Source organism: Ambystoma mexicanum, chromosome 7q (genome assembly GCF_040938575.1).
Source record: "Ambystoma mexicanum isolate Mex_15411 chromosome 7q, UKY_AmexF1_1, whole genome shotgun sequence".
In the NCBI taxonomy this organism is placed as follows: Eukaryota; Metazoa; Chordata; class Amphibia; order Caudata; family Ambystomatidae; genus Ambystoma; species Ambystoma mexicanum.
The window spans coordinates 917,614,858-917,758,668 of record NC_090941.1 but is presented as its reverse complement, the minus strand read 5'-3'; positions in this window follow the sequence as shown (position 1 = coordinate 917,758,668).

Genomic DNA, 143,811 nt, shown 5'->3' with positions numbered 1-143,811 from the left:
GCCTGGTGGAAGCTGCCCCTGCACTGCTGGGGGGTGGGGGTAATAGGGGACATGAGTGGGGGCCTGGTGGAGGCTGCCCCTGGTGGCTGGGGGGTGGGGGTGGTGGTAGACATGGGTGGGGGCCTGGTGGAGGCTGCCCCTGCACTGCTGGGGGGTAGGGGCGGTGGGAGACATGAGTGGGGGCCTGGTGGAGGCTGCCCCTGGTGGCTGGGGGGTGGGGGTGGTGGGAGACATGAGTTGGACATGAGTGGGGGCCTGGTGGAGGCTGCCCCTGCACTGCTGGGGGGTGGGGGTGGTGAGAGACATGAGTGGGGGCCTGGTGGAGGCAGCCCCTGGTGGCTGGTGGGCAGGGGTGGTGGGAGACATGAGTGGGGGCCTGGTGGAGGCTGCCCCTGCACTGCTGGGGGGTGGGGTGGTGGGAGACATGAGTGGGGGCCTGGTGGAGGCTGCCCCTGGTGGCTGGGGGGTGGGGTGATGGGAGGCATGAGTGTGGGCCTGGTGGAGGCTGCCCCTGCACTGCTGGGGGGTGGGGGTGCATGGGGACATGAGTGGGGGCCTGGTGGAGGCTGCCCCTGCACTGCTGGGGGGTGGGGGTGGTGGGAGACATGAGTTGGACATGAGTGGGGGCCTGGTGGAGGCTGCCCCTGCACTGCTGGGGGGTGGGGGTGGTGGGAGACATGAGTGGGGGCCTGGTGGAGGCTGCCCCTGGTGGCTGGGGGGTGGGGGTGGTGGGAGACATGAGTTGGACATGAGTGGGGGCCTGGTGGAGGCTGCCCCTGCACTTCTGGGGGGTGGGGGTGGTGGGAGACATGAGTGGGGGCCTGGTGGAGGCTGCCCCTGGTGGCTGGGGGGTGGGGGTGATGGGAGACATGAGTGGGGGCCTGGTGGAGGCTGCCCCTGCACTGCTGGGGGGTGGGGGTGGTGGGAGACATGAGTGGGGGCCTGGTGGAGGCTACCCCTGGTGGCTGGGGGGTTGGGATGATGGGAGACATGAGTGGGGGCCTGGTGGAGGCTGCCCCTGCACTGCTGGGGGGTGGGGGTGATGGTAGACATGGGTGGGGGCCTGGTGGAGGCTGCCCCTGCACTGCTGGGGGGTGGGGGTGGTGAGACACATGAGTGGGGGCCTGGTGGAGGCTGCCCCTGGTGGCTGGTGGGTGGGGGTGGTGGGAGACATGAGTGGGGGCCTATTGGAGGCTGCCCCTGCACTGCTGGGGGGTGGGGGTGGTGGGAGACATGAGTGGGGGCCTGGTGGAGGCTGCCCCTGGTGTCTGGGGGGTGGGGGTGATGGGAGACATGAGTGTGGGCCTGGTTGAGGCTGCCCCTGCACTGCTGGGGGGTGGGGGTGCATGGGGACATGAGTGGGGGCCTGGTGGAGGCTGCCCCTTCACTGCTGGGGGTGGGGGTAATAGGGGACATGAGTGGGGGCCTGGTGGAGGCTGCCCCTGGTGGCTGGGGGATGGGGATGGTGGTAGACATGGGTGGGGCCTGGTGGAGGCTGCCCCTGCACTGCTGGGGGGTAGGGGCGGTGGGAGACATGAGTGGGGGCCTGGTGGAGGCTGCCCCTGGTGGCTGGGGGGTGGGGGTGGTGTGAGACATGAGTTGGACATGAGTGGGGGCCTGGTGGAGGCTGCCCCTGCACTGCTGGGGGGTGGGGGTGGTGAGAGACATGAGTGGGGTCCTGGTGGTGAGAGACATGAGTGGGGTCCTGGTGGAGGCTGCCCCTGGTGGCTGGTGGGCGGGGGTGGTGGGAGACATGAGTGGGGGCCTGGTGGAGGCTGCCCCTGCACTGCTGGGGGGTGGGGGTGGTGGGAGACATGAGTGTGGGCCTGGTGGAGGCTGCCCCTGCACTGCTGGGGGGTGGGGGTGCATGGGGACATGAGTGGGGGCCTGGTGGAGGCTGCCCCTGCACTGCTGGGGGGTGGGGGTGGTGGGAGACATGAGTTGGACATGAGTGGGGGCCTGGTGGAGGCTGCCCCTGCACTGCTGGGGGTGGGGGTGGTGGGAGACATGAGTGGGGGCCTGGTGGAGGCTGCTCCTGGTGGCTGGGGGGTGGGGGTGGTGGGAGACATGAGTTGGACATGAGTGGGGGCCTGGTGGAGGCTGCCCCTGCACTGCTGGGGGGTGGGGGTGGTGGGAGACATGAGTGGGGGCCTGGTGGAGGCTGCCCCTGGTGGCTGGGGGGTGGGGGTGATGGGAGACATGAGTGGGGGCCTGGTGGAGGCTGCCCCTGCACTGCTGGGGGGTGGGGGTGGTGGGAGACATGAGTGGGGGCCTGGTGGAGGCTGCCCCTGGTGGCTGGGGGGTTGGGGTGATGGGAGACATGAGTGGGGGCCTGGTGGAGGCTGCCCCTGCACTGCTGGGGGGTGGGGGTGGTGGTAGACATGGGTGGGGGCCTGGTGGAGGCTGCCCCTGCACTGCTGGGGGGTGGGGGGGGTGAGAGACATGAGTGGGGGCCTGGTGGAGGCTGCCCCTGGTGGCTGGTGGGTGGGGGTGGTGGGACACATGAGTGGGGGCCTATTGGAGGCTGCCCCTGCACTGCTGGGGGGTGGGGGTGGTGGGAGACATGAGTGGGGGCCTGGTGGAGGCTGCCCCTGGTGGCTGGGGGGTGGGGGTGATGGAGACATGAGTGTGGGCCTGGTTGAGTCTGCCCCTGCACTGCTGGGGGGTGGGGGTGCATGGGGACATGAGTGGGGGCCTGGTGGCGGCTGCCCTTGCACTGCTGGGGGGTGGGGGTGGTGGGAGACATGAGTTGGACATGAGTGGGGGCCTGGTGGAGGCTCCATCTGCACTGCTGGGGGGTGGTGGTGGGAGACATGAGTGGGGGCCTGGTGGAGGCTGCCCCTGGTGGCTGGGGGCTGGGGGTGGGGGGTGGTGGGAGACATGAGTTGGACATGAGTGGGGGCCTGATGGAGGCTGCACCTGCACTGCTGGGGGGTGGGGGTGGTGGGAGACATGAGTGGGGGCCTGGTGGAGGCTGCCCCTGGTGGCTGGGGGGTGGGGGTGATGGGAGACATGAGTTGGGGCCTGGTGGAGGCTGCCCCTGCACTGCTGGGGGGTGGGGGTGGTGGGAGTCATGAGTGGGGGCCTGGTGGAGGCTGCCCCTGGTGGCTGGGGGTGGGGTGATGGGAGACATGAGTGGGGGCCTGGTGGAGGCTGCCCTTGCACTGCTGGGGGTGGGGGTGCATGGGGACATGAGTGGGAGCCTGGTGGAGGCTGCCCCTGCACTGCTGGGGGGTGGGGGTAATAGGGGACATGAGTGGGGGCCTGGTGGAGGCTGCCCCTGGTGGCTGGGGGATGGGGATGGTGGTAGACATGGGTGGGGGCCTGGTGGAGGCTGCCCCTGCACTGCTGGGGGATAGGGGTGGTGGGAGACATGAGTGGGGGCCTGGTGGAGGCTGCCCCTGGAGGCTGAGGGGTGGGGGTGGTGGGAGACATGAGTTGGACATGAGTGGGGGCCTGGTGGAGGCTGCCCCTGGTGGCTGGGGGGTGGGGTGGTGAGAGACATGAGTCGGGGCCTGGTGGAGGCTGCCCCTGGTGGCTGGTGGGTGGGGGTGGTGGGAGACATGAGTGGGGGCCTGGTGGAGGCTGCCCCTGCACTGCTGGGGGGTGGGGGTGATGGGAGACATGAGTGGGGGCCTGGTGGAGGCTGCCCCTGGTGGCTGGGGGGTGGGGGTGATGGGAGACATGAGTGTGGGCCTGGTGGAGGCTGCCCCTGCACTGCTGGGGGGTGGGGGTGCATGGGGACATGAGTGGGGGCCTGGTGGAGGCTGCCCCTGCACTGCTGGGGGTGGGGGGTGGTGGGAGACATGAGTTGGACATGAGTGGGTGCCTGGTGGAGGCTGCCCCTGCACTCCTGGGGGGTGGGGGTGGTGGAGACATGAGTGGGGGCCTGGTGGAGGCTGCCCCTGGTGGCTGGGGGGTGGGGGTGGTGGGAGACATGAGTTGGACATGAGTGGGGCCTGGTGGAGGCTGCCCCTGCACTGCTGGGGGTGGGGGTGGTGGGAGACATGAGTGGGGGCCTGGTGGAGGCTGCCCCTGGTGGCTGGGGGGTGGGGTGATGGGAGACATGAGTGGGGGCCTGGTGGAGGCTGCCCCTGCACTGCTGGGGGGTGGGGGTGGTGGGAGACATGAGTGGGGCCTGGTGGAGGCTGCCCCTGGTGGCTGGGGGGTGGGGGTGATGGGAGACATGAGTGGGGGCCTGGTGGAGGCTGCCCCTGCACTGCTGGGGGTGGGGTGGTGGTAGACATGGTTGGGGGCCTGGTGGAGGCTGCCCCTGCACTGCTGGGGGGTGGGGGTGGTGGGAGAAATGAGTGGGGGCCTGGTGGAGGCTGCCCCTGCACTGCTGGGGGATGGGCCTGATGGTAGACATGGGTGGGGGCCTGGTGGAGGCTGCCCCTGCACTGCTCGGGGGTGGGGGTGATGGGAGACATGAGTGGGGGCCTGGTGGAGGCTGCCCCTGCACTGCTGGGGGCTGGGGGTGGTGGTAGACATGGGTGGGGGCCTGGAGGAGGCTGCCCCTGCAGTGCTGGGGGGTGGGGGTGCATGGGGACAGAAGTGGGGGCCTGGTGGAGGCTGCCCCTGCACTGCTGGGGGGTGGGGGTAATAGGGGACATGAGTGGGGGCCTGGTGGAGGCTGCCCCTGGTGGCTGGGGGGTGGGGGTGGTGGTAGACATGGGTGGGGGCCTGGTGGCGGCTGCCCCTGCACTGCTGGGGGGTAGGGTTGGTGGGAGACATGAGTGGGGGCCTGGTGGAGGCTGCTCCTGGTGTCTGGGGGGTGGGGGTGATGGGAGACATGAGTGGGGGCCTGGTGGAGGCTGCCCCTGCACTGCTGGGGGGTGGGGGTGGTGGTCGACATGAGTGGGGGCCTGGTGGAGGCTGTCCCTGGTGGCTGGGGGGTGGGGGTGATGGGAGACATGAGTGGGGGCCTGGTGGAGGCTGCCCCTGCACTGCTGGGGGGTGGGGGTGGTGGCAGACATGGGTGGGGGCCTGGTGGAGGCTGCCCCTGCACTGCTGGGCGGTGGGGGTGGTGGGAGACATGAGTGGGGGCCTGGTGGAGGCTGCCCCTGCACTGCTGGGGGGTAGGGGTGGTGGTAGACATGGGTGGGGGCCTGGTGGAGGCTGCCACTGCACTGCTGGGGGCTGGGGGTGGTGGTAGACATGGGTGGGGGCCTGGTGGAGGCTGCCCCTGCACTGCTGCGGGGTGGGGGTGGTGGGAGACATGAGTGGGGGCCTGGTGGAGGCTGCCCCTGGTGGCTGGGGGGTGGGGGTGGTGGGAGACATGAGTTGGACATGAGTGGGGGCCTGGTGGAGGCTGCCCCTGCACTGCTGGGGGGTGGGGGTGATGGGAGACATGAGTGGGGGCCTGGTGGAGGCTGCCCCTGGTGGCTGGGGGGTGGGGGTGATGGGAGACATGAGTGGGGGCCTGGTGGAGGCTGCCCCAGCACTGCTGGGGGGTGGGGGTGGTGGGAGACATGAGTGGGGGCCTGGTGGAGGCTGCCCCTGGTGGCTGGGGGGTGGAGGTGATGGGAGACATGAGTGGGGGCCTGGTGGAGGCTGCCCTTGCACTGCTGGGGGGTGGGGGTGGTGGTAGACATGGGTGGGGCCTGGTGGAGGCTGCCCCTGCACTGCTGGGGGGTGGGGGCAATAGGGGACATGAGTCGGGGCCTGGTGGAGTCTGCCCCTGGTGGCTGGGGGGTGGGGGTGGTGGGAAACATGAGTGGGGGCCTGGTGGAGGCTGCCCCTGCACTGCTGGGGGGTGGGGGTGGTGGTAGACATGAGTGGGGGCCTGGTGGAGGCTGCCCCTGGTGGCTGGGGAATGGGGGTGATGGGAGACATGAGTGGGGACCTGGTGGAGGCTGCCCCTGCACTGCTGGGGGGTGGGTGGTGGGAGACATGAATGGGGGCCTGGTGGAGGCTGCCCTGGTGGCTGGGGGGTGGGGTGGTGGGAGGCATGAGTTGGACTTGAGTGGGGGCCTGTTGGAGGCTGCCCCTGCACTGCTGGGGGTGGGGGGGCATGGGGACATGAGTGGGGGCCTGGTGGAGGCTGCCCCTGCACTGCTGGGGGATGGGGGTAATAGCAGACATGAGTGGGGGCCTGGTGGAGGCTGCCCCTGGTGGGTGGGGGTGGTGGTAGACATGGGTGGGGGCCTGGTGGAGGCTGCCCCTGCACTGCTGGGGGTAGGGGCGGTGGGAGACATGAGTGGGGGCCTGGTGGAGGCTGCCCCTGGTGGCTGGGGGGTGGGGGTGGTGGGAGACATGAGTTGGACATGAGTGGGGGCCTGGTGGAGGCTGCCCCTGCACTGCTGGGGGGTGGGGGTGGTGAGAGACATGAGTGGGGGCCTGGTGGAGGCTGCCCCTGGTGGCTGGTGGGCGGGGGTGGTGGGAGACATGAGTGGGGGCCTGGTGGAGGCTGCCCCTGCACTGCTGGGGGGTGGGGGTGGTGGGAGACATGAGTGGGGGCCTGGTGGAGGCTGCCCCTGGTGGCTGGGGGGTGGGGTGATGGGAGGCATGAGTGTGGGCCTGGTGGAGGCTGCCCCTGCACTGCTGGGGGGTGGGGGTGCATGGGGACATGAGTGGGGGCCTGGTGGAGGCTGCCCCTGCACTGCTGGGGGGTGGGGGTGGTGGGAGACATGAGTTGGACATGAGTGGGGGCCTGGTGGAGGCTGCCCCTGCACTGCTGGGGGGTGGGGGGTGGTGGGAGACATGAGTGGGGGCCTGGTGGAGGCTGCCCCTGATGGCTGGGGGGTGGGGGTGGTGGGAGACATGAGTTGGACATGAGTGGGGGCCTGGTGGAGGCTGCCCCTGCACTGCTGGGGGGTGGGGGTGGTGGTCGACATGAGTGGGGGCCTGGTGGAGGCTGCCCCTGGTGGCTGGGGGGTGGGGGTGATGGGAGACATGAGTGGGGGCCTGGTGGAGGCTGCCCCTGCACTGCTGGGGGGTGGGGGTGGTGGCAGACATGGGTGGGGGCCTGGTGGAGGCTGCCCCTGTACTGCTGGGGGGTGGGGGTGGTGGGAGACATGAGTGGGGGCCTGGTGGAGGCTGCCCCTGCACTGCTGGGGGGTAGGGTGGTGGTAGACATGGGTGGGGGCCTGGTGGAGGCTGCCCCTGCACTGCTGGGGGCTGGGGGTGGTGGTAGACATGGGTGCGGGCCTGGTGGAGGCTGCCCCTGCACTGCTGCGGGGTGGGGGTGGTGGGAGACATGAGTGGGGGCCTGGTGGAGGCTGCCCTGGTGGCTGGGGGTTGGGGTGGTGGGAGACATGAGTTGGACATGAGTGGGGGCCTGGTGGAGGCTGCCCCTGCACTGCTGGGGGTGGGGGTGATGGGAGACATGAGTGGGGGCCTGGTGGAGGCTGCCCCTGGTGGCTGGGGGTGGGGGTGATGGGAGACACGAGTGGGGGCCTGGTGGAGGCTGCCCCAGCACTGCTGGGGGGTGGGGGTGGTGGGAGACATGAGTGGGAGCCTGGTGGAGGCTGCCCCTGGTGGCTGGGGGGTGGAGGTGATGGGAGACATGAGTGGGGGCCTGGTGGAGGCTGCCCTTGCACTGCTGGGGGGTGGGGGTGGTGGTAGACATGGGTGGGGGCCTGGTGGAGGCTGCCCCTGCACTGCTGGGGGGTGGGGGTGCATGGGGACATGAGTGGGGGCCTGGTGGAGGCCTGCCCCTGCACTGCTGGGGGGTGGGGGTAATAGGGGACATGAGTGGGGGCCTGGTGGAGGCTGCCCCTGCACTGCTGGGGGGTGGGGGTGCATGGGGACATGAGTGGGGGCCTGGTGGAGGCTGCCCTGCACTGCTGGGGGGTGGGGGTGGTGGGAGACATGAGTTGGACATGAGTGGGTGCCTGGTGGAGGCTGCCCCTGCACTGCTGGGGGTGGGGGTGGTGGGAGACATGAGTGGGGGCCTGGTGGAGGCTGCCCCTGGTGGCTGGGGGGTGGGGGTGGTGGGAGGCATGAGTTGGACATGAGTGGGGGCCTGGTGGAGGCTGCCCCTGCACTGCTGGGGGTGGGGGTGGTGGGAGACATGAGTGGGGGCCTGGTGGAGGCTGCCCCTTGTGGCTGGGGGGTGGGGTGATGGGAGACATGAGTGGGGGCCTGGTGGAGGCTGCCCCTGCACTGCTGGGGGCTGGGAGTGGTGGGAGACATGAGTGGGGGCCTGGTGGAGGCTGCCCCTGGTGGCTGGGGGGTGGGGGTGATGGGAGACATGAGTGGGGGCCTGGTGGAGGCTGCCCCTGCACAGCTGGGGGGTGGGGTGGTGGTAGACATGGTTGGGGGCCTGGTGGAGGCTGCCCCTGCACTGCTGGGGGGTGGGGGTGGTGGGAGAAATGAGTGGGGGCCTGGTGGAGGCTGCCCCTGCACTGCTGGGGGATGGGGGTGATGGTAGACATGGGTGGGGGCCTGGTGGAGGCTGCCCCTGCACTGCTCGGGGGTGGGGGTGATGGGAGACATGAGTGGGGGCCTGGTGGAGGCTGCCCCTGCACTGCTGGGGGCTGGGGGTGGTGGTAGACATGGGTGGGGGCCTGGAGGAGGCTGCCCCTGCAGTGCTGGGGGGTGGGGGTGCATGGGGACAGGAGTGGGGGCCTGGTAGAGGCTGCCCTGCACTGCTGGGGGGTGGGGGTAATAGGGGACATGAGTGGGGGCCTGGTGGAGGCTGCCCCTGGTGGCTGGGGGGTGGGGGTGGTGGTAGACATGGGTGGGGGCCTGGTGGAGGCTGCCCCTGGTGGCTGGGGGGTGGGGGTGGTGGGAGACATGAGTTGGACATGAGTGGGGGCCTGGTGGAGGCTGCCCCTGCACTGCTGGGGGGTGGGGGTGATGGGAGACATGAGTGGGGGCCTGGTGGAGGCTGCCCCTGGTGGCTGGGGGGTGGGGGTGATGGGAGACATGAGTGGGGGCCTGGTGGAGGCTGCCCCAGCACTGCTGGGGGGTGGGGGTGGTGGGAGACATGAGTGGGGGCCTGGTGGAGGCTGCCCCTGGTGGCTGGGGGGTGGAGGTGATGGGAGACATGAGTGGGGGCCTGGTGGAGGCTGCCCTTGCACTGCTGGGGGGTGGGGGTGGTGGTAGACATGGGTGGGGGCCTGGTGGAGGCTGCCCCTGCACTGCTGGGGGGTGGGGGTGCATGGGGACATGAGTGGGGGCCTGGGTGAGGCTGCCCCTGCACTGCTGGGGGGTGGGGGTAATAGGGGACATGAGTGGGGGCCTGGTGGAGGCTGCCCCTGCACTGCTGGGGGGTGGGGGTGCATGGGGACATGAGTGGGGGCCTGGTGGAGGCTGCCCCTGCACTGCTGGGGGGTGGGGGTGGTGGGAGACATGAGTTGGACATGAGTGGGTGCCTGGTGGAGGCTGCCCCTGCACTGCTGGGGGGTGGGGGTGGTGGGAGACATGAGTGGGGGCCTGGTGGAGGCTGCCCCTGGTGGCTGGGGGGTGGGGGTGGTGGGAGGCATGAGTTGGACATGAGTGGGGGCCTGGTGGAGGCTGCCCCTGCACTGCTGGGGGGTGGGGGTGGTGGAGACATGAGTGGGGGCCTGGTGGAGGCTGCCCCTTGTGGCTGGGGGGGTGGGGTGATGGGAGACATGAGTGGGGGCCTGGTGGAGGCTGCCCCTGCACTGCTGGGGGGTGGGGGTGGTGGGAGACATGAGTGGGGGCCTGTGGAGGGTGCCCCTGGTGGCTGGGGGGTGGGGGTGATGGGAGACATGAGTGGGGGCCTGGTGGAGGCTGCCCCTGCACTGCTGGGGGGTGGGGTGGTGGTAGACATGGTTGGGGGCCTGGTGGAGGCTGCCCCTGCACTGCTGGGGGGTGGGGGTGGTGGGAGAAATGAGTGGGGCCTGGTGGAGGCTGCCCCTGCACTGCTGGGGGATGGGGGTGATGGTAGACATGGGTGGGGGCCTGGTGGAGGCTGCCCCTGCACTGCTCGGGGGTGGGGGTGATGGGAGACATGAGTGGGGGCCTGGTGGAGGCTGCCCCTGCACTGCTGGGGGCTGGGGGTGGTGGTAGACATGGGTGGGGGCCTGGAGGAGGCTGCCCCTGCAGTGCTGGGGGTGGGGGTGCATGGGGACAGGAGTGGGGGCCTGGTGGAGGCTGCCCCTGCACTGCTGGGGGGTGGGGGTAATAGGGGACATGAGTGGGGGCCTGGTGGAGGCTGCCCCTGGTGGCTGGGGGGTGGGGGTGGTGGTAGACATGGGTGGGGGCCTGGTGGCGGCTGCCCCTGCACTGCTGGGGGGTAGGGGTGGTGGGAGACATGAGTGGGGGCCTGGTGGAGGCTGCTCCTGGTGTCTGGGGGGTGGGGGTGATGGGAGACATGAGTGGGGGCCTGGTGGAGGCTGCCCCTGCACTGCTGGGGGGTGGGGGTGGTGGTCGACATGAGTGGGGGCCTGGTGGAGGCTGTCCCTGGTGGCTGGGGGGTGGGGGTGATGGGAGACATGAGTGGGGGCCTGGTGGAGGCTGCCCCTGCACTGCTGGGGGGTGGGGGTGGTGGCAGACATGGGTGGGGGCCTGGTGGAGGCTGCCCCTGCACTGCTGGGCGGTGGGGGTGGTGGGAGACATGAGTGGGGGCCTGGTGGAGGCTGCCCCTGCACTGCTGGGGGGTAGGGGTGGTGGTAGACATGGGTGGGGGCCTGGTGGAGGCTGCCCCTGCACTGCTGGGGGCTGGGGGTGGTGGTAGAAATGGGTGGGGGCCTGGTGGAGGCTGCCCCTGCACAGCTGCGGGGTGGGGGTGGTGGGAGACATGAGTGGGGGCCTGGTGGAGGCTGCCCCTGGTGGCTGGGGGGTGGAGGTGATGGGAGACATGAGTGGGGGCCTGGTGGAGGCTGCCCTTGCACTGCTGGGGGGTGGGGGTGGTGGGAGACATGAGTGGGGGCCTGGTGGAGGCTGCCCCTGCACTGCTGGGGGGTAGGGGTGGTGGTAGACATGGGTGGGGGCCTGGTGGAGGCTGCCCCTGCACTGCTGGGGGGTAGGGGTGGTGGTAGACATGGGTGGGGGCCTGGTGGAGGCTGCCCCTGCACTGCTGGGGGGTGGGGGTGGTGGGAGACATGAGTGGGGGCCTGGTGGAGGCTGCCCCTGGTGGCTGGGGGGTGGAGGTGATGGGAGACATGAGTGGGGGCCTGGTGGAGGCTGCCCTTGCACTGCTGGGGGGTGGGGGTGGTGGTAGACATGGGTGGGGGCCTGGTGGAGGCTGCCGCTGCACTGCTGGGGGTGGGGGTAATAGGGGACATGAGTCGGGGCCTGGTGGAGTCTGCCCCTGGTGGCTGGGGGGTGGGGGTGGTGGGAAACATGAGTGGGGGCCTGGTGGAGGCTGCCCCTGCACTGCTGGGTGGTGGGGGTGGTGGTAGACATGAGTGGGGGCCTGGTGGAGGCTGCCCCTGGTGGCTGGGGAATGGGGGTGATGGGAGGCATGAGTGGGGACCTGGTGGAGGCTGCCCCTGCACTGCTGGGGGGTGGGGGTGGTGGGAGACATGAGTGGGGGCCTGGTGGAGGCTGCCCCTGGTGGCTGGGGGGTGGGGTGGTGGGAGGCATGAGTTGGACTTGAGTGGGGGCCTGTTGGAGGCTGCCCCTGCACTGTTGGGGGGTGGGGGGGCATGGGGACATGAGTGGGGGCCTGGTGGAGGCTGCCCCTGCACTGCTGGGGGATGGGGGTAATAGCAGACATGAGTGGGGGCCTGGTGGAGGCTGCCCCTGGTGGCTGGGGGGTGGTGGTAGACATGGGTGGGGGCCTGGTGGAGGCTGCCCCTGCACTGCTGGGGGGTAGGGGCGGTGGGAGACATGAGTGGGGGCCTGGTGGAGGCTGCCCCTGGTGGCTGGGGGGTGGGGGTGGTGGGAGACATGAGTTGGACATGAGTGGGGGCCTGGTGGAGGCTGCCCCTGCACTGCTGGGGGGTGGGGGTGGTGAGAGACATGAGTGGGGGCCTGGTAGAGGCTTCCCCTGGTGGCTGGTGGGCGGGGGTGGTGGGAGACATGAGTGGGGGCCTGGTGGAGGCTGCCCCTGCACTGCTGGGGGGTGGGGGTGGTGGGAGACATGAGTGGGGGCCTGGTGGAGGCTGCCCCTGGTGGCTGGGGGGTGGGGTGATGGGAGGCATGAGTGTGGGCCTGGTGGAGGCTGCCCCTGCACTGCTGGGGGGTGGGGGTGCATGGGGACATGAGTGGGGGCCTGGTGGAGGCTGCCCCTGCACTGCTGGGGGGTGGGGGTGGTGGGAGACATGAGTTGTACATGAGTGGGGGCCTGGTGGAGGCTGCCCCTGCACTGCTGGGGGGTGGGGGTGGTGGGAGACATGAGTGGGGGCCTGGTGGAGGCTGCCCCTGATGGCTGGGGGGTGGGGGTGGTGGGAGACATGAGTTGGACATGAGTGGGGGCCTGGTGGAGGCTGCCCCTGCACTGCTGGGGGGTGGGGGTGGTGGTCGACATGAGTGGGGGCCTGGTGGAGGCTGCCCCTGGTGGCTGGGGGGTGGGGGTGATGGGAGACATGAGTGGGGGCCTGGTGGAGGCTGCCCCTGCACTGCTGGGGGGTGGGGGTGGTGGCAGACATGGGTGGGGGCCTGGTGGAGGCTGCCCCTGCACTGCTGGGGGGTGGGGGTGGTGGGAGACATGAGTGGGGGCCTGGTGGAGGCTGCCCCTGCACTGCTGGGGGGTAGGGTGGTAGTAGACATGGGTGGGGGCCTGGTGGAGGCTGCCCCTGCACTGCTGGGGGCTGGGGTGGTGGTAGACATGGGTGGGGGCCTGGTGGAGGCTGCCCCTGCACTGCTGCGGGGTGGGGGTGGTGGGAGACATGAGTGGGGGCCTGGTGGAGGCTGCCCTGGTGGCTGGGGGGTGGGGGTGGTGGGAGACATGAGTTGGACATGAGTGGGGGCCTGGTGGAGGCTGCCCCTGCACTGCTGGGGGGTGGGGGTGATGGGAGACATGAGTGGGGGCCTGGTGGAGGCTGCCCCTGGTGGCTGGGGGGTGGGGGTGATGGGAGACATGAGTGGGGGCCTGGTGGAGGCTGCCCCTGGTGGCTGGGGGGTGGAGGTGATGGGAGACATGAGTGGGGGCCTGGTGGAGGCTGCCCCAGCACTGCTGGGGGGTGGGGGTGGTGGGAGACATGAGTGGGGGCCTGGTGGAGGCTGCCCCTGGTGGCTGGGGGGTGGAGGTGATGGGAGACATGAGTGGGGGCCTGGTGGAGGCTGCCCTTGCACTGCTGGGGGGTGGGGGTGGTGGTAGACATGGGTGGGGGCCTGGTGGAGGCTGCCCCTGCACTGCTGGGGGGTGGGGGTGCATGGGGACATGAGTGGGGGCCTGGTGGAGGCTGCCCCTGCACTGCTGGGGGGTGGGGGTAATAGGGGACATGAGTGGGGGCCTGGTGGAGTCTGCCCCTGGTGGCTGGGGGGTGGGGGTGGTGGGAAACATGAGTGGGGGCCTGGTGGAGGCTGCCCCTGCACTGCTGGGGGGTGGGGGGGTGGTAGACATGAGTGGGGGCCTGGTGGAGGCTGCCCCTGGTGGCTGGGGGATGGGGGTGATGGGAGACATGAGTGGGGACCTGGTGGAGGCTGCCCCTGCACTGCTGGGGGGTGGGGGTGGTGGGAGACATGAGTGGGGGCCTGGTGGAGGCTGCCCCTGGTGGCTGGGGGGTGGGGTGGTGGGAGGCATGAGTTGGACTTGAGTGGGGGCCTGGTGGAGGCTGCCCCTGCACTGCTGGGGGATGGGGGGCATGGGGACATGAGTGGGGGCCTGGTGGAGGCTGCCCCTGCACTGCTGGGGGGTGGGGGTAATAGCAGACATGAGTGGGGGCCTGGTGGTGGCTGCCCCTGGTGGCTGGGGGGTGGGGGTGGTGGTAGACATGGGTGGGGGCCTGGTGGAGGCTGCCCCTGCACTGCTGGGGGGTAGGGGCGGTGGGAGACATGAGTGGGGGCCTGGTGGAGGCTGCCCCTGGTGGCTGGGGGGTGGGGGTGGTGGGAGACATGAGTTGGACATGAGTGGGGGCCTGGTGGAGGCTGCCCCTGCACTGCTGGGGGGTGGGGGTGGTGAGAGACATGAGTGGGGGCCTGGTGGAGGCTGCCCCTGGTGGCTGGTGGGCGGGGGTGGTGGGAGACATGAGTGGGGGCCTGGTGGAGGCTGCCCCTGCACTGCTGGGGGGTGGGGGTGGTGGGAGACATGAGTGGGGGCCTGGTGGAGGCTGCCCCTGGTGGCTGGGGGGTGGGGTGATGGGAGGCATGAGTGTGGGCCTGGTGGAGGCTGCCCCTGCACTGCTGGGGGGTGGGGGTGCATGGGGACATGAGTGGGGCCTGGTGGAGGCTGCCCCTGCACTGCTGGGGGGTGGGGGTGGTGGGAGACATGAGTTGGACATGAGTGGGGGCCTGGTGGAGGCTGCCCCTGCACTGCTGGGGGGTGGGGGTGGTGGGAGACATGAGTGGGGGCCTGGTGGAGGCTGCCCCTGGTGGCTGGGGGGTGGGGGTGGTGGGAGACATGAGTTGGACATGAGTGGGGGCCTGGTGGAGGCTGCCCCTGCACTGCTGGGGGGTGGGGGTGGTGGGAGACATGAGTGGGAGCCTGGTGGAGGCTGCCCCTGCACTGCTGGGGGGTGGGGGTGGTGGGAGACATGAGTGGGGGCCTGGTGGAGGCTGCCCCTGGTGGCTGGGGGGTTGGGGTGATGGGAGACATGAGTGGGGGCCTGGTGGAGGCTGCCCCTGCACTGCTGGGGGGTGGGGGTGGTGGTAGACATGGGTGGGGGCCTGGTGGAGGCTGCCCCTGCACTGCTGGGAGGTGGGGGTGGTGAGAGACATGAGTGGGGGCCTGGTGGAGGCTGCCCCTGGTGGCTGGTGGGTGGGGGTGGTGGGAGACATGAGTGGGGGCCTATTGGAGGCTGCCCCTGCACTGCTGGGGGGTGGGGGTGATGGGAGACATGAGTGTGGGCCTGGTTGAGGCTGCCCCTGCACTGCTGGGGGGTGGGGGTGCATGGGGACATGAGTGGGGGCCTGGTGGAGGCTGCCCCTGCACTGCTGAGGGGTGGGGGTGGTGGGAGACATGAGTTGGACATGAGTGGGGGCCTGGTGGAGGCTGCCCCTGCACTGCTGGGGGGTGGTGGTGGTGGGAGACATGAGTGGGGGCCTGGTGGAGGCTGCCCCTGGTGGCTGGGGGGTGGGGTGGTGGGAGACATGAGTTGGTCATGAGTGGGGGCCTGGTGGAGGCTGCCCCTGCACTGCTGGGGGGTGGGGGTGGTGGGAGACATGAGTGGGGGCCTGGTGGAGGCTGCCCCTGGTGGCTGGGGGGTGGGGGTGATGGGAGACATGAGTGGGGGCCTGGTGGAGGCTGCCCCTGTACTGCTGGGGGGTGGGGGTGGTGGGAGTCATGAGTGGGGGCCTGGTGGAGGCTGCCCCTGGTGGCTGGGGGGTGGGGTGATGGGAGACATGAGTGGGGGCCTGGTGGAGGCTGCCCCTGGTGGCTGGGGGGTGGGGGTGCAGGGAGACATGAGTTGGACATGAGTGGGGGCCTGGTGGAGGCTGCCCCTGCACTGCTGGGGGGTGGGGGTGGTGGGAGACATGAGTGGGGGCCTGGTGGAGGCTGCCCCTGGTGGCTGGGGGGTGGGGGTGATGGGAGACATGAGTGGGGGGCTGGTGGAGGCTGCCCCTGCACTGCTGGGGGGTGGGGGTGGTGGGAGACATGAGTGGGGGCCTGGTGGAGGCTGCCCCTGCACTGCTGGGGGGTGGGGGTGATGGGAGACATGAGTGGGGGCCTGGTGGAGGCTGCCCCTGCACTGCTGGGGGGTGGGGGTGGTGGTAGACATGCTTGGGGGCCTGGTGGAGGCTGCTCCTGCACTGCAGGGGGGTGGTGGGAGAAATGAGTGGGGGCCTGGTGGAGGCTGCCCCTGCACTGCTGGGGGGTGGGGGTGGTGGTAGACATGGGTGGGGGCCTGGTGGAGGCTGCCCCTGCACTGCTGGGGGGTGGGGGTGATGGGAGACATGAGTGGGGGCCTGGTGGAGGCTGCCCCTGCACTGCTGGGGGGTGGGGGTGGTGGTAGACATGGGTGGGGGCCTGGTGGAGGCTGCCCTTGCACTGCTGGGGGGTGGGGGTGCATGGGGACATGAGTGGGGGCCTGGTGGAGGCTGCCCCTGCACTGCTGGGGGGTGGGGGTAATAGGGGACATGAGTGGGGGCCTGGTGGAGGCTGCCCTTGGTGGCTGGGGGATGGGGATGGTGGTAGACATGGGTGGGGGCCTGGTGGAGGCTGCCCCTGCACTGCTGGGGGGTAGGGGTGGTGGGAGACATGAGTGGGGGCCTGGTGGAGGCTGCCCCTGGTGGCTGAGGGGTGGGGGTGGTGGGAGACATGAGTTGGACATGAGTGGGGGCCTGGTGGAGGCTGCCCCTGGTGGCTGGGGGGTGGGGGTGGTGAGAGACATGAGTGGGGGCCTGGTGGAGGCTGCCCCTGGTGGCTGGTGGGTGGGGGTGGTGGGAGACATGAGTGGGGGCCTGGTGGAGGCTGCCCCTGCACTGCTGGGGGGTGGGGGTGGTGGGAGACATGAGTGGGGGCCTGGTGGAGGCTGCCCCTGGTGGCTGGGGGGTGGGGGTGATGGGAGACATGAGTGTGGGCCTGGTGGAGGCTGCCCCTGCACTGCTGGGGGGTGGGGGTGCATGGGGACATGAGTGGGGGCCTGGTGGAGGCTGCCCCTGCACTGCTGGGGGGTGGGGGTGGTGGGAGACATGAGTTGGACATGAGTGGGTGCCTGGTGGAGGCTGCCCCTGCACTGCTGGGGGGTGGGGGTGCATGGGGACATGAGTGGGGGCCTGGTGGAGGCTGCCCCTGCACTGCTGGGGGGTGGGGGTGGTGGGAGACATGAGTTGGACATGAGTGGGGGCCTGGTGGAGGCTGCCCCTGGTGGCTGGGGGGTGGGGGTGGTGGGAGACATGAGTTGGACATGAGTGGGGGCCTGGTGGAGGCTGCCCCTGCACTGCTGGGGGGTGGGGGTGGTGGGAGACATGAGTGGGGGCCTGGTGGAGGCTGCTCCTGGTGGCTGGGGGGTGGGGGTGATGGGAGACATGAGTGGGGGCCTGGTGGAGGCTGCCCCTGCACTGCTGGGGGGTGGGGTTGTGGGAGACATGAGTGGGGGCCTGGTGGAGGCTGCCCCTGGTGGCTGGGGGGTGGGGGTGATGGGAGACATGAGTGGGGGCCTGGTGGAGGCTGCCCCTGCACTGCTGGGGGGTGGGGTGGTGGTAGACATGATTGGGGGCCTGGTGGAGGCTGCCCCTGCACTGCTGGGGGGTGGGGGTGGTGGGAGAAATGAGTGGGGGCCTGGTGGAGGCTGTCCCTGCACTGCTGGGGTATGGGGGTGATGGTAGACATGGGTGGGGGCCTGGTGGGGGCTGCCCCTGCACTGTTCGGGGGTGGGGGTGATGGGAGACATGAGTGGGGGCCTGGTGGAGGCTGCCCCTGCACTGCTGGGGGGTGGGGGTGGTGGTAGACATGGGTGGGGGCCTGGTGGAGGCTGCCCCTGGTGGCTGGGGGGTGGGGGTGGTGGGAGACATGGGTGGGGGCCTATTGGAGGCTGCCCCTGCACTGCTGCGGGGTGGGGGTGGTGGGAGACATGAGTGGGGGCCTGGTGGAGGCTGCCCCTGGTGGCTGGGGGGTGGGGGTGATGGGGGACATGAGTGTGGGCCTGGTTGAGGCTGCCCCTGCACTGCTGGGGGGTGGGGGTGCATGGGGACATGAGTGGGGGCCTGGTGGAGGCTGCCCCTGCACTGCTGGGGGGTGGGGGTGGTGGGAGACATGAGTTGGACATGAGTGGGGGCCTGGTGGAGGCTGCCCCTGCACTGCTGGGGGGTGGTGGTGGTGGGAGACATGAGTGGGGGCCTGGTGGAGGCTGCCCCTGGTGGCTGGGGGGTGGGGGTGGTGGGAGACATGAGTTGGACATGAGTGGGGGCCTGGTGGAGGCTGCCCCTGCACTGCTGGGGGGTGGGGGTGGTGGGAGACATGAGTGGGGGCCTGGTGGAGGCTGCCCCTGGTGGCTGGGGGGTGGGGGTGATGGGAGACATGAGTGGGGGCCTGGTGGAGGCTGCTGCTGCACTGCTGGGGGGTGGGGGTGGTGGGAGTCATGAGTGGGGGCCTGGTGGAGGCTGCCCCTGGTGGCTGGGGGGTGAGTGATGGGAGACATGAGTGGGGGCCTGGTGGAGGCTGCCCCTGGTGGCTGGGGGTGGGGGTGGTGGGAGACATGAGTTGGACATGAGTGGGGGCCTGGTGGAGGCTGCCCCTGCACTGCTGGGGGGTGGGGGTGGTGGGAGACATGAGTGGGGGCCTGGTGGAGGCTGCCCCTGCACTGCTGGGGGGTGGGGGTGGTGGGAGACATGAGTGGGGGCCTGGTGGAGGCTGCCCCTGCACTGCTGGGGGGTGGGGGTGATGGGAGACATGAGTGGGGGCCTGGTGGAGGCTGCCCCTGCACTGCTGGGGGGTGGGGGGGTGGTAGACATGCTTGGGGGCCTGGTGGAGGCTGCTCCTGCACTGCTGGGGGGTGGGGGTGGTGGGAGAAATGAGTGGGGGCCTGGTGGAGGCTGCCCCTGCACTGCTGGGGGGTGGGGGTGGTGGTAGACATGGGTGGGGGCCTGGTGGAGGCTGCCCCTGCACTGCTGGGGGGTGGGGGTGATGGGAGACATGAGTGGGGGCCTGGTGGAGGCTGCCCCTGCACTGCTGGGGGGTGGGGGTGGTGGTAGACATGGGTGGGGGCCTGGTGGAGGCTGCCCTTGCACTGCTGGGGGGTGGGGGTGCATGGGGTCATGAGTGGGGGCCTGGTGGAGGCTGCCCCTGCACTGCTGGGGGGTGGGGGTAATAGGGGACATGAGTGGGGGCCTGGTGGAGGCTGCCCCTGGTGGCTGGGGGATGGGGATGGTGGTAGACATGGGTGGGGGCCTGGTGGAGGCTGCCCCTGCACTGCTGGGGGGTAGGGGTGGTGGGAGACATGAGTGGGGGCCTGGTGGAGGCTGCCCCTGGTGGCTGAGGGGTGGGGGTGGTGGGAGATATGAGTTGGACATGAGTGGGGGCCTGGTGGAGGCTGCCCCTGATGGCTGGGGGGTGGGGGTGGTGAGAGACATGAGTGGGGGCCTGGTGGAGGCTGCCCCTGGTGGCTGGTGGGTGGGGGTGGTGGGAGACATGAGTGGGGGCCTGGTGGAGGCTGCCCCTGCACTGCTGGGGGGGTGGGGGTGGTGGGAGACATGAGTGGGGGCCTGGTGGAGGCTGCCCCTGGTGGCTGGGGGGTGGGGGTGATGGGAGACATGAGTGTGGGCCTGGTGGAGGCTGCCCCTGCACTGCTGGGGGGTGGGGGTGCATGGGGACATGAGTGGGGGCCTGGTGGAGGCTGCCCCTGCACTGCTGGGGGGTGGGGGTGGTGGGAGACATGAGTTGGACATGAGTGGGTGCCTGGTGGAGGCTGCCCCTGCACTGCTGGGGGGTGGGGGTGGTGGGAGACATGAGTGGGGGCCTGGTGGAGGCTGCCCCTGGTGGCTGGGGGGTGGGGGTGGTGGGAGACATGAGTTGGACATGAGTGGGGGCCTGGTGGAGGCTGCCCCTGCACTGCTGGGGGGTGGGGGTGGTGGGAGACATGAGTGGGGGCCTGGTGGAGGCTGCCCCTGGTGGCTGGGGGGTGGGGGTGATGGGAGACATGAGTGGGGGCCTGGTGGAGGCTGCCCCTGCACTGCTGGGGGGTGGGGGTGGTGGGAGAAATGAGTGGGGGCCTGGTGGAGGCTGCCCCTGGTGGCTGGGGGGTGGGGGTGATGGGAGACATGAGTGGGGGATGGTGGAGGCTGCCCCAGCACTGCTGGGGGGTGGGGTGGTGGTAGACATGGTTGGGGGCCTGGTGGAGGCTGCCCCTGCACTGCTGGGGGGTGGGGGTGGTGGGAGAAATGAGTGGGGGCCTGGTGGAGACTGCCCCTGCACTGCTGGGGTATGGGGGTGATGGTAGACATGGGTGGGGGCCTGGTGGAGGCTGCCCCTGCACTGCTCGGGGGTGGGGGTGATGGGAGACATGAGTGGGGGCCTGGTGGAGGCTGCCCCTGCACTGCTGGGGGGTGGGGGTGGTGGTAGACATGGGTGGGGGCCTGGTGGAGGCTGCCCCTGCACTGCTGGGGGGTGGGGGTAATAGGGGACATGAGTGGGGGCCTGGTGGAGGCTGCCCCTGGTGGCTGGGGGGTGGGGGTGGTGGTAGACATGGGTGGGGGCCTGGTGGCGGCTGCCCCTGCACTGCTGGGGGGTAGGGGTGGTGGGAGACATGAGTTTGGGCCTGGTGGAGGCTGCCCCTGCACTGCTGGGGGGTGGGGGTGGTGGTCGACATGAGTGGGGGCCTGGTGGAGGCTGCCCCTGGTGGCTGGGGGGTGGGGGTCATGGGAGACATGAGTGGGGGCCTGGTGGAGGCTGCCCCTGCACTGCTGGGGGGTGGGGGTGGTGGCAGACATGGGTGGGGGCCTGGTGGAGGCTGCCCCTGCACTGCTGGGGGGTGGGGGTGGTGGGAGAAATGAGTGGGGGCCTGGTGGAGACTGCCCCTGCACTGCTGGGGTATGGGGGTGATGGTAGACATGGGTGGGGGCCTGGTGGAGGCTGCCCCTGCACTGCTCGGGGGTGGGGGTGATGGGAGACATGAGTGGGGGCCTGGTGGAGGCTGCCCCTGCACTGCTGGGGGGTGGGGGTGGTGGTAGACATGGGTGGGGGCCTGGTGGAGGCTGCCCCTGCACTGCTGGGGGGTGGGGGTAATAGGGGACATGAGTGGGGGCCTGGTGGAGGCTGCCCCTGGTGGCTGGGGGGTGGGGGTGGTGGTAGACATGGGTGGGGGCCTGGTGGCGGCTGCCCCTGCACTGCTGGGGGGTAGGGGTGGTGGGAGACATGAGTTTGGGCCTGGTGGAGGCTGCCCCTGCACTGCTGGGGGGTGGGGGTGGTGGTCGACATGAGTGGGGGCCTGGTGGAGGCTGCCCCTGGTGGCTGGGGGGTGGGGGTCATGGGAGACATGAGTGGGGGCCTGGTGGAGGCTGCCCCTGCACTGCTGGGGGGTGGGGGTGGTGGCAGACATGGGTGGGGGCCTGGTGGAGGCTGCCCCTGCACTGCTGGGGGGTGGGGGTGGTGGGAGACATGAGTGGGGGCCTGGTGGAGGCTGCCCCTGCACTGCTGGGGGGTAGGGGTGGTGGTAGACATGGGTCGGGGCCTGGTGGAGGCTGCCCCTGCACTGCTGGGGGCTGGGGGTGGTGGTAGACATGGATGGGGGCCTGGTGGAGGCTGCCCCTGCACTGCTGCGGGGTGGGGGTGGTGGGAGACATGAGTGGGGGCCTGGTGGAGGCTGCCCCTGGTGGCTGGGGGGTGGGGGTGGTGGGAGACATGAGTTGAACATAAGTGGGGGCCTGGTGGAGGCTGCCCCTGCACTGCTGGGGGGTGGGGGTGATGGGAGACATGAGTGGGGGCCTGGTGGAGGCTGCCCCTGGTGGCTGGGGGGTGGGGGTGATGGGAGACATGAGTGGGGGCCTGGTGGAGGCTGCCCCAGCACTGCTGGGGGGTGGGGGTGGTGGGAGACATGAGTGGGGGCCTGGTGGAGGCTGCCCCTGGTGGCTGGGGGGTGGAGGTGATGGGAGACATGAGTGGGGGCCTGGTGGAGGCTGCCCTTGCACTGCTGGGGGGTGGGGTGGTGGTAGACATGGGTGGGGGCCTGGTGGAGGCTGCCCCTGCACTGCTGGGGGTGGGGGTGCATGGGGACATGAGTGGGGGCCTGGTGGAGGCTGCCCCTGCACTGCTGGGGGGTGGGGGTGGTGGGAGACATGAGTGGGGGCCTGGTGGAGGCTGCCCCTGGGGGCTGGGGGGTGGGGGTGGTGGGAGACATGAGTTGGACATGAGTGGGGGCCTGGTGGAGGCTGCCCCTGCACTGCTGGGGGGTTGGGTTGGTGGGAGACATGAGTGGGGGCCTGGTGGAGGCTGCCCCTGGTGGCTGGGTGGTGGGGTGGTGGGAGACATGGGTGGGGGCCTGGTGGAGGCTGCCCCTGCACTGCAGGGCGGTGGGGGTGATGGGAGACATGAGTGGGGGCCTGGTGGAGGCTGCCCCTGCACTGCTGGGGGGTGGGGTGGTGGTAGACATGGTTGGGGGCCTGGTGGAGGCTGCCCCTGCACTGCTGGGGGGTGGGGGTGGTGGGAGAAATGAGTGGGGGCCTGGTGGAGGCTGCCCCTGCACTGCTGGGGTATGGGGGTGATGGTAGACATGGGTGGGGGCCTGGTGGAGGCTGCCCCTGCACTGCTCGGGGGTGGGGGTGATGGGAGACATGAGTGGGGGCCTGGTGGAGGCTGCCCCTGCACTGCTGGGGGGTGGGGGTGGTGGTAGACATGGGTGGGGGCCTGGAGGAGGCTGCCCCTGCAGTGCTGGGGGGGTGGGGGTGCATGGGGACATGAGTGGGGGCCTGGTGGAGGCTGCCCCTGGTGGCTTGGGGGTGGGGGTGGTGGTAGACATGGGTGGGGGCCTGGTGGCGTCTGCCCCTGCACTGCTGGGGGGTAGGGGTGGTGGGAGACATGAGTGGGGGCCTGGTGGATGCTGCCCCTGGTGTCTGGGGGGTGGGGGTGATGGGAGACATGAGTGGGGGCCTGGTGGAGGCTGCCCCTGCACTGCTGGGGGGTGGGGGTGGTGGTCGACATGAGTGGGGGCCTGGTGGAGGCTGCCCCTGGTGGCTGGGGGGTGGGGGTGATGGGAGACATGAGTGGGGGCCTGGTGGAGGCTGCCCCTGCACTGCTGGGGGGTGGGGGTGGTGGCAGACATGGGTGGGGGCCTGGTGGAGGCTGCCCCTGCACTGCTGGGGGGTGGGGGTGGTGGGAGACATGAGTGGGGGCCTGGTGGAGGCTGCCCCTGCACTGCTGGGGGGTAGGGGTGGTGGTAGACATGGGTGGGGGCCTGGTGGAGGCTGCCCCTGCACTGCTGGGGGCTGGGGGTGGTGGTAGACATGGGTGGGGGCCTGGTGGAGGCTGCCCCTGCACTGCTGGGGGGTGGGGGTGGTGGGAGAAATGAGTAGGGGCCTGGTGGAGGCTGCCCCTGCACTGCTGGGGTATGGGGGTGATGGTAGACATGGGTGGGGGCCTGGTGGAGGCTGCCCCTGCACTGCTCGGGGGTGGGGGTGATGGGAGACATGAGTGGGGGCCTGGTGGAGGCTGCCCCTGCACTGCTGGGGGGTGGGGGTGGTGGTAGACATGGGTGGGGGCCTGGAGGAGGCTGCCCCTGCAGTGCTGGGGGGGGTGGGGGTGCATGGGGACATGAGTGGGGGCCTGGTGGAGGCTGCCCCTGCACTACTGGGGGGTGGGGGTAATAGGGGACATGAGTGGGGGCCTGGTGGAGGCTGCCCCTGGTGGCTGGGGGGTGGGGGTGGTGGTAGACATGGGTGGGGGCCTGGTGGCGGCTGCCCCTGCACTGCTGGGGGGTAGGGGTGGTGGGAGACATGAGTGGGGGCCTGGTGGAGGCTGCCCCTGGTGTTTGGGGGGTGGGGGTGATGGGAGACATGAGTGGGGGCCTGGTGGAGGCTGCCCCTGCACTGCTGGGGGGTGGGGGTGGTGGTCGACATGAGTGGGGGCCTGGTGGAGGCTGCCCCTGGTGGCTGGGGGGTGGGGGTGATGGGAGACATGAGTGGGGGCCTGGTGGAGGCTGCCCCTGCACTGCTGATGGGTGGGGGTGGTGGCAGACATGGGTGGGGGCCTGGTGGAGGCTGCCCCTGCACTGCTGGGGGGTGGGGGTGGTGGGAGACATGAGTGGGGGCCTGGTGGAGGCTGCCCCTGCACTGCTGGGGGGTAGGGGTGGTGGTAGACATGGGTGGGGGCCTGGTGGAGGCTGCCCCTGCACTGCTGGGGGCTGGGGGTGGTGGTAGACATGGGTGGGGGCCTGGTGGAGGCTGCCCCTGCACTGCTGCGGGGTGGGGGTGGTGGGAGACATGAGTGGGGGCCTGGTGGAGGCTGCCCCTGGTGGCTGGGGGGTGGTGGGAGACATGAGTTGAACATGAGTCGGGGCCTGGTGGAGGCTGCCCCTGCACTGCTGGGGGGTGGGGGTGATGGGAGACATGAGTGGGGGCCTGGTGGAGGCTGCCCCTGGTGGCTGGGGGGTGGGAGTGATGGGAGACATGAGTGGGGGCCTGGTCGAGGCTGCCCCAGCACTGCTGGGGGGTGGGGGTGGTGGGAGACATGAGTGGGGGCCTGGTGGAGGCTGCCCCTGGTGGCTGGGGGGTGGGGGTGGTGGGAGACATGAGTTGGACATGAGTGGGGGCCTGGTGGAGGCTGCCCCTGCACTGCTGGGGGGTTGGGTTGGTGGGAGACATGAGTGGGGGCCTGGTGGAGGCTGCCCCTGGTGGCTGGGTGGTGGGGTGGTGGGAGACATGGGTGGGGGCCTGGTGGAGGCTGCCCCTGCACTGCAGGGCGGTGGGGGTGATGGGAGACATGAGTGGGGGCCTGGTGGAGGCTGCCCCTGCACTGCTGGGGGGTGGGGTGGTAGTAGACATGGTTGGGGGCCTTGTGGAGGCTGCCCCTGCACTGCTGGGGGGTGGGGGTGGTGGGAGAAATGAGTGGGGGCCTGGTGGAGGCTGCCCCTGCACTGCTGGGGGGTGGGGGTGGTGGGAGAAATGAGTGGGGGCCTGGTGGAGGCTGCCCCTGCACTGCTGGGGTATGGGGGTGATGGTAGACATGGGTGGGGGCCTGGTGGAGGCTGCCCCTGAACTGCTCGGGGGTGGGGGTGATGGGAGACATGAGTGGGGGCCTGGTGGAGGCTGCCCCTGCACTGCTGGGGGGTGGGGGTGGTGGTAGACATGGGTGGGGGCCTGGAGGAGGCTGCCCCTGCAGTGCTGGGGGGGTGGGGGTGCATGGGGACATGAGTGGGGGCCTGGTGGAGGCTGCCCCTGCACTGCTGGGGGGTGGGGGTAATAGGGGACATGAGTGGGGGCCTGGTGGAGGCTGCCCCTGGTGGCTTGGGGGTGGGGGTGGTGGTAGACATGGGTGGGGGCCTGGTGGCGGCTGCCCCTGCACTGCTGGGGGGTAGGGGTGGTGGGAGACATGAGTGGGGGCCTGGTGGAGGCTGCCCCTGGTGTCTGGGGGGTGGGGGTGATGGGAGACATGAGTGGGGGCCTGGTGGAGGCTGCCCCTGCACTGCTGGGGGGTGGGGGTGGTGGTCGACATGAGTGGGGGCCTGGTGGAGGCTGCCCCTGGTGGCTGGGGGGTGGGGGTGATGGGAGACATGAGTGGGGGCCTGGTGGAGGCTGCCCCTGGTGGCTGGGGGGTTGGGGTGATGGGAGACATGAGTGGGGTCCTGGTGGAGGCTGCCCCTGCACTGCTGGGGGGTGGGGGTGGTGGTAGACATGGGTGGGGGCCTGGTGGAGGCTGCCCCTGCACTGCTGGGAGGTGGGGGTGGTGAGAGACATGAGTGGGGGCCTGGTGGAGGCTGCCCCTGGTGGCTGGTGGGTGGGGGTGGTGGGAGACATGAGTGGGGGCCTATTGGAGGCTGCCCCTGCACTGCTGCGGGGTGGGGGTGATGGGAGACATGAGTGTGGGCCTGGTTGAGGCTGCCCCTGCACTGCTGGGGGGTGGGGGTGCATGGGGACATGAGTGGGGGCCTGGTGGAGGCTGCCCCTGCACTGCTGAGGGGTGGGGGTGGTGGGAGACATGAGTTGGACATGAGTGGGGGCCTGGTGGAGGCTGCCCCTGCACTGCTGGGGGGTGGTGGTGGTGGGAGACATGAGTGGGGGCCTGGTGGAGGCTGCCCCTGGTGGCTGGGGGGTGGGGTGGTGGGAGACATGAGTTGGTCATGAGTGGGGGCCTGGTGGAGGCTGCCCCTGCACTGCTGGGGGGTGGGGGTGGTGGGAGACATGAGTGGGGGCCTGGTGGAGGCTGCCCCTGGTGGCTGGGGGGTGGGGGTGATGGGAGACATGAGTGGGGGCCTGGTGGAGGCTGCCCCTGTACTGCTGGGGGGTGGGGGTGGTGGGAGTCATGAGTGGGGGCCTGGTGGAGGCTGCCCTGGTGGCTGGGGGGTGGGGTGATGGGAGACATGAGTGGGGGCCTGGTGGAGGCTGCCCCTGGTGGCTGGCGGGTGGGGGTGCAGGGAGACATGAGTTGGACATGAGTGGGGGCCTGGTGGAGGCTGCCCCTGCACTGCTGGGGGGTGGGGGTGGTGGGAGACATGAGTGGGGGCCTGGTGGAGGCTGCCCCTGGTGGCTGGGGGTGGGGGTGATGGGAGACATGAGTGGGGGGCTGGTGGAGGCTGCCCCTGCACTGCTGGGGGGTGGGGGTGGTGGGAGACATGAGTGGGGGCCTGGTGGAGGCTGCCCCTGCACTGCTGGGGGGTGGGGGTGATGGGAGACATGAGTGGGGGCCTGGTGGAGGCTGCCCCTGCACTGCTGGGGGGTGGGGGTGGTGGTAGACATGCTTGGGGGCCTGGTGGAGGCTGCTCCTGCACTGCAGGGGGGTGGTGGGAGAAATGAGTGGGGGCCTGGTGGAGGCTGCCCCTGCACTGCTGGGGGGTGGGGGTGGTGGTAGACATGGGTGGGGGCCTGGTGGAGGCTGCCCCTGCACTGCTGGGGGGTGGGGGTGATGGGAGACATGAGTGGGGGCCTGGTGGAGGCTGCCCCTGCACTGCTGGGGGGTGGGGGTGGTGGTAGACATGGGTGGGGGCCTGGTGGAGGCTGCCCTTGCACTGCTGGGGGGTGGGGGTGCATGGGGACATGAGTGGGGGCCTGGTGGAGGCTGCCCCTGCACTGCTGGGGGGTGGGGGTAATAGGGGACATGAGTGGGGCCTGGTGGAGGCTGCCCTTGGTGGCTGGGGGATGGGGATGGTGGTAGACATGGGTGGGGGCCTGGTGGAGGCTGCCCCTGCACTGCTGGGGGGTAGGGGGTGGTGGGAGACATGAGTGGGGGCCTGGTGGAGGCTGCCCCTGGTGGCTGAGGGGTGGGGGTGGTGGGGGACATGAGTTGGACATGAGTGGGGGCCTGGTGGAGGCTGCCCCTGGTGGCTGGGGGGTGGGGGTGGTGAGAGACATGAGTGGGGGCCTGGTGGAGGCTGCCCCTGGTGGCTGGTGGGTGGGGGTGGTGGGAGACATGAGTGGGGGCCTGGTGGAGGCTGCCCCTGCACTGCTGGGGGGTGGGGGTGGTGGGAGACATGAGTGGGGGCCTGGTGGAGGCTGCCCCTGGTGGCTGGGGGGTGGGGGTGATGGGAGACATGAGTGTGGGCCTGGTGGAGGCTGCCCCTGCACTGCTGGGGGGTGGGGGTGCATGGGGACATGAGTGGGGGCCTGGTGGAGGCTGCCCCTGCACTGCTGGGGGGTGGGGGTGGTGGGAGACATGAGTTGGACATGAGTGGGTGCCTGGTGGAGGCTGCCCCTGCACTGCTGGGGGGTGGGGGTGGTGGGAGACATGAGTGGGGGCCTGGTGGAGGCTGCCCCTGGTGGCTGGGGGGTGGGGGTGGTGGGAGACATGAGTTGGACATGAGTGGGGGCCTGGTGGAGGCTGCCCCTGCACTGCTGGGGGGTGGGGGTGGTGGGAGACATGAGTGGGGGCCTGGTGGAGGCTGCCCCTGGTGGCTGGGGGGTGGGGGTGATGGGAGACATGAGTGGGGGCCTGGTGGAGGCTGCCCCTGCACTGCTGGGGGGTGGGGTTGTGGGAGACATGAGTGGGGGCCTGGTGGAGGCTGCCCCTGGTGGCTGGGGGGTGGGGGTGATGGGAGACATGAGTGGGGGCCTGGTGGAGGCTGCCCCTGCACTGCTGGGGGGTGGGGTGGTGGTAGACATGATTGGGGGCCTGGTGGAGGCTGCCCCTGCACTGCTGGGGGGTGGGGGTGGTGGGAGAAATGAGTGGGGGCCTGGTGGAGGCTGCCCCTGCACTGCTGGGGTATGGGGGTGATGGTAGACATGGGTGGGGGCCTGGTGGGGGCTGCCCCTGCACTGTTCGGGGGTGGGGGTGATGGGAGACATGAGTGGGGGCCTGGTGGAGGCTGCCCCTGCACTGCTGGGGGGTGGGGGTGGTGGTAGACATGGGTGGGGGCCTGGTGGAGGCTGCCCCTGGTGGCTGGGGGGTGGGGGTGGTGGGAGACATGGGTGGGGGCCTATTGGAGGCTGCCCCTGCACTGCTGGGGGGTGGGGGTGGTGGGAGACATGAGTGGGGGCCTGGTGGAGGCTGCCCCTGGTGGCTGGGGGGTGGGGGTGATGGGAGACATGAGTGTGGGCCTGGTTGAGGCTGCCCCTGCACTGCTGGGGGGTGGGGGTGCATGGGGACATGAGTGGGGGCCTGGTGGAGGCTGCCCCTGCACTGCTGGGGGGTGGGGGTGGTGGGAGACATGAGTTGGACATGAGTGGGGACCTGGTGGAGGCTGCCCCTGCACTGCTGGGGGGTGGTGGTGGTGGGAGACATGAGTGGGGGCCTGGTGGAGGCTGCCCCTGGTGGCTGGGGGGTGGGGGTGGTGGGAGACATGAGTTGGACATGAGTGGGGGCCTGGTGGAGGCTGCCCCTGCACTGCTGGGGGGTGGGGGTGGTGGGAGACATGAGTGGGGGCCTGGTGGAGGCTGCCCCTGGTGGCTGGGGGGTGGGGGTGATGGGAGACATGAGTGGGGGCCTGGTGGAGGCTGCTGCTGCACTGCTGGGGGGTGGGGGTGGTGGGAGTCATGAGTGGGGGCCTGGTGGAGGCTGCCCCTGGTGGCTGGGGGGTGAGTGATGGGAGACATGAGTGGGGGCCTGGTGGAGGCTGCCCCTGGTGGCTGGGGGTGGGGGTGGTGGGAGACATGAGTTGGACATGAGTGGGGGCCTGGTGGAGGCTGCCCCTGCACTGCTGGGGGGTGGGGGTGGTGGGAGACATGAGTGGGGGCCTGGTGGAGGCTGCCCCTGCACTGCTGGGGGGTGGGGGGGGTGGGAGACATGAGTGGGGGCCTGGTGGAGGCTGCCCCTGCACTGCTGGGGGGTGGGGGTGATGGGAGACATGAGTGGGGGCCTGGTGGAGGCTGCCCCTGCACTGCTGGGGGGTGGGGGGGTGGTAGACATGCTTGGGGGCCTGGTGGAGGCTGCTCCTGCACTGCTGGGGGGTGGGGGTGGTGGGAGAAATGAGTGGGGGCCTGGTGGAGGCTGCCCCTGCACTGCTGGGGGGTGGGGGTGGTGGTAGACATGGGTGGGGGCCTGGTGGAGGCTGCCCCTGCACTGCTGGGGGGTGGGGGTGATGGGAGACATGAGTGGGGGCCTGGTGGAGGCTGCCCCTGCACTGCTGGGGGGTGGGGGTGGTGGTAGACATGGGTGGGGGCCTGGTGGAGGCTGCCCTTGCACTGCTGGGGGGTGGGGGTGCATGGGGACATGAGTGGGGGCCTGGTGGAGGCTGCCCCTGCACTGCTGGGGGGTGGGGGTAATAGGGGACATGAGTGGGGGCCTGGTGGAGGCTGCCCCTGGTGGCTGGGGGATGGGGATGGTGGTAGACATGGGTGGGGGCCTGGTGGAGGCTGCCCCTGCACTGCTGGGGGGTAGGGGTGGTGGGAGACATGAGTGGGGGCCTGGTGGAGGCTGCCCCTGGTGGCTGAGGGGTGGGGGTGGTGGGAGATATGAGTTGGACATGAGTGGGGGCCTGGTGGAGGCTGCCCCTGATGGCTGGGGGGTGGGGGTGGTGAGAGACATGAGTGGGGGCCTGGTGGAGGCTGCCCCTGGTGGCTGGTGGGTGGGGGTGGTGGGAGACATGAGTGGGGGCCTGGTGGAGGCTGCCCCTGCACTGCTGGGGGGGTGGGGGTGGTGGGAGACATGAGTGGGGGCCTGGTGGAGGCTGCCCCTGGTGGCTGGGGGGTGGGGGTGATGGGAGACATGAGTGTGGGCCTGGTGGAGGCTGCCCCTGCACTGCTGGGGGGTGGGGGTGCATGGGGACATGAGTGTGGGCCTGGTGGAGGCTGCCCCTGCACTGCTGGGGGGTGGGGGTGGTGGGAGACATGAGTTGGACATGAGTGGGTGCCTGGTGGAGGCTGCCCCTGCACTGCTGGGGGGTGGGGGTGGTGGGAGACATGAGTGGGGGCCTGGTGGAGGCTGCCCCTGGTGGCTGGGGGGTGGGGGTGGTGGGAGACATGAGTTGGACATGAGTGGGGGCCTGGTGGAGGCTGCCCCTGCACTGCTGGGGGGTGGGGGTGGTGGGAGACATGAGTGGGGGCCTGGTGGAGGCTGCCCCTGGTGGCTGGGGGGTGGGGGTGATGGGAGACATGAGTGGGGGCCTGGTGGAGGCTGCCCCTGCACTGCTGGGGGGTGGGGGTGGTGGGAGAAATGAGTGGGGGCCTGGTGGAGGCTGCCCCTGGTGGCTGGGGGGTGGGGGTGATGGGAGACATGAGTGGGGGATGGTGGAGGCTGCCCCAGCACTGCTGGGGGGTGGGGTGGTGGTAGACATGGTTGGGGGCCTGGTGGAGGCTGCCCCTGCACTGCTGGGGGGTGGGGGTGGTGGGAGAAATGAGTGGGGGCCTGGTGGAGACTGCCCCTGCACTGCTGGGGTATGGGGGTGATGGTAGACATGGGTGGGGGCCTGGTGGAGGCTGCCCCTGCACTGCTCGGGGGTGGGGGTGATGGGAGACATGAGTGGTGGCCTGGTGGAGGCTGCCCCTGCACTGCTGGGGGGTGGGGGTGGTGGTAGACATGGGTGGGGGCCTGGTGGAGGCTGCCCCTGCACTGCTGGGGGGTGGGGGTAATAGGGGACATGAGTGGGGGCCTGGTGGAGGCTGCCCCTGGTGGCTGGGGGGTGGGGGTGGTGGTAGACATGGGTGGGGGCCTGGTGGCGGCTGCCCCTGCACTGCTGGGGGGTAGGGGTGGTGGGAGACATGAGTTTGGGCCTGGTGGAGGCTGCCCCTGCACTGCTGGGGGGTGGGGGTGGTGGTCGACATGAGTGGGGGCCTGGTGGAGGCTGCCCCTGGTGGCTGGGGGGTGGGGGTCATGGGAGACATGAGTGGGGGCCTGGTGGAGGCTGCCCCTGCACTGCTGGGGGGTGGGGGTGGTGGCAGACATGGGTGGGGGCCTGGTGGAGGCTGCCCCTGCACTGCTGGGGGGTGGGGGTGGTGGGAGACATGAGTGGGGGCCTGGTGGAGGCTGCCCCTGCACTGCTGGGGGGTAGGGGTGGTGGTAGACATGGGTCGGGGCCTGGTGGAGGCTGCCCCTGCACTGCTGGGGGCTGGGGGTGGTGGTAGACATGGATGGGGGCCTGGTGGAGGCTGCCCCTGCACTGCTGCGGGGTGGGGGTGGTGGGAGACATGAGTGGGGGCCTGGTGGAGGCTGCCCCTGGTGGCTGGGGGGTGGGGTGGTGGGAGACATGAGTTGAACATGAGTGGGGGCCTGGTGGAGGCTGCCCCTGCACTGCTGGGGGGTGGGGGTGATGGGAGACATGAGTGGGGGCCTGGTGGATGCTGCCCCTGGTGGCTGGGGGGTGGGGGTGATGGGAGACATGAGTGGGGGCCTGGTGGAGGCTGCCCCAGCACTGCTGGGGGGTGGGGGTGGTGGGAGACATGAGTGGGGGCCTGGTGGAGGCTGCCCCTGGTGGCTGGGGGGTGGAGGTGATGGGAGACATGAGTGGGGGCCTGGTGGAGGCTGCCCTTGCACTGCTGGGGGGTGGGGTGGTGGTAGACATGGGTGGGGGCCTGGTGGAGGCTGCCCCTGCACTGCTGGGGGTGGGGGTGCATGGGGACATGAGTGGGGGCCTGGTGGAGGCTGCCCCTGCACTGCTGGGGGGTGGGGGTGGTGGGAGACATGAGTGGGGGCCTGGTGGAGGCTGCCCCTGGTGGCTGGGGGGTGGGGGTGGTGGGAGACATGAGTTGGACATGAGTGGGGGCCTGGTGGAGGCTGCCCCTGCACTGCTGGGGGGTTGGGTTGGTGGGAGACTAGAGTGGGGGCCTGGTGGAGGCTGCCCCTGGTGGCTGGGTGGTGGGGTGGTGGGAGACATGGGTGGGGGCCTGGTGGAGGCTGCCCCTGCACTGCAGGGCGGTGGGGGTGATGGGAGACATGAGTGGGGGCCTGGTGGAGGCTGCCCCTGCACTGCTGGGGGGTGGGGTGGTGGTAGACATGGTTGGGGGCCTGGTGGAGGCTGCCCCTGCACTGCTGGGGGGTGGGGGTGGTGGGAGAAATGAGTGGGGGCCTGGTGGAGGCTGCCCCTGCACTGCTGGGGTATGGGGGTGATGGTAGACATGGGTGGGGGCCTGGTGGAGGCTGCCCCTGCACTGCTCGGGGGTGGGGGTGATGGGAGACATGAGTGGGGGCCTGGTGGAGGCTGCCCCTGCACTGCTGGGGGGTGGGGGTGGTGGTAGACATGGGTGGGGGCCTGGAGGAGGCTGCCCCTGCAGTGCTGGGGGGGTGGGGGTGCATGGGGACATGAGTGGGGGCCTGGTGGAGGCTGCCCCTGGTGGCTTGGGGGTGGGGGTGGTGGTAGACATGGGTGGGGGCCTGGTGGCGGCTGCCCCTGCACTGCTGGGGGGTAGGGGTGGTGGGAGACATGAGTGGGGGCCTGGTGGATGCTGCCCCTGGTGTCTGGGGGGTGGGGGTGATGGGAGACATGAGTGGGGGCCTGGTGGAGGCTGCCCCTGCACTGCTGGGGGGTGGGGGTGGTGGTCGACATGAGTGGGGGCCTGGTGGAGGCTGCCCCTGGTGGCTGGGGGGTGGGGGTGATGGGAGACATGAGTGGGGGCCTGGTGGAGGCTGCCCCTGCACTGCTGGGGGGTGGGGGTGGTGGCAGACATGGGTGGGGGCCTGGTGGAGGCTGCCCCTGCACTGCTGGGGGGTGGGGGTGGTGGGAGACATGAGTGGGGGCCTGGTGGAGGCTGCCCCTGCACTCCTGGGGGGTAGGGATGGTGGTAGACATGGGTGGGGGCCTGGTGGAGGCTGCCCCTGCACTGCTGGGGGCTGGGGGTGGTGGTAGACATGGGTGGGGGCCTGGTGGAGGCTGCCCCTGCACTGCTGGGGGGTGGGGGTGGTGGGAGAAATGAGTAGGGGCCTGGTGGAGGCTGCCCCTGCACTGCTGGGGTATGGGGGTGATGGTAGACATGGGTGGGGGCCTGGTGGAGGCTGCCCCTGCACTGCTCGGGGGTGGGGGTGATGGGAGACATGAGTGGGGGCCTGGTGGAGGCTGCCCCTGCACTGCTGGGGGGTGGGGGTGGTGGTAGACATGGGTGGGGGCCTGGAGGAGGCTGCCCCTGCAGTGCTGGGGGGGGTGGGGGTGCATGGGGACATGAGTGGGGGCCTGGTGGAGGCTGCCCCTGCACTACTGGGGGGTGGGGGTAATAGGGGACATGAGTGGGGGCCTGGTGGAGGCTGCCCCTGGTGGCTGGGGGGTGGGGGTGGTGGTAGACATGGGTGGGGGCCTGGTGGCGGCTGCCCCTGCACTGCTGGGGGGTAGGGGTGGTGGGAGACATGAGTGGGGGCCTGGTGGAGGCTGCCCCTGGTGTTTGGGGGGTGGGGGTGATGGGAGACATGAGTGGGGGCCTGGTGGAGGCTGCCCCTGCACTGCTGGGGGGTGGGGGTGGTGGTCGACATGAGTGGGGGCCTGGTGGAGGCTGCCCCTGGTGGCTGGGGGGTGGGGGTGATGGGAGACATGAGTGGGGGCCTGGTGGAGGCTGCCCCTGCACTGCTGGGGGGTGGGGGTGGTGGCAGACATGGGTGGGGGCCTGGTGGAGGCTGCCCCTGCACTGCTGGGGGGTGGGGGTGGTGGGAGACATGAGTGGGGGCCTGGTGGAGGCTGCCCCTGCACTGCTGGGGGGTAGGGGTGGTGGTAGACATGGGTGGGGGCCTGGTGGAGGCTGCCCCTGCACTGCTGGGGGCTGGGGGTGGTGGTAGACATGGGTGGGGGCCTGGTGGAGGCTGCCCCTGCACTGCTGCGGGGTGGGGGTGGTGGGAGACATGAGTGGGGGCCTGGTGGAGGCTGCCCCTGGTGGCTGGGGGGTGGTGGGAGACATGAGTTGAACATGAGTCGGGGCCTGGTGGAGGCTGCCCCTGCACTGCTGGGGGGTGGGGGTGATGGGAGACATGAGTGGGGGCCTGGTGGAGGCTGCCCCTGGTGGCTGGGGGGTGGGAGTGATGGGAGACATGAGTGGGGGCCTGGTCGAGGCTGCCCCAGCACTGCTGGGGGGTGGGGGTGGTGGGAGACATGAGTGGGGGCCTGGTGGAGGCTGCCCCTGGTGGCTGGGGGGTGGGGGTGGTGGGAGACATGAGTTGGACATGAGTGGGGGCCTGGTGGAGGCTGCCCCTGCACTGCTGGGGGGTTGGGTTGGTGGGAGACATGAGTGGGGGCCTGGTGGAGGCTGCCCCTGGTGGCTGGGTGGTGGGGTGGTGGGAGACATGGGTGGGGGCCTGGTGGAGGCTGCCCCTGCACTGCAGGGCGGTGGGGGTGATGGGAGACATGAGTGGGGGCCTGGTGGAGGCTGCCCCTGCACTGCTGGGGGGTGGGGTGGTGGTAGACATGGTTGGGGGCCTTGTGGAGGCTGCCCCTGCACTGCTGGGGGGTGGGGGTGGTGGGAGAAATGAGTGGGGGCCTGGTGGAGGCTGCCCCTGCACTGCTGGGGGGTGGGGGTGGTGGGAGAAATGAGTGGGGGCCTGGTGGAGGCTGCCCCTGCACTGCTGGGGTATGGGGGTGATGGTAGACATGGGTGGGGGCCTGGTGGAGGCTGCCCCTGCACTGCTCGGGGGTGGGGGTGATGGGAGACATGAGTGGGGGCCTGGTGGAGGCTGCCCCTGCACTGCTGGGGGGTGGGGGTGGTGGTAGACATGGGTGGGGGCCTGGAGGAGGCTGCCCCTGCAGTGCTGGGGGGGTGGGGGTGCATGGGGACATGAGTGGGGGCCTGGTGGAGGCTGCCCCTGCACTGCTGGGGGGTGGGGGTAATAGGGGACATGAGTGGGGGCCTGGTGGAGGCTGCCCCTGGTGGCTTGGGAGTGGGGGTGGTGGTAGACATGGGTGGGGGCCTGGTGGCGGCTGCCCCTGCACTGCTGGGGGGTAGGGGTGGTGGGAGACATGAGTGGGGGCCTGGTGGAGGCTGCCCCTGGTGTCTGGGGGGTGGGGGTGATGGGAGACATGAGTGGGGGCCTGGTGGAGGCTGCCCCTGCACTGCTGGGGGGTGGGGGTGGTGGTCGACATGAGTGGGGGCCTGGTGGAGGCTGCCCCTGGTGGCTGGGGGGTGGGGGTGATGGGAGACATGAGTGGGGGCCTGGTGGAGGCTGCCCCTGCACTGCTGGGGGGTGGGGGTGGTGGCAGACATGGGTGGGGGCCTGGTGGAGGCTGCCCCTGCACTGCTGGGGGGTGGGGGTGGTGGGAGACATGAGTGGGGGCCTGGTGGAGGCTGCCCCTGCACTGCTGGGGGGTAGGGGTGGTGGTAGACATGGGTGGGGGCCTGGTGGAGGCTGCCCCTGCACTGCTGGGGGCTGGGGGTGGTGGTAGACATGGGTGGGGGCCTGGTGGAGGCTGCCCCTGCACTGCTGCGGGGTGGGGGTGGTGGGAGACATGAGTGGGGGCCTGGTGGAGGCTGCCCCTGGTGGCTGGGGGGTGGGGGTGGTGGGAGACATGAGTTGGACATGAGTGGGGGCCTGGTGGAGGCTGCCCCTGCACTGCTGGGGGGTGGGGGTGATGGGAGACATGAGTGGGGGCCTGGTGGAGGCTGCCCCTGGTGGCTGGGGGGTGGGGGTGATGGGAGACATGAGTGGGGGCCTGGTGGAGGCTGCCCCAGCACTGCTGGGGGGTGGGGGTGGTGGGAGACATGAGTGGGGGCCTGGTGGAGGCTGCCCCTGGTGGCTGGGGGGTGGAGGTGATGGGAGACATGAGTGGGGGCCTAGTGGAGGATGCCCTTGCACTGCTGGGGGGTGGGGGTGGTGGTAGACATGGGTGGGGGCCTGGTGGAGGCTGCCCCTGCACTGCTGGGGGGTGGGGGTGCATGGGGACATGAGTTGGGGCCTGGTGGAGGCTGCCCCTGCACTGCTGGGGGGTGGGGGCGGTGGGAGACATGAGTGGGGGCCTGGTGGAGGCTGCCCCTGGTGGCTGGGGGGTGGGGGTGGTGGGAGACATGAGTTGGACATGAGTGGGGGCCTGGTGGAGGCTGCCCCTGCACTGCTGGGGGGTTGGGTTGGTGGGAGACATGAGTGGGGGCCTGGTGGAGGCTGCCCCTGGTGGCTGGGTGGTGGGGTGGTGGGAGACATGGGTGGGGGCCTGGTGGAGGCTGCCCCTGCACTGCTGGGGGGTGGGGGTGCATGGGGACATGAGTGGGGGCCTGGTGGAGGCTTCCCCTGGTGGCTGGGGGGTGGAGGTGATGGGAGACATGAGTGGGGGCCTAGTGGAGGCTGCCCCTGCACTGCTGGGGGGTGGGGGTGGTGGGAGACATGAGTGGGGGCCTGGTGGAGGCTGCCCCTGCACTGCTGGTAGGTGGGGGTGGTGGGAGACATGAGTGGGGGCCTGGTAGAGGCTGCCCCTGGTGGATGGGGGCTGGGGGTGATGGGAGACATGAGTGGGGGCCTGGTGGAGGCTGCCCCTGGTGGCTGAGGGGTGGGGGTGGTGGGAGACATGAGTTGGACATGAGTGGGGGCCTGGTGGAGGCTGCCCCTGGTGGCTGGGGGGTGGGGGTGGTGAGAGACATGAGTGGGGGCCTGGTGGAGGCTGCCCCTTGTGGCTGGTGGGTGGGGGTGGTGGGAGACATGAGTGGGGGCCTGGTGGAGGCTGCCCCTGCACTGCTGGGGGGTGGGGGTGGTGGGAGACATGAGTGGGGGCCTGGTGGAGGCTGCCCCTGGTTGCTGGGGGGTGGGGGTGATGGGAGACATGAGTGTGGGCCTGGTGGAGGCTGCCCCTGCACTGCTGGGGGGTGGGGGTGCATGGGGACATGAGTGGGGGCCTGGTGGAGACTTCCCCTGGTGGCTGGGGGGTGGAGGTGATGGGAGACATGAGTGGGGGCCTAGTGGAGGATGCCCTTGCACTGCTGGGGGGTGGGGGTGGTGGTAGACATGGGTGGGGGCCTGGTGGAGGCTGCCCCTGCACTGCTGGGGGGTGGGGGTGCATGGGGACATGAGTGGGGGCCTGGTGGAGGCTGCCCCTGCACTGCTGGGGGGTGGGGGTGGTGGGAGACATGAGTGGGGGCCTAATGGAGGCTGCCCCTGGTGGCTGGGGGGTGGGGGTGGTGGGAGACATGAGTTGGACATGAGTGGGGGCCTGGTGGAGGCTGCCCCTGCACTGCTGGGGGGTTGGGTTGGTGGGAGACATGAGTGGGGGCCTGGTGGAGGCTGCCCCTGGTGGCTGGGTGGTGGGAGACATGGGTGGGGGCCTGGTGGAGGCTGCCCCTGCACTGCTGGGGGGTGGGGGTGTTGGGAGACATGAGTGGGGGCCTGGTGGAGGCTGCCCCTGCACTGCTGGTAGGTGGGGGTGGTGGGAGACATGAGTGGGGGCCTGGTAGAGGCTGCCCCTGGTGGATGGGGGCTGGGGGTGATGGGAGACATGAGTGGGGGCCTGGTGGAGGCTGCCCCTGGTGGCTGAGGGGTGGGGGTGGTGGGAGACATGAGTTGGACATGAGTGGGGGCCTGGTGGAGGCTGCCCCTGGTGGCTGGGGGGTGGGGGTGGTGAGAGACATGGGTGGGGGCCTGGTGGAGGCTGCCCCTTGTGGCTGGTGGGTGGGGGTGGTGGGAGACATGAGTGGGGGCCTGGTGGAGGCTGCCCCTGCACTGCTGGGGGGTGGGGGTGGTGGGAGACATGAGTGGGGGCCTGGTGGAGGCTGCCCCTGCACTGCTGGGGGGTGGGGGTGCATGGGGACATGAGTGGGGGCCTGGTGGAGGCTGCCCCTGCACTGCTGGGGGGTGGGGGTGGTGGGAGACATGAGTTGGACATGAGTGGGTGCTTGGTGGAGGCTGCCCCTGCACTGCTGGGGGGGTGGGGGTGGTGGGAGACATGAGTTGGACATGAGTGGGGGCCTGGTGGAGGCTGCCCCTGCACTGCTGGGGGGTGGGGGGGTATGAGACATTAGTGGGGGCCTGGTGGAGGCTGCCCCTGCACTGCTGGTAGGTGGGGGTGGTGGGAGACATGAGTGGGGGCCTGGTAGAGGCTGCCCCTGGTGGATGGGGGCTGGGGGTGATGGGAGACATGAGTGGGGGCCTGGTGGAGGCTGCCCCTGGTGGCTGAGGGGTGGGGGTGGTGGGAGACATGAGTTGGACATGAGTGGGGGCCTGGTGGAGGCTGCCCCTGGTGGCTGGGGGGTGGGGGTGGTGAGAGACATGAGTGGGGGCCTGGTGGAGGCTGCCCCTTGTGGCTGGTGGGTGGGGGTGGTGGGAGACATGAGTGGGGGCCTGGTGGAGGCTGCCCCTGCACTGCTGGGGGGTGGGGGTGGTGGGAGACATGAGTGGGGGCCTGGTGGAGGCTGCCCCTGGTTGCTGGGGGGTGGGGGTGATGGGAGACATGAGTGTGGGCCTGGTGGAGGCTGCCCCTGCACTGCTGGGGGGTGGGGGTGCATGGGGACATGAGTGGGGGCCTGGTGGAGACTTCCCCTGGTGGCTGGGGGGTGGAGGTGATGGGAGACATGAGTGGGGGCCTAGTGGAGGATGCCCTTGCACTGCTGGGGGGTGGGGGTGGTGGTAGACATGGGTGGGGGCCTGGTGGAGGCTGCCCCTGCACTGCTGGGGGGTGGGGGTGCATGGGGACATGAGTGGGGGCCTGGTGGAGGCTGCCCCTGCACTGCTGGGGGGTGGGGGTGGTGGGAGACATGAGTGGGGGCCTAATGGAGGCTGCCCCTGGTGGCTGGGGGGTGGGGGTGGTGGGAGACATGAGTTGGACATGAGTGGGGGCCTGGTGGAGGCTGCCCCTGCACTGCTGGGGGGTTGGGTTGGTGGGAGACATGAGTGGGGGCCTGGTGGAGGCTGCCCCTGGTGGCTGGGTGGTGGGAGACATGGGTGGGGGCCTGGTGGAGGCTGCCCCTGCACTGCTGGGGGGTGGGGGTGTTGGGAGACATGAGTGGGGGCCTGGTGGAGGCTGCCCCTGCACTGCTGGTAGGTGGGGGTGGTGGGAGACATGAGTGGGGGCCTGGTAGAGGCTGCCCCTGGTGGATGGGGGCTGGGGGTGATGGGAGACATGAGTGGGGGCCTGGTGGAGGCTGCCCCTGGTGGCTGAGGGGTGGGGGTGGTGGGAGACATGAGTTGGACATGAGTGGGGGCCTGGTGGAGGCTGCCCCTGGTGGCTGGGGGGTGGGGGTGGTGAGAGACATGGGTGGGGGCCTGGTGGAGGCTGCCCCTTGTGGCTGGTGGGTGGGGGTGGTGGGAGACATGAGTGGGGGCCTGGTGGAGGCTGCCCCTGCACTGCTGGGGGGTGGGGGTGGTGGGAGACATGAGTGGGGGCCTGGTGGAGGCTGCCCCTGCACTGCTGGGGGGTGGGGGTGCATGGGGACATGAGTGGGGGCCTGGTGGAGGCTGCCCCTGCACTGCTGGGGGGTGGGGGTGGTGGGAGACATGAGTTGGACATGAGTGGGTGCTTGGTGGAGGCTGCCCCTGCACTGCTGGGGGGGTGGGGGTGGTGGGAGACATGAGTGGGGGCCTGGTGGAGGCTGCCCCTGGTGGCTGGGGGGTGGGGGTGGTGGGAGACATGAGTTGGACATGAGTGGGGGCCTGGTGGAGGCTGCCCCTGCACTGCTGGGGGGTGGGGGGGTATGAGACATTAGTGGGGGCCTGGTGGAGGCTGCCCCTGGTGGCTGGGGGGTGGGGGTGATGGGAGACATGAGTGGGGGCCTGGTGGAGGCTGCCCCTGCACTGCTGGGGGGTGGGGGTGGTGGGAGACATGAGTGGGGGCCTGGTGGAGGCTGCCCCTGGTGGCTGGGGGGTGGGGGTGATGGGAGACATGAGTGGGGGCTTGGTGGAGGCTGCCCCTGCACTGCTGGGGGGTGGGGTGGTGGTAGACATGGTTGGGGGCCTGGTGGAGGCTGCCCCTGCACTGCTGGGGGGTGGGGGTGGTGGGAGAAATGAGTGGGGGCCTGGTGGAGGCTGCCCCTGCACTGCTGGGGGGTGGGGCTGGTGGTAGACATGGGTGGGGGCCTGGAGGAGGCTGCCCCTGCAGTGCTGGGGGGGTGGGGGTGCATGGGGACATGAGTGGGGGCCTGGTGGAGGCTGTTCCTGCACTGCTGGGGGGTGGGGGTAATAGGGGACATGAGTGGGGGCCTGGTGGAGGCTGCCCATGGTGGCTGGGGGGTGGGGGTGGTGGTAGACATGGGTGGGGGCCTGGTGGCGGCTGCCCCTGCACTGCTGGGGGGTAGGGGTGGTGGGAGACATGAGTGGGGGCCTGGTGGAGGCTGCCCCTGGTGTCTGGGGGGTGGGGGTGATGGGAGACATGAGTGGGGGCCTGGTGGAGGCTGCCCCTGCACTGCTGGGGGGTGGGGGTGGTGGTCGACATGAGTGGGGGCCTGGTGGAGGCTGCCCCTGGTGGCTGGGGGGTGGGGGTGATGGGAGACATGAGTGGGGGCCTGGTGGAGGCTGCCCCTGCACTGCTGGGGGGTGGGCGTGGTGGCAGACATGGGTGGGGGCCTGGTGGAGGCTGCCCGTGCACTGCTGGGGGGTGGGGGTGGTGGGAGACATGAGTGGGGGCCTGGTGGAGGCTGCCCCTGCACTGCTGGGGGGTAGGGGTGGTGGTAGACATGGGTGGGGGCCTGGTGGAGGCTGCCCCTGCACTGCTGGGGGCTGGGGGTGGTGGTAGACATGGGTGGGGGCCTGGTGGAGGCTGCCCCTGCACTGCTGCGGGGTGGGGGTGGTGGGAGACATGAGTGGGGGCCTGGTGGAGGCTGCCCCTGGTGGCTGGGGGGTGGGGGTGGTGGGAGGCATGAGTTGGACATGAGTGGGGGCCTGGTGGAGGCTGCCCCTGCACTGCTGGGGGGTGGGGGTGATGGGAGACATGAGTGGGGGCCTGGTGGAGGCTGCCCCTGGTGGCTGGGGGATGGGGGTGATGGGAGACATGAGTGGGGGCCTGGTGGAGGCTGCCCCTGGTGGCTGGGGGGTGGGGGTGGTGGGAGACATGAGTTGGACATGAGTGGGGGCCTGGTGGAGGCTGCCCCTGCACTGCTGGGGGGTGGGGGTGATGGGAGACATGAGTGGGGGCCTGGTGGAGGCTGCCCCTGGTGGCTGGGGGATGGAGGTGATGGGAGACATGAGTGGGGGCCTGGTGGAGGCTGCCCTTGCACTGCCGGGGGGTGGGGGTGGTGGTAGACATGGGTGGGGGCCTGGTGGAGGCTGCCCCTGCACTGCTGGGGGGTGGGGGTGCATGGGGACATGAGTGGGGGCCTGGTGGAGGCTGCCCCTGCACTGCTGGGGGGTGGGGGTGGTGGGAGACATGAGTGGGGGCCTGGTGGAGGCTGCCCCTGGTGGCTGGGGGGTGGGGGTGGTGGGAGACATGAGTTGGACATGAGTGGGGGCCTGGTGGAGGCTGCCCCTGCACTGCTGGGGGGTTGGGTTGGTGGGAGACATGAGTGGGGGCCTGGTGGAGGCTGCCCCTGGTGGCTGGGTGGTGGGGTGGTGGGAGACATGGGTGGGGGCCTGGTGGAGGCTGCCCCTGCACTGCTGGGGGGTGGGGGTGGTAGGAGACATGAGTGGGGGCCTGGTGGAGGCTGCCCCTGCACTGCTGGGAGGTGGGGGTGGTGGGAGACATGCGTGGGGGCCTGGTAGAGGCTGCCCCTGGTGGATGGGTGCTGGGGGTGATGGGAGACATGAGTGTGGGCCTGGTGGAGGCTGCCCTGCACTGCTGGGGGGTGGGGGTGCCTGGGGACATGAGTGGGGGCCTGGTGGAGGCTGCCCCTGCACTGCTGGGGGGTGGGGGTGGTGGGAGACATGAGTTGGACATGAGTGGGGGCCTGGTGGAGGCTGCCCCTGCACTGCTGGGGGGTGGGGGTGGTGGGAGACATGAGTGGGGGCCTGGTGGAGGCTGCCCCTGGTGGCTGGGGGTGGGGGTGGTGGTAGACATGGGTGGGGGCCTGGTGGAGGCTGCCCCTGCACTGCTGGGGGGTGGGGGTAATAGGGGACATGAGTGGGGGCCTGGTGGAGGCTGCCCCTGGTGGCTGGGGCATGGGGGTGATGGGAGACATGAGTGGGAGCCTGGTGGAGGCTGCCCCTGGTGGCTGGGGGGTGGGGGTGGTGGGAGACATGAGTGGGGCCTGGTGGAGGCTGCCCCTGGTGGCTGGGGGGTGGGGGTGATGGGAGACATGAGTGGGGGCCTGGTGGAGGCTGCCCCTGCACTGCTGGGGGGTGGGGGTGGTGTTAGACATGGGTGGGGTCCTGGTGGAGGCTGCCCCTGCACTGCTGGGGGGTGGGGGTGCATGGGGACATGAGTGGGGGCCTGGTGGAGGCTGCCCCTGCACTGCTGGGGGGTGGGGGTAAGAGGGGACATGAGTGGGGGCCTGGTGGCGTCTGCCCCTGGTGGCTGTGGGGTGGGGGTGGTGGGAGACATGAGTGGGGGCCTGGTGGAGGCTGCCCCTGCACTGCTGGGGGGTGGGGTTGGTGGGAGACATGAGTGGGGGCCTGGTGGAGGCTGCCCCTGGTGGCTGGGGGGTGTTGGTGATGGGAGACATGAGTGGGGGCCTGGTGGAGGCTGCCCCTGCACTGCTGGGGGGTGGGGGTGGTGGGAGACATGGGTGGGGGCCTGGTGGAGGCTGCCCCTGGTGGCTGGGGGGTGGGGGTGATGGGAGACATGAGTGTGAGCCTTGTGGAGGCTGCCCCTGCACTGCTGGGGGGTGGGGGTGGTGGTAGACATGGGTGGGGGCCTGGTGGAGGCTGCCCCTGCACTGCTGGGGGGTGGGGGTGCATGGGGACATGAGTGGGGGCCTGGTGGAGGCTGCCCCTGCACTGCTGGGGGGTGGGGGTGGTGGGAGACATGAGTGGGGGCCTGGTGGAGGCTGCCCCGGGTGGCTGGGGGGTGGGGGTGGTGGGAGACATGGGTGGGGGCCTGGTGGAGGCTGCCCCTGCACTGCTGGGTGGTGGGGGTGGTGGGAGACAGTAGTGCAAGGTGACATGTGGGCTGGCTGGTGGGCATGGCCAGGGTGGATGGGTTGCCTGTGGGACATGAGCAGGGGTGCAGGGTAGTACCCTGTGTTGTGGGCTGCCTGCAGGGTCCGTGGAGGGTGTAGAGGGAACACCTGGGGGGACCCACATGGCCAAATCACGTGTAGCATTCCCCGGCACCACCGAAATACACGTACCCTGCAGAAATCGCGTGTGAATCTTCCGCGCACCTCGGAATACATGTACCCAGGCCAATCGCGTGTGGAACTTCCCGCGCACCCCGTAGTACACGTACCCAGGCCAATCGCGTGTGGAACTTCCCACGCACCCCCACCTACCCAGGCCAATCGCGTGTGGAACTTCCCGCGCACCCCGTAGTACACGTACCCAGGCTAATCGCGTGTGGAACTTCCCACGCACCCCGAAGTACACGTACCCAGGCTAATCGCGTGTGGAACTTCCCACGCACCCAGGAACACGCGCACACGCTATTTTTCACACAGCGGGTGTCCGTGTTTGTCAGTGCCCCTTTGCACCTCATTTGTCCTAGAGGGCCACTGTATGGGCCATTCATCATGGCTGTATATGGGTGCTTTTTGTTAGCGCACATTTTGGCGCACATTTTTTTCAGTCGCAGGGGCGCTACCGCGTGCTTTCTTGTGGCGTACTTGTTTGGCTCTGTACGCGTCTTTGACCGTGCGCTGGTTTGCCCTATTCGATTCCAAGAATACGGGTTGTAGGCGCGCGTGTGAGCGTTCCGCGCACTTGCCTCCTGTACTTCCCCCGTGACGCCCATATTTTCACGCGTTGTTCCCCATTCCGAGTGTTACGCCCCGTGTTACGCCTACTTTTGTGATGTGTGCCGCGCTATGTGCGATTTCGCAGTGGCCGTGGCGCACGCTGTTGGATGACCTGTGCGCCGGCGTGCGCGGCGCACATTTTTAGCGCACATCCAATGTTTTTCTTGCGCACGGACTTCCATGAATCGCTGTGCGCTGGTTTTCCTGCGATTTTCGCACTTGCATAGCGAATTTCGCACTTTTCCTGCGATTCGCACGTTTTGGCACCTCTGCGCGGGAATTTTCGGCGCACATTGATTCCATGAATCGACCTCATTGATGTTTGCACTTTTTTACAGGAGTCTAAGAATGGCACTGTAATCAGAAGTATTCTTGTAGCAATAGTAGAGGAAATATTGCAGTTGCCAGATTTAGTGCAGTTGCCGGAGTAAAAGTGTTTTTTCCTTAACAATTGAATTAAAAATGAGGAATGTTGAAGCTGGTACAATTTTAGGGAATGAGCAATCCCAACCAATTCCAGAATGCCACAAGTGGAGGGGGTTAATATTTTGGTTATTAATATACGCATGTGCAACTATACTCTGTATTTTTCTGTTTCTCCTGGTTAGCATTCCCTATTATATTAATGCTCCTATTGAAATAGAGACCACTATGATTCCTCATACTAAAGGAACTACTCTTGGTTTGCTTAATTCTACTGAGGTAGATGTTCCTATGATCCTGCCCACAAAGAGAACTCTTTTTGACATGCTTCATGAGTGTTATGTAAACCATGCATTGGGGAGGTACACGAGAAATACAGAGGAAGATAATGGGAGATAAATAGATATCCAGTGAAGAAAGGCCATTGCCTAACGCATCTCGCACTTTGCCTGACAAGAGGACAGTTCCAGGGCTGAACAAAATCCATAGTGTGAATGAATAAAGTGACAAACCAAAGAGAAGATCATTATGTGCAGAATTTAAAGACAAGAGAGAAGCCAGAAATAAGGCATCAAATAATAACATATGAACAGCCTGGAATGAGCAGAGCAGGAATCAGGGTCAAATAAAACAAGATGTTAAATTGCCAAGGCAAGAATTAAGGAGAGATACGGATATGTTGGGAAAGAGGACAATTACAAATTAAAGGAACAGTGTTAACTCACGAAGGATGGGTTGACGGATTGGTTGTGTGCAAAGCAGCAGCATTAAAACAGTGGGAAGACGTTGTTAAAAATGCAGAAAAAGAATGCAAGTATCAATGGGTAAAGATTGCAAAATTGTTGACATGGGTCGATGATAAAGGAGGACCCTTGCAGATACTACCTCTGAAGAGTGTGTCTTTATGTTTCAGAAATAACAGCATGAGGAAAGCCAGAGAGAATCACCAATGTGGCCGAATATTTGATGTGCCCGGCATAAAGAAAGGAACAGCAGTCCTGATGGATCATTTTTGCGCTTGTGGGTCCAGAGCCTACATGAAGTTGCCCCAGGACTGGGGAGGGATGTGCACCTTGGTGTTCATTCAAATTGCAACGTTCGTGATTCCACAGAGTGACCTGAACATTGGTGATTTTCCAAAGGCAGATGCCCATTTAAGAAGGAGAAGATCACTTGAACTTTTCAATCGAACAAAGAGGGAGAACTATTTATCTGAGAAATCAATGGAAGCCTTTGATGCTATTCCATATGAGCACAGGTTGTTTAGCCAGACTGTTGCAGTATTCACAACTATCTTTATACCAGCGATCCAGACGATGGTGAATGCTTAATGGTTACAAATAACCAGATGGGAGCTCCTGCAGATGATCAACACTACCATAAAGGGATTCAATGCAATCAAAGAAGAATTGAGGGCCATACGACTGATCACAGCGATGGATGGAGGAGTTTGCGCCAAAATCATGACATCATGTTGCACGTTCATACCTTTGCATGATGGTGAGAATAGGACCTTGACAGAGGCCATAAATTGCTGATGAAACTGCACAATCAGATAGCAGGTGAGACAGAGGCCATTGCAGATGACGGTTGGTTTGCGTCTATCTTTGCATGGGTTCCACAATGGATGGCGAGCATCTTCAAATTTCCTGGAGCGGTATTAGTGATGATAATATTTGGATTCAGAAACAGAAAACTGACATTATAAAATTCTCATTGATCTTAATGATTAATGAGTGTTAGTCTTAGCAGTGCACAGTGGTGCCGCGAGTTATGGTTGCTTAGCGTTTTTCGGTTTTACTTGTAACCATAACCCCTTGACAATGTTTTTTCATTGAATTTCATATCATAGGTTTTTATTAGTGCAACTTAACCATAACGTCCCTTTGATAACGTTTTTTTCTGTTTTTCTGTGAATTTCATGGCTTTTTACCAGTGCATGAGAATTTCCTACAACTTGCTAATATCATACTTACCCCAACATAGCAACATTTCTGTCCAATTTACAAAGTTTCACCTTAAAACTCTGCCATTTTCCACCTTCTAGCATAATTTTTAACACTTCTATACACTTTGTGCAACATTTTCCTCTGTTTTTGCGTTCGTCGACATCCCCAAAAATCTGATGTCATTGCAGACTTTCTGGACAACCTCACATGACCCTGCGCATACTTGTGGCACAATGACGTGTTCACGAAGGCGTCCGCACTCCGCAATCAGGTCCGTCCTTCACCGACATTTCAGAACTGCATTTTCTACTGATCTAGGAACTTTCAAGCTCAAAATGTCCACTTGCACAGCTCCTGCACCTATTCTTACTCATTATCTAACATCAATCTAGTTCAGAGCACAAACGTAGAAGAATATTAGCAAAAATGGCATCAGCTATTGTCATCCTTCCTCCTCAAGAGCCACCACCACCACCAGCTGGAGGGCCTACACAACAAGAAAAGCACAGTACTTCCAAAGACAATGAAGAGGACCAAGAAGATAAGGTAGATGAAGTGCCTACCACTAGCACCCATAGAGAATCATGGGTGTGGCAGTTCTTTACCACTGTTGGGAATGTGCCAAAGTGAAATGTACTGAGTAAGTCACGCACTACCTGAGCAGTACTCCTACGGGACCACCTCCATGCGCCGCAACACCAAATCAAACCACTGCAATGCACACAGAAAGGCTGTTCCTTTCTTAGCAAGTATTAGACTGTCTTCCTCCACATCATCTTCCTCAACCAATACTGTAACCACAAGCCTACTTCTGTGGGACACAAAATCCCACCAGCTACCTTGCAAGCAATAAAAGAGGCTGTTGATCCATATCTTTCTAAGACAACAGTCCTCAGTATATACTGAAACACACCACTCTGCAGGGGGAGCAATTTCTGAGTGCTTTTGAAGCTGTATTCAAGGAGCATGAGAAACACTACCCCTTACCTTAGATGTAACACACGCGCAACATCTTCTGCTGTCCACCTGCCCCTCCTTATTAGTGCTTGGTGCTTCTTCCCTTATTTCCCTCTGCACCTTACGTTCCAACCTCTCCTGCAAAAAAAAGAATAATAAAAAAACAACAAAAAAAGGTTCTTTTAGGAACCACCTTTCACAGTTAAAAAAAGAACTAAAAACAAATTTTATAGACTCCATCTACTTTACATTTCTCAGTAAAGTACATACTCAATACGATTTTCCAACCTTTCCATTAGCATTTTCTGTTCCTACAGCGTCCTGCTGTAGGAAGGAAAATTATTTTCCAAGATGGCCACCATGGAAAGGGAAGGTGGCGTTCTGTACAGAGCCCCTCTTCCCATTCCATGGCAGCCCGCAGAAGGCGAAGAGAGAACCCTATGACCATATTTCCTTGAGCACATTTTTTTTCCCTTTCAAACCTATCCCAATTTTGAAAAACTTCACCACATAGCCCTGGTGGACATCGTCATTTTAACCCCATTGGTTGTCCCTCATGGTCATGGCTAGTAGCCCGATTGTCCGGGTCATGACCTTATGCCTTGACCCAGACAATCTGGCCACTGCCCATGGCCACAGGCTATACCTCAGACACCAAAGTTATATTGCTATTTTTTGTACCTACATTATGACACTTGTCAAAAAATCAAACACGGACGCATTTGCACAACCATGCTTTCAGGTCCTTTCCAATGCTCCTTACATGAGTTTGCTGGAAATTCACCCATGTTTTATTTTTAACTTATATTTAACTTAGCCCCCACTTCACACAATCCATTCAGACTTTTCACAAAAATTCAAGAATGGGTCTCTAATCGTCCTGAAAACATTTGTCTGCATTCGTCAAATGGCAACAAAGTTACAAGCCATCTAAAAATGTTGAGACCCCCCTATAATTTAGCCCCCTCTTCGCAAACTCCCACCAAACTTTGCAAAAACATGTATATTTAGATCTAAAATCATTTTGAAAACGTTTGTGCAGATTCATCAAATGGCACCACATTTATAAGCCTTTACAATATTTTAGACCCCCACTCTAATTTAACACCCTCTTAACAAAATCCCACCAAACTTTGCAAACACATTTATAGCTAGATCTAAAATCATTTTGCAAACTTTTGTGCAGATTCGTCAAATGGCACCACATGTATTAGCATTTACAATATTTTAGACCCCCCTCTAATTTAGCCCCCTCGTGACAAAATCCCACCAAACTCTGCACAAACATTTATGTCTAGATCTAAAATCTTTTTGCAGACTTTTTTGCAGATTCGTCAAATGGCACGACATTTATAAGCCTTTACAATATTGTGGGACCCCCCATCTAATTTTGTTCCCTCTTGACAAAACAGCACCGCACTTTTCAAAACCATTCAGAATCAGGTCTAGAATGAAATTCCAAGATTTCGTGCAGTTTCATTGAGTGGCACCAAAGTTATAAGCCATCAAAAAACTGCTTTTCACCAACCCTGTAATTCACAAATAAGCATCGGTGTCCCCGAACATTAATATGTTTGCGAAGAGAAGAAAAATGCCAGTTTTCTGCCTTTTTAAGGCCATATCCCATCCCATCCTCATCACCCCTCACCTCCCCAGAGATTGTTTCATTAGTTTGACAAGTGCAATGTTGTTTTTTTTAATATGTTTTTGTTGCAATGTTCGGGAACAATGGGTGCTGTCCACGAATCCAACATGACTGGTGTTTCCAAAATTCTGATGCTCCTCACGTTTTTTATTGAACAATCCGCAGGCACGTCGGATGTCCGCAGACCTCACGTCACCCTCTAGATCAATTGAAGGCCCGTCCGTGGCCCGAACAGGGAAGTGAGTCCGTGGACCAAAACTAGATATCACAAATGTTGTTTTACCTACTACTGGACGGACTTACACCACATTTTTTACAAAAGCATGTTTTCGGGACCAAGCTGACGTGCCTGCTGCAAATTTAGTGAAACTCTGTCCAGCGGTTTGGGCTGTAGACATGAGCTAAATTATTTTTCCAATGCGCCTATGGGAAAAACCACACATTTTGGGACCACCCCTATACCCTTGCCCCCATTGATGAAACCTCACCAAACTTTGCTGGATCAATCAGATGCAAAGGCCATGAACCGTACAATGACCACGAGGGACCAGTAATGCGGTTAAAGTGGGCATGGCCACTAGGGACCGGTTACGTGGTAAAGTTTTTCAAATTTTGGGTCGGATTGAATGGGAAAAAATATTCTGCTTGTGGCTACAGCCTGAAGTGCTGGACTGGATTGCAGCAAACATTTGCGAGGCGCATCAGCAAGGACCTCAAAGCATGGTTTTGCAAATCTGTCCTGTGTTTTATTTTTTCTTAAGTGTCAAAATGTAAGTACATCAAATTGTGATAAAACTTTGGTGCCTGAGCAATGGGCCTGGCCCTGAGCAAGGATGAATGTGTACTCTGATTTGCTTACTGGGGCATGCGGCATGGCCGAAGCCCTCGGTTTGAATGGGAAAAAATATTCTGCTTGCACCTACAGCCTGAAGTGCTGGACTGAATTACAACAAACCTGCGTGACAAGCATCATGAAGGACCTGAAAGCATGCTTATGCAATTCTGTCTTGTGTTTTATTTTTCCAAATTGTCAAAATGGAACTTCAAAAAATAGTCATATAACTTTGCTACCTGGGCAGTGGACCTGGCCCTCGGCAAAGACAAATGTCTACTCTGATTTGCCTATTGGGGAATGCGGCATGGACGAAGCCCATGCCCCATGGATTGTAGAGACTGGCCATGGCTGTAAGCTATGAGCACTGGCCATTGGTCACATCATCGGGGGTAGAGTGGACACTGAACTAGGCTGCAGGGTAGATGCAGTGGATAACGGGTGTGGTTTCATGGTCGAGCATCATGCCCTAGGTAATTCAGCCATAACTTGCATCCCCAGCATGCACTGCTGATAACGACACACATCAGTATGTGTTGCAAAAAATATGTTTGTTAAAGGAGGTTTACAATTCTTTCATATATGCTTATATACAGTTATGTAACATCATGAAACATTTTCACTCATACAAACCTATGAAATTCGCAGAAAAAACTTTGTTAAAGGGATGTTATGGTTAAGTTGCACTAATAAAAACCTCTGAAATTCACTGAATAAACTTTGTTGAAGGGACATTATGGTTACAAGTAAAACCGGAATTGTACGATCGGACTGAAAAAAAGGTCTGACCGTACAAAAAGTCTGAAAAATGCTACCACCAAAGGTTCGAACACCAAAAGTTCAAACCTTTGGTGGTAGCATTGTAGGTAAGTATAAAAAAAAAGACTGCGGGGGCTTCAGGCGTGTCCCCCGCAACACCTCACTCAATATATCACACAGTACAGTGAGCAGGAGTTGAGGGGGGAAACCCCTGCTGCTCTTAAAAAAAAAAAAAAAGGATCCTGCAGTGCCGGTTCCCGATCACAGAAGTGAAAGGGAACTGGTGCCGCAGGGACACAGTGTGAAGAGAAGGTAAGTAGGGTTTGTTTATGTTGGGGGTGTGGTTGGGGGTGTGTTGGGGTGTGGGTATGTAGGGGTTTTGAATGTGTACTCGCATTGGGAAATGTACAAACCTTTTGTGGTTCGTACATTTCACATGCAAACTTTCTGGCAGCGGGAAAATCAGCCGCGGTCGGATCACGTAGATCTGTAAAACCAACAACGCCGGAAATTCACCAGTTATGGTAAGCTAAGCAACCATAACTCGTGCCACCACTGTGCACTGCTTCGACTAACATCCAGGAAATCAAAGATGACATCACAAATGTCATTGATAACATCACTGATGACATATGATATGATATGATAGGTTATTTGTGAGGCGCTTAATACCCAGAGGTTTCTAAGCGCGGACCCGGGGATCGAACCTGCGTTGCTCCATGGCGTCTTGCTTCCAAGGAGAGCACGTTGCCCTTGAGCTATCCTCCCGAGACACACAGACATCACATATCTGTGCCACTTGTATTTGTTGACTGACATATGTGGGGCAGGCGGTTTTGTTTACTGACAGCCAGAACAAGAACATTGAAAAGGTGCTATATATGTAGACATTAACCTTCTTGTATGTTCTTAAAGTACTTTCCTTAGGGTTTGGTCTCAGCTCATGGTGCACATACATATTGAGCAATAAGCACGCTTCAAACACACAATTAATTTGTTTGCATGATGATGAACTTTAATGTTATTGACATTTTCTGGTGATGTTTCTTTTTTGCTTACTTTACTTTCCCTGTATGTGCCTCTGATGGACTATATGGGAATGGGGACTTACAATTTGCCAGCGCCTGACTTCCCAGACCGCCGGAGTTGTAATCCCCTGGTATTGCCCAGAAGTCAGGCGCCAGTAAATAATTACGGGTCACCGGCGGGTTACCGCCGGACCTTTAATGAGGCCCTTAGTCTCCTAACTTTAGCATAAACTGCTGTTTTTCTTTTCACGTGGATCCAAACAGGAAAATCGAATGCTCAATGCTATACATTAGCAACCAACAGAGAACCAGTTCATCAATACAGGAAAAAGTAACACAAAAAAACCTTGACCGTCTGTCGACTGCTAATTGCTAAATATTATGGGGCCGATTCACAGAATTTATTGTGCAGAAAATAGGGTACTTGCGTCCAATCTGTGCAAGCAACGCTTTTTGTCGATTCATGTAATGAAATGCACTGCACTTTTCCTGGACTTCTGTGGACTTTGCGCTGGCCTAGCACGCCTGTGCAAGATGTCGAGGGCCTTGCGCGAAGCTCCAAGCAGAGGGTAGGCATGGCCTGCGCAGAGGGCTGGGAAGGGGGTGGCACACCAGAAATGGGGACTAACTTGCGAAGAAGTAGGCGTTCCGAGTGACAGCCTGCAGGCAGTACCTCGCACATCCACTATTGCGTGCCAAGAGACGTATTCATGGAATCTCGGCTGGGAAATGCCCGTGCAAGTCCTTCATAGTATCCACCACCCAAAGACTGGCATAAGTACACCTGCAAGTAGGATGTTCAGCCCACAGGTGGGATCGCATGTCAAATTTCAAGGTGTGTGTACTCAATCGGTGTTCCGATGTAATGTAGGGGTGCGTGTATGTGGTGTATCAGGGTACAGGAACGTTTTACGTGGGTTTGCACGCACATTTCCTGAGTTATTGCCGAATGACTATTTTTCATACGCATGTTGTCGGGGCGCCGGATACAGTTACGGGGGCACTCACGCATGCTCCCTGTTTCGCAGCCCTCCTTGCAAGGGACCCAACGCACTGTTTGGAGGGTGCATGTTTTCACACCAGGGGGGCCACGCAAAGGTAGCTGATCTGGCAGTTTCCTGCTTTGTGGGTGGGCATGTCAGGGGCGTTGCAGCCGTGACTTGTGAATACGGTTACTTTGCGCAGACAATTCCACGAATACGCGTTGCACACATTTTCCTTTCTGCATGCAGGCTCGCGCAGTGTCCATCTCAGCAGGCGGCCCTTGCGCCATTTCTGCGCGAAATTCCATGAATCGGGCCCTATGACGTAAGCAAATTGTGAATACATTGTTTCATTTAAATTTGTAATATAACTAGTTAAGACCAACACGGGAATCTGTGAATATTCAGAAAAATAAAAAGAAACAATACCTAAAGCAAAATGCATAGAATGTTTTGGGATTTCTCCTCCTAAATCCATTGCTCAAATTGCGCTAAATATTACATGTGAAGGGGACGTTGAAAGTAGCCCTACCATTATGAGTAGCAAGTTGTACGTTTTTCAGGCCTGGTTTTATTTAACTTCTCGTACTAATAGTCGTAGTGTTCTCTTTCTACATTCAAGACTGTAAATCCCAGAGTGCAAACAATAAACGATGTTCTTGATGTACTCACTTTGGGCATGGGAGAACTTCAAATCGTCAATGTTATTTTGTTCCCCAGTTAAATCATGCACGAACCCTACAGAGTTTCACTGAGTTCATGAACAGAGCTGTCCTTCCTTTATGTCTTGTCAGGTGTGAGTAGTTAAGGCCAATTCTGGTTTTAAATGTTCTCTTTGGAGCTTGTACTTTTGTTTTTAATATACTCCGAGGTCGCAAAGCATAACCAGCCAGCACGCCATATGGAACAACCAAGATATACTATTTCTGGGAGTGAAAAAAAATGCAACTGGGTTACTGCACAGTGGAGCACGTCTCTAAGGTGATAAAAAAGTGATCAAAAATGCAACCCCTCCTGCCTTTAAAATACCATGGGAATTCAAGCATGTAAGCCCATTTTAAATGGAAGATGTGAGCATACTTGATTCTGAAGAGAACACTGCCACAAACAGTTGCACTAATGCAATGAAAAAAAGGCCGAGTCCAAGACGTGGCCAATTGTCCATTTGACCAGCACTGTACAATATGGCGGACATAGAATGGTGCAGGTTCTAATTGCAGGTCACGGGGCAAAGCATTATAGCGCATTGTGGAACATGTAATGTTTTTTTATTTTGGGCATGCCAAACACCAGAGTTGATTGATAACCTTCCTGGGAGAGAATTATATTGAATTTCCAAAGTGCAATGTCACCACTACAAAGCTATGTTCCCTGCAAATAGGATGGTTTGCACACATTGACGATGTCATGTTACTGGACACAACACTGATTGGCCTTCAAAGGAACCTGCAGGGTTTTATAACTTTGAATTAGAGAACAATTTGAAAATCAGCACAGCAAAAATCATTAATTTGAAAAGAAATAGAACATCTGATGGCTTTAGGTGGAAAGTCAATGATTGTATGCTTGAAAAGGTGAACCAATGTACATACTTGGACTACTTAATTGCCAACAGACAACATCTCAACTTGATTAAAAATAAACTGAGTTTGAAGGTGGATTTTTTTCATTGCACAACCGAAAATCACCTTGAGTAGATATCAACAATATTCCTTACAGTCCCTGATAGGTTTCTATAAGGCTAAAGTCACTCCTTGGGTATAGAAAACTGGAATTTGTTAAGCGTCCTAGAAGGCCGTTTGCAGAGGATGGTGATGAAATGTCTGCCAGCCCACCCTATAACATTCATGAGAGTTGAACTAGACCTCCAATCGTGGAAGTTCATTATTAAATGGAACAAACTGAATCTTTTTTTTATAAAGTTGGGTAAATTAACAGATGGAAATGTATTTGCTGAATTCATGCAGATGAAGCAGAGGGTTCATCCCTCTCTGAAGCAACGTGAAGAGCACCTAAAAGTGCTAGACTGGGATAGGACTATTGCTTATGAAAATCCCATGCTGCCTAAGCGGAAACTAAAGCAATCAGACATTATAGAACCTGGTCAAAATTAACAAAATAAGTCACCGAATGAAAATGTCAAATATCCTCCATTAATGTCAAACCCAATGTTGTACTTCAAAAAAATTCCCTTGCCTTGATCACAGCAATATGATATCTGAGATTTCGACTTAACCTGCTATACATGATAGAAGTGGTAGGCCCAAGGATAAATATGCAATTCACAAATCGTAAATGCTGGCTTTGTAAATTGTACCCGGAGTAATCCGTGATACGTGTGGTAACTCGTGGTGGTGCGAGGTGTCCACTAGGAGAAAGTACTTTGAACGATGTGTTCACTCTACAGCTTCGTTAGCTAATGAATCATTTTGTGCCAGACTAATGCAGAGCACACAACCATCTTTGCCTTAAGCTTTCGTTGCATTTCTAAGGGATATTTCTGTTGGGGGAAAGGTTTTCAAGCATATCACGTATTGTTCTGGAAGGTAGGCTAGTGTCCAAGTAAAGTATGTATTTATTGCAGGCAGTATGGCCTTTTTCGAATTCGTCACCTGTTGAGATTATTCTTGTTTTATAGAGGGACCTAATGATTAAAGTAAGTACCCTATTTTACAGTACCCATATCTATGCAGTTTTCTGATTTCATTAACTGTTTAGATGATTCCTGTTGCACAGAGGACCTTAATGATTAAGTAAGTACACTATTCCAATATGGTAGGCACTTAGCACTTTCCCGTATGCGATACTTGCGACTAATTTCATGCTAAATTAATATTTTCCTTTTAACACAGTTTCTGATTTATCCTACAACAGGCATGAAGCACTTCAGCCTAAGACTTAAAATGTGAATGTCTGGCATATCATTTGAAATGAGCATGAATTGTGTATACAATGTAGTTTTTAATGTAGAAGATTAGTGTTCATGGTAAATCTTGCGTTATTGATGTGAACATTTTTTTCTTCTTTTATAAAGTGATGCACCAAAGTGATAATGTGAAGAATGTCAACTAAAAAACCAAATCACAATAAAAAATATAAATAAAGGACATGTCTTAAAAAAGTAAAGAGTGGGGTCTTAAATGTGATTAGGGCCTGTGAAACCCAGCCAAAAGGGCAGAGTCACCTCAAATACCTTGTAATCTTGTTCTGATGGCTCAACTGGCTTCCATCAGGCATCTGGGTGCTTACATATGGATCATGACGGTGTTAACATCGGTAGAGTTGGGATTCCCGATGAGCCAAGTCAGTGTTGAGACGGTTTGAGCTGGTGCTCCTGTAAAGACTGGAGGGGGGTGTCTGTACTTCCGCTCTCTATATGGTAGAGGAGAGGCACAGAGGACCCCAGCCAAGATTCTCTATTATTGGTAACGTAGTCGAGCAATCAAGTCCTAGCTTCTCAGGAGGTGACACAGGCTGGTTCTAATGTACAGTGTAGTCCCCGAACCCCCACAAAGGAATGTCCACACACTGTATTACTGAAAACACAGTCTTTATATAATTAATATTGAAAGGTATGTACACGATCACAATAACGCACTTTGTACTCGGAAATCCACAATGATAAATATATACAATTCTAAAGTGGTACCACCAATGTTATCGAATTTCATTAAAGTGCATCAACTGTACGGTTAAAATGTCACACAGATCAATAACACGGAAACAAGCAATAGAGATAGGAAGGAAAGCAAGATGGTTGAACCGGTAGGCAGAATACTGGCCCCTACCACTAGGTACAGTTCTGTGTGGAGATCCCCCCACCTGGGCAACCTGTAAAATAAAGATATATAGCACAAGCCCAGTCCATATATTGTTCACTAGTCTTATTTCCTCCTGTTAATGTTTTACCCCCCCAATGTACCTGGTGGAGTAGAGTTCTTCGAAGAGTGACTCCCTTTAAAGCAGGAGCCACGGATCGTCGAGAGGCATCGAAGATGGTGAACTTGTCATCGACGGCGGCAATGAGAAGTTCAAGGGTGCCGAGACCCCGATGTCAATCCCGGCGGGGCTCGTCAGTGACGTCCTGCATGGATGAGGTGTGCGGGGCACCTCGGCGATGGATTGTTCAGGACCACAAAGAGTTTCAGAAGAACTGTGACCCAACAAGGGCGTTGAGTCGTCAAAGTCTTTGTGGCCTTCAGGTGGCAGGAAACCCACCGGCGGATTCTCCTCAGCGCGTTGGTCATCCTCAACTTTCCCCAGCGAAACAAAGCAGTCGACGTTGCGGACAAGGGAGTCCTTGGATTCAAATGTTCTTAGGCAAAGGAGCGGGCGGCTCCGGTCGTCGGCGGCACAGCGTAAAGTGGTCCCCACGGCTGGGCAACACAACTTCAACGGGCCTCCATCGGTTACACAAACCTGGGAACCCTGGTCGATGGCAATAGACTTCGACAGCGGCAAAGTCTGGGTGCTTTGCTTCGTTCTCCTCAGCGGTCCCGTCTCGGGTCGGCAGCCTTTCGAGGGTCTGACTTCCAGGGAGCTTCGGCGAAGGTTAGCGGTGCTCGATGGTCCCTCGGAGCATGGGAAGAGGGCGCCTTACCAGGTCCTCTCTCGGATCAGTCCTTGACGAGTTCGGCAGCTTTCAAATCAGGTCGAAGCAAATGCAAATGCAAGTCTTCTTCTTCCAGCTGGGCGTCGAGGATCAGCAGTTCCAGTTACTCTTCAAGTGTAGACACAGCTTCTGAACAATTTCCAGTGGTGAGAGTTCCCCAGATATACTATCTTGTCTCTCATCCACACTGCTGAGTAAATCTCAGCAGCCAATCATACAGAAGGGCATTCATGCAGTTAGTCAGCCAATCGGGCACACAGTGCATGCAGGCCATCCTCCTCCCTCTCTGACACTCACAGCAAGGAATGTGGATTGGGACAAGTACCCAGTCATTCAACACTACACACTGCATTCAGGCCAGTTTCTGGCAGGGCTGTCTCAGTCTTTGTCTCTCATACCAGAAACCAGACAGCCACAACAAGAAGTGCATATTGGTCACACACTCCATTCACCCAGGTCCCACCCACAGGGCGTACCCAAAACATACAGTCACTGGGAAGGCTCCAGTCAGTCTGGACTGGACTTCACAACAACACCATATATGGAACTTCCACCCAACAGCCAGTCAGGGGGAAGGGACAGAGTCAGGGCTTACCAGGACTTTGGGAAAACAAGGTAACAGGTAATAGCAAGCAAGAGGCCACAGGGCCCATCTTGTTTTCCATCAGGAATCAACTGATTCCAATGGCAGGGCCTAGGTATCCCAAAATGGAGGATACTCAGCGCACCTGTCAAATTCAGCATTGAGCTGCCACCAGCCCATACCCTGCTCTGCGGGCCACCCACAGGTGCCCAAAAACATACACTAGGGGCAAAGGGTTGTACCCCCACCCATGGGTGCCGTAAGGGTATCCCATGGGTCGGTTCACCAAACCAAAAGAGAGAGAACTGCACCGCCAGGAGTCCCACATGAACTCCTGTGCGGAAAACACAACAGAACACATGATAAAAAGGCAGTAAAGGACAAGGATATGGAGGCCCTGTCCCTCCTATGCATTTCCAGCATCACAGCTCCCATTTGGATTGGGTTGGGACTGAGACAGGTCAAGTTTGTGCTTCCAATGGGTCAAGTCAGATTTTAGACGGTTCAAGTTGATTGCTCCCAGATGCATCAATTTGGCATGGAGACAGTTCCAGTGCTTTGGGGATGACAGTCCATAGCCAGCAGGCATGATTATCCTTCCTTGACCTCCTCCAGTTTAGTTTTCCCCCTGGGTATGGATAATTCCCTGTGGGCATGCTCTCACAGTGCCTGACATGAAGCTGTTTGATCTGGATCTGCTGAGGGACTGCAACTCAATCAGCACAGACAGGACCCTCAGAACTTGAATTCCATCTTGGGGGGGTTGCTTCATCAGAGACTACTACTGGGTATCTGCCCTTTCTCTAACAGTGCTGACTGTTACTACTACCAATCTGACCACCTGTAAGCTGGTCACCTGTACTTTTCTGTATTTTGCAAATGTAACTTTTTTATGCTCAAGCGCCCAGATACCTCAGGGTTAGGCGCACTTTACAAATAATAAACTATACTAAACCAGAGAGGTCAGGAGACATTTGCCCTGTTCAGTGGCTGTGTATCCCACCAGGATCCAATCCCCCTGCCTTGCTCTCCCAAAGGATTTGTTATCGTCCCAGGTTGAAAACATTTGAAGCCAATCTGGGAGTGAAACCCTCTGAGTCCCCGTCCTTCCTCTCAGAGATGTCCTGAGGCAGTTCACCTCCCAATGAGAAACATGGCCCAACTGGGTGAAGCACAGTCTTCTCAGTCAGAGAATTCTGGGATGTCTCTAAGTCAGCTATGATAGGGACTCTCTTAGGCAGATGCCTTGAAGTGCTATGGGGGCAGGGATACCTAGCTAACAGGACTAGATTCCTCTCCTCCCACCTCTTCCAGTGCTGGGGTTTCCCCTTGCCATGGGACACCCATATGCTCAGATCAGTCAGGCTAGGCTGCTCTTCAGAACCTGGTGAAAGTCAACATGATATCGGCCTCCGGTTGACTGCAACTGAAGTTTGGGGGTGTTGGGGCCAGCTAGGGTTCTTCTCCAGTAAGAGTAGAAAATTCGGAAGCCACTGGCTATGGTCCTTGCTGTCCAACATCATGGTCAACCTTTCTTTAATGTTTCTCAACCTGTCAACACAAGAAGCCAAGAATAACACATGTGAGGTGTGCATGAAGACAGTGTTTGGTCTGGGCCTTTTGAGTTCTGCCTTCCAGAAAACTCAGAGGGACCTTTCTTCAAAGAGACTATGCACACCAGGTCCTTTTCTGGGTGCCCGCCCCTAGGAGTGAGAAACATAGAGGAAATTGTCCCTTCTCCCTCTGGAGTAGAAGATACTGTGGACTCAGGCACAGGCCATATTGCTGCAGGTTCTCCTTGCCTTCTAATCAGGGGTAGGTAGACTGGAAACCAAAAGCGGCCTGGAAATAATTGTCAAAGTGGGCCCATATTACACATTTTCAGCAAGCCCAACCCTTTTCCTACGGGAAGATTCGGAAATACCACACAAAAGAATCCCAGGCTGCAGAGGCCTACTGGGAAATCTCCAGAGTTCCCTTTAAACTAGTTCATCCCTGCCTCTAATCCTCTTTGTTTGTTGGAGCCCACTGCTCCCAGTCTTAGGGTATGATCCCTGAGACCTAGCCTGAGGTGGGGGCCTCTGGTTTACAAACCAGTGCCTCTGCCTCTAGAACAGGCAACACATTGGCCAGCATGCACTTATAACGGGGGACGTGGCATACAGCTACCTCCCTAGTGGCAACTACCCATAGCCATCCTGGCACTTCTTGTGGGCCTGTCACTGGCGCTGCACAGGGAACAGTGCAAGGGCTAACCCTTGTTGTTTGCCCTTGAGACTCTGCTAAAGCGACTTCTGAACCAGTTACTTTCCATTTGGGTGAAGCTTTTCAGGCTCCACGCCTTTTTTATGTTATATTCACTGACAAAACCAGCATTCTTTGTCTTTTGCAATGGCGGCAAGTAATTTTCGGGGCACTAATCGCTTTCTGAATGTTTCTTTGTGCCTACTGACAATTTCCTTGACTCTTCCCATATTTTGGATTTTTGGTCCTGAATGACATTTAGTGAAAACCTCTTTGGTAACCTAACCCATCTGCCTGGGTGTTGTGGTATTGTAACATGTAACAACCATGAGACCGTATGATTTTTGTGCCAAGGAAATCCTGACAGGCTCTCAATAGGTGTTGTATATTTCAGGAAATATTTCACTTTTTCCAGTCACTGATCACCTAATCACCAAATGCCCAACGGAGACCCTCTCAGTGGAAAGTGCAACACAAATTGAAATCAGCTCCCACGCCTATCTTCATCAAAACTCACTAGACTCCCTAAAATATGGCTCCCTAGTCTCAGAAGTGATCCACCAGAGTACTTCTCATGCAAGTATCGGTGTACCTCTGGTGGGGCTGTAAATCTAAAACATCTTCCAAGAGCTCTGGGGACAATATATTCCTAAAAATGGTTCCCCATCAATATTCAGCTACCTTCTGTGCCTTGAATGTGTCCTCCAGACTGCAAACCCACTCAACTGAAGTTGGGGGCAGGGTTTACCAATGCCTCCTAATTACAGACACAAGGAGCCAGTCCTAGGGAAGTCGCCACACCCAAGGAACAGAAGAGTAAAAAAAAATTACAAATCCTCACTATTTATTAAGAGCTCTCATAACAGGGATAAAACATGGACATTTCAGGATTTCCAATGCTCTCTCAACTGGTTACAGACTTATCACAGAGTTTTATTCAATTGTGACCTCACAAACATATGATACTTTGCACAAACCTAAGGTGGGATGGGGTTGGTTAATGAGGTGGGCTACATATATAAATCATGTAGGGTTAATGCTTCCATTGGCTGCAAGCTATCTGGTGGCTCCACCTGTGACCACCGCCTAAATGTTGCAAACACAAGCATGCCAGGTTAGTGCACTACAATTGGGCCATGCAACAAAGTGTGAACTAGCACAAAGGTGAAGAGGGATTGGTCAGGGAGAGTCTTCTTAGTCTTGATTCTTTGGGTGGTTACCAGTCCATTAGCAACAATTCAAGGCGATGGGAACCGTCCCAAAGGTGCTGTTTGTACCATTATCGTTACCATCTCCGATCCTCTCAGCCTAGAGACAGAACATTTAGCTTTCAACCTATTATTATTACTTTTGTATCAGCTGTCTTGAGCTGGATGGGAACAAGGGCCTCTGTCTCGTTCAAATGAATAGGCTTTGTCTCAGCGTTCCAGGTCACGTGTGGAGAGACCATGAACTTAATTTTCTTGCTTACATTTATGATGATTTTTAGCTTGCCTGCTTGCAGGTGTCCTATGTCTTCTGCAGCTGTGAAACACCCCCTCCATTGGTGTCCTTGGCTGGGACATGCTCGCTGGCTACACAAACAGTTTGATTGTGCTCTCCTGCTGGATCAGCAAGTCAGGCCTCCCCCTGTATTCTTGGGCCTTTGCAGTGCCTTCAATTCACTGTGATGTGGCTGCAGCTCCCATTTTGATTTACATGGCCTCTCGTGTTAGTTGCATTCAGCGTCAGCAAGTGGTTTATGTGTGTTCTTGTTCAACTTGTGATACTGCATAGCAAAAGTGTTTATGCCATCTGTCTAAATGGGTCATAAGCATGTTCTTCGTGTCTATGCATAGTTCTAATCTATGTGTCCATGTAACTTCATGCAGGAATACATATGTGCTTCATGTCTAATGCTTCTATGTCATGGTGTTGGTCGTGATGTCATCAGCTATTGCACAGTCATAGTTGGTCCACTTGTTCCATCGGTGGCAAACTTATCTCCTCTACAACATCATCAGGATAGGGTCTAAATGGTTGTCTGAGTGAGTAGCATTTCTCTCATCTGCGAAACAACAGTTATGGGGACGAGGGTGCCAGGAACGATGTACATCTTTCATTTCTATGATGTCGAGATGAGGGAGGGGCCGGTGTATTGAGGTCCATGTTCCTATCCCTCTCTTCAATCACCCTCTGGTGGATATTTCAATCGCACTTCCTTTGAGGTCCTCCCTGTTGATGTATGGGTTTGGAGTCCATACTTTCACCACTCCTCCCAGGTGACCATGGTACTTTACTTGTTTGTCTATACTCCAGGTCATGTAGCAGCCATCTCCATCGGGATTAGGCCATACCAAATGTCCCATGTAGTTGCGTGGATCTGGTGGAAAAGAAAACTTTGTGTCTGGAGAGAAAAGGGAACACTGCTTCAAGTGTGACTGCATCACTTCAAAGGTTTTTGTTTCCCTGTCCACTTTCGTCTCTACATCCAATAATATTTTCACACCTATTGTGCTTTGGGCAATCTTCTTGTACTGTGTTACAGCTATCCTAATAACACAGAGAGGTGAGTAGTAATAGCACTAAGTCGGCTATGAGCCCCATTAATCCATTTGCCATCCATAACGGGATCCAGTAAAAGACGTACGCCAGCCAATCTTCATCTTCCCTCGCTGTGCTCGTTATCTCCTCCATCTTGCCATTCAGGTCTGACAGCTACAATATGGCCTCTGTAAGAGTCCCATTATCTTCATCGTGGGTGGGTGCATAGCTACAACGGGAGGGCCCAATATTTGTGCATAGCTTTGAGGAGCCCCAAAACATACCTATTCTGAAGGATCATGAGCATGACAGCTCTGAGCTCTTCCTTTATTGCTTTCAACCCTTTCATCATCAAATGGATTGTCTGCAACAGTGCCCATATGGTTATCTGGAGCAATTTGGCATTTTTGTTGGCCTGCACTCTGGCAACAACTGATACAAAAAACATTTCCATTCTGCTGAACAGTCTATGCTCCTCTGGTATCAAATTGAGGGCTTCGTTCATCTTGGTTGAAATAAAATTTCCTCTCTTCACCTTGGTCAACTCCACGGACCTTGTTTTCCTCTGGTGTGCATACATTTTGGGGAATCACTCTATGTGTATGTATTTCTGAGGTCCTACTAAGGCTGGTGTGTTCAGCTGTACTAGAGAACATATCCCTCCACAGTTTGATGATAGTTGCATGCATGCTTTGGAACCACAGGGACAATAGTGGTCCATTAATACTGCTGTGCCTACCTTCATTCCAGGTATTTTCGATGTTTGTTCGCACCCTCTGTTCGACCCAACCTTTACTGGGCCATCATTCTAGAAACACAGGGACACATTGGCCTAGGGCCTACTTCATTTTCGACACACGTCAGTAGCTTAACATTGGCCGCCCACTCCTTAAGACACTCATTTTCTTTCTGGACCACTTCCAATGGAACCATCAGGAGTGCCTGTGCTTTACATACCATCATCCCTTCCATCCATCCTTCTCCTGTGAATACTTGACCATACACCAACAGTTGAGGTCTATCCCAGCATCCTGGCACTCCCCCTACTCCCTTCATCCCTGTTTATGAGTATTGAAACTCCTTTTGTGTTACTATTTTAGCTTCAACTTAGTTTGGGCCATCCAGTATATGTTGTATGATCTTGCCTGAACTCCAGTAGTTTTCTATGATCGTTTAAGTCTTTATCTAGCTGTCCTCATAAGGAAACGCCTTTTGTGTCATCCATCCCAATGTAGCCCATCTTCTTTGAAACTGGGCCCTTGTGGTGCAGAGCACTAAGTGCAAAATGCATTGTGCTCTGGCTGTTGAAATGTTGGTTGCTATGAATGTTCTGGAGACACTCGTGGCATAGGGGATGAGAGAGCACATGTAACAGCTCTCACCTGTGGTCTCTCTTCCCACCTTGGTCATGTGCTGGTACCACATATTATTAGTGATGTGCGCCACATTTTCTATGTGCGCATTTACATGTTTGAAATCGTTATTCATGCTTCGCTTTAGCCTTTTTACTTCTTGGGCAGCACTGGTGATCAGTTCAGGTACAGCTTTAGTCGCAAAGGGAACAGATGTTGTGTTGACATATGCTTGATTGTGTGAGGAATACCACGCAGCCCTCTGCAGAATGAAGATGGTAAAGAGGTAGAGACAGCAGAATGCAAAAAATCTCAATGCGACAATTGAAGAGGTGCCCATGTTTTGCATAAAGGTACGCCCTTGGTGTCGTCCACGAGCTTGAAACAAATGCTTACCAAAACTCCCAATGTTTGGGATTACCATTGTTAAGGCTGGACCACCTCTCCTGTGAAAATGTTCTGCTAATATGGCAATAAAGAGTCTTTCAAAAATAAATCTAATCTTAGGGTTACTGAGCAAGTTAATAATAGGCACGTTACTCATTTTCAGTATTGGTTAGCTGTGTGCAACATACATGAGGAAGGTATAAACAAATAGTGTGTCTGACACCATTTTGATCTAGGCCTTTATGAGTTTATAAAGTGCTTTTTTTCTCTTTTTATCATACAGGTATAAAATAGCTTTCCGAAACTCAGTCCACCAGAATGTGTTAGTTATTGGCCCTCATTACAACCTTGGCGGAGGACCATGGTGCTATTAGCACCATGGTCCATGCCGCTAAGGTTACGATTCTGCCATGGTGGATGGCTGAATTACCGCCCCATTCCAAGGTGAGTGGGGCGGTAATTCCCCATTCACCATTTGCCCTTCCCCATTCCCATTTTTGCCCCATAGGGCATAATGGGAATGGGGAAAGGCGCTAAGTACGGTGCCGCAAATTGCGGCACCGTACTTAGCACCAAGGTCACTTTGCGGCATGGGTTTTAACGCCTGCAAAAAGCAAGCGTTAAAACCCGGGACCTCTTAATCAGGCGTTAAGGGTTAACGGCGACCGACGGCGCCGTTAAACCCTTAACGCCTGACTTGTAATGAGGGCCATTGTGTGTAAGAAAAGACAGTGGGCCTCATTACGATTTTGGCGGTAGCCATGCCGCTATTGGCGGCATGGCTGCCCCCAAAATTGGGTCCGGGTTCCCATAATGGGAATCACCGGGCCATTCCGAGTTCGGAGGGACCGGTAATTCCTCCCTCCAGGAACCCAGGCCCGGACCTTCCCCATTCCCATTTCAGCCCCCATAGGGCTGAATGGGAATGGGAGAGGGAGCAATCAATGGGCCAATTACGAGCGGCCCGTTGTTTGCTCCCTCTTCCCCTCGCGGGACCCGGTAAGCACGCCTGGTTTGACTAGGCGTTACTTACCGGGTCCTGTGAGGGGAGCTTGTAATGAGGTGGAACGGGTTTAACGGGTCCGCCTCCTTTAGCGGGTCCCGTTAACCCGTTCCACCTCACTTGTAATGAGGCCCAGTGTGCCTAAACTAGCTTTCCATGTGCTACTGTCTAGCCCTGGTCCTTGAATGTGTCTGAATCTGTTGCTGTTCTTTTTCCTGCGCTGCACCATCTGCATCCAGGACAAGGAGGCGGGGGATCTCACTTCTGCAGGATTTGATGTCACCCAGATAATTCCAAGCTTTGTACCCTACCAATTTCACAGCCTTATCAGTAGCTTGCTCTACAGTGAACGGTCCCTTCAACGCAGCTTGTGCCACATTCTACTAAAGTTCTTCAATAGGACCTGGTTCATGGGAAAAGAGGCAGGGCTTTGAGCAGTTTGTATGATTATACTGGTGTGTACACTTCATCATTCTTCTTCGACCTCCCCTTCCGCGCCCTCAGCTGTTGAGAGATAAAAGAAGCACTAGCCATCATCAAAGCAAGATATTCATACATATCATCACCCAGAGCAGTAGTATCATTTTGGGCATCCATCAGTGCTCTAGTGGGCGGAGCAAGTGGGAATCGCATGCATCGTCCTGTCACCACCTCATGAGGGGGTAAATGATGGTCAAATGGAGGCTGTTTGCAAAATGCAAATAATGCTATGGGTAGGCAATCGAGCCATCCCTTTTTCAGAGTCATTTTCACTTTTGCAATCTTTTCTTTGAGCAGGCCATTAAGGTGTTCACATATCGCATTCGTTTATGGGGGATACATGCCAGAAAACCTATGCTTCTTTCCTAAGCAGGATTGTGATATGCTCAAACACTTTGTTTACGAAGTGGGGTGCATTGTCAGACCGAAGGACCTCGCACACCCCCCACCATGGGAACACCTCTCTGATGAGGAATTCCGCAGCACAAAGGGCACTGAGGTGAGAACACGGACCAACTTCGATCCATCGAGAGAATGGACACACCACTACTAGCAGGTAGTAGTAGCCATTACAATTTTGAATCATGTCCACATAATCTATATGGAGATGTTGGAAAGGCCCATTAGGGTGAGGTATTGCTCCTCTCACTACTGTAAGGATGGTATGGTATCAAACAGTGAAGACAGACACAAGTGATCACAGTTCAAGGGTGTTTATTGAACTTTAAATGGGTTGGTTAAACACCTATCTAATTCTAACTCTAAAAATGGGAGTAAGCTACAACCATCAAATAATAATAAAGCAGTTCTGGGGGAGTCTCTGTCAAAATAAAAGGGCCTATATTAATAAACCTATTGCCAATCCTTACTTCTAATAACAAAGGGTGTGGGAAACAATGTTATGGAAAAAAGAAAAGTGTTCAAGAAATGATATGTCAGGATTGTTGAGCAGTTGGCTTCCCTTCCCCATATTTTCAGCACAGGACAAGGTGGCAAGTTCGAGCTGCGCACACACTCTGGCTACTCGGCCATGAGGATGCAGTTCCAAACACAAATATCAGGGCATTCTGTGCCAAAGTCTCTTTACCATCCAAAGTCTCTCATTACTGAGTGCCTAATGCAACAAACAAAGATCGACGCTCCTTTCTTCTTAGGATTTCCACATTCACAAGTTCTCAGGTGATTCACTGTTCACCACAGGTCCCCGTCCGCCAGGCTCAGACCCTCCTTTTTACCACAATGTTTGCTCTTGATCTCCCTCATTCGGGCTCAGATCATGAATCTCCCCTTTAGTACTATATTCACATTTGGTCTCCCTCGTTCGGGCTGGGATCATGTAATCTCTCTACGTTTTCCTCTTGATATCAAAATCGAAGACTTTAGAATGTGCAATGGGTTTTACTTAAACCGTCGCAGGACCACTTCGATTGTCTTCACCCAATGTTCTTAGCACATTCGCAGTGCGGACCACTCTGTCAACAGTATTATATCTTTCCTTCTCAAGTTCAAACATTCATCCGCGATTTAGCTTTACTCATGTCTTTCATCAAATGTGTTTAACAATGTTCGTTCCACGCGCATTCTACAATGTTGCTGCTTGCAACCTTGACTTCAACAAAGACTGATCTTGCATCAGTCTCCCCAACTCACCGGCTATGTTGATCTCTCTGGTGCTGCTGTGTTTTTGGAGCCAAGGACGATACCACGGCGGCTGCTGCTCCTCCCCACCTTTGTCGGATACGTGGGAGGGCCTCCGATATCTTTGACACACAATACAGGACTCTTCAGACTGATTTCCTGGCCTTACGCTCTCACTGTTGAAGGTTTCTGGAAAGAAAAGGTTCTTTGCCGAAAAGGTCAAGGGTATTTCCCTCCTTGTGAATCCTCATTGGTGGCCGTCTTTCTCCCCTCGTTCAGCTGTGGACTCGAAACTGCTGTGCCTACATGTGCTTTGCTCTGCTCAGAGTGTGCTCTCATGCTCCGCCTTTTATCCGTGTGAGGAAGTTTAATGGAAGTCAGGTGTGAGTAATTGCCAGTAATTGCCTGACCTCACCTGACCATTGTAGTGGGACATGTCAGGTATACTGCTTGGGTGTTAGTTTATTTTCTCCCAGAGCAGGCTGTCGGTGTGAAAGTGAAATTGTAGGGAAGAGGGGCGGGGGTAGAGTTCTCACGTATCCTACCCGGTAGAATGGGGTAAAGATATTCTAGGGGGATACCATGTCTCGCCATCCGGTGTGCCACTCCCCGAGAGCCCCTCACCCATGTGATCCTCCCGCGCTGGCACCCCACAGGGTCTGGATCCAAAGGTGATGGCTGTGCCCTGGCCACCTGAGAGAGAGATCTGTGGAGACTAGCGGGTGAGACACATTCTGGTTCCTCACACTACACGCAACGTATGTCTTGCTGTAAACCTTTGACAGATAATGCAATTATCCATGAAGGTGGCAATATGCTCGGCCAAGTTGGACCGAACCAGTATTCCACTTTATGCACTACAAGAGCTTCCTAACTTATATGGGTCAGTAATGGAGCTGTGGTAAAGCTATCTGTAATAGTGCAAGGGGAATTATCATCTTTCCATTGCTTGCTTGTCACCACATTGCATCGGTGGGGGATGCTGAACACCACCTCCTTATCCACAATTCCTTCCCTTCTGCTGGTGCTCGTCCCTAAACACTCCATTATTTGGCTAATAAGCAATGAACTATACCCTTCTCGCTATAACATGCTGCCCACTCACGTGTGTCCCCTGGTAGGAGTATCAAACTCGTTTATTTCTGAAAAGCAGGTAGCTCGTTTTGCTTCTGTATCTGTGGTTTCATTACCATGGGAGACCATGTCCTCTCCCCTCGTGTGGGCTTGGCACTTCACTACTGCAATGGTGGGTGGAAGTTGTAGTGCATCTATTAGCCTGTCCAATAAGGGCGCGTGCTGCACTGGCATGCTGACAGCACGTCGACAGCCCTGCATTTTCCATTGTGACAGTCCCGCATGATACTGTTTGCATCGTGTAAGAGGAGTCAGAGTACACTGTGATCTCCATGTCCTCAAGTGCCTCTAGCGCTATTATAAGTGCCACCAATTCAGCTGCATGTGCTGAAAAATACTAGGGTAATCTTGTGCTCGCTAATACTTCAAATGTCCCATTCTGTCTCAATTTTACAACTGTCGTCCCAGTATGTCATTCCCCTGACGTCTGGTCAATTATTGAGGACCCGTCAATGAAGAGTACCTCCCCACCCCCAATGGCATTTCGCTGGATATTGGAATGTCATCATACTATTCTGTGTATTTTGTGCAGTTGTGTAGATAGTCTCCCTCCTCGACTTCCTCTGCTATAAATGTTGCTGGGTCCACATTTCTGCATCTCACTATTTTTACTTCTAGATTTGAGATAATCGTCTCATACCCAGATTCTCTCTGTGTGGTCAACATGCGTTTGGGCTTCTCACGAATAGCGAAAAGGGCATGCTCCACGTAAAGAGTAGTACTGCTGCCCATTGTGATATTTGCTGATCTCTCAATTGCAAAGATAGCATAGGCCAATGCTTGTTCGCAAGGATAATGGCCTCTCATCACTGGGTGCAGATGCCCACTTTAATAGGCTATCGGTTTACCCAACGTAGTCTTCTATGTAAGCACTGCTGACATCATTACCCCATTTAAGTGTGAAAACAGATAGAATTCTGTGCTGTAATTGAGAATTCCCAAAGCTGGGGACATGCCTATTGCCCCTTTCAGTTCGCCAAATGCTCCTGTCATTTGACCTGTCCATATTACCCTGCCATCCCTCTTTGAGTCTGTTTAAAAAAGGTCTAGTGTATGTGCTGTAGTCAAACACCCAAGCACTGCAATAATTACAGAGACCCAAGAATTGCTGCATCTGCCTCACAGTCTTTGGCAGTGGCGTTCTCATATTCGCCTCAGCTCTTTCCGGGGTCACCTTCGTGCCTTCCTGGGAGATTAACTGTGCAATGTACAGGACTTCTTTCTGACAGACTGTAACTTTGTTATAACCAAAAATGTCCTAATAGTCACATTTTAAACACATCGGGGGTCCTTATGAGTTGGGCGGTAAGGGATACCGGGCACCGGTAAGGAGACCGGTGCCAGTAATCCCCTACCACCCAATTCCGAGGTCCCTTAGCGGGAACCGTAAAGGACGTGTGGTCTGACCACACGTCCTTTACGGATCCCGCTAAGGGACCAGGGCGCTAATAACGGGCCTGCTATTTGCAGGCCCGTTATTAGTGCCTTCACCATTCCCATTGAACCCTATGGGGGCTCAAATGGGAATGGGGAATGGTTGGTTGAATGGGGACTTACCGGTTAAGTCCCCATTCAACCAGACCGGTGCCGGACCCGGTATTGGAGGCAGCCATGGCGCAAATAGCGCCATGGCTACCTCCAATCTCGGAATGAGGGCCATCAACTTTTGTTTCATTCATTCATATATGCTTGGCAATTAATACACACTTTCCTTCAGATAATCTTTGCAATGTTGCAAATGTTTAAACATTATCATTATAAACCTTGCTCCTTCTGCCATTTGTGTATTTCTACTGAATTAATATTCAAATGGATGATGTTAATGCATCCTTATTCAAAACCAGGATTGTCATTCTGCATTGGTGCATGCTTATTTTATATGAAGATAGCTCCATGTAGACATACATAACAAACATGAAAATACATTTGTGACACCAAACAGTCAGTGTTTTTCTTACAATGCATTTGTTAAAATGCATAACATATATGTGAATATAAAGACCAAACTTAGAATGGAACACATGTATATATTTATAAATGTAAATGCCCAATTGGCGAAGAAAAACACCAATAGAAAAGTCAAATTAATGCATTGGGCCTATATCTACTGTTTGCATCTGTTAGATATTTCCCTTATGTAGTATGAATAATCAACTGTGTGTGAACTCTTAGTATTCTTCAGTGTAGGTGTTTTTACTCAGGAGACCTCATTCATCCTGGAGATTCTTACTTTTGAGCAAAAACTATATGTAAAGACCTGTTATCATTCATTACTTCCGGCAACAGTCACTTGACCAATCGTCGGTCGACGTTGCTAGTAATTAGATGTGATCTGAGGCAAGGGCTTGATCTTCTGAGTCCTTATCAGTATTTTTGACATTTCAGCAGGATGTGTGGAATATGACTGCCTTCTACGGGACTTAGATTAGTGTGTGAACAGCAATTGCCAAATTACTAGAAATTGGATAACTGGTTTTATGTAATGAGACAAAGGAGTGAACAAATGGGAAGAAATGCCTAATGTGGCCTGAATCTCACTGACCTTTAAGTGCTGGCCCTCCCTTGTGAGCAAGGGACGAAAGGTAGGAGCCGCAGTCAGCTGGGCTTTGTTGCCAATATCTTCAAACTGTGTTCAGTGAGGAGCATTAATTACCTCGGTTGAATTGCTGCCAAAAGTTATGTGAGGCCAAGCCCTCTGACAGAAAAAACAGGGAAAATGTTTGGTACATGTGTCCCAAGCGAATGATGGGAAGCCAATTCGTGTAAGTAGTTAAAATTGTAAAATTATAATTACCAAGGAGCGGAGAGAAAAGATGTAATGTAGAGCTTTTGGGCAATCTCTCTCTCTCTCTCTCAGCGCGCATCAATTATAGAACTGGTTACTTAACCTGTAAAAAAGATTTAAAAGTAGATGGAGCAGGAGGAATTTTGAGGGTCGTCTCTGTCAGTGAATAGAGATTTATGATGAATAAAACTAGTTAGCCCTCTAATTCTTACCTACGGGCACGGGAACCGGCTGCGAGTGCACGGCTGTTAGATCTTCATTTGGAAATATGTGACAGATCTGTATAAGTATGCGATTCATGTGCTGTAAAAAAGGTACAGCACAATGGAAGTTCGATGTCTCGAAAGGGGAGGTTTAGGAAGCGCATTCCTAGATGGTAGATGCAGCCGAGTACTCACCTGAGATGCTGCGTTGCTGTGGGCTTTTGTGGCTGATATGCGAAAACGGATGCAACAATTGCCATGATTGCTCGCGGCAACTATACTAGCGCGCACCTGCGCTGTGCCGGGGGAGAGTAGGGTTACAACATAAGATGTTGTGTGTCGGCCTTATTAGAAGAACTTTGTAAGAGAACTGTAACTGGGGACGAGCAGCACATATGAAGGTACATCTGTACACTCAATAGCATGTCTTGAGGTACCCTGTGTAGGGTGCCTTGTTGTGAATGTTCAAAGGGTAGGGAGACCCGTGGTTGTTTCTAAATAGGCTCTACATTTTCAGAGCATGTGAGAAATTAAAGGTATGTGCACCGGGCCCAACCTGTGCATAATGCTCTGTGCCTCCCTAATGATGGTACTCATTTGTGGTACTCATTTGTCGTATAGGAAGCTCCGGGCAAGTCTGTGTGGAAAAATCGGTGTGGAAAAAGGGATGGACATGAATGTACTGGCAACGTCACTTACCCATGTAGTGTAAGGTACGTGGGATGACAGATATAGTAATGCATATTCTTCTGCAAGGAGAGTTATTTAGGGGGTGGACTTGGAAGATTTTGGTCAGGAAGGGTGGGGTAGGTGGCCATTTCACTGACAGTGATGCTTATGACCATTCTTTCCTGGCTATTGTCTTAGTAGGATGGCACACATTTGTTGAGGGCCGTTGAGTATGTTTGTAATCTATGAATCCATCATGCCTCTTTATACCCCAAGGCATTACTGCTGTTGGTATTGCTGTGTCCACCACCCACCATCCTATATCATCTGGTTCATGTTGGAGTTCAAGAAAGTGTGAAACCATTGGTGCTGTGTGGATCGTACACCTGATTTTAGAACGATGGAATGCCAATTCTTTTGTGCACCGAGCGTGTGGCTTGCCCCACGTATCGTAGGCCACATCGACACTCAATCACATAGATCACTTTGCATGTTTTACAATTAGAGAAGTGTCTAAATGTCCATTACTTTTCTGATATCTTGAAGGATTTCATCATTTTGGTAAATCAGCATACTGTGCAGTTGCCGCATGGATAGTGGCCTTTGATCTCTCTCTTGTTTCCTTCTTTTTCAAGCGTGCATGTGTCAAATTTTCTTTTAGATTTTTGGATCTCTTTAGGGCCATGCATAGTAAAGGGTCCCCTGGCATACTTATTTGCATTAGTGGCCAGAATGTCTTAATAATGGATCTCATTTTGCCAGTTGCGTCCGTTTCCACACATCAGCCACAGACGCCCACAGCAACACAGCTTCTCAAGTGAGTGCCCCACAACATCTACCAACTAGAACTGCGTTTCATACACCTCCCCTTCTGAGACATCGACTACCTTCCATCGTGCTGTACCTTTTTTACAGCACTTCAGTCGGATACTTATACAGATCCATCACGTATTTCCAAACTGAGATCTAACAGCTTTGCACTCGCAGCAGGCTCCCGGGCCCGTAGGTAAGAACTAGACGGCTAACGAGATTTATTGATCATAAATCTCTACACACTGACAGAGACAGTCCTCTAAATCCCGCCCTCTCCATCCACTTTTACATCTTTTTTACAGGTGAAGTCATCAGTTCTATAATTGATGCTACCTGAGAGAGAGCGATTGCCCAACAGCTCTACATTACATCTTTTGTCTACACTCCTTGGTAATTACAATTTTACAATTTTAGCTACTTAAATATTTGGCTTCCCGTCATTCGCTTGGGAAAATGTACCAACCCTTTTCCCTGTTATTTCTAACAGAGGGCTCGGCCCCACATAACTTTTGGCAGCAATTCAATGGAGGTAATTAATGCTCCTCACCGAACACAATTTGAAGATATCGTCAACAAAGCATAGCTCTTAGCTCTTGTCCCTCCTTCATAAGGGATGGCCAACATTACATGGTTAGTGAGATCCAGAACACATTAAGCATTTCTTTCCTTTCATTCACTCCTTTGTCTCATTACATAAAACCAGTTATCCACTTTCTAGTAATTTGGCAATTGGTTTTCCCACACTAGGGGTACTCAAATCCAGGTCCTGAAGAAGGCAGCCATATTCCACACATCCTGTCGAAACATCAATAATAAGGACAAGGACTGAGAAGATCAAGCCCTTGCCCCGGATTGCAGCTAATTACTAGCAAGGTCGAGTGACTCTTGCAAGAAGTAATGAATGACAAGTGGTTATTATATATAGTTTTTTGTCAAAAGTCGGAATTCACAGGATGAATGAGATATGCTGAGTAAAAATGCCTACACTGAAGAATACTAACAGGCCGATTCATGGAATTAATGTGCGCCGAAAAAATGGCGCACGCGTGCGAAAACATGCGATTCGCAGAGAAATAGCGAAAATCGCAGCGCAAGTGCGATTATCGCACAGAAAACATCGCACATCAATTCATGGAAGTCCGTGCACGCGCGAAATGTGGGATGTGCGCTGAAAAAGTGCGCGTCGCACGCTGGCGCACGCTGGCGCACAGGTCATCGAACGCCGTGGGATAAGGCCAAAGCGAATTCGCAAATAGCGCGGCGCACATAACAAAAGTAGGCGTAACACGGGGCGTCACACGCAGAATGGGGAACAACTCGTGAAAATGTGGGCGTCACGGGGGAAGTACAGGAGGCAAGTGCGCAGAACGCCCACACGCTCGCCTACAACACGTATTCATGGAATCGAATAGGGAAAAACAGCGCACGGCCAAAGACGCGCACAGGCCCATACATGTCCGCCACAAGAAAGCAGGCGGTAGCTTCCCTGCGCAGTAAAAAAATGTGCGCCAAAGTCCTACACGCGCGAGAAGGCCCACACGCGATCGGGCCTGGGGGAGCGTGTGCGTGTATTTCAGGGGTGCGCGTGAAGTTCCACATGCGATTGGCCTGGGCGCGTGTATTTCAGGGGTGCGCGAGAAGTTTCTCACACGCAATTGGCCTGGGCGCGTGTATTTCAAGGGCTCGCGGGTGTTTTCACACGCGATCGGGCCTGGGGGAGTGGGGTACGTGTATTCCAGGGGCGCGCGGGTGTTTCTACACGCGATCGGGCCTGGGGGAGCGGGGTACGTGTATTTCAGGGGCTCGCGGGTGTTTTCACACGCGATCGGGCTTGGGGGAGCATGTGCGTGTATTTCAGAGGTGCGCGAGAAGTTCCACATGCGATTGGGCTGCGTGCGGGCATTTCAGGGGTGCGCGTGAAGTTTCACACGCGATTGGGCTGCGTGCGGGTATTTCAGGGGTGCGCGTGAAGTTCCACACGTGATCGGGCCTGGGGGAGCGGGGTACATGTATTCCAGTGGCTCTCGGGTGTTTCTACACGTGATCTGGCCTGGGGGAGCGTGTGCGTGTATTTCAGAGGTGCGCGAGAAGTTCCACACGCGATTGGGCTGCGTGCAGGCATTTCAGGGGTGCGCGTGAAGTTTCACACACGATTGGGCTGCGTGCGGGTATTTCAGAGGTGCGCGCGAAGTTTCACACGCAATCTGGCCTGGGGGAGCGTGTGCGTGTATTTCAGGGGTGCGCGTGAAGTTCCACACGCGATCGGGCCTGGGGGAGCGGGGTACGGGTATTCCAGGGGCTCGCGTGTGTTCCTACATGCGATCGGGCCTGGGGTAGCGGGGTACGTGTATTCCAGGGGCTCGCGGGTGTTTTCACACGCGATCGGGCCTGGGGGAGCGTGTGCGTGTATTTCAGAGGTGCGCGAGAAGTTCCACACGCGATTGGGCTGCGTGCGGGCATTTCAGGGGTGCGCGTGAAGTTTCACACGCGATTGGGCTGCGTGCGGGTATTTCAGAGGTGCGCGCGAAGTTTCACACGCGATCTGGCCTGGGGGAGCGTGTGCGTGTATTTCAGGGGTGTGCGTGAAGTTCCACACGCGATTGGCCTGGGGGAGCGGGGTACGTGTATTTCAGGGGCTCGCGGGTGTTTTCACACGCGATCGGGCCTGGGGGAGCGTGTGCGTGTATTTCAGAGGTACGCGAGAAGTTCCACACGCGATTGGGCTGCGTGCGGGCTTTTCAGGGGTGCGCGTGAAGTTTTTCACGCGATCGGGCCTGGGGGGGAGCCGGGTACCACTCACTGTCTGCCTTGCGTGTAGAAGAACGCGTATCCAACACCCGCTGTGAAGTAATAGCACACGCACCGCACGAAAAGCACGTACAGAGCAGTGTAAAGGCACGCGGGATCTCCAAGCCCTGCCAGGGCAACGCCCGTGCGCGAAACGTCACAGACGCGCTTACCCTGTAAGGGCCTTTGGTCCAATGAAATCGCGTACGCGTGCTGACGCGCTTACGCGCTAAGCCCCTTTCCTCGAATTTCATGCTGACGTGCAGGATTTTCACGTGCCAAATCACTCCGTATCAAGCTGGCCACACGAAAACACACGGAAGACCACGCTCCTGCCCAGAAGGCCGAATTACTGCCCCCCAGTGCCCCGAGCAGCCTCCCATGTGCCATCTGCTGCTGCCTGCCTGCCTGCCTGCTGCCACAGTGCCCTGCCATTTGGTGCCTGCACATCAGCCATCTGCAGGGGTCCAGTTGCTGTGTCCACCCCTGCTGGAACAGAAGACTCCCGACTCGGATAACATCGCTCCACAGCCCAGCCCCAGGACCCAGTTGCCCACCCGCTCCTGCCCCTGGGGTTGCCATGTCGGGCACATCAACATCTGGCACCAGTGGCAACCCCCGGCCAGAGGGGCAGAGGGGCACCAGCTTCACTGCCACCGAAGTTGGTGTCCTGGTGGAGCAAGTCCTGGGGCAGTATGATGCCCTCTTCGGATCGTCCCGCGCCAACAAGGAAGGATGGGAGAGGATCTGGGCCGACTGTGTGGTTGCCATCAACGCAGAGGCGGTGGCAACCCGCACCATCCAGAAGGTCAAGAAGCGCTGGGAGGACTTGAGGTCCAGGACCCTCATAAAGGCCCGGCGCCTCGTGGAGGGGGGCCGGGGCCGCATGAGTTCCATCCAGATGAGGGTCCTGGAACGCGTACACCCAGCACTCCACGCCCAGGTCCTTGAGAGGGAGACCCGTCTGGAGTTGAGCGGTAAGTGGCCAAGCATTGCTGTGTGAGACAGGGCATGTTGCAGTGTGCTGGTTGTCTGATACTTGCCTGTATGTGTGACATAGGCCATGTACGCATGTATGTGTGCAGGGACATCATGGTAATGCATGTGCGACCAGTAATGTGTGAACCGCACGGTTGTTGCATGTGTTTAAATGCGACATGGGGAGCCCTATGCAGATTGTACACATGAGAGCATGGCAGTCTCTGTTCCTGGACATGGGTGGGGGTGAGGGATGGGTGCTGATGCCAGGTACATACATGGTATCCATGTCTGTGTGCCTGACCTGCGTGTCTGTGACTTGTGAATGCCATGGATGCATGACACATGTCTGTGACAATTTACAGATTCACTGATGCAGCCTAGTCATCCTTGTATCCACTGTGATTGGGGTGTATGGGGCCAGATGGATGTCACTGAGGTGAAGTGTGTGCATGTGATAGGCATGACCCATGATGCATGTGAGTTCCATTACATTGTATGTTTCGAGAGTCCATTGGACATGTATGGAAATGTCCATGGCATGCACCATGACTGTCACTGTGTGTGTTTTGCCTGGACTGACACATGTGTTGTGGAGGGACATGATGGAAGTGTACTTTGACAGTGGCACTCATCTGCTATTGCTTCCTGTCTAGGGGACCATTGTACAGTACCCTGATGCTTGTGTTCTATGTCTCCCTCTACGCAGCGGCTAGTGAAGAAGAGGGCGGAGACGGCGCTGTGGAGCAAGGCGGCGGGGATGCCCCCACGGCTGCAGCGGAAGGGGTGGGTGAGCCCCCACAGGGGCCTGCTACGGCGGAAGACGGTGAGGAGCCATCCAGGTTGGTGGTTTCCACAGAGGAGGAGGAGGCCGCCACTGAGGCGCACATGGGGCCTGGTGGGGGCATCCCTGCTGGTGCAAGTGGTGCAGTCCAGGGGCAGGGGCAGGAGGCAGCACAGGTCACTGTGGAGGGGCCTGTGCATGTCGCTGTCCCTGACCCTGTGGGTGCACCACCATGCCCCAGCAGGGATGCCCCGTCCCAAGCCCGTTCACAGGTAGAGGGGATGTCCATGTCATCTGACTCCCCTCCACCTGCGGACGAGGGGACCCCTGGCCGTATGGTGAAGGTCCTGATTGGGGTCGCGATGCGCACGGCTGTGATTCGTGATGACGTGCGTGCTTCCCAGGAGGAGCACGCACGTCATCACGAAGAGCACCGTGCCGACGTGGCCCAATTGGGATCGTCCATGTTCGGGGGTTTCCTGCATGTGTCGGCCAATCTGGCGGCCCTCTCCTCCTCTGTGGAGACTATACGCCAGTCGTTCTCCTTGCTGTCTTCTGGCCCAGATGCCACCAGGGCCCCCTCTGGACCTGCCCTGACCAATGCAGCCAGCTCGGTGGGGATCCCATCCATGCCACAGTCGGGAGTCAGAGGTCCAGCAGGGGTGGACACCACAGCAACTGTACCCCAGCAGATGGAGAATGTGCCGGCATCATCAGGCAGGGCACGTGCACGACGGCGTCGGTGGATTCCATCAGCCTGGATGCCGTCGTGCTGGCAGAGGCAGTGGCGTCGGAGGCAGCAGCGGGAGGCATCATGGCTCGGGGCCATCAACATCGGAGGGGCAGGCATCGGCCGGAGGGCAGGAGGACCCAGGACGGGAAGTGTCTTCCGTGTGGCAGCGGTTGGGCCAGCATATAGGTGCGGAGCGGCGGCGGGTGGAAGAGGCGCGGCTCACAATGGTCAGGGTGGAGAACTCCATGCGGAGGGCCCTGAGGCGGGCCGAGTGCCTCGAGGCAATCCGCAGGGGGTTGGAGGAGGAGACGGCGTCGTCCCTGCGGACCCTCGGGGCCATGGAACAGGACCGCCTCTGGGACATCGAACAGGAGTTCGATGATGCCCTGGCCCGGAACACCACGGAGTGAGCCGCTGGACTTGCCCGCCGCCTTTGTATATAGTTATATAGTTAGTGTTAGGTTTCCTTTAATTTTTTTTTTTATTTGGTTGCGATTGGACAATGCTCCACATTTTTGTATATTGTTCAGTTTTTTGTTAGTTGTCATAGTTAGGTTTCATTTGGTTGGGCTCATGGACCCGGGATTATCTTGTAAATAGTTCTTCAATGGATTCTTTTATTTTTTGGATTTTTTTCATCGCCATGGAGCAATGGTTTTTGTTTATCATTTTCACTTGGATTACTTTTCTGACTGTGACTTTGGACACCATTCATTTTGATAGTGCTGTGTGTTTTTGATTTTTTTCATGGACATTCATCTTCTTTTGGTTGTTTTGCTTTGTGGTTTTTCTCATTTAATTTCCATTCAAGTTGATTTTCAATACATTTTTATTTTCATCCTTCAATGTGTCATATCATCTCATTGCTTTCATGCATGTCATGTTGGGTGTTTTAACATTCACTTGCAGCCATTGTGTGTGACAGACATGTGTTCATTTGCATTATTTACATTGGGTGTGTAACATGTAATTGCCTTTGATATGTGGGTGGATGTGATAGTTGGTTGGGCCTTTTGGCAGGGGAGGATGGCCATTACGGACATGATTGGGGATTGTTGGGACCCAGGTGCAGGGGGGCATGGATGGGACATGGGTGAGGGCCTGGTGGAGGGTGCCCCTGCACTGCTGGGGGGTGGGGGGGTGGGGAACATGAGTTGGACATGGGTGGGGGCCTGCTGGCAGGTGCCCCACAGTGCTGGGGGGTGGGGGGTGGGGAACATGAGTTGGACATGGGTGGGGGCCTGCTGGCAGGTGCCCCACAGTGCTGGGGGATGGGGGGTGGGGAACATGAGTTGGACATGGGTGGGGGCCTGCTGGCAGGTGCCCCACAGTGCTGGGGGGTGGGGAGGGTGGGAGACATGAGTTGGACATGGGTGGGGGCCTGCTGGCAGGTGCCCCACAGTGCTGGGGGGTGGGGGGAGTGGGGAACATGAGTTGGACATGGGTGGGGGCCTGCTGGCAGGTACCCCACAGTGCTGGGGGGTGGGGGGGGTGGGGAACATGAGTTGGACATGGGTGGGGGCCTGCTGGCAGGTGCCCCACAGTGCTGGGGGGTGGGGGGGTGGGAGACATGGGTGGGGGCCTGGTGGAGGGTGCCCCTGGTGGCTGGGGGTGCAGGGGGACATGCGTTGGTGGGCAGTAGTGCAAGTTGACATGTGGGTTGGCTGGGGGGCATGGCCATGGTGGATGGGGTGCCTGCAGGACATGTGCAGGGTAGGCCCCTGTGGTGTGAGCCACCTGCAGGGGCCGTGGAGGGTGTAGAGGGAACACCTGGGAGGACCCACACGTGCAATTCACGTGTGGTGCTCCCCGCGCACCCCTGTAATACACGTACCCTGATGAAATCGCGTGTGGTGCTCCACGCGCACCCCTGTAATACACGTACCCTGATGGAATTGCGTGTGAAACTTCCCGCGCACCCCTGAAATACACGCACGCAGCCCAATCGCGTGTGAAACTTCCCGCGCACCCCTGAAATACACGCACGCAGCCCAATCGCGTGTGAAACTTCCCGCGCACCCCTGAAATACACGCACGCCGCCCAATCGCGTGTGAAACTTCCCGCGCGCCCCTGAAATACACGCACGCAGCCCAATCGCGTGTGAAACTTCCCGCGCACCCCTGAAATACACGCACGCAGCCCAATCGCGTGTGGAACTTCCCGCGCACCCCTGAAATAAACACGCCCAGGGCAATCACGTGTGAGACTTCCCGCGCACCCCTGTAATACACGCGCCCAGGGCAATCGCGTGTGAAACTTCCCGCGCACCCCTGAAATACACGCACCCAGGGCAATCGCGTGTGAGACTTCCCGCGCACCCCTGAAATACACGCGCCCAGGGCAATCGCGTGTGAGACTTCCCGCGCACCCCTGTAATACCCGCGCCCAGGGCAATCACGTGTGAAACTTCCTGCGCCCAGGGCAATCGCGTGTGAAACTTCCCGCGCTACCCCTGAAATACACGCGCCCAGGGCAATCGCGTGTGGGAGTTCCCGCGCACCCCTGAAATACACGCGCCCAGGCCAATCGCGTGTGGAACTTCCCGCGCACCCCTGAAATACACGCGCCCAGGGCAATCGCGTGTGGAACTTCCCGCGCACCCCTGAAATACACGCACCCAGGCCATTCGCGTGTAGAACTTCTCGCGCACCCCTGATATACACGCACACGCTCCCCCTGGCCCGATCGCATGTGAATCTTCTCGCGCACGCGTGTTCCCGATGCCAGTAATACGCGTTCCCCACTTTTGCCAGTCCGGTAAACTGGTACAGTATTGGCGCAGCCCTTTGCAATGGTTTTGTGATCTTGATGGCTTTTCCTTGCGCGAGGGTGTTCTTGGGGGCGTAACTGGCGCTGCTGCAGGGTCGCTGCGCTACTCTGCGCCACTCTGCGCCACGTCTGCTTTTGGAGGCGAGAATCCATGAATACGCTTCCGGGAATTGATTTTATCGCACGCGGCTGGCGCAGACATTCGCACGGGCACGCTGTGCGCCAGCCACGTGCGACACTTTTGAGAGGAATTACATCAATCGGCCTGTCAGTGTTCACACACAGTTGAATATTCAGGCAACAAAAGGTAAATATCTAACAGATGCAAACAGCATAAACAGTCTCAATGCATTATTTAGAATTTCTGTTGGTGTTTTCTTTCGCCACTTGGGCATTTACATTTTTACATATATACATGTGTTTTATTATTAGTTTGGTCTGTATGTTCACATATATGTTATGTTATTTTAACAAATGGATTGTAAGAAAAAACACTGGCTGGTGTCACACATGTATTTTCATGTCTGTTACGTATACCTACATGGAGCTTTATATAAAATAAGCATGAACCAATGCAGAACGGCAATCCTGGTTTTGATATTGACATAATGCATTTGAATATTCATTCAATACATATATACACATGGCAGAAGGTGCACGGTTTATAATGAAAATGTTTACACATTTGCAACATTGCAAAGATTATCTGAAGGAAAGTGTGTATTAATTACCATGCATATATGAATGGTACGACGTCATTTCATCGCAAGATGTTTTTTGCCGGGTTTTTTACCGCTGATTTTTTGGGGAAAAAAGTCATCGATGTTTTTGGGGGGGGTTAAAAAAATTAGATAAATTGGGTGTGGGTGTATGGGAATATAAAAAAAATAAAGGGGACGGGGGTTTGGTGGGGTAACCCCACCCAAAAAAAAAGATTTTTTTTCAAATAAAAATCTGCGGTAAAAAACCGAGCGAAAAAACATCCCGCGATGAAATGACATGGAACCATATGAACGAATGACACAATCATTTATGTGTTTAAAATGTGACTATTAATACTGTAACTTTGCCTTATCCAACCTTGTATCCCTTCTCTGCTAAATCTGTCAAAAGCTGTTCTAAGCCTTCTCACCACTGTACTTCTGTCTTGCTGCATATCAGAATGCCGTTGACATATTGAATCACTGTGCTGTTGAAGGTTGATTTGAAGGACCCTATTCAATATGGATGAGGAGTCACAGTACCCCTGTGGCAACCTCATGTGTTTCCACTTGCGATTTCTATATTGAAAAAAAGTCAGATACTGTGAATCCTCATGAGGGTGAATTGAGAAGAAAACATCCTTCAAGTCTATCACTGAGAAATGTGTGGCTTCTGATGGGATATTACATAATATTGTCGCTGGATTGGGAACTAAGGGAAACTCTACTTCAAAAAAATTGTTCAAAGGGCACAAATCCTGAATTAAATGTCATGACTCCCCTGTCACCTTCTTCACCCGGTACACAGCCGTGTTACATTAAGATTCCGATGGCACTAAAATCACATGCTGCACTATTGTGGAAATTGTCTCAAAATGCCTTCATCTGCCTCTCTCGATAGAGGGTATTGCTTGACCCTCGTAAAATCGCCCCTGGCTTTAGTTTCATTTTAACTGCTCCTATCCCTTTCAACAGGCCAACGTCATGTGGGCCGTTGGTCCATATTATGCTTGGCACTTGTGGAAGGTCTTCCTCAGCGGTGTCTTCTTCATCATGGCTATCCTTTGCGGCACTCCCCTGTAATTAATTCTTACCCAGTAAGCAATGCTCATGGCAAACACTGTCTCAATGTCTGAATAATCGTCCTGAAACAATTCTTCGTCTGTCAAGTCAGTCAGTCTGTGTCCTTCACCTACTGTTATCACTGCTCTCCACAGTCCCATGAATTACTATTCTCTCTTCCCTGACAATAACTGTTTCCAGTTCTAATGGGAATCCATGCCCTTCCACCTCGTCCAAGGGAATTTATGGTCTGAAAGAAATCTCATTTGGCAAATGAAGCAGCTTGCCCTGTACCACTGGAAGCCATGCTAGAATCAAGTCCACCCCATACTGAAATAGCTTGGGATCTAGGGGTAGCCCCTTCTGGGCAGTCTGGCTGCAGAATGCATGAATGAATTCTCGTGCATTCATATAGTGAATTCCTGGAGTAGAACGCACTATCCCCTGTTCAGTGAATAAGATGGTCATGTTGAGCTTACTCATCATGTCCCTTCCCACTATATTAACTGGTGTCTGGCGACAATACAACAGTTGCATAGTCATGCTCTCCAATGGAGTCAACGGAACCAAATCTGTGGCCCCAGAAAAACCTTGAGTGTTCATGGCAATTCCTGAAATGCAGTATCTCACCTCCTTTACACAGGACCTGGTTGACCTGGTATCTAATGAGAACACAAAAAAAAGACTTGTCACCTATGGTTACCCCTACACATGCTTCCTCATTCAGATCGGGTGTAAACAGATAGGATTGAACACATCAAGTCAGTCTGCAGGCTATCCTATTGTGGGTACAAGCTCATCCCTGTTCCTGTGAAAGGATTCCCTGCCACTATGGCTACATTCCCTAGTCTTGGTGTGGAAGTCTGTGCTGTGGTGTCTGGGTGCCTCGTGGCTATAGCATTCTGCTGTGTCGGTGCTTGTGATGCTACTTGTGTTGGCTGTGTGTACACCCATGCTTGTGGTCTATGCGCCATGGGTTGCTGTGCCTGCGCTGATGCATGTTGTGTCGGTGTCATTTGCGGCGCATATGTCTGCATCTGCAAGTGAGCTTGGGTATAATAATCAGCAATATTGTATGCGGCATTGTATGCTGGTGAATATGTCATCTCCGCTCTTGTGTCTTGCCAATTCTGTTGCATTGCTCCCCTGTTTCTACACACTCAAGATACAAAGCCAGTTCCTCTTCATATCCAACATTGGATTGGAGGGGTCCCGGCGGTCTGGGCTGTCCCCTGTTAAATCTATCCCACCCTTGTTGCTCTGGGTGTCCTGCCCCTCTTCCCCTTGGCACACCTCTTCTGCCCCATGGCCAATAGTTAGCATCCCCTCTACCTGCGGAACTGCCCCCTCTTGTGTGTTGCAGGTACTCAGTAGCCACCCCTTCTCCACTTAGCAAAATCGGCCCTTCCATTGAATACTTTGACAATTTCCTCTGAACTAACTTTTCTTCTTCTTGTTTCCTTTCCTCACGTTTCTTTCTTGGGTTCCCTTGCATCAACCAACAATAATGTACTATAGTCAACTGTATTTCTGACCATGGCTGCGCCTCCATCCCCATTAGCTTCTTCAATTGCTTTCATACTTGCTCCTGTAGTCCCTAACTTAGTATACGATAAAATAAACTCACAGTTTTGTTCCATGGCTCACGAGTCTCAAGACGCCAACATGCTTGAATCTCCTTATTATAGTGAATGGGATCTTCATCCTCACGCATTTTGCGTGCCATAATTGCGTTTATGTCAGACATGTCCAGGTGCAGTACCCTCAGGGCCTGCCATACAGCTGCCCTACAATTATTAAAAGGTGCTCTGTCATGCACAGTTTTGCACTGTCACTTCCAGATACCCTGCCCCTTTCCAAACATCGTCAGCTACCTCCCTAAGAATGGCAGAGAGTAAGCTCTTCATGTCACCCACTGCTAATGTTGTCCCTCCTGTGTACCTTTCCAACTCATAAATCCATTTGCCCATCCCTGCAGTCAATGATGGCAGCTTGCACCTCAAATTGTCCTTGTCCGTCTGTTGCCACGGTCTATTTTGTGGTCGCCCTTCACCCTTTTCTAACAGTGGAAATTGTGTCAGTCCCAATCTTTTGTCAAGTTTCCCCATGTCTTTTGTTATCGTAAATGCTCCCATCATGCTAGCTCTCTTCCATCCTGGTAATGCTCTGAACAATTGCAAATACGGCATGATCTTGCCTGTGCTATGCGATCTGCCTATGGAGTGCTTGATGCGCCCTTCAGGCTCTAGCTTCCCCCTTTCCATATCCTCCTCTTTGTCCCATACTGTCTCCCGCTCTAGGCTTTCTCCCTCGTAGGGGCAGCGCAACCTCCTCTCTTCTTCGGCATCGCTCTCCCCTTGTTCCTCGTCTGACCACATTGTTCCCATACTGTCATCACTACCTTCGTCCCCTTCGTCCTCAAAGTTCAGTGGTCTCAGCATATTCTTACCTGTTGCCTGCTGCTCTGTCAAGTGAGTAGCTTCTACCCCTCAGCGGGGATCCCACTGTGCTCCTGCTTGTCTTGGAGGTAGCTGCTTCGGTATAGCACTACAATCCTTCTCCGTATTCCTGCTTCCCTGTCTTCATCTGAAAGTCTAGGAACTGTCGTTATCTCCTCCACCTTCTTAAGGTGCCTTTCCCTACTTCTATCTCTTCCCCGTTCCTGCCCTTTGTCCCTTCCTTCCTTCCTTCCTTCCTTCCTTCCTTCTCTCTCCACCAACATTCTATAACGATCCTCTCAATCTCTATTTTCCCCTTCTTCTGAAACAATTGTTTCTACCTCTCTTTTTCCTCTTCAGCCTTATTTATTTATTTTTACATTTATATAGCTCACATACAGCCCAAGGGCATTGCAGCGCTGTTACTTGCGGATATCTTAGTTACAGAGGAGAAACATATGCATGTGAGTCATATATAAATGTCAGACAGAAGATTGCAATCATGTGAAACATACATTATGACATTTCTGAACATGCAGTGATGGATCTTATATTGGTTAGTATTGGTCAGTGTTCTAGGCAAAGAGCAATGTTTTTACAGCTTTGCAGAATGCTAGAAGAGAGGCTTCTCCTCGCAGGGGAGGTGGTAGGGTGTTCCGTTGCTGAGCTGATAAGTATGGGAAGCTAGCGCCTCCAGCTCAGGTTTTCTTGACTTGGGATTGAGAGCATGTTTGCATAGGGTGCTCTGGTCAGTCTTGTGGAAGCTGTAGGGTGAATTCTCTCTGAGGGGTAGGGGGCAGTGTGGTGGATGCACTTATGAGTAAGGGCAAGTGCTTTAAAGAGGACTCTCTCTTTGACTGGGAGCCAGTGCGCCTGTTTCCTGGTGGCTGTGATATGTTCTCTTTGCGGGATTCCGATGGCTGCACTCAGGGCATTGTTTTGCATTACTTGTAGTTTAGCCAGGTTTTTAGTGGATGTACCCAAGAAGAGGACATTGCAGTAATCTAATCTAGATCCTGTAATAGCTCTTACAATCATAATGCAGTTGTTTTTGGAGCAGAATGGTCTGGCTGCAGTCATGAGTTTGGCATGGTAGGCTGCCGACGGGGCGATGGCATTAACTTGCCTGGTCATTGTTAGGCTGGAGTCAAGATGGACTCCAAGTGTTTTTACTGAGAACCACCACCTGGATTTTGATGGAGTCGATCATAAAGTGACTGAACTGTGGGTCGTGGTTCTTAAGTGTTTCTTTGGAGTTTACCAGAAGCAGTTCAGTCTTGTCAGAGTTCAGACAGAGTCTGTTCGCTGCCATCCAAGTTTGGATGGTGTTGTAGATGTCATTGAGTGTCTTGGAGTCGGTGTCATAGTTTCCTGTCAGTGTGAGGAGGATCTGGGTATCGTCAGCGTAATTCGTGTACGAGATACCCAGTGAGTCAAGAATGAAGAAGAGGGGCCGTGTAAAGATATTACAGAGGGTGGGCGAGATGCAGGATCTTTGTGGGACACCACATAGGATGATGGTAGGTGATGCTTACGCCAGGTCAGAGAAGACTTGCATGGTCCTTCCTTGCAAGAAGGAGGAGATCCATGCGGTGGCGCTAGGTGAGAACTTGGCTGTGGCGGATAGGTGGTAGCATAGGACCTTGTGGTCGACAAGATCAAATGCTGCTGATAGATCCAGGAGGAGGAGAAGAGCAAGCTTACCTGAATCTCTTGCATCATCCACCTGGTTCTTTAGGTCGAGTAGGGCAGTCTCAGTTCCGTGCCCAAGTTGGAAACCGGATTGGCATAGCCCGAGAGGTTGGTTCTCCTCAATAAATTGGTGTATCTGTAAATAGGCCATTTTGTCCAATATCTTAAGCAGGAAGGGAACCATGGTGATGGGTCGGTAGTTGTTAGGTGAGGCGGGGTCAAGGGTGGGCTTATTGATAAGAGGGCAGACCCAGGCTTCCTTAAGGCAAGAGGGGACCTTGCCAGTGGCAAAGGGGGCGTTCACGAATGCTGTAAGGAAGGGGGTGAGTGGGCTAGCACAATCTTTAATGAGTGCAGCTGGAGAGATATCGCCTTTGCAGTTAGATGGCTTGATGGATTTCATAATATAGATCATGTCTTGTTCTTTACTTTCCTTGAAGGAGAAGGAGTTGGAAGTGACAGGAGGTGATGGTGCTGTATTTTGGTTTGGAGGGTGTTGAGCTTGCCTGGCATAGCTGATTGGATTCTGTCACACCAAGTCTTGTCCTTACTGAAATTCTTTGGAGTGGGTGTGGGAGTCTCTAGGTCCCTGAATATAGAGAAGATCTCTTTGGTGTTGGATTGGGCTTCCTGGATCATGGCTTCAAAGGAGTTTGCTTTGTCGTGGATTATAGCTTTTGTGTACTCCTTAGCCTTAAGTTTGAAGTAAAATGTTGCTTTGTCCATGTGGGTGGTTTGCCATAGGGATAGGGCTTCATGTTTCTTGGACCGTAGTAAAAGGAGGTCTGTGGTGAACCAAGCATTGTTGTGGCTCGTCGGTTTAGCCTTATGTGGTTTAAGTGGCATGATTGCTTCAACTGCTGCTTTGATGGCTTTTTCGTATGTATGCACTAGGATCTCTGGGTCAGCTGAGAAGGGGGGCCTGAAGGTTGATCCCGATAGGAATGGGAGTATTCTTTCTTTAGTGAGTTGCCGAGAGCTTCTAGATAGGATTCGGGGCAAGAGGGGCGCTGAGATACACTTGTTCCTGGCAGCGGGGATACTAAAGTGAATAACATGGTGGTCAGACCATGGGGTAGGTGAGTTGGCTGTGACAGTAATGGGTCAGTTGTGCTGGGTTATCCAGTCTAGTGAGCGGCCGTGGATATGTGTAGACCCAGTGATGGCGTTGGAGAACCCAAGGGGCTCGAGTGCAGTGTTGAGTGATTTGGCTGCTGGGTCATTAGCGTCATTGAGCCCAAGTTGAGGTCCCCAAGTAGGATGGCTTTGGTTGATTGTTTGAGATTGTCAGAGAGGAGGTGTGTGAGGTCTGCTTGGAAGTCCCCTATGGGACCTGGTGGTCGGTAGACAAGATGTAGGACGATGGAGCATGGTTGGATAGGCTGATTTTGGTAAAGAGGTAGTCGCTGATGTTGTTCATGTCTTTATCTGTTTTTCTGATAGAGAGAGATTCTTTAGCTTTCATAGCTACTCCTCGACCCATAGTGGGGCGGTCGTGCCTGATGATGGTGTCGCCTGGTGGCAGAGCTAGGGATAGAGCAGGGCCAGATGCCTCGCGTAGCCATGATTGAGTTATCATGAGGATGTCTAGGTCATGGGTGGTGATGAGCTTGTGGATATCAAGGGGCATTAATCAGGGCACACCTTCCTTGTTACCCTCTGCTACCCTTATGCTCTATCTCCTTTAGCTTCTCCTCCTTTCCTTCTCTTCTCTCTTTCTCATTCTCTACTTCTCTGATTCCCTCCTCACCTGTTCCTGTTCCTTCTCCTCCTCCCTTTCTCTGCCCATTCTCTTTCTTCCTCCTCTATTCTCTTTCGTCCATCCTCTTCCCCATTTCCCCTTTGTTTCTTTCTCTCCCCCTATACATCTCTGGGTTGTGATACACTCCTTCTGTCTAGCTTAAGCAATATTTGTCCTCCCACCCACTCTTCCAATGGGACTACCATTTCGTCGTCCCTCTTACGCCTCTAGCTCAACTCCTCATTCCCCGTCAATTACACTTGCAGCTTGCTGCACTCCTTGCGTTTGCCAGTCATAGTCTCTGATGTCTTATTCACCAGCTTAGTGCCACTAAGTGTATCTTTGATACCATATGCAGGAGGTCCATAAACAGGGTTAGAGTGGCTTGCCGCCACATTTAATTCTGTCAAGAGGTAAAAGCCATGTACACCTATGGATGGGTTAGTTGTTTGAGGAGGAGGAGGAGGAGGAGGAGCCGTGGGCGCTTCGCCGTCCACATCATGCAAAGCATCCACTCCCTTTCAGGCGGGTCTTCTTCCTTATCCTCAAATATCTTCCATAATAATATTGCTAGCATGTTGCTTAATTTCTTTCCCTTGTATGCAGCATGCGAATATGTGCTCATGTGCTGCGGCATGCCTTCCTGGGGTGCCACGGCCTCACCATTTTCACACCTGTATCGCGAGTCCATTCCGCGCTGTACGTGCATATTTTGTCCTGATATCGCAGCAGGAACTTGCACAAATGTTTGAGAGGAGTGTCCCTCATGATGGCACATCACCTCCTGACTGCTGATACTTACTTGACCTCATATCGGGACTTTTTTGTACGCTTCAAACAATGCTAATCTTAATTTACATTTTCTTGTCAGCACTAGACCAACTTCTCCAAGATAAAATAATCTCTGATCTGTTCTTCCAGCCTCTCCGGCTACCGAACACCGCCAAGGGCATTTTCCACACATCGCCCGCACTCTAGCCTCCACCCTCAAAGGCTGAACCAAAACCTCTAAGTGCTCTCCGAGCTCAACCGAATCATACCACATCTTTCATCTTCCAAAACATACAAACCACTTTGCCATGCTCCAAAACAGTGTTGTTTCCCACTTTTCTTCACCAACCTTTCCGTGTCCCACTGCGGCCCGTCACTCTTTCATCAATACGCTACGTCCTATTCACAACCTTTTTGTGTTGTCACAGACCACTATACATGCAAAACAATTGAGTGCACTCTTAAACCCTCACAATACTTCCAAAAATATACCCCAACACAAACACCCTGCATCCGCCATCCTGCTTTTTATTCACATGGTATCCATTTCTTCATCAGTAACCTAAGCAAGCACCTGGAAACAGATATCCCATAATTCATCGGTAACCTAAGCTAACCTAAGCTAACGCCTGGAAACAGGTATCCTGTAATCCATCCGTGACCTAGCTAACTCCTGGAAACAGGTATTCCATTAATCATCCATATCCTAGATAACGCCTGGAAACAGGTATTGCATTAATGATCCGTAACCTAGCTAATGCCTGGAAATAGGTATTCCATTAATCATCCATAACGTATCTAATGCCTGGAAATAGGTATTTCATTAATCATCCATAACATAGCTAATGCCTGGAAACAGGTATTCCACATAAATAACTTACATAACAAATCACAACACTCTACTTTTCCCTCTCTATTTAAACATGCTTCTGTTTTCCGGTTCTAAAAATACCTTCTGCTGATCTGTCACTAGCATCCAATTTCTGCCCTATTTCTCTACTTCCCTATCTCTCTAAACTACTTGAGAGCATTATTTACTATCAAGTCTCTACTTTTGTTTCTTATAATGCTATTCTTCCTGCCTTTGAATCTGGATTTCGCCCTTTTCATTCTGCTGAGATGGCTCTTCTCTCCATTCTTAAGTCTCACCTTTCTACTCGGTATTGCAAACATTCTTCCTTCCTTATTCTGCTTGATCTTTCTGCTGCTTTGATACTGTCGACCATTCCGCCTTACTTGCTTCTTTATCTTCTCTTGGTTTCTCTGTCTCAGTTCTCTCCTGGTTTAGGTCCTATCTCTCTCAAAGAACTTTCTCAGTCTCCTGGGCAGGGTATTCCTCTGTCACACTTCTACTTACCTACGGTGTTCCTCAAGGGTCTGTTCTTGGTCCTTTTCTGTTTTCTCTTTACACTTTGTCTTTAGCTGGTATTGTCTCCTCCTCGCTCGGGTCTCTCCCACCATTTCTATGCTGATGATACCCAGCTGTTTCTGTCCTTTGCATCTTTTTCTTACGATATCCACGACAAACTCTCTACTTGTCTCTTGGCTATTCAATCTTGGATGTTGGCTCCCTTTTTGGTTCTCAACACTACTAAAACTGAAGTCTTCTTTGTGAGCACAATACCATATCCTGTCCCCCCTCCTTTATCTATCTCCCCTACTGCTCATAAACTTGGACTATACTTTGACTCTGATCTTTCGTTTAAATATCACATTTTTCTATCTTCATGAGCTTGCCGCTTTCACCTATACAATATCCGGAAGGCTTGCTCATTCTTGACTTTTGAAGCCACCAAACTTGTTTCCCCGTTAATTTTCTCTCATCTTTTCTGCTGCTCCTCAGCACTTTTTGGTCTACCTATTACTCGTCTAGCTTCTCTTAAATCTGTCTTTAACGCTTCCATTTGTCTTCTACCCCACTGTGGCTCTATTTCCTCTTCTCTTTTGTCTCTCGGCTGGTTTTCATTCCAGTCTTGCATCAAATTCAATTTCTTGTGTTTGGTTTTTAAATCTCTCTATGGCCTGGTTCCTTATTACCTATCTTCCCTAGTCTCATTCTATACTGCCACTCGCTTGCTGCGTTTGTTTTCCCAATTTCTTTTTGCTGTCACTCATCCTCCTTGTGCTCAGTCACGTTTTTGCTCTTTCTCCCTGCTGGCTCCCTTGCTCTGGAATGTTCTTCTGCTTTCTCTTCACTCTATCTCTGTTTATTCTGTTTTCCGTGACTCTTTGTGATCCTTCTTACTTCAGTCTGGTTAAATTCACATTATGTTTTGCTAATCTTCATTTATTGTACCGTTTTTGATCACATGTACAGCGCTTTGGTTTAACACACTATATAAAACCCATATAAAATACAAAATACAATTCCCTCCCTCCTGAATTTGTAAGATTTCTGGATTCATACTTTCACTCTGTGGATCCACTGACGCTCTCAGGCACTGTCACTCCCACAATCTGCCACTCCGCCTTCTGGTCTGCTAGGCATCCTAAAGGGAGTGGGCAGGAATTTCATCAAGAGGGCACCTAACAACTGTCTCAGTTTCCACGTGTGAGTAATAATCCGGTCGTCACGGGTCACGACGCACCCCTTCAGGCACCTGGTGGAAAAACAGTATTCACAGGGGGACTTAGCATAACCATCCTTTGCTACCACTTGAAGTTAGGGGGGGCATTATGAACGCCCGCTAATTACAGGCAGGAGTAACCAGTTCTGGGGAAGTCCCCACACTCAAGGAAAAGAAGAGTCCAAAAATGTGACAAAACCCACTGTTTATTAAGAGCTCGCATAACAGGGATAAAACATGGACATGTCAGGATTTCCAATGCTCTCTCGACTGGTTACAGGCTCAGTCATGGTGTTTTAGTCAATTGTGACATCACAAACAAAGGATAATTTGCACAAACCTAAGATGGGATGTAATTGGTTAGTGAGGTAGGCTACATATACAAATCATATAGGGTTAATGCTTCCATTGGCTGCAAGTTATCTGGTGGCTCCACCTGTAACCACCACATAAATGTTGCAAACACAAGCATGTCAGGTTAGCGCACTCCAATTGGACCATGCAACAAAGTGGGCACAAGGGCAAAAGGTGAATAGGGATTAGTCAGCATGGGTCTTCTCAGCCTTGGCGCTTTGGATGGTTACGAGCGCTTGAGCAAAAATTCAAGGTGATGGTAACAGTCCCAAAGGTGTTGTTTGTACCAATATGGTTACACTCTCTGATCCCCCAGGCCTTAAAACGGAACATTTAGCTTTCAACATCGTATTACTTTTGTATCGTCTGCCTTGAGCTGGATGGGAACTAGGGTCTGTGTCTGGCACGAATAAATAGGCTTTGTCTCTGCATTTCAGGTCACATTTATGAGGATGATTAGCTTTCCTGCTTGCAGGTGTCCTATCTCTTCTGCAACTATGAAAATCCCCTTCCCTTGGTGTCCTTGCTGAAACATGCTCACTGGCTACACAAACAGTCTGGTTTGTGCTCTCCTTCTGGATCAGCGAGCCAAGCCTCTCCGTGTATTCTTGAGCCTTTCCAGTGCCTTCCATTCACTTCAATGTGGCTGCAGCTTCCATTTTGATTTACATGTCTTCTGATATTAGTTGCATTCAAGCGGTTTATGTGTGTTCTTGTGCAACTTGCATTAATGCATAGCAAAAGTGTATACGTCCTCTATCTAAATTGGTCTTAAGCATGTTCTTCATGTCTAGGCATAGTTTAAATCTATGTGTCTGTGTACCTTCATGCAGGAATACATGTGTGCTTCATGTCTAATGCTTCTATGTCATGGTCTCGGTCTAGACATCATCAGCTCTTGCACAGTCATAGTCAGTCCACTTGTTCCATCACTTGCAAACTTATTTCCTCTGCAACGTCATCAGGATAGGGTCTAAAAGATTGCCTGAGTGAGTAGCGTTTCTCACACCTGTGATACAATGGTGATGGGGAGGAGGGAGCCAGGAACGAAGTACATCATTCATTTGTATGACTTTGAGACGAGAGAGGCATCGGTGCAACAAGGGCCACGTTCATATCTCTCTATTCACAACAAAATTCATTCCCACCTGATAGGGGTCTAAAGAAATGGGGTGGGGTAAATTAAGAGGGTTCAAACTGTTTCCCCTTTTCAAAACTCTGGTTAGCTTTCTCAAGGTCAAAAGCTACTTTCTTTGTGGATGGTGATTCTCACTTTTCCCCGGGTTTCCCTCACTGGCAGGGGTGAACATGCCCCTCAGGCATTCGGCCTTTGGCCAAATGATATTCAACTTCATGTGGGCTGTATTTTCAAGTATACAGTGGAGGCCGACACAATATAACTTTATAATGCACATAAACCCTTACATCCATCCGTGTCGTGTGTTTACAACTTCAGTTACTATTTCACCCCTGGCTGCCTACAGGGCAGTGGCTGCCTCTTGGATTCTCTCTCTCCCCCTGGCTGCCTACAGTGCAGTGGCTGCCTCTTGGATTCTCTCTCTCTCTCTCTCTCTCTTTCTCTCTCTCTCTCTCTCTTTTTTCTCCCTCTCTCTCTCTCTCTCTTTTCTCTCTCTCTCGTTTCTCTGAACTTTGTTTTTACCACTTGACTTGAGTTTGACTGGAAAGTAACAAACAGAAATAGGCTGCCCCACCCAGCCCTGTGACATGTGCTTCCCTTCACCCACTGCTTCTGCACCATGGTCATCACTAGCCCAGGAAAGAGTAGTCCGCCCATGAGGAACAGGGTCAGACTCAGTCAGCTCGTGCAATTAAATGATTTCATTCAAACCACACACAACGTTGCTGCTGCTATACATGCGCATGCTGCTAGGTGCTGGGAGCACATGGATCTAGTTGATGACACAGAGCAGAAGACAAGGGAGGCAAGCAGCATTGTGATAGACGAACAAGCAACGACGAGTGAGGAGGGGCAGATTGTCCCGAGGTCATGATAAGCGTGAAAGGAAGGAGGGCGGCCTATAGTAGAGTAAATTAAGATGGCCGTTTTTACTCGTCATTTATTCATGTGTTCGCTCATTAATTTATTTAAGTGTGCTTTACTGTGGAGGTAGTATGGTTGGGTCACATATTTCAACGTTGAGTAGGTTAATGGAGAATGAGTGAGAGGGTATGTTTCTAGAGCAGATGTATAATATCCCTATGTGCGGCGTGTGCTGAGCATCTATACAAATGTGGAGTAAACTAAGAGTGCAATCACAAGATGCACCACCACCTTACAGTTCGGCTGCGCATATAAGAGTGGAGGCCGGGCCCGGGGCAGTTACATGGGTGATTGGGTGCATGTGGTAGCTACGTGATTGCCCTTTTTTAAAATCAAATGCCTCTAAATAGGCAGGTACAGGTCACGAGACATGACAAGAACTGCCTGATGTGCCATGCAAAGGTCAAATACCAGGGATTGGGAGTAAGTAACTCTAATTTCAATTTCAAAACACTAAGCAAACAGAATGATTTTCTAAAGTGTCCTCCTTGCTTTATGCGGACCCCCTCTTCCCCTGAATGGCAGGTAAATTGACTCAGGTTGCTGAATCGAGAATGCAAAGGCAGCCATTTGCTCGGTGGGAAACCCGTCATAGACATTACCTGTGTCATTTTCTCGTAACATATTCTGGTGGTGGGCTGGGCAACCGAGCAGACAGTGGGACAGAATTACAATCTGTCCGTGCCGCTAGGCAGCTGCAGGCCACACTAACCGAAGAGCAGCCAGCACCAGCAAATTGTCCAATCATGCCCAGCCTAAGATCCTGGGCAATTTGGTTGCACGCACCAAAGTTATACAATTCTTCTCTTTGACAAAAGGTTTAACTTGCCTAAGGAGTCTAAGATGGTTCTGAGATGGTATTGACAATTTGTAGCCACCTGGTTGGTATGAGTATCAACACCAAGTGAGGAGAAACAGTAAGCGTTTTTATTTGCTTGAGTGTTAGGTAGACGCAGTCCTCAATAGTAAAGCTAGCATATCTGGGATCTAATTTAGCTCTGACCTGGTCTTAATCGAAAATTAAGATTAAAGTCTTGGAGCTATTTAGGCACAACCAATGGGTCGAGATCCAATGTTTGATGGTCTTGTAGATGTGTGTAAGGTAAGTTTAGTAGCATCTGTCTCGTAAACTCCATCAAGTTCAAGTGGCAGTTGTATGTCGTCCGCATAATTGGTAAATTGTACACCCAACTCAGTTAAGGGGTCACAAAGTGGCTTTATATAGATATTGAATAATGCCGGCAACACACATGTATGCTGAGCAACTCTGCACAGGATAGGGGCAGAGTCTGAAGTAGCATCACCCCATTGAACCGTAGCCCTCCGGTTACTTAAGAAGAGCAAGCCAATTGAACCCTATTCACTGAGCAATTGTCGACAGACACAAGAGTGCTTAAGAGAGGTTTGTGGTCTAAAAGGTCAAAGGCTGCCGATAGATCTAGCAATATCAGTAGCTCAATTTTGTCTTGTCCATGATGACAAGCATATGCGTCTGTAAACTTAACAAGGCGCTCTCAGTACTATGGCCTGAGCAAAAGCCTGATTGTCTGATGTGCAACCTGGACGTGGAGTCTAAATGTCCTTGCAATTGAGCAGTTGCTATTTTGTCTATTATTCTGAGTAACAAATAGACGTTAGTGATAGCCCTGTGGTTTGCTGCTTCTCGGGGATTTAGTCCTGACTTTTTTTTTACTAAAAGGGTGACTGTAACTGCTTTTACAGAGTCAGGAACACAGTCGTGGTTGAAGTGAACCTTAACAAACCTTGCAAAGACAGGTGAGAAAATATTATTATTGTCCAAACATATTGTGGAGGGGATGACATCTCCAAAACAGGAGGTGGGGTGCATTTCATCCAAGGCTCTTTCCATTTCGGCCTGCGTAATGTGCCTAAATGTGAAAGCCGATGAGTTAAGGTCTAGCTGTGAATCTTGACTGTGATGTAGGGAGTCGATAGAAGCGTCACTCACAATGGTGCAAGGAACTGCTTCTAGATCTTTTTTCATTTTTACCCGGGCTGCAGTGATTTTTTCGGTGAACGCTTGTTGAGTCCGAGTGCAGTCTAGGTTAGTTGGCCTAAAGATTTGAACCTGTGCGCTAGGTTTTTCTAGCACCCATAGTATCTCAAAGAGTTCTTTTGAGCTGTTGCCAGCACTATTTATATGATCATTTAAATAGTCTCTCTTAGCTTCATCGATGGATGGCTACCTTGCATGACCTTCCGCTGTGTTTCCATGCGATTTTAAGTGCCTCTGACTTGGTTTTCTGCCATCTGTGTTCAGCCTGCCTCTTTTCCTTTCTAAGGGTTCTGAGACTGGATGTAAACCAGGCGTTATGCTGGATCCCAACCCTGATTGTTTTCTTTTTTAAGGGGCCAATACGGTCCAACATGCACGTCAAATGCGTTCTATATGCATAGGCTAGTAAACATGGGGGATCAAGGTCTGAGGTGGACTATAACAGTGTATGTACACATTCCCGAATGTCTTGCGTGCACATTTTCATGAAGTTTCGACTAAGGACACTCTTAAGGGTGTCTTAAGGGTACTCTTTAACAGGGTGTGAGCCAGCAAGGAACATCCAAAACAACAATAGTAATGTGGTGCCAAAATAAAAGAAATGCCCATTCAAGATTTGGTAGAATAGGAGGCTGTAATTAAAGACACAAAACAATTAATAAAAGCACTAACAACCCCCAAATACCCTGTAAAGGAAGAATAAGCAGACCTTTGGAGGAAAGGGGCACTCTGGGTCTGAAGACAGAGGTATGCAGACAATTGTCTTTGCAGCAACGTTCATGTATAAGTGTATGGGCCTCATTCCGACTCAGGCGTTAAGGGGTTTACGGCGCCGTAAACGGCGCCGACCCTTAACGCCTGATTACAAGGTTCCCTTTGCGGGATGGCTGTTTAACGCCTGCTTTTTGCAGGCGTTAAAAGCCATGCCGCAAAGGGACCTTGGCGATAATTACGGCACCGTAATTTACGGTGCCGTAATTATCGCCTTTCCCCATTCCCATTATGCCCTATGGGGCAAAAATGGGAATGGGGAAGGGGCCATTGCTGAATGGGGAATTACCGCCCCACTCACCTTGGAATGGGGCGGTAATTCCGCCATCCACCATGGCGGAATTGCAACGTTAGCGGCATGGACCATGGTGCTAATAGCAACATGGTCCTCCGCCAAGGTTGTAATGAGGGCCTATGTCTTTTAAAATGTTAAGGAATGGGGTTTTGAAGCCCACTAGTGCCCCTGAATAAGGCCAAAGGAACATAATCACTGTTGACACTTCTTGGAGCTCTCTGGTGCATCGAGTCGAGTTCGAGGTTTCTCAAGATTTTGTGACGGGATTCAGCAACGTGGTGCAATTCAGGAAGTGTCAATGGCACTTGGCTTGTAGGTGCTTGGGACAAGTGGGTGATGTTCACGTTGTCGTAGCTCACAAGCCCTCGCGGAGAAAGCCAAAGGCAATTTCTTTTGTTCGAGGGGGGAAAGAGGCCCTATCCAAAGATGAGTCCTTCTTCTGCCCTTCTCAGCCAAGAAAGTTGTCAAGAACACTTGCAGGGTTTGCCACTTCAGCACGTAAAGTCCAGGGTGCCTGTGTCCAAGCAGCAGGCAGTCCTGCTCCAACATCAGATCGCTCAAATGCTGTCTTGAAGAGGGCAGGCAGAGGGCATTTCTCCCTCATTGGACATCTTTGTCTTCACCCCAATGGATGTGAACCGTGAAAACACAGGTAACTTCAGGCCTGCCTTTAACACCCAGCCAGGGTCGGATTGGCCCCTCGGCCTTTCGGACCGTGGCCGGAGCAAAATCGTCCCTGAGGAGTGGGGACCGGTTTCTGGCCATGCCTGGGCCGGTTTGAAAAAAAAATGCAAAAAGAAATCTTTTATTTTTCTATTTCTTTTTTTTTTCAAAAAAGCCTTTCATCCTTCTTGGGTCGATAAATGAGTACCAAAACAGGTTGGGTGATATTGTATGCATATTTGTTCTATAAAAAAGAGTTTAAGCATAAGTGCTATACAATAACATATTATCATTTGGCCTTGGACGTCTGCTTGGATTTACAGTAATTTGATAATATGGATCTATACACACAGATATTAATGATACATATGGTGATCCATTCTTGTATGAAATGTATATCACATCACATCATAACCATATTTTTCGTAGTGTACTCAGGAACAATGCTATTTGATGCCACTTCCTGTTTTGTTTAGAGGTGAAAGGTTGTGTTTCATAATAATAATAATAATAATAATAATAATAATAATAATAATAATTAGGCTTTTATATAGCGCTACAAACCCTCAGGTATCTGAGCGCTGCTTATTATTACCCACGGTGTGTGGTGCTCATTTATCGACCTCGGAAGGATGAAAGGCTGAGTTTGGCCCTGCCGGGATTCGAACCTGCGTTAACAGGCTCTGCACGGGTGTCAAAGCGGGCGCTCTACTCGCTGTGCCACTCGCTGTGCCACTTCCCGGGATGTCCTTTTGGGGTGGGTCAAATTACATCACTTCCGGTGAAGTCATCAGAGGTCAAGGGTCGTGAGGCGAGGGGTCGGGCACTTTTCTGAAGCGATGGGTGGGCCACGGGGTGACCGGGCCTATTTCTTGTCCCAGTCCGACCCTGCACCCAGCTCCCCAACCTCCCTGCCTTTGACAGAAGGATGGCAGTGGCGAGTAGGGAGATCAAGGAAGCTGGAACATGGCAGACCTCCAACTCCTTTCCCCGCCTGCCTGTCCTGCTCCACTGTTAAAACCAAATAGGCTATTGAAGCAGGCAAGACAGGAGGATCCCTGCAAACCGGCGTCCTTGCTCCTCCACTACCTTGTACACCTCCCCAGCCATTCTATAAATGGCAGAGAAGCTGGCGAAGCAGGTGTGGTCCTCCTCTGCTCCTGCTCTCTCAGTGCAGCAGGACAGGGTTGCAGACTCCTTGCTCTTCTCATGCTGCCCTTCGTGTTGTCCCACGTGGATTTAGAGAAAACAATGTTTGCAAAGTCAAAAGTGTGTGTGTGTATAACCTACAGAAGTATGTTGCCTCTTTGGTGGTGCAGGTGCCAGCAAAGAGCCAAAACTAACATAATTGTGCATAATATACATATTGATGCATAACTCTTGAAAGAACAAATGTTATAGCAATATAAACAATATTGCACTGAGACGCAGTTGTTTTGTCAATGGTACCAAAGCATTCTCACCATGTATAAGGTCTTAACTAGGCATTTTAAATTGTGGCAAGGAATGTGCAAAGCATAGTTAAACTACATGATTTACAGAGATACATACCGTATGAAGTCTTGCACATTTATACATTTGCTATCCATATGCATGACTGTGCAGCATTCAGAAATGGTTTTCGTTTTAATGTGGAAATACATTAAACAAGTATGAAATGCAGAAATAAATGACGAAAGCATTGTTAAACGAATAACTAGGACAAGTAGGGGTCCAAGATCTTGAAGCTGGCTATTGGCTAATATAAACTAGGGTAGGCAATGAGGAGGTGACTGAAGAGATATAAGTTATGTTGCTTATGCATTTATACAATTCCGCTGGCAACACTTACAGGGCGTCACAGAATGCACCGAATTTAAACACCGAAAGGTAAAGTGTACGGATTTCTCACCCAAACATAAAAGGCTCTCTCTAGAACTCAGTTGAGATACTTTAAAGGGTATCTCGTCATACATAGCTGCCAGCAGCCATCGGCTGCCAAACAGCCAAATACTAGGGCTGGACCAAGGCCCGCCGCTGATCAATTCACAGCTCCAGGGTGGTGAGACACATGCATTTTTCAGAAACATTTTTTGTATCAAATTGTGTGTGTGTTTTATTTAACTGTTTCTGAATATATCTTTAGAGGATGATTCGAAGAGCGTGGGTCATCTTGGGGAAACCTAGCTTTGATGAAAAAACGTGAGAGTGCGCGAGGGACATAAAGCCAGCCAGCAGCCTAAAGCGCCATTATCATGGTAATGGCGAGCGAGAAAGGAGACAGCGGCCATGATAGCGCTGATCTAATTATCTGCCGGCCAATAGAGCCCAGGCCCTGAAAGGGGTTTCCAGAACAGACTGCCACCTAAACACAAAACACAGCCCGAAAGCAATGCGCAACTTAGCAACAGTGTACAAAAAAACACTTCTTTACAGGCGCAAAGGGCACTTTTATGAGAATTTGTGTGCATGCATTTTACACCGAAATGTTTTCACCGCCCTTAAACATATTCTAAGCCTCTCGTGCTTCTTTTTTTTTTCCTTCCACGTTTGAGTGTGAGTGATTCACTGCGCCACTCTCGTAAAATGCTCATGCGTAACATTTAGTAACGTCCGAGGCTGGGACAGTTTTCCTCTCATTAGGAGGTTAAATTGCCGGGCAATATTATGCGGCCTTTTCATGGCGCAGGCAGGGCAACACATGTTATAACCCTCTTCCGAGGAGGACAGCTTTCTGGCTCCAAAAGGAGTAGCAATGAGTGTGAGAATGAGAAATATTTCAGAAGGAGCGATGGAGGATTTTCGCAGCATGTCACATGCCCCAAAGAAATGTACACGAGAAGTTGATTTTCTTTCTTGAGACTATCAACCTTACTCTCGAGATGGTTGTTAGAACATGGAAATGTGCATTCTGCATTTTCAATCCATATACCATTTGCTCATGGTGGACAGGATTGACATGCAATGTCCCTCCACCCATGCCCTGCTTGCATTCTCAACTTAAATTTCATTTCCTCTTCTTAGTCTTCATATCTCTTCATGGTTTAGCTCCTGATTATAGTGCTGCACTTGTGTCTTTCTATACTCCTTCTCGCTCCCTTCGTTCTTCCCTCTACAAGTTGAATGTTCTTCCCCCTCCCTGTGCTCAGTCCCGCTTTTGGTCTTTTCAGCTTCTTGCCCCTCTTCATTGGAACACTCTTCCTCTCTCTGTTCGGTCTATCTCTGTGTACTCCCTTTTTCAGGTCTCTTTGAAAAATCATCTCTCCATCGGCCCTGATTGTTATCTCTTAGCATTGTTGTTGTCTGATCATTATACTTCCTATTATTGATGTACCTTTTATTTTAATTATGTGCAGCGCTTTGGCTTAAGGCGCTTTATAAATACAATAAAAATACAAATACAAGGAAAACTGAATGCGCATCCACATACCAGACAATACTGACAATTCTGGTAACAGTGAAAGCGGCATGGGACGGTCAACCCATCAGCATTCTTCTCTACCTCCCACCTGATACACGCCCCCAGGAAAACCATTTGTGAGGCTATTTTGGGCCCCACAAAAGCATTACAGCCAAATCAAGGATTTCCTGTGGCAGTGCCGGATTAAACCCTGTGGACGTCCCTAAGCAGTCGAAATGTCGGCACCTCCTCGCAAATGATCTCCTACTATGTGTTTAATTTTCGTGACCGCTTTATTTTGATCCGTTGTCGTGGGGCCCCTAAAAGGAGTGGGGCCCATAGGCCGGTGACTACTTGCCCTAATGGATATTCCGGATCTATGCTGTGGGGCACCTACGGCCAGGAGCAAAAGGACAGTAGAAACATACCTTAGTTTTCTCCCTCTGTACAGGAATGTTATGGAGAAGGGACAACAAGCATTCACATGCATGGATCCTCAAGAACATCTCATATTTGGACTCAGTGCTCTAGGTAGCCTGCAGAGTCGACCTGGGGCTCTTAGGGGGGCTGGCCTAAAAGGGACGTGGCCTGGCAGGGTTCGGCACCGCAATTAAGAGGCAACACTTGCCTCACCCATTTACCGCCTGTTAGGCCACGCCCTGTGAGATTGTCGGCTCAATTTTGTCAAAGAGCCATTTCAAACAGGCTGTATTCAAGTCAGGTGAGTGTTGCCTCTTAATTGCGGCACTGACCCCCCTGCCAGGCACCCCTTTGCATTGATCATCACCAGGGCTGGCCTTGATTGATTTATTTGTAATCGCGCACCTGACGAAATTAATCGTATCTGGGCGCAGATGTATTGAAGGAGTACGTCTCATCTCTCTGTAAGGCTCTAATCATTTAGGAGAATTTCACCAGTCAAAACTACTTAAAGATCACAGTTAGCAGAAGAGATAGGTCTTCTCCACCTTTCGGAACAGGATCATAGTTTTCTGTTCTCGAATAGTTCTCGGCAGGCTATTCCAAAGCTTTGGACCATAAACTCAAAATCTTCGGTCTCCTTTATTCAGTTGTCTCATCCGTGGTACATGTAGCAGCAATTTATCGCACAAGCGAAGTTGGCGACATGAAGTATAGATCTTGATTTTGTCCAACAAGTAGCTAGGTGCTAGCTGGTTCGCGCATTTGAACACAAGACATAAAATCTTGAAATATATGTGTTCTTTCACCGCTAGCCAGTGGAGTAACTTTGCTGAAAATGTTGGGGGGACATGACATCTGATGAAAAGGTACCCCAGCCATATGAATGTGGACAAAATGGTGTGCCAGGAAAGTTGGGGGGACAAACACCACTGTCCCCCCTAAAATTACACCCATGCCACTAGCCAATGAAGAGATTGGCTTAGATAGGAGATAGGGGAAGATTTTGTCACCCCAAAAATCAATCGAACTTACGCATTTTGTGCTACTTGCAATCTGCGTAGTTGGAAAGCTGGAATTCCTGTATGGCAGAACTTGCCGGGCACTGCCCAGTGCGCCATTAGCCCCCCACCCCACCAGCTCGGGGGACTCTTTCAAGATCCCCCCCGAGCTGGCATGCTGGGAGAAGGCGTGACAGGCGCCCTATTGAAATTAAATGTGCCCCTCTCTCGGGAGCGTGTCGCATTTAATAACAATAGGGTGCAGAAGCTTTCGCATCAGTGCCTATTGAAAAATATGCCCCCTCCCTCCCCCATGACCAGGGGCACACAGGGGGGCAAGGGTGCCACATTTTTGTTTTGCTCCCTAGGCGCTGCCACCGCTAAGGCCCTAGAGGTGAGAACCTGGGGTGCAAGGGTTATGGTCCTTGAATTTCGAATGACAACGGTGTGTAGCAGGGTGTCAGCAACAAAATGAAAAGGCAGGCAGGGCTTTTTTTCTAAAGCCTGAAGCTCTCTTTTATAGATGAGCGCTTCAGTCTTATAGATGAGAGCTTCAGGCTTTAGAAAAAAAAGCCTGGGCTTCTTGTGGGCTGGGGTAAGCAGGGGCTGTTAGAGAGCACCCAGCAGCGCCCCATCTCAGCAACATTTTTCAAACCCTGCCAGGGCTCTGCCCCTGCTAGCCTCGGCCCACTTAAAGCCCTGCATTTGGTGAATCTAGGGAAGGAGCCTTTCCAGAGATTTATGCATATGTGAGATACGTCCTCGGATGCACCAAGCCACAGGGTGCAGAATCACAGGAGACAACCCAATAGTTAACCTGATCAGACATACGCTTTGCTCTCTTGTAGGTATGGCATTACCTTGTCAGGTTTCTTCACCTGGATCAGGTCAGGTGGCCAAAGAAAAAGCGAAATTAACTCTGTCTGTTGGGTCCAGTGACACTAAGTGATCTCACTCCTCATTGGATGCCATGCTGCCAATGCATTGTGATGCTTCTAGAAGTGTGAGCTGTGTAATTGTGGCTTAAAAAATTGGAGTGTGACATCAGAAGAGCATGCACTTCACGCCGGAGTACCCAGCAGTGACCTGTGCTGCACTTCAAAATGTTTGGTATGCCTGCAAAGTAGATATGTATCAGGGCGCTGTTTGTAATGGTGAGGGCAATGAAATAGAATGGTAAATGCAAGTTAAGTCACTCTTTTCAATACTTTGCCTCAGTTGTGAGCTTGAGAACTTTGACAATGTTGATAGTGAATAGCTTATAACAGTGAAATGTATCAGAAAACGAACAACTCATTTGTATGTGCTCTATACAAACATTATTACTTTTCTGTAGGGGATAGGACCACTTTAATTAGATTTGTAATACTGCAGAAAGTGATGATAAGTTATCTTAATCAATTTGCTCTGTTCCTTTATCTTATGAACTGAGTTAATTACTACTTTAAATATTAGTCAGCAATTAATTAGTTGTGTAAGCCCCAACTGGTTCTGGTATGGGTGTGATGAATTGCCATCTGGAAAGGATGTGGCCCTTGCTTTTATTATTTGTATTAATTAATACAATTATGCAGGTAATTCCACCTGTGACCCCTTTCGCCATTTCATAAGCTTCAAAGCCAAAAGCATACTGTACACCTGTGCACTGCTGCATCAGAAGCCTGATTACAGCACCTTCCCTACAATGGCATTCAACAGGTCCAGAGGTCACAGGTGCCCTCTTGACAGCTGCAATGACAGCCAAGTCGCTGCAGCACAGAGGCTGCATTTAAGATATGCACCCCATGTTCCAAAATATATATATTTTTTAACTTTATGATTATGATTATGAGTAGCCCATGCTGGTGGCACAGTAAACTCTAAAAATAAGCCATGCATGAATTAGGGCATGGTGCATGGCACTGATCATAATCATTGCAGCACATCCAATTTGATATCACATATGTGTCAGCTCAGTCGACTCAGCTGTGGAAGGTAATGTGTATTCTGGGCAGACCGTCTGGTCCTGCCAAGTGACAGGACAAGAACCTGAATGCCATGCCTCTTCTTTGATCGCTGTGTGGTTGTAGGTGACACCCTCCCCCAGAGAAAGTCACCTTTGATCCTATTGAAAGAGAATGGGGTGTGGTTACTGCAGAGATGGAGAGCTCTGTTACAGTTGAGGGGAGGTTTCACTGTCTTGTTTGTCTCTGCCTCTCCTTCCTGTTCCCCCCAATTCCTCTAGCACAAAGCACTTTTGATGTGATGACTGAAGGGCAAAGTCCACTTCTGTCAAGAACAGGGATGGCCACCCGAAAGCAGGCTAGCTTTAGTCCAGTGACCTGTGGATATTTACCTTTAAAAGAAGGGGTCTCACACCATTTCTTTGAATCATCTTTTGAACCTCAACCCTTGAAAATGCGGTGTACCCTGTTGGGAAAGCAGGCCGTTTTTTCAAAGTCCTTGAGTTGTGAGGCAAAGACAGGTGGTCCTTCTGACGGTCCTCCAGTTGTGAGATGAAGACAGGTGGTCCAAGGTAGAGGCAAGCTCTGACCCCTACCCATCCCCAGGAGCCATTAAGAGTGAACCTGCTGCTGGAATAGGACCTGCCTCTCTGCCAGCTATAGCGATACCCAGGAGCTCACCGTGTTGAAGGACCCTTGCAGTTGTATGCTAGCCTCCCCCATGTTTGGCAGCCTAAGAACAAGGACCCATCTTGTCCCCAAGTCTCTGTAGTGGGACTTAAAACAACCTGAGGAGTGACCTGCTGCTGGATCAAGACCTGTCTCTCTGACAGCCACAGTGGTACCCACAACCTCACCATGTTGAAGGATCTCTGCAGTTGTGTGACAGCCTTCTCCATGTTTGGGAACAAGAGAAAGGAATCATCATGTCTCTGAGTCTCTGGCTTGGGACTCACAGCACCCCGAGAACCAAGACAGTCAGGATCCTAGTGTTTGTGCATTTGAACTGCTTGGAGCTGTTTTCAAGAACCGTTAAACACATTCAAACCACTAGGAACTTCTGGTGCTGCTTTTTGCACTCTCACAATCTCTGAATCGACTGCACAGCACCAATAAGACTGATTTGGCATGCTAGACCACCAAGAACAGCAACAAAGTACTATTGCCTGCTAACTGCAATGTGGTCCATTTTTGGTTCCTCGAGACTAGTTAGGTCACTTTCATCCCTTTTGCACACAAAAACATATCCTTTTAAATAACATTGTGGTTATTACTTGACTTACACCCCTGATTCATTACTCAGAGTGCTGCATCTACCTAGCGTTGCTTATTCTGTGTTCTTTACTCAGAGTAGGTTTTGTATAGTGTGTTCTAGTTAATCATTGTACATGTATGTTTAATGGAAATAGATATATTTTTTATAGAACCTTGATTGGACATTCCCTTTTTTTAGACTGTTATACTTTGCGTTGTGGTTGGCTACTGCTGCACATTCACGCTCTTCTTTAGAGTATTTCCTTCTCTCGACCCACGTTACCAAAAAAGGCAAATGAGGTATATCTTTTAGCTGTGCCTGTTTTACCTTTATGATTGTATTGGCTCTTGGTTTGAAGAAGTGTGAGGGCTGAGTAGACGCTCAGAATCTACTCATCCTTGTACTCCTGCGGGGCAGAAGTCAATTTGTCACGATTAGTCACATTCATTATAAATACTAAGTCATTGCATTAAATTGTTAAGTGTATTTCTTTTCTTTATTAACCAACCTGGCTGTACTACGTGACCAATCAGAAATGGAATGTATTGTGTTTCACACCTCACCAAACAACCTATTTAAACAGGTTATGTGTCAAGAATTGTCTTTTAGGGCCTTGAGTAATAGTACAAGTATAGAATATGATTTTCATTGTTTTTATAAACTGTTGAAAGTCACTCAAAAAGGACTTTGCTCAAAAAGTGGAAAAGACAACAATTAAATCTCTTAAATGGCTACTAATCTATCATAGAGTTCTAATTGTTTTAAACATTTTTATTAGTGAATTGGTTCCTAAAATTAAACCTTATCACATACAAATTCCATTAATAGCATAAGACAGTTGTATGAAACATACCAACTCTAAAAACACTATTACATAATACATAACATCAGAAATTAAAAAGAAAATCAATTATCTACATATTCGTTCTTCTTCCACAGGTAATACAAAAAGAGGAATAAAATCAGATCTGAATTTGCAACATCGGAAATTCCTCTAGCAACATCCAGTACAAACTTAACATTTGAGAAATACTATTCTCTACCATCAAACTGGCCCAAAACATGTACTCTCCCAGGATAGTATGATGATCCTTCAACCCATGAAAGTGCTTGTGCTTAATTAGCATAGTAGCTTGACAATGTAAAAGTAAGTGTTTTAGGGTTTCTAAGCAATTCTCTTTCTTACAAAGACTGCAACATATCTCCGCCTTGGGTGTGGACTTCCTGGCACCCATTACTCCTTGAGTGGGTAGTTGATTAAGTTTAAATTTAAGGTAAATATCCCAGGCACATTGGCTCGGGAACAACAACACATATCTTGGTAACAATTTCCTGTTGCTTAGATAGCAACTATAATCCATATAAAGAGTACTTACTTTGTTGATTCACCATCTCACAAAAATCCATTTTGTATAGCTTCTGTTTTTACTTTCATTGGATCAGATTATACAAAGCCCAGTTTTATCAAAACCTTGATCATAGCAGATTGAAAGTTATTCAGGGGGGCTATTGATCTATTTTCCACCAATTTATATATAGATTCAAATAGTTTGTCAATCGGAGAATCCAAGATATTGTTTATTCCAAATAACTACTGCCGCTAGGGACGTTAGCCTAAACTCATGTCTGATAACGCAGTTTGGAACTGATTGAGAGAGACCCAATCCTCTTTTCCAAATATTTCCCTGTAATGAATTGAGGTAAATGCTCATCGACCAAACTGGTTTCGATACAATACCATCTTTAGGAGGTAATATTTACCAAAAGCTACTAATGTAAACAGTATCACTACATAACATCCCCACCAAAAATATCACCATATATATGGTCATCAGGAATGGCCATAGGCGATATTTTTTGGAGGATAATTTTGGGGATTTTTGGGAGCGGGGGTTGCGGGGGTGTCCCCTGTTCCTTTAAAAATAATGTGGGGGTTCCAGGGGTTACGGGGGTGTCCCCCGCAGGTTCCATGCCTTAATATCGGCGCAAAAATATGGCGATATTTTTGCAGGGATATAAACACATGGAACCATGTAAACCTGCATAGAGTCATACGTATCCTTTTCAATTGTGCTATTAAAGGCATGGATTTAGGTATTAGTCTATTCTTCTTAGCCAGTTGGGTGCAAGTGTTAGTAATGTCAAAACCCAGATATTTAATACAATGAGCACGCACAAGGCGGGCCAAACCCACTGACCAATGCATAGTCTTAGGCAAAACTTTGTTGGTAAGAATTATAATTTGAGATTTCTTCGCATTCACCAGGAGGTTATTTTCCTCTGCGTATCTATAGAAAGCAGACAACTTTCTGTGGAGGCCAGTCAGAGTTAGATAGAACAGCATGATATCATCTGCAAAAGCAAGGCAATGGAGTTTTTAAAGTGTCCAATCTAACCGGATATGAATTCAATGTTTCCCAAAGAGTCTCTATTTAAGAAATATAGGTTAGATAAAGTGGTGCCAGCACTCACCTAAGTCTAAGTCCAACCAGAGTATTAATGGGGCGAGTCAAAGTCCTTTCCTAGATAGTCTGACCTGTACATAGGTGTTTGTATACAGTAGGGACATTGCCTTAACAATGCAGCCATGCACAACCAATTCAAGTCATTTCTGGCTTATTCAATGTCTATTGGCTCTATAAAATGCACAGAATAAATCCATCAAGGCCACCTATACTGTCCCAATGGAGCCTCTCACGGCAGCTGCTCTAACGTATGCCAACAGCAAACCATTGAGAGAGGTACCAAACCTCTTGCGGAAGCCCACCTGGTACACACTCAAGATTATATGTTTTTTTAACCACAATTCCAATTCTCCTAATAGAACTGATGCAAAGGTCTTGCTAGTTGCATCGAGGAGAGCGATCGGTTTATAGTTTGCCTGGTTCAACCGCCTTTCTTAAAAATGTGAAAAATATACGATAACTTCCAATTGGGTGGCATACAATCACCTTTTAGGGTTTCTTTGATTAAATTATACAGGATGAGAGCCCAGAGGTCTGGATATTTTTTTAAGATAACAGGGGCCAACATTTCAGGCCGGGAGCCTTAAATGACTTACTTCTAGAGTTCAGTAGCTGAATATCTTCAACATCAAGTGGGTTTAGTTCCAATGCTACCCTCAAGAAATAAGGCAACTCCACCACAGTCTCATTAGCGGGACGGACATAGAGTTTAGTATATTATTCCACCCACATTTCCTCTTCTTTACAGCTGAAGTGCTCCTGGGAATCGGGACCCACTATTCCATTGGTTAATTTCCAAAATTGTGTTATATTAACTTGAATCAAATGTTCTATCATTTGTTGGCTGTCGTTCAGAATTAACTGATACTGCAGTCTTCTTACAAAATGTTTATACGATTGACAGATATTCCTCTTCAAGTGAGCATAGTCCTCACTTCTATGGGATTGAGCTTGGAGGCATCCAATATGAGAAAGTTTTACTTTCTCCGCATACGCAACCCTGAAGTCGTAACTATGGGTATGCTTCTTTGAGTCCAATTTAGAACCTTTCACTGTTAGATTTTGCAGACATGTCACAAACGTGGCATTTATTGTCACCACTACGAACCTACCAATCCCCCATTTGTTATGATATGCAAATCTCTCTGTCATCAAGAAATTCCATTTAACAATGGATAAATATTCTAAATCTCAAAGAAGTCCCACCATGGGGGGACGCTGTTGCGCTAGGCCAAGAGGACCGCCTAAACAAGAGCTCCATTAAATCAATGTAATCCTGCATTGGGTCCTGTTTATTTGATAAGGGGACATCGGGATCCTGCACATGGGAACTTGACCTACCTGCTTCCCGAAATTGGCACAGCGAACTTGCCCCGCTCTGGAAAACTGTGGGTGTCTAGAGGTGGACCGGTGACCTGCAGCAACCCGATCTGACTGTCACCTCCACAGAGTCCGCCGCCGAGGCTGGGGACGTGCAGCCTCTGTTGGGGAGGGGCCCTTGCCAGCCCAGCTCTGCTCACCTGGTGCCGTTCACGCCTGACTCCTGCGGCTCTGTGTAGAGGAGCACCGCGCTTGTAGATTACAGCTGACATGGGCTGTGCTACCCTGCCTGTACCCAGCAGCTCCTCGGGATGCGGTGAGGACGGCTGCGACCCCCAGTCAGCCCGTCGTTGTGTGAGCCGGCTCGGCTGCATTGTCGGAAAGGACCGACGCCGGAGAGGCTTCTCCTCCCAAGATCCTTACTCCAGTGCCCGAGGCTTGCGGTGAGTCCCCTGGGGTGTGGGGACCTTATCTCAGCTCCAGCCCCGCTGATTCTACCCGGATCAGTCCCCCCTCACCTCCCTGGGCCCGCAAAGTAACGTGCAGCGGCCTGCGCTGCCACCCTCCCGCATAACGCAGCGGGGCTACGACCATCCTGGGCTCCACCACCTGCAAATGCCGTGCCTGCCGCGGCTGTGCCGGGACCTGGGCCCCGGGAGACACCCTAGGCACTGTCCCGAGCCATAGGGGGCACTGCACCGCGGTCTCACATTACTGGTCAGAGCCAGTGTTAGCCACCTCAACATATGGGCCACGTGGGGGAACACAACCCACAGTCACGGGCCCTGGATAAATACATGTTGGCTCAAGTTGTTCCATTAGTGGAGTGGCCTACTCAGCAACGGCCTTGATACGGTTGGCTCTGGGGGTGGGTTGGAGCAGGTGCGCTGGTCCTCAGGGGCGCCACTCTGCCTTAACCGCCTGCTGCTCACTCGTCCTGTGAACCTTCAATTAGATCTGTGAACATTACCCGCTCATTCTGCATTCCACTGGACGCTTGGTGACCTCTCTTCCCTGCGCACGTCCGGGGCACCCACCTGTTGGCGGCCTGGCATGCGCCAACTGTACTTTGGACAGCTCATGTTTTTCTAAAAAACTGCTGCCCCAACGTCATTTCATTCACCTGGCACTCCACTGACGCTCCTCGTTGGCATATTCGAGCTCTTAGAACCCTGAAGGCGCAACTGCACGTCTTGTTCTGTCTCCTCCTATCCCTGAGTACTACTGGTCTGTTTATTCCCAGATATCCCTTCTTTTGGCTCTCTTATGTGCTTGCACACTTAGTTCATGCCCTGGCGACTTGGCCTGTTTGTTGGACTCTTTGGTACATACTCTGGGCACCCATGCTTTGTTAAGGAACTACGATCCTACAGGTTAATCTGGCCTGGAAATGCCCTCTGCGAACACCCTTACTTTCTCACTCGCCCAATACCTTCAGACTTCTCTCTTCCTTCACACATCTCCTGCACATACTAGCTTCCTGGGCCCGCAGGCCCGTGTCCAACCCCCAACATGACTAGAGGAGCAGGGGGAGGGAAAAAACAGAGCTCCATCAGCATGTTTACCAGTACTCCGTCCAGACAGGCGGAGGAGGAACCGGAGCCCGCGCCCACCCCCTCCAGCCCGTCTGACCCGATAGACTCACAGAAAATGATGGAATATATACGTGAAGGGTTCACCATGTTACATTCTAAGAACGGCTCCATATCCCCAAGTAAAGCGCATATCGAGAAAACTGATGACCGAGTGGCTGAAATACAGACGAGGGTTGGTGTCACGGAGGACGACATGGGCTCTCTCCGTGCGGAGGTCTCCTCATTGTCCAGACGGATGTTGGAGGTAGCCAAAAAGAACAAGGATCTCGAGTCACACTCCAGACGTAATAACCTATGCATAATTGGGGTCCCCGAAGACAACATCAAAGAACCCATGGAAGATTATTTGGAGCACACTTTACTCACAGTGCTTGGCTCCCCTAGGCTCTTGCCACAGTTCGCAATAGAGAGAGCCCATCAAGCCTTATCAGCTAAGCCCAGACCCAGTGCGCCCCCGCGCCTGATCATAGCCAGGGTTCTGAACTTTCGAGATCGGGATGCCCTTCTTAGGGCCGCAAGGCCTAAGGGCGAGCTTTCTCTGGGGTCCTCACGGATCCACCTGCACCCTGATTTTTCTATAGCGGTTCAACAGGAACGCAAAACCTTCATGGCAGTCAAAAAAAGACTATGGGATCTGCAAGTTAAATACTCCATGCTATATCCGGCCAAACTGCGGATTGAACACTCCAATCAGGTCTTTTTTTTCACGATCCCGAAGGAGGCTTCCAAGTTCATAGACAAGCACTTCCCGGGTTAACTGCTCATGGCTTCGTCACACTGCAGCCGCGTGTCACGCTTAATCAGCTAATGGTAGGGGAGCACCCTGACTCATAAATGCAGGACACCCATCCGTCAGTTAAGCGTCCACTGTTTACTCTTTCCGTACGATGTTCTGATCGCCTATGTCATCTCCGGGTTAATGTACCCAGTGCATATTATCTATCCTTGCCTTGCCCCCAGTCCGGAGCATCGCCGCCAGGCCAGCACACAGGCCCCCAGGCGTTGATGCCATTTGTTTGGTTTTGGATATCTGTTTATGGGGTTGTCATTCCCCTGTTTGGGGGAGGGATGTGTGTGGGGGTGGGTTGGGACGGGCGTTATGTTGAAAAAGGCTTGATGTTCACAAAGATGGCAGAGCGCGTGACAATGCCATGTTGGTCAAAATCCCGTCGGGGACCTGCTTACATTCTCTGGCCTCTTGGCCATAGATTACTATCCCCTCATAAAAAAATAATCAATTCAATGCTCCCACTTTAAATGGTGACGATAACATAATGTTCATGAGCTGGAATGAGCGGGGACTGGGTAACTATAAGAAAATGCGGCAGTTGCAACTCCATGCTGTGCGCCATGGGGTAAAAATCCTATTTCTTCAAGAAACGCATGCATGTGCTGAACACTGTAAAGGATTTGCCAAGGGGTGGGGCTCCCAAAGATATTATACCACCTATTCTACCCAGAGTCGCAGGGTTATGATCCTGATTCACAAAAGCCTTAAATTTAACTGTAAATTCTCATAGACTGACCTACTGGGTAGATATGTTTTGCTCCATGGTGATCTGCAAAATAAAGACTTGGTATTGTTGAACATTTATGGTCCCAATGTTGATGACCCTGAATTTTACCTTCAATTGGCCTCTGTATTAGCTAGCTTCCCCATGGTACCTATAATGTGGGGGGGGGGCACTTCAACACAATACTAGATGCTAGATGTGGACCTTGACAGATCGGGCTCCAGACCCGCCAACTTTATAGAGCAGCCTGCACTATTCTATCATCCCTTCCTCGGTTGGCCATCGTAGACGCATGGTGACTATTACACCCTGAGTCTCGGACATTCACCTTCTACTCTTCAGTCCACGATTCACATTCCAGAAATGACAGATGGTTGATATCGGATATACTGATTAGAAATGTCTCACACCAATCAATCCTTCCTAGAACCCTCTCTGACCATTCCCCGTGACCATCTTGCTGTGTTGGGGCCCAGACTATGAAAGAACTCGCGGGTGGAGAATGAAACCCAATTCCCTACTCGATACAGCCTTTGCCTCCAAAATAGAGATTGCCATTGAAGACTACTTTGAGATCAACACTAATTCGGCCCCTACGCACTCCACACTGTGGAAACATTAAAAGCTTACATTAGGGGTATTGCCATCTCGAAGGAAAGAGGCATTCTGAGGTCGATCTGAGGGGATATCCGAAAAAGCGAGACAGCACTTGCAACCCTCAAGGCCCAGTGCACCCTTCTCCAATCCCCTGAGATCCTTGTGTCTCTGGGTCCGGAACTAGACGTGTTCCATTCCCATGTGGAACGCGAGTTGAAATTCCTTGATAACCCTCACCACGTGAGAAAATACGGGGAAGGTGAGAGACCGGGCCAAGTCTTAGCTAGACTTATCCGCCGCGAGTTTGGCTCCCCCAACATCCCGGCCATTGAGAGAGCTGATGGCACCCTTGCCACACTGCCACAGGATATTAATGCCGAGTTTCTGGCTTTCCACAAAACCCTCTACTCGGAAGACGAGAACACCCCTACAACTAAGATCAACGCTTTCCTAGACAGTCTTCCCCTTTTGGTTCTCTCTTATGAGACTAACAGCTCTCTTGAAGGGCCCTTCACTACAGAGGATCTCAGAGGCTATCGACTCGCTGTAATCTCTGTGTGCCCCCTAAACCCCCCGTGAGTGTCTCTGTGCCCCCTAAAACCCCTGTGAGTGTCTGTGTGCCCCCTAAACCCCCTGTGAGTGTCTGTGTGCCCCCTGAACTCCCCGTCGGTGTCTGTGTGCCCCCTAAACCCACCGTGAGTTCTGTGTGCCCCCTAAACCCACCATGAGTGTCTGTGTGCCCCCTAAACCCCCCGTGAGTGTCTGTGTGCCCCGTAAAACCCCCTAAAAAAAACTGCCTTTCTGCCCCTTAGCCCCTCCACTTATCTCTTTTCTTTCACCACCTTCCTACACTTCACCCCACTACCTTTCTCGCTCCTCTCTTAATCCCCCCCACTTAGCACTTACTCTTATCATTTGTTCCCGTGACTTTTGATAGCAGCTTGTCTGTCTTCCCTCCTCCCCTCCTTGTCTTCTCCTTCCTCCTCCCTCCCCTGCTTTGTTAATTTGTCGCTGACAAATTTGCACAGTAGCGTATTTTGTTATTCCCTTTCTCCCCTCTCTTATCCCTCCCTGTCCCCCCCCCCACCCCTCCTCTTGTTTACCTTTTGCACCACATCAAAAGTCGTCAGGCATAGTAATGTTACTGCTTCTTTTGTTCTCCTTCTTTTCCGTTCCCTCCTCGCCTTATTTGTTCTATGCACTTGCACTATCTGAAATGTCGTCAGGCCTATTACGATAGTTGTTTTTCATATTCTGTATTGTTTCAAGCACTTTTATTGAATGTAACTGTATTTTTCTATGTTCCCTCCTTCCTTGAAGCGCTTTGAAACACATTGTGTATATGCGCTATATAAATAAACAATCAATCAATCAATCAATCTCGCAGGTCCCCGGGTTCGGATGGCCTTCCAGTAGAGTTCTATAAACGCTTCAAGCCACTCCTAATGCCCCGCTTGATGGCCCTCTGGGACGAGGCTTGCAAAGTAGGCGTGCTCCCTCCCTCTCTTCGGGAGGCTATAATAACAGTCCTCCTTAAACCTGGCAAACCCCCACCCAATGCGGCTCCTATCGCCGTCTATCATTAATTAACAGCGATGTAAACATTTTTGCTAAATTGCTGGCTTTACGTCTGGCCCCCTTCATGCCACATATTATCCATCCCGACCAAGCAAGATTTATCCCAGGACGATCCACCTCCCTGAACCTGAGGCGTCTATTTAATATCATTAGTAGAATCAGCCCGGAGGTCCAAGCAGTAGCTTCCACATAGGACATGCAGAAAGCTTTCGACTCAGTGTCGTGGAGATACCTCTGGCGGGTCCTTAAAAAATGTAAATTCAGACCCAGGTTCTGTTCCTGGGTTTGTCTACTCTACTCAGGCCCGGCTCCAGCAGGGGGGCCAGGCGGGCCAGACCCCCCCAAGGCCACTTCCTGGCCCCCCCTAGGAAGGAGGCCTTCAATGTGGGACCCAAGGGAGTGTGGAATTTAGGGTGTGGGGGGGCATTTAGAGTGGTGGAAATGGAAAAAAAATTGGTGGGGGATCCCACAAGGGCCGGGTGGGGGCAGTGGTTTGGGGGGACGGTGCCCGAGGAGGCAGGGTTTAGGAGAGCGTTGTTAGCAGTTGACCTCCGATCAAAGGAAATGTAAAAAATAATAGCTTTAAACAGCACTATTACTTTCATGCTGCTTCTTTTCTAAACTATATATCAATTCCACTTTAAACCACTTCCATGGCACTGGTGATGAGTTACTTCACTATGCGGAAAAATAGTTTTGACCAGTGTTGCTGAGTAAATATTCTTTAAAATGCACAATTCGCATCATGTTTTATCAGAAGCCTCCCCCTTCGGTACTACTCAAACAGGGTGATTTCTGTTGCTATAAGCAAAGTTTTCTTTTACTTGAACCACACCTGGCACAGCTCCTGCAGCTCCCCTCTGAAAGCAGTTGGGTGGCTGCATCATGTCTGATAGTTTCAATGTTAATAGGGGTATTTATTTATTCATACAATGTTTGTCGGATACCTGCATATTTATTTATTTATGCAATGTTTGTCGGATACAGGTATTTTATAAACATTACAGAAATAAATAAATGATCTGGGTCCATGTATCCGACAAACATTGCATAAATAAATAAATGAACCGGGTTGTGGCTGAGGACTGTAACTCCCTCTTGTGACCCCTTGAACATGGTCACCAGAGAAAGTTATAGTTTGCTCACAGGCGCTTCCTTTTTTTTTTCCCCCCAGCGCTGGCTCTGGCCAGATCCGGAGATCCAGCTACACATCTGGTGCCGGGTCTCGGTTCTGGCGAGAGCCGGCTCAATCGCCAGAACTGGGCATTTCACTCGAAGGGCCTGATTCACAGAAGTGTTTTAAAATGGCACAATCCCATAGGAAAGCGTTCTGTGAATCAGGCCCTAAATGTGCAGCAGGAACCTCTGAGAGATTATCATTCTGAAAGGCTGCACTAAAGGAGGCCCAGCCGGGATTTGTTTGCTTGCCCTGGACAATGATCTATGCCTCACAGACATGAAAGCACAAACAACCAGGGAGATGAAGGGCCATTAAGCACCACTAACTGAAGAAGCACACTTACTCAAGCATACTCAGTCACACTTACTTAAGCAGGCCTACAACTATTTTCTCAAACCTAAAATCACAAAGTTGGTGTCTGTCATTTAAAGCATGTCTGTTTTGTTGTGGGAATATAGCATTTTTTCACATCATGCTTTATTAAATGTTTAACTATATCAAACAATAAATGACACATGGGGGGTCATTATGAGTTGGGCGGTAAGGGATTACCGGCACTGGTAAGTAGACCGGTGCTGGTAATCCCCTACCGCCCAATTCCGAGGTCCCTTAGCGGGAACCGTAAGGGACGTGTGGTCAAACCACACGTCCTTTACGGGTCCCGCTAAGGGACCAGGGCGCTAATAACAGGCTTGCTAGTCGCGAGCCCGTTATTAGCACCCTCACCATTCCTATTGAGCCCTATGGGGGCTCAAATGGGAATGGGGAATGGTTTGTTCAATGGGGATTTACCGGTCCCTCCGGGGCGGAATGGACTGGACAATGGACTTGAACAAGACCGGACTCGGTCACGGTATGGGAGGCAGCCATGGTGCTAATAGGCTACCGCCTATCTCGTAATGACCCCCATGATGTTGCTTTCACACAGATGTCTACAGAAGGTGCATCAATCAACTGGGGTCCTTTACAAATTACATTGAAAATATATATTCTGCTGCAATAACAACTTAAGTATAAGTGAAAAAATAAGTTTGGTAGTAACAAAAATGTAATTCTGGAGCGGAGAGGAGTAAAATCAAAAAGTGAAAAAAACTATGGGGGCCCTGGGAGTCCCTCTGTCCGACATTAGTCCCAGTTACGAGAGACTTACCCGGAGTCTTTAGCTCACTATCTTTCACAGATGAGAAATATCTAAATCATATCAGTCTTTGTCCTGCCCTAGGGCAGTCCAGCACTGAAATACTAAGTAATTCTCCTTTGAACAAGAGTACCAACAGCAACCCCAGACACGTGTTTTGGTCTAGTTGGACCTCATCAGTAGGGTGGAGCTGTGTCTCTCTAAGAATAGTGAGCAAGGGGTCCACGTCTGGATTCCCCTAGTAACTTAGGGTGAGACTCAAATTTACTTAATATGCAAAAAACAAGGGGGGACCTGGGAGTACCTCTGCCGGACATTAGTCCCGGTTATGATAGACTTACCCAGAGTCTTTAGCTCACTATCTTTCACAAAGGAGAAATATCTAAAACATATCAGTCTTTGTCCTGCCCTAGAGCAGTCCAGCATCGAAATGCTAAGCAATTCTCCTCTGAACAAGAGTACCAGCAGCAGCCCCAGACGTGGACCCTTTTCTCACTATTCTTAGAGAGGCACAGCTCCACCATACTGTTGAGGTCCAACCAGACCGAAACACTTGTCTGTGGTTGCTGTTGGTACTCTTATCAGATTTCTTTTAAATTCTCATTAACTTTTATGCTGGAGTTTGTAGGCTATCATTCAGGATGGGGAAATTAAAGCTACAATCATTGTGGATCATTTTCCAAGTCAAGCGAAGTGGAAAAAGTTGCGCTAAAAGCATTTATCACAACTTTTTGTTCACTGCAGGAATTTGGATGGTGTGGTAGGCGAAGTTGGAGAGCAGATCGAATTTAACAAGTTTGCCTACTCTTAAAGGTCCCTTTGCTGAATCTGATTGGTTTTCCACCAGAATGTATTTTTATGTTGCTGCAAAACCAATGGATTCCTATGGAATCTGCCTGACATTTTTACACTGGTAAAAGCAGATAGATTCCAAAAGAAAACATTGTGGATGGCTCGCACAATTAACAACTGTGGGAGGTATTTACACTTTTCCAGACACATAGAGGAAAAGGGAAGATCAAAGGCGATATTTGCCAGTGTTTTATGCTGTACTTTACCAGTACTTGGTGGAAACAATTACAATTGCATGGAGGTGTACTTTTGCCATAAACTGAAAACAGGAGTTTAGGATTGCAATTTAGGATTGCAAACAAAATTACTCCCTTACTCTTTTTCATCAACACGTTTCTACAATGATAACCTTGTCAGGTTGGTTTATCATGTGACTTTTTAAAGCAATTGTATAAAATTGAGTATTATTTTAGATATTCAAAACCAAATTTCAACACATATTTGTACCAACTTGAGCTTGGAGGATGCGTAGTCAACTATCTAAATTTCAATCAAGTTTCAAATTCTGACTTTCTCTCTTAACCAAAGTGTGTGATCCTGGGCAATAATGTAATCATTCAGTTCACAGTATAAGCTATTTCAAAAAAGCCTCACTCGCGGTTTAATAGATGAGCAGCGCATGTGTGAGGACCTGCCAAGAACACACATGCACCATTCTTTGAAAATATCAGGCCACATATATTGAACAAAATTGTGAAATTGAATAGTAAATCAAAGTAAACACATCAAACAAAAAGCCATCATGGACAATTGCATATTTTCTAACCAGCATGTAAACAGTATGTACTAGACATTGATGTACAGGGGGATGGCAGGGAGGAAGCACCTCTCCCCCCTGCCAAGCCCAACCGGGAGCGATACCAGGCAGCTGGAAACCCCTTAACCTGCACTGTCTGCCTATTGATCCCACTCCACCCAACCCTAAACACTCTCTCCTACATGCTACCACTCCCTCGTGCACTCAACTCAATTAAAGTGTTCTTCAAAAATGTAACAAAAAAAGAAAATGTTTTTCTTCGGAATGTCATTTTGTAAGAAACAAGATGTCCTATTCCTTGCTTCAGTATTCTGGAGAGGGGGGACTGTCTTTTACAACTAGATGGCGGGACAAAGAGCACCTCCTTCTGGGCCTCCTGGGAGTAGCCACAGTGTTTAGGATGGCATTGTTGGGCACGCACCAACTGAAATGGAACAAAGACTGGGGGCCTCGCTGCCCAGTCCTTGCAGAGGAAGAGACAGCATCACCCTTGATTCTCTGCAGCCAGGCCAAGAAAAACATGGGGGGCTCATTAAGAGTCTGGCGATAACCGTGCTGGTAATACTAGCAGGTTGCCGCCAGATCCTTAATGATTTACCGGCGCCAGACTTGCCGGAAAGACTGGGGTATTACAACCCGGGCGTTCCGGAAAGTCAGGTTCCGGTAAATTGTAAGTCCCCATTCCCATGGAGTCCCGTAAGACTCCATGGGAATGGGGACCAGGGAAGCATCAGCACCGTTGTTAACAGTGCTGGTGCTTCCGCGACGGTCTGCCTACCGTGGCCAATGTGTCCGGCAGGGTCTGCCCTGTCAGACACAGCGGCACTGGCAGGCAGACTCGTAGTTTGCCAGTCCGGAAACAACACTGCTGATAAGCTTACCGGCACCATTATTTCCGGACCGGCAAACTTGTAATGATGACTATGGTGTGGGTTTTTGGGGTAGGTGGGATTGGAGGTAAATGGGAAAGGTGGTCAGGGGCACCTGACCTGATGGAAGGTGATTGGGTGTGCAAGGTGAAGGAGAAGTGGATATAATAGAAACGGGAGGAGCAGATGACAAGTGAAGATAGGTAGATTGATGTTGCAACACTATTTTCCTAGTTTCTCTTTTGCTCTGTGCTGTTTTTATAGAGTGGTGCACATTTATTTTTGTCCGGATCTGGGAAGACATTTTCTTCGGGATCACGGATCTGGGAAATCTGGATTAATACCAGCCCTTTCTTTAGAGTACTGAAACGCCCACACAGAATAAAAATTGGGACCCCCTGATCACAAACCTGGCCCACCCAGATGAACATTCCTGGGGCCGGGCCTGACTCTACTCCAATCTGGTGGCAAGGTTCTGTACCGAGGACAGGTGCTCTTCCCCATTCCATGTCGCCAGGGGCACTAGGCAGGGCTGCCCCTTCTCTCCCTTAATTTTTGCTATAGCCATGGAACCATTTGCCGACAGGATCCGCCAGCGCCATGCAGGCAGGGGGTTCTGAACAGCGGGTCAAGCGGATATTATCTCTTTATATGCTGATGACGCGCTGCTCTATATCCGTTCCCCTTCTGTCAACCCTGCTCCTATACTGGAGGATGTTGTTCTCTTTGGGCATATCTCTGGGCTCAAGGTAAACTTCTCCAAATGTACCCCGTTTCCTCTCACTGAAAGTACACTCCCTTCCCCCGACCTTTTGGGGTTTACTTATTCCCAGTCGAACTTCACTTATCTTGGCGTAGAGGTCACTCACCGCCCTGAGACATTGGGGGTCATTATGTGTTTGGAGGTAGGCATGGTGCAAATAGCACCATGGCTGCCTCCAAACACGTGTCCGGGTCCGTGGTGTCGGAATGGGGAGTTACCTGATATTCCGACCTATGGGGACCCGGTAAGTCCCCATTTAAAAAACCATTCCCCATTCCCATTGAGCCCCTATGGGGCTCAATGGGAATGGGGAAGGAGCTAATAACGGGCCCGCAAATAGCTGGCCCATTATTAGCTCCCGGGTCCCGCTAAGGGCGTCTGGTAAAATCAGCCAGCCCTAGTGGGACTCGCTAAGGGACCTTGGAATGTGGCGGTAGGGGATAAACGGATAAACGAATAAACGGATAAACGGCATCAGCATCCTTAACGGTGCCGTTAAGCCCCTACCACCGTACTCAGAATGACCCCCATTGTTTGAGGAGAATTATCAGAAGTATTTTAAGAAACTCACTGAAAAGGTTGCTTGCTGGACGAAACTCCCAATCTCCCTAGCTGGCCGGATTGGGATCCTAAAGATGGTCGTACTCCCACAACTACTATACAAGTTCACCAACCTACCCCTATGGCCAGGAGATGGCTTCTTTTCAAACGCTAACTCGTACCATTAATACCTTTCTATGGCACTCTGGGGCAGCTCGATTGAAACTTGCGACTTTGTCCACCCCTTAAATACTGCCTCGTTGCGCAGGCCCAGTTTGCCTCTTTCTGGTTTGATACACAGGATCCCCCCCATGTCAGATTCGAGAAGATGACAGTCAGTGATCGGGATGTCCGCTCCTTGGTTTTTTCCCCATTGCCGCCCAAGCCAGAGTCACTGGGCCCTGTTGTTAGCACCTCCCTGGCCCTCTCTAAAATCTGAAAACTATTAGATATGCCTCACCCATTCCATGGTGATTTACCTTTATGGAACTTCCTCCCTGGGGTCCCATACCTACCATTATCCCTCATACGTCGGTGGGCTGCGTTGGGGTACGAATCAATCCAAGACTCCTTCGAAAAAGGGAACTTCACTGAATGGCCAGATTTACTGTTCACCCTCAGGCAGAAGCCATCTGCGTGGCTCCAATATTCGTCCCTCCGGAAAGTCCTTAAGCTTAGATACCCTGACTTCCCAACGATACCCCTGACGACCCAGTCATCGCGGAACTATGCTGTAAGAGGATTCAATTCAACACTCAATGCCTAGTCTGGGATACTGAATGGAAACCCTTATTGATATATCTTTACGTCCAGTTCATGCGTTCTGGATGACTACCCCTATGTAACACCCCTCTCTTGGAATCCCCCTGACCCCACTGAGCCAAGAAGTAGTTCTGTTTTGCAAGTTTAAAATGTTTATTTGATAAATTAAACAATAGATATATATATCACACTTTATAATAAATTAATAATTGAATATCACACTTAATCTGAGCAGTAATCAATAATGGATAGTCCGGCACTAGCACACTTCTTTATAATCAATGATGAGTGGTTATAGGATGGATACGATAGCAACAATACTTTTATGGTTTCAAATGGATGCAATGTGGAATGAAATGCAGTACAGAAAATAACTTGATAGGATTTCAGCAAAAGAAAATGTAATCACTTTCTTGGACAATTCACCCCCCCTTTTATGCACTGTAAGGAGATGAAGATGACACAGTTTTTAGGAATGCAATCAAATAGAATTCAGTTCAGTTCCCCCCCAGCAGCTTATACAACAGATAGGAGTTTTGAAACACAGGCAAAATGCTTTGAATATGGTGACAATGTAGTGAGAAATATGTTGAAAATGGTTTTAATTCCCTTTAGGAGGTTCAGGGTGAGTGAAATATACTTGGGATGAGTTCAGGCTCACTTTAGCAAGGATCTAGGAGTAACTAGCAGGTTAAACGAATTTTTGGCAAAGGAAAGCAATGAAGCTGCTGTTTTCACACGTGGCTGGATTTTTAACCAAATTGCAAATCGTGGTAAAATTTGCGAGTGCGAGAATCATGATTACGGCAAAAGTATGAGGAGTAGGAAGTCGGTTCTAGGCTTGTAGAAAAGGTGAGATTCTAAGCTTTCAGAGGAAAGTTAACCCAAGTTCCTAGCCCAAACGGTTCCAGAGATACGAACAATTAAATAAAGGTAGTTTTTCGGATTTGAAATTTTAAAAGTTCAAAGCGACAGGTTACAGCTTGCAGATAGAAAATGACAGGTGACAGTTAGGAGGCAGTTCTGGTTAGATTAAAATAGATTGAATTATATTATTTTAACTAAGAGATTGGTTCTGCACAGTTCTGCTAGGTACTCACAATATATTTAGAAATAGGCCTCGCCACGGATCTGGTCAACAGGTTTTCTTCACTCGCCACGGACGGTTTCTGCGCACAGCGTCTGGGTCAGCTCTACTCTGCTGGTCGGGTCTGGGTCTCTGGTTCTGATTAGGTCTGTGGGTCTGGATACAGCGGTCTCCGGTTCAGCTGGTCTCTCTCTGGATACAACACTGCTCCCTGGCAAATGGCAAGAGTTCTTGCAAAGAATTCAAACAGCTCGCCTGGCTGTGAATAGTGGCAATGATTTGAGGCCTGCTAAAGAGGGATTTAGTTTGTAGTTGACCTCTCTGCTACAAATTCTAAAGTAAAGTCTTGGTCTCTGAAGGTGGATAGATTGAAGTCTCTATGTTGGCTCTCTGGAGGTTGATGGAGGTAAAGTATGGATTTTCCCGGCAGAGCGTCCCACAGCAGATGGAATAGAATGTCCCTATCTGTCCTGACTGTCTGCTTTTATGTGTTTTGAAAGTGGGTGGAGAGGCTAGCTTTCTAGGCCCTACCCCTCTCCACTTGTCATTGGCCACTTCCTCCTCTTCCCCTTGATTGGGGGAATGAAATGAAGTGTCATCATGATGAGGTCTGTTTATGATACAGAGAACCCATCCCTGTCAACTTTACACACAATCTATATCTGATCCTAATAGACATATTTCATAGATAGACAGTTGTTTGGCATTGCATACACGCATCATGCATTTACTGATGGTAGCCCCTGTTCCAATTCTGTCGTTTCTAGGAGCTTGGGTTCAAAAATGGCAACATATTTCACTTTTTGGTCGGGTTACCAATATTGGATTTTTCCCCGCATTTACACAGATGTGCCCATGGTGTGTGGGCATTAATTGATGAAGTATCAGACTTTTCACATGCAGACATTTTAAGTAATGCCCTCTTAACTGGTAGTTTGCCCCCAGATCATACCACCGGTTCTAAAAACCTCTTAAAATGTGGGCAGAAAAATCACAAGAATTATGGTATCATTTAAATAATTATGACAAGTCTGTACTATGAGTTATTCATCTTTTTAGATTTATGTTCTGGCCCCAAAGGGGTGTGGTTTCCCAGGTCACATGGTGTAGAAACCAGTTTATCCAGTTTCTGCCAAGCTCAGAGACCCTGCCCCACCCAGCTTCTGCCAAGAGGAAGCTATTTTACGGTCCCCCTAATAAACCATCTGCCTGGGCCCTGGAAGGCCCATTGTTCAAGGGGAAGCCATTTATGGCCTCCCCCCAATAAACCCCGTGCTTGGGTCCTAGAAGGCCATTGTTCAAGCTCCTGCAGTCTGTAGGGGCTCCCCTTAATTCAATTATCAGAGAGATGGCATATCCTTAGTGTGGCCAGCAGGAAACAGCCAGGCCTGGGAAGTTACTGTGAATCAAGTTTCACTCCTGATGGGGGTAGTTGCCAGGCAAAATTGGAATCTCTTTAAGCCAGTTTTTAGCTACATGTCATTTCTGTTCCCAGTTTAAATCAAACATACAATTTTTACACATGTAGCTACAATACTGATTCTAAGTGCAAAACTAAGACATTTCAACAGTTACAGACTAGGTGACACTCAAAAGTAGGTCACTCATTTATTTTAACATTTGGATTTTTAGTGTCTGTAGTTCAGTTTAACTTAAAACTGCTGACTTCATAGCTCAGCTATTTCTGCTATAAACACTGTTCTGGGCTCTTCATCTTCCCGGATTCTGTAAGCACACAAAACTTCATTCTGCCAAATGTCTGCTGGTGTTCAGTGAAATTTTTTGAATATCCTGCAATGTTTAAAATGGGCATTTGAATCTTGCATTCAAGGAAACACAGGGTGGTTTTAAAGCGCTTTGAAGCTAACCGGCGCTGCTGTTTTCCCTTTGGCAACCCATTTTACTCATGGCACACCTGGGCCCATCACGTTCGCACTGGTGGGTGGTAGGTCAGGTGACCATTTTAATGTGCGCAACAACTGCGCGGTTTTCCTGGATTCTGGCGCAAATGTGTGCTTTTCGCCATCTTGGATTTCCAGGGCCCACAGCACCAAATGTTGTAGCATAATAGTCCAAACGTGGGTCAGAACACCCAACAAACCCCCCTGCCCGACTGCACTTGGATTGAGTCGAGGGGATGTCGGGTGCTAAGGATGTTGACCCACGTGCTGGGAGGTCTTAATTATCTTCTTCCAATTCCGCAGATGACAAAGTTCAGCATCCTTTCTTCCATCAGGGGTGGATCAGTCGGTTCTCCTCGCCGGTCCTGATGGGAGTATTGGGCGGTACACTGGGCCCCTTGCGTCTCTGCTCCCGGTCTCCGGATCGTCCTACTTGGCCAGTCTCCAGGTTTTCTTTCTCCTAGGACGACAAAGGAAGAGCGGCAATACCTATTCATGGACATTTCTCCCCCACCATTGATATAGTGGGGTGGCATATATATTTTAGAACTCAACAGATATGAACATGCACATTTTTCCTTTAAATTAAGAGACAGGTACACATAAACTTGAGAAACACAGAATTTGATAGGCTATATGTAGGATCTTTTAGGGTTGGAATTGAATTACTCTGGAGCGGTACCCTCTGGGATTACCGAGGACTCCTCCAGTTGCTGCAAAGTGTGCCTGGGATGGCAACACTTCAACTGGTTTATGTAGACCCACTTGTCTTCCCCCTCTGCCAAACCGCCTTTGGGGATGCGGATCTTGTAGGCCACAGGGGAGATCTTGTCTATGATCTCAAAGGGTCCCTTCCATGTAGGCAAGAATTTTCGCTGTTTTGCCTGGTTTCTTTGGAAGTTGTATAAATAGACCCGGTCCCCCACCTGATATTCCTTCCTGGAAGTTTTCAGGTCATAGTGGGTCTTCATACTCTCAGCTGATCTTTCTAGATTCCGCTGAGCATAGGCAAAAGCATGTTGAAGGTGTTTCCTCAAATTCTCCACATACTCATGAGTTGTGGAGGCATTTATTAGTGTCTGCTCTTGGGTCCTGTAGAGCAAATGCTGCGGAAGCACCATCTTGCGTCCAGTCATCAACTCGAATGGTGACATTTTGGTTGCAGATGAAGGGGTAGATCTGATGGCCATTAGGACTAGAGGTAATCGTATATCCCAACTTGGCCCAGAATCTGCCACAAACTTTTTTAATATCCTCACAATTGTCCGGTTGTAGCGTTCCACTGCTCCAGAAGAAGATGGCCTGTAAGCAATGTGTAGCTTTCTCTTGACCCCCAGTATCTCCCACATCTTTGTCATCACTTCACTGGTGAAGTGGCTACCCCTGTCTGACTCAATCCTTTGAGGTAGACCAAAACGGGAAAAGATGTGGTTAATCATCAGGGCAGCTGCTGTTTCTGCCTTGCAGTTTGGGGCTGGGAGACATTCCACCCACTTGGTAAACAAGCATGTAACGGTCAACATGTACTTGTTTCCTCTAGACGAGCGGATTACAGGGCCTACAAAGTCGATTTGCAAATCTGACCATGGCAGTGTCATCCCCCTCTTTTGGAGGGGCGCACGGTGCGTGAGGGATGATGGCTGAAATTGTGCACACACAAGACACCCCTTCAAGAATTGGTCAAGGTCCTGCCCCATGTGTGGCCAGTATGCAACCTCTCTTAAGATTTCCAGTGTTGTGTGAAACCCCCTATGACCGACGGTGGCCGCATCATGGGCGTGACTTAACATCAGGCTTCGGAATGAGGTAGGAACCACCCACTGATCGTGGCCAGCTTTGGATTTCCTTACCAACAAACCGTCTTGGATCCGGAACATTTTTGGACATTTCATCAACACTCTAAGGTCCTCTTTCCCATTGTAATCGGTATCCGTCAGGGGAAAGTTCTCAGGGTCCTCAAGGTGTTGGTAAAACTTACCAATAATTGGATCCCCCTTCTGAGCTGAAATCAAATCAGCATCAGGGGTCTCCTTGCTCCATTGGGCAGTTGAAAGATCATTGTGAGCATTTGTCTGGGACCTAGTGATAGCAGTGACCTGGATTTCATCCAACAGGGACTCAATCTCAATTAGATCCCCTTGGATGGCCCCGGTTTTGGCCAGCTGATCAGCTAAGTCATTTCCAGTTTTGTCTGGTCCCTCTACTTTTGAATGACCCTTGATCTTTTTCCAATAGATGGTCATCTCATTCGAGGTGACCAGATCGTCAATGTTTTGGATCAACTTCCCATGTTTCAAGGGTTTGTTGTTAGCACATAACATGCCTCTGGTTTTCCAATTAACCAGGTGCTCCACGAACCCGTTCCGTACATAATCCGAATCGGTGATTATGACCAGTTCGTGGAGTTGATGTTGGACAGCAGTGAGGATGGCTTGATGCACAGCCATCAATTCTGCCACCTGACTACTTTGGGGACCAATTTTGTATCCAGCGGAGGGTTCTGGAAACTCCTTCACCTATGCATTCCCTACGCCAGCCACCAGTTCTTTCTCCCCGTCGTTGTCAACATGGTAAGAGCATCCATCCACATAGACAGTGGGCATTCCCTCACACTTGTCTTCTTCAAAGACTTTGTGTGGGGAATTAAGGTATGCCTCCGTGTTGTCCTTGATCTTTAGACTTTCGTCCTCGAGACAGTTTTCTCTGGCACAATCATGCAAGTCAGCCAGACCTTGCGCGAGGGGACTCTTCTTGTTTTGGCCATATCTGACCTCCACAGGAAAGCCTTGCATTGACAGAATCCAGGAAGTAATTCGGGAATTACTCACATTTCCGGCCCGGATTCTGTCACTTTGGAGATATTGCAGAGGCTGATGTGGAGTCTCCACTATGATGTGTTCCCCCTGGATAAACGGGCGGTAATTCTTAAATGCCCACACCGTTGCCAGGAGTGCCTTCTCACAATCGTTGAATTTTTCCTCCACAGAGGATAAAGTTTTGCTCGCATAGGAGATTACTTTATTGACCTTGTCATGCTTTTGGTATAATACTGCTGTCAAGCACGTATTAGAGAACCCCGTCTCCAGGAAGAACTCCTTGTTTCTGACAGGGTAAGCTAGGCAAGGCGCTTGTGAGAGGCTTCTCTTGAGTTGTTTTACCGCCTCGGCTTGTTCTGGACCCCATTCCCACTTGACCCCCCCTTCAGGAGATGAATCAGGGGTCTGGTGATCTCTGCGTAGCCCTCAATGAACTTTCTGCTATAATTAGTCAGTCCAAGGAGGCTCCTTAGTTCCCACAGAGTTGTGAGGTCTTTCAGTTTCTCAAGTGCTTCCACTTTCTTTTCCTGGGGACAGAGACCCTGAGGAGTAATCTCATGCCCCAAGAAATTAACACGGGTTCTACACCACTGTGCTTTCTGAAAGGAAAGTTTTGCTCCGGCGGCCCTCAACTGCATCAGAACATAACGGATCTCCGCTATGTGTTCCTCCACAGATGAACTTTTGATGAGGACATCATCTACATAAGCCAGGTTACCCCTCGCACCCAGGTCGGGCATGGCCTTATGTAGGAAAATGTTGAATTCATTGCCGGAGTTGAGGTATCCGAAGGGAGTCCGGGTCCATGTATACTGCTGGCCCCCAAAGGTAAAAGCCAGCTTGTATTGGTCCTCCCTACTGACCGGCACTGTCCAGTATCCATTGGTCAGGTCTATTGCAGTGAATACCTGTGACCCCTGGATCTGGGCCAGCCCTTGGTCAATGTAGGGCAGAGGCCATCGGGAAGTATGGACCCGTTTGTTGAGCTCCCTGAGGTCGGCACAGAGTCTCCACTGGCCGTTTGGCTTCAATATTCCCACCACCGGATTATTGAAGGTGCTGTGTATTGGACGGATTATTCCCCGGGACTCAAGGTTCTTAATTATTTCAGTAAGGGACTCCATTGATGCGAGAGGCAAGCGATATTGCTTCACAAACACTGGAGTCATGCCAGGGTCCGTGGGGATTGTTGTTGTGTGGATGTCGGTGCGGCCACAGTCATATGAGTCTACCGCAAAGAGATCTTGGAAATCCAAGAAAACTTGTTTCAACTTTTGCTTCTGTTCCAGAGTCACACAGGCATCAGCTAGGTTGACTCTCTCTTCCACCATCTGCCTGAAGCCTGGAAAGACTTCTGGTTTGGCTATCTCAGCGGCCTCCTCCAGCTGGGTGGAGAAGTCCCTGGTCAGAGTGCTGATTTGGACTGGAGGCCTCAGGTGGGAAAGGCAACCCTCATGGACCTGGAAAATCACCTCATCCCTCCTGAAGTCACAAGTCACATCTTCCTTACCATAGGGGCAGGAAGTGTACACCAGGAAGTTCCCCCCATGCCGGGTAAAAATCCTGTCTGGTGTTGTATTGTCCTCACTGTCACTGTCAAAACAGTCCTTGGGGATTGGTCCTAACAGTTCATTTCCTAAATCGATGGAAAAATGTCGGTCATCAACCGCCATTCCAATAATGGTGCCTGCGGCTAGAGTAATACTCTTTAAGTCGCTGTTATCCACCTCTATTAGAATGGTGTCATGTTCTATGTTGACTAATGGAGTTGGGTTTACCCCCAACCCTTGCTGTTGGAGAGAAGCGTTTAGATGTATGTAAGCATCAGGGTTTTTCAAATGTTGTCCTCTTTTAACTTTCACTTCCAGGGAGAATTGTCGGGTCCTTTCTGGGATGGTGACTTCCTCTTTGATCTGAATCTCAACTGCATAAGGTAGCAATTGAGCTGACCTAAATGCTTTTTCTGGATCATCAAAGCCTATGGGATTATCCGCTAATCGGGACCAAGCTTTGAAGTTTATTAGGTCCAAACTAATGGCAAAGCGATTGAGAATTTCACTGCCTAAGTAACAAGCGGCAGTGACGTCTCGCACGACCCAACAATTGTGGACTATGCTCTTGTTGCCAATGGTGATTTTGAGCATACACCTGCTTGGCAGGAGATGTTTGGAATTGGGTGCTTCCAGGTCCATTTCCCATTTGTCTATCAGTTTGAATGTGGGAATGGCTGGATCTTTTGGGAGTTGGCGGAACATGGCTTCGCTGATGAAGCTCTTACCGTTGCTCACACACACTCGAGCGAGAACAGAGTCCTTCCCATCATTTAACTGAACAGGGATGAACAACTGCTCTCCAATTTGCTGAATATCAGCCAGGCTCTGAGCTGATTTCACATCTTTCTGGACTATAGGAGTGGGAGTTTCTGATTGTGGATTAGTAAATAATTTCAGGGTGTTTCCTTCCAGTGTGGAATACCACCTTAAACTGGAAGGGAGGTTGATTTTCAGAAATAGAGAGGACCCCCCATCACCAGTCTGTTGTCCTACTGCTATTACTGTCACGTCTGGAATTTGGTTATTCTGGAAGTGGAATTCTACTTGGTCAGATTTTTGTTCAACCATGTGGCATGTGCCGTTTAAACTAACATGGTTGACACTCTGTTTTAATTTTATGGGTCGGCTAGTCTGGGTCCAGAGGACCTTGTTTACGCAATCTATTAGGGGTGACAACCTTCTCAGGAGGTCATTCCCTAGTAAACAAGGGGTGCCCTCTGGAGTCACAACTATGACCGGGTGTTTCAACTTGTGTCGCCCAATTTTAATGTCCAAGTCTGCAGTCCCCTCAACGGGAATTTCCTTCCCGTCAAAGTTCTGCAGTTGTTCAGGAAGAGAGGTGAGAGGAATTTGGTAATTCCCTCACCTTCCTGCATTCAGTTCATCAAAGGCCCTTCTGGACAGAAGGGTAGCTTGAAATCCCGTGTCCACCAGCGCTGAAATCATACCCTGCCCCTGTACTTGTACCGGGGCATAATATCTTCCCTCCTTCTCCTCAAGGGGGCACAGATAATGCACATTTCTGGACAACTGGTGGCCTAACTTTCTGGTTTTGGACATTGCAAGAGAAGAAATTTGGGCAGAATTCTGTGGAGAGCCTTGGGAATCTGAAAGAAAAAGTTGGCAACTGGAGATCAGAGCCATTGTGGGTTCCCCTGGTTCCGGTTCTGGGCCGCCCCCCCTTTTTGGAGGCAGTCATCAGGATGGGTTTGAACCAGGGGATTTTGGTATTGTGGGTTCTGGGATGAGATGATGGGCGGCGGTAGCTCAGTCTCCATATCTCCCCAGTCTGAATTGGCATTCCTTGGGACCCATTTTTCCTTGGGAGGAGTTCCCCCATCTCTGAAGGAGAAGGTCCTTTCCCCAGGATCCTCTGAGGATCCCTCTCCCTCAAATTGGAAGACCTGTACCTCCTCCACAAAGTGGGTCTGTTTGGGTCCTTTGTTTCTCCTACCCCCCCTCTGCTCCTTGGGAGGTAGGCTTTCAGGGGCAGGAGATTTTGTTTCCGGTTCCTGGTTTTCCAGGGGCTGTTTACAAGTTGGGAAGGAAGCTTCCTCCAAGGCTTTACACCCCCCTTCCCCTTGTGCCTCCTCCCTGGGAACCGGTGTGTTATCGGGGTGCTGCCCCCGTCATTGTTCTGGAGTACCAGGTCCAGAGTTTGGGGCATTCTGCGGTGGCACGCTCATCTGAGGGTTCTGTTGAGCCCTCAGTATGTGACCCAGATCCCGTGCCATATTTTGGACCTGGCGCTCTAACTGGGAAACCCGCTCAGGCTGATACGGGGCTCTATTTTCTCCCCTGGGCTGATCCCGGGAAGGGTAGCTAACCCCTCTCTGGTAGTACCCCAGGTTGGGAAGATTTTGGTACCCCTCCACCCTTGGCCTCCCCTCTCCCGGATTAGGTTGTCTGGGCTCAGGGAATTGGGGAAAGAAGGATGGATGATTTTGGGGCTGGAAATTGGGTGGATACCCGGGGAAAAAGTTCTGCCCAGGATTTGGAGAATTTCTGCCCTCCTGGGGGAAGTTAGGAGGGAAGTTCCCTGGGTCAGGTGCTTGGCTGGATCCCCCCCCTTGGGCTGGAGGAGTCCACACATAACCCAGGATTGGTCTGTTTCCCTTGTAACGGGGACTTACATAGTCAGGAGAGCGAGGGACCCCATTTGTGGGACTATCTCTTTCACTCCCTGTCTGTGACTGGCCCAAGGACCTTCTGGGCCTAGCATTATTAGGTGCAGGTAGGTTTTTAGGCCCCCCCATCTCCAAATCCAAAACGGGGGTGACCTTTACCTCTGCCACCTTGGCAGCAGCAGGGGTGCTGTTGGTTTTGGGGTTTTTCGGTGCGTTATTTTTATTTTCGATAGGCTTCTGTACCTCATAGATCCAGGTAGCCTGTTCAATGACCCAGTCTAAAGATCTTTTCTCATGAAAATCTCTCACGAGCTGGGTCATTATATATTTGGGCAAGGCATGGAAAAATGTATTGACAAATTCTCTGTTGTCTGTGCGCACCCTTCTGGTGGTCTGCGCAAAGGCACGTTTCAGTTCTTGCACAAATTCTTGTGGGGCCTGATCCTCCCCACATTGCAAATTGTAGGCTGCCTATATAGCCTCTTGAGGATTTCTGTGAACAGAAAAATGTTTCAAGATGGCCGCCTTATAGGTGGACCATCTTAAATGATTTTGGTCCTCCAGCCCCGCAAAGAAACTGGAGTATTCTGGGGAGAATGTCCATTTGACGTACTGGATGCAGCTACTGCTGTCCTTCAAATGGAAAGTCTCCATCATTTGCTCGTAAAGCTCCAAGTGTTCCCAAACAGAATACTTGGCGTTCTTGTGATAAGGCGTGATGACACTCCTTATTGCCTTTATTTGCTTCAATGGGTCCTTAAGCAAGGCCCTTTTTGCCTTATTGGCCTTTTTGGTTCGGGTAACCCTGGTCCATTCATCCTCTGACTCAGAAGCGCTGCTCCCAGAGGTTCCTGTCTGATCTTCCAGGTTTTCCCGGATTCTGCGAGCCTGGGAATGGCTGGCAGAATGTGGGGACCTGGTCTCCTGCGTCCTGCGCCGTTCAGAGGAGTCTTCAGATTCCTCCTTGCTGCCAGGATTTGATGGGTACCCCCCACAATGACCTAACTGGGCAGAGGGTTTCAGGATGCCCTTAATGGGCCTACTCTCCTGGGGTTCCCCACTAAATTGCATTGTGCTTGGGTGCCCATACCCGGATGCCCGCCCATCCATTCCTGGGAGGTACTGGCCTATGAGCCCCATGCTTCTGGCTGGATAGTAATCTGCCATCCCTGTGGCCCGGTGCTCATGTGCACCAGGGAACAGGGGGGTGGCAGAATCCAGGGTCTGAGAGAGATAAAGGCCTCTGGTACTAGGGCTCCTGAGGTTATGCTCAGGAGTTTCCCTTTCCCAGCGCACCTGGTCTCTATCCGCCCTTGCTACCTGTTGCAATGCAAGAGCCTGCGCCTTCAGTTCCTCAGTTAAGGCCTTACTAGACTCTATCAGTCTCTCCTGCATCGCTACCTGTTGTTGGACCCTATCGTTGTGCTGGCAGAGAGCCTCATTCTCTCTCTGCGTTTCCTGATTGGTCCTGGAGCACTGGGCCAGTCTTTGCTGCAGGAGGGTTACCTCCTGAGCTGTGTCCCTATTGGCCTGCTCCCGTCTTGCCAGAGCCTCCTCCACCCTCCTGTTGTGCTCTAGCAAGTCCTGGTGTTCTTTTTGGAGGTCACCCAGTCCCTGGTGGGCCAGGTGATTTTCTTCAATTTTTCTTCTTAAGTGGCAGACTTCCTGGCCTAAGGTGTCCCTTTCCTGACTAAGAGCTTGAATTTGTGACGCCAGGTCGTCCCTTTGCCTTTGGAAGGCACCAGCTTTCTGGCGCTCCTGATCAAACTCTACCTGGGTATCCAGGTCTTTCAGGATCAGTTTATTGCTCTCCTCTTTCTCTCTGTCTAGTTGGATTTGCAGGGTGGCTACCTGCTCTGTGCATGCCCTGTTGAAATTGATCTGTTGCTCCAGCTTTTTCTGGCTCTGCAGTAGGGAGTCCAAACTGTCTTGGCGTTCCTTCTGCAAAGCCAGAATTCTGGTATCCTGGTCTGTCTTTTCCTGTTGCAGTATATCCATGTCCACTTTTATTTTAATGATATACTGCCTACTATCATTTTCTGACTCCTGGCTCCCCTGCAGCCTCTGCTCAGAAGAGACCAGGTCAGATTGGACCTTCTGTAGTGCCAGCAGTTGCCTACTCGCCAGATCTTGGCCTTCAGCACATTTGTCCTGCATGGCTCCCATATGTAAATATAAATATGCCGCTACCCTGGCAATCTTGTGGTGCTCATGCTTGGCCTTCGGGGCCATGTATAGTTCGCTCAGGGCCACATGTAGGGGACCCTGATCTCCCCATATATCTGACCCTGTTTCAGTGACCTGTTGCGCGATTGCCTGCAACCAGACCGTTTGGTCCTGATGAGTCCACTCACCTCTCACAAATAGCTTATGTAAGAAGTGTTCTCTGGCTATTTTCATATCTACCAAGGTCGTCATTCTAGAGATTGGTCTCTGTCCTGACTTACAGAAGTTTGTATTTTATTTTTGCAAAACAGACCTTTTCCTTAGAGCGTTCCTTTGAGGAGTGCTTTACAGCGTAACACAGCGTGGTGATCCGACCGGATATGTGTATCTGGTCAGCTGGCACGCTGTATTAATCTGCACAAGTGATAGATCTAACCCAAAAGTCCGGCTCGAGCCCCCAATTTGTAAGAGGATTCAATTCAACACTACAGCTAAGTCAATGCCTAGTCTGGGATACTGAATGGAAACCCTTATTGATATATCTTTACGTCCAGTTCATGCGTTCTGGATGACTACCCCTATATAACACCCCTCTCTTGGAATCCCCTGACTCCACTGAGCCAAGAAGTAGTTCTGTTTTGCAAGTTTAAAAGGTTTATTTGATAACTTAAACAATAGATATATATATCACACTTTATAATAAATTAATAATTGAATATCACACTTAATCTGAGCAGTAATCAATAATGGATAGTCCGGCACTAGCACACTTCTTTATAATCAATGATGAGTGGTTATAGGATGGATACGATAGCAACAATACTTTTATGGTTTCAAATGGATGCAATGTGGAATGAAATGCAGTACAGAAAATAACTTGATAGGATTTCAGCAAAAGACAATGTAATCACTTTCTTGGACAATTCACCCCCCCTTTTATGCACTGTAAGGAGATGAAGATGACACAGTTCTTAGGAATGCAATCAAATAGAATTCAGTTCAGTGCCCCCCCAGCAGCTTATACAACAGATAGGAGTTTTGAAACACAGGCAAAATGCTTTGAATATGGTGACAATGCAGTGAGAAATATGGTTTTAATTCCCTTTAGGAGGTTCAGGGTGAGTGAAATATACTTGGGATGAGTTCAGGCTCACTTTAGCAAGGATCTAGGAGTAACTAGCAGGTTAAACGAATTTTTGGCAAAGGAAAGCAATGAAGCTGCTGTTTTCACACGTGGCTGGATTTTTAACCAAATTGCAAATCGCGGTAAAATTCACGAGTGCGAGAATCGTGATTACGGCAAAAGTATGAGGAGTAGGAAGTCGGTTCTAGGCTTGTAGAAAAGGTGAGATTCTAAGCTTTCAGAGGAAAGTTAACCTAAGTTCCTAGCCCAAACGGTTCCAGAGATACGAACGATTAAATAAAGATAGTTTTTCGGATTTGAAATTTTAAAAGTTCAAAGCGACAGGTTACAGCTTGCAGATAGAAAATGACAGGTGACAGTTAGGAGGCAGTTCTGGTTAGATTAAAATAGATTGAATTATATTATTTTAACTAAGAGATTGGTTCTGCACAGTTCTGCTAGGTACTCACAATATATTTAGAAATAGGCCTCGCCACGGATCTGGTCAACAGGTTTTCTTCACTCGCCACGGACGGTTTCTGCGCACAGCGTCTGGGTCAGCTCTACTCTGCTGGTCGGGTCTGGGTCTCTGGTTCTGATCAGGTCTGTGGGTCCCGATACAGCGGTCTCCGGTTCAGCTGGTCTCTCTCTGGATGCAACACTGCTCCCTGGCAAATGGCAAGAGTTCTTGCAAAGAATTCAAACAGCTCACCTGGCTGTGAATAGTGGCAATGATTTGAGGCCTGCTAAAGAGGGATTTAGCTTGTAGTTGACCTCTCTGCTACAAATTCTAAAGTAAAGTCTTGGTCTCTGAAGGTGGATAGATTGAAGTCTCTATGTTGGCTCTCTGGAGGTTGATGGAGGTAAAGTATGGATTTTCCCGGCAGAGCGTCCCGCAGCAGATGGAATAGAATGCCCCTATCTGTCCTGACTGTCTGCTTTTATGTGTTTTGAAAGTGGGTGGAGAGGCTAGCTTTCTAGGCCCTGCCCCTCTCCACTTGTCATTGGCCACTTCCTCCTCTTCCCCTTGATTGGGGGAATGAAATGAAGTGTCATCATGATGAGGTCTGTTTATGATACAGAGAACCCACACCTGTCAACTTTACACACAATCTATATCTGATCCTAATAGACATATTTCATAGATAGACAGTTGTTTGGCATTGCATACACGCATCATGCATTTACTGATGGTAGCCCCTGTTCCAATTCTGTCGTTTCTAGGAGCTTGGGTTCAAAAATGGCAACATATTTCACTTTTTGATCGGGTTACCAATATTGGATTTTTCCCCGCATTTACACAGATGTGCCCATGGTGTGTGGGCATTAATTGATGAAGTATCAGACTTTTCACATGCAGACATTTTAAGTAATACCCTCTTAACTGGTAGTTTGCCCCCAGATCATACCACCGGTTCTAAAAACCTCTTAAAATGTGGGCAGAAAAATCACAAGAATTATGGTATCATTTAAATAATTATGACAAGTCCGTACTATGAGTTATTCATCTTTTTAGATTTATGTTCTGGCCCCAAAAGGGGTGTGGTTTCCCAGGTCACATGGTGTAGAAACCAGTTTATCCAGTTTCTGCCAAGCTCAGAGACCCTGCCCCTCCCAACTTCTGCCAAGAGGAAGCTATTTTACGGTCCCCCTAATAAACCATCTGCCTGGGCCCTGAAAGGCCCATTGTTCAAGAGGAAGCCATTTATGGCCTCCCCCCAATAAACCCCGTGCTTGGGTCCTAGAAGGCCCATTGTTCAAGCTCCTGCAGTCTGTAGGGGCTCCCCTTAATTCAATTATCAGAGAGATGGCATATCCTTAGTGTGGCCAGCAGGAAACAGCCAGGCCTGGGAAGTTACTGTGAATCAAGTTTCACTCCTGATGGGGGTAGTTGCCAGGCAAAATTGGAATCTCTTTAAGCCAGTTTTTAGCTCCATGTCATTTCTGTTCCCAGTTTAAATCAAACATACAATTTTTACACATGCAGCTACAATGCTGATGCAAAACTATGACATTTCAACAGTTACAGACTATGTGACACTCAAAAGTAGGTCACTCATTTATTTTAACATTTGGATTTTTAGTGTCTGTAGTTCAGTTTAACTTAAAACTGCTGGCTTGATAGCTCAGCTATTTCTGTTATAAACACTGTTCTGGGCTCTTCATCTTCCCGGATTCTGTAAGCACACAAAACTTCATTCTGCCAAATGTCTGCTGGTGTTCAGTGAAATGTTTTGAATAAACTGCAATGTTTAAAATGGGCATTTGAACCTTGCATTCAAGGAAACACAGGGTGGTTTTAAAGCGCTTTGAAGCTAACCGGCGCTGCTGTTTTCCCTTTGGCAACCCATTTTACTCATGGCACCCCTGGCCCATCACGCTCGCACTGGTGGGTGGTAGGTCAGGTGACCATTTTAATGTGCGCAACAACTGCGCGGTTTTTCTGGATTCTGGCGCAAATGTGTGCTTTTCGCCATCTTGGATTTCCAGGGCCCACAGCACCAAATGTTGTAGCATAATAGTCCAAACGTGGGTCAGAACACCCAACAATGCAACTTCAATTCCTTTAGAGGGAAGGTATCCAGACTGTACGCCCTAGTGCAAGCCAGAACGACTCCCCCCTTCAACAAGCTGAAATGCAAATGGGAGGAAGATTTGGAGGTGGAAATAACCGACGAACGCTGGAAACTCATGTGTGCACGCACACATAATGTCTCCTTTAATTCCCCTTTCAAATTAATTCCGTTTATAATCCTACATAGGTAACATCTCATCCCAATTCGGTTACACCAAATGTCGAGGGACCATTCCCCCAGATTCCCCAGATGCGGAACTGACATTCGCCACATACATACACATGCTCTGGTCCTGTCCCAAACTGTCTCAGTACTGGGAGTCGGTATGTGCTAACTTAGCTGCCATGCTGGAATGTGTAATTGTTCCCTCCCCATTGTTGTGTCTTTTTCATGACATCCCTGGTCCGGGCCGTGATTCCAAGAAGCTAGCTGGTCTTTGTATGCTGTTGGCTGTCCGTTGCATCCTACAATGCTGGCTTTGCCCTGGTCACCCTCACATACACAATGGCTCAGGGCGGAAACCTGGGCATCGGACACGGAGGAGGCCTGGTGTAGCCAACAGCCGACGCACTCAAGGCCCAGGAACATTTGGCTGAAGTTTCACTCCTACATGACACCAGCCGATACAGTCTCTGACGCTGCATCGCTGCCTTCCGGTTCCCCTATATCCGCCAGAGCCTGAACTCTTGTCGGCTTAGGTTCTTGTTGTCCTCCTGTACCTTCCACACTCATGACTACGGAGCTAAAGTACTATTTTTTTTTTTTTATTATTGATATAGCTGTAAAATACAGCCTTTCAAAAACAGAAGTGAAAAGTACAAACAATCAGATATATAAAACTTAAAATTTTAAAAGACCTATCATATAAAAATAGAACACAATTAGCAGAAATTGCATGTAGTTACATTTGAAGTTGATATCTTTGCATAATAATACAGTTCACATTCAATCATTCATTCTAATTACAGTGGTTTAGCAACATTTATGTTACTTGAGAGACAATAGGGTCAACTTGATTCAACAAAGTTAAAGAATCAATGAACAAAACACTCGCAATATTCATTTTTGGAGATTGACTATTAAACACAATATTCCAAAAGGTCGCCTCGCTTAACATAAAGTTAGCCTCAAACAGATGTTTAAACAATTTGCATCTCTGCTGTGCTAGGGCAGGACATTCAGAAATTAGATGTCTTAATGTTTCTGTAACCCTTGGCCCAAGACAAAATCTGCAATTGGCATTGGGTGAAATTTTCCACATGAACCGCACTTCATTCGTCTGACAGATGTTCAACCTCAATCTCATATAAGTATATCTCGCTTTGGAGTCAGGAAATTTAGTTAAATAATTTTCAATCACATGGAGTTTTTTAATCGCAAAGGATTGTTGTTTGAATACTCGGGTTTTCACACATTCATCTCTGGTTTTTATCCAATCATACAACCTATGCTTTGTTTTCGCCCTCTCAGGATTATTCATGAGTAAGTCATTATCTATTCCAGACTTCTCCATCACCACTTTGACCCAATTTCTCCATCTCAGAATCGGAGAGTTGATCGATTCCAGCATATGTCTACCTATTGTATATAGTATTCCATTTTCACTAACTGCCATTAGATATTTGCGATACAGTTGTAAAACTTTCCATGTATAAACTGCATATAAGGATACAAGACCCATTTTGTGCCGTATTAGGCACATAGATGTAGACATTGGGAGCCCACAAACCTTTTTCCAATATCGACCCTCAATTCTCACCCATATATTTTCACTAATAGTTCCTCTAGTTTCTGCTCCATAGGTTACAATTGGAGTAACTTTTTGTTTGTAAAATGTAATAGCAGGGAGTAAAGAGAATTTGCCAAATTTGGCTTGGATTATCTTGGTCTGGGCTATTCCAGTATTCACCTTAATATTGATTTCATCATAGTAAGGTTTATCTTGTGATTCATTACTAATTATCAATCCTAGGTACTTGTATTCAGAGACAATGCTTATGACTACATTCTGGAGTTGCCATCGGTCCAAAGAAGTTGTTTTTTTCTTTTTCCTTTTTTGATCAATTATCATTATTTTGCACTTTTCTTGATTTATTTTCAGTAAGTTTGCATCAGCATAATCACTTAAACAAGATAATAGGGCTTGCAATCCCTTTGGAGTCTTAGCTAATAATACTAGATCATCAGCATAGAATAGCCAGGGGATTGCCTGGCCTCCCAAACGTGGAGCATCTGATAATGTTTTCAAAAAGTCATATTGTACCGCCGACATAAAAAAATTAAACAAGGTGCTTGCCAGAATGCATCCTTGCTTTAAACCCCAAAAAGTTTCTATGGGGTCTGACAAAGTGCCATCTAGAGCCAGTCTAATTTGGACTGTGGTTTTAGAGTGAAGTTCATTAATCCAGAATATAATATAGTTTGGACATTTTGCATCTTGAAGTTTGTTAATTAGCAATTGTCTACATATGGAATCAAAAGCCGCCTGAAAATCAATGAAGGTTAGGTAAACTGCCTGTCCTTTCAGATGTTCCTGTTTCTTGATGACCTCTAGTATGTGAAGATTAATCCCTGTTCCCATTCCTGGCATAAAGCCAGTTTGATTGGGGTCTCTAATTCTCGCGTCACTTAGCCATTTATTAATATCTCTGAGTAGCAATCGTGCAAATATTTTGCTCGGTATATCTAAAAGAGATATGGGTCGGTAGTTCTTTGGATTTTTGTTGTCACCCTTCTTGTGGATGGGTATTGTGATGGATTTTCTCCAAGAGTCGGGAATAGACGACATTAGCACTGTTTGTCTGAAGATAATAGTTAGAATTTGAGCCCATGCTGTGGGATTCTTTTTTATCATAAAATTGGAGAGTCCATCAGGACCCGGAGCACGAGATGTAGACAACCTCGAGATATACATTAGAATATCATCAATATCAAAGCTAAGATTATCAGTTTGACTTGGTGTATCAATATGCTGCTGTCTTATTGTTAGAGTACCCGCATATATAGTTTTGTAAAAATTAGACCAGACCTCTTGTGGAATCGGATTCATCTGATTCACTATTTGAATCCTCATCTGCGTTTGTTTTAAAAGTGACCATATTTTGGCAGAGTTCTTCTCTTGGCAACTACGTAGCATAGCCTCAGCATCTCGTTGGTACATTATGGCCTTCCTAGCTTTTAACCAATTCTTATACTTGGTTTTTAATGTTTTCAGTTGGCTTAAATATTCTGGAAGATTTTTATTTATAATTTCCCTTCTATTAGCTCTATATCGGGTTTTGTACATAGCTACCTCTTGGTCGAATATATGCAGGGATTTCGGCTTCGCGTTGTTATGATTTTTTCTTTTCAACTTAAATATCTGCATTTGTTCTACATAGGAAGGACGGGTATTGGAATCATAGTCTATGTCATCATTCTGAGGGCAATTCAAGGTTTCCTCTAAAAGTTGTAAGTACACTGGGGTCCAATGGAATCTATTTTGCGCCGTATTAGTTGTTAAATTACGGGCCGAGGATGAGTCATATTTCTTGTCGTCAACTAACCAGGACCATTTCATAGATTGGATGTCATGATCACTTATTTTTTGATTTATAATCCGATATTCAGATACATACTTGAACAAATCTCTATCCACATACGTGTAATCAATTGTAGCTACTTGGACACCTCTGTGCCAGGTGTTGTTAGAGGGCATATCACCGTTCTTTGCTCCATTTAGCATTGAAAACTGTCGATCTGACATGTATGTATTCCACCTTTTGGCTAATGTCGTCAGAGGTTTCCCCATTTTATTCAAGCAAGTTAAATTCAAGTCGCCCGTTATGATTACATTATTACACATTTGATCAAGTAATGTTATTTTTAATGCTTCATCCATAGCCGCAAAAAAGAAAGAATCACTTATTGCGGAATGGTTCCAGTAGATGTTTAGTAATCCAATATCGGATGTCTTAAATTTTAGCCTTACCAATTGTAAAAAGCTGTTCGGTGAAAACCAAGGCTCAATTTTCATATTGGGTGAAGATTTTATGGCAACCATTAAACCTGCCATGGGTCTACCTCTGACTGGCACACTAGCAGGAGTCAATATTATTACATGATTGTCCCACACTGGAGCAACAGAGAGCCATATTTCCTGAAAAACCAAAATGTCATATTTTAACAATAGATTGTCTTTGGAATAAGTTAAATGTTTGAAACCTCTTGTATTCCAAGAGGCCATGGATAACGTTTTTAACTTTTGGCTTAGCTAATTACCATTCATTCTCATCTCTCTCTCAACAAATATTTGTTCATTTTCGCTTGACGCGGCTATCCGTGGAATGCCACTTTGGCCTTTCTGGTACACATTTACCTTGGGTACAAACTGATTTCTGTGATTAGGAAATTGTTGTTGGTCCCACAATACTGGATTTAACAAGATGAAGCCCAATTCATATAGATGATCTCTTGCTTCCCATACTGCGTTTTTGACAAAACATGACTTCATCCATATTTTGATCATAGATAGATCATTTCTATGCGGAAATTCAATTTGATCTATGTCGCTCGAACATATTCCTTCCAAAGCCTGTACTTCAGCAAATATGTTCATCACAGATTGCCTGTTCAAGTCGAAAGATTGATGGGGCTCGGGCCGGCACTGCATCATTAGACAATTTATGTTCGAGTCTCTCATTGAGGTTCGATAGCCCACTTTAGATGTATAATTAACTTTTGACTGCGGGGGATTATTGGATTGTCTCCCAATATTATTCATAGGTGTGTGTGTGCTTACTCCACAGTCATTACTCATGGGAGTGTCTTTCCTATTCACTTGAGCAATAATTCTTTTTAAAGATTGCTCTATTTCTGTTTTCCATTCTAACATTTGTAAACCTTTATCCTGTCCTTGTTTATTAATCTTGTGACTATCACCCATCTTGCCAAAACATACAACTTCATCATTAATTAGCTGTGACACAGACTTGGAAGAACTGCTCGGGCTATCATTTACTGAATTCATTAATGAACTTGCAGTTGTTTTGATTGCACCGCTAGTCACCTTACTGATTAGTTCTTTCACTGATTTACCATTGTCAATTTCCTTTTGTTGTTCAGATAACTGAATCAGACTATTCAGAGGTTCATAGTCTGCGGGGATGTGTGATGTAATTAATCCTTGGCTCGCTTTTTGAGATATCACTTTTTTGTACTTATTGGCGATAGCAGTACGTGCTACCGCAGCAGCTGATTTAGGTAGGGTTAAGGAACGAATGAACTGCTTGGTTCCTGTGATTTTAGGGTTAAGGGCATGTTTTGTTTTTTCCGTGATAATTTTAGCAGTCACATTTGGTTTTCTTTTTTTAGAATCAAAGATGTTGTAGGTCGGGGTATTATCATTTTCAGAAACCCCAGCCCCAGTCTGAACAATGTTATTTCCCCCCTGCACTGGAAGCTCATTCTTGCCCACTTCCAGATTTTTTATTTTGTCTTTCTTCTTTTTCGCACACACCTGTCCTCTTTTACACTCCTCCTGTGTATCATTAATGAGTTCTATTGGGAAACTTTCCTGATCTTCGACAATTATAGCTTTGGTGGGGGACTTTTCCTTCAGTACTTCCATTATACCTTCACCTTTCTTCTTTTTGGCTTCCAATTGTGCTATATTTAATTGTCCCTGTGTGCAATCAATTAACAAAATTTCCTTTTCTTTCAAAATTATTTCTTCCGTACTCGAATCTGTGTTGCTTAGCTTGCAGTTAGAACCCCTATTTTGACTCTCTCTACAAACACAGCAAGACTCATTGACAGTATTTTTTTGAAGAAGTTTCGTTATCAGGGCATATTGGTCACATAATTTAGTGTCCAGTGTATCATACAGGCGTGTGGGCGAAAAAAGAGCAGCATTCATAGTCTGTAGTGAGGTTTCTAAACCTATTACAAAATTTCCCGGCATCGGTTGTGTTTTTTCAATTGGGACAGAATGGTTACGCCGTGGGGTTGGTTGTGCAAATGAGGACGACACAGATGAGATATTGTGTGTGGGTGAAAACATCATAGGTGAGTGATATAGATCTTGTTTATCTATACTATCGTCTAGATTCTGTTTCGAATCATTTAGCATTTTTAACTCAGATGAAGTGTGTCTACTTCTTTTAGGAGTAACTTCTATTCTCTCCTCATTCAC